We start from the raw sequence: 144,179 nt of genomic DNA on the forward strand, positions 1-144,179 counted from the left end.
ATGTACAGTACTGGTTGGTTCCCACAGGGCCTATCTTATTTCATCATTTACCTCGTCAGTGCCCTGGTGATCTGTGAAGCTCATCACCGCTACTGTGCACTAACAAATGGGCAACCAATTTTCTCCCATCTCGATTTCTCTTTTCATAGTCTCATACTGCATATCCAAACTACATATTGGTAAGGCTCTTTAACGGGAGCTGTCTCTTTAACACAAGCTGATCCTCAGATGCAGTGAATGTGTTGAGAACTGCGTGTTTGTTAGTCTGGTGAGTTTACTCCCTACTGTGAGTTGACATAGGCTATGGAATTGGACAACTCAGTATTCAGGTCTTTCATGCCAAGGAGCTTCCTCAGCAGATTAAAGTTCCAGTTGTTTAAGTGTTAAGGGCTGTGTTGTGGCTACTAAGGACAGTGATTCTTTATGGTCTCCACCCCGTAAGGCCACGTTATCATCCCTGAACTTGTTCTTGCAACCCTCTCCACATCAACTCTCTCAAACTGGGGGTGTGGGGCTCAGCTGTGATTTAATAAACACTTCTGATGACCCAAACACACCTACCTGTCTGAAAACTGCTACCTTAGGTTTTCTTTGCTGTAGTGCAAAACTAAACAGGCTCCTGCCCTTTTAATAGATAGATAAGTAGCAGCCAATCCTCAACAGTGAGCTTAGTGTGCCATTAAAGCAGAGCTGGGGCACTGGGCTTGCTACCAGTTAAGACATCACCCAGTGAACTGTCCAAAGCAGAACGGAGGAAACCTCTTCACTTCCACAGTCATTACCTCTAGCCAGAGGGTTTCACCCAACAACTACAAGGGACAACACAGACAGACCCTTCCCAGTAGGGCTGCCCATGGGGATTTTAGTCTCCAACAGGTGGAATGAACTCTTCTTTTAGTTCGAACATTGATTTTTAAAGACATGTACTAAAAAACAATTAATTCTAACTAATACCTCATCTCTTTCCACAGAAATACTTGAAGTGGCTTATAAAAACTGGCGTGCAGTAATTCTAACGAAAGTTAGGAGTGCAAGACAGTTATGACTACGTTCCCATCCCCGGTGCTTATGGCAGCCCAGGGGACATGATGGGATATTGTTAAAGACACACTTCACATAAAGTCTGACAAAACTGAAACTCTTGGCTAATTACGTGTATCAGTGTATTCTCCCTCATGACAGAGTTTCTCTGCCATATGGGAAGTGGGCACTAAACACCTTACCACTATACCCATTAAGAACAATGGAACAGGCAGGAACTAAAGAAACCTTTTGACTTATTAATTATGGTGCATGTGTGGAAGTTAGAGGGCAGCTTCCATGTCACCTGCTGAGCCACCTTGTTGGCCCTAGGCCGTCCTTTGGAAATGTATGAGCTTTGTGTGTGCACTCGCAGATGTGCCATGGCAGGTGTGGAGGTCAGAGGGCAGCTTTAGGGAGTTGGTTCTGTTCTTTTACCATGTGGGTTTTCAGGCTTGATGGCAATCACCTTTATCTTTCTTTAAAAATTATTGTAACAGCATTAAATTTATCTCTGACATTTCGCTGACTTGTATTTTTTGAGCATGAGAAAATACTGATTATACCTGGTCACAAACAATCTACTTTAACATATAGGATGGTGACAGGCATTAATTTCAGACCCAGTATCAACATGGAGGAGATGACGGGGTAAGACAGTTGCACTGTAAAGCCTGAAAGACACAAGTGATACCTGTCAAAAACCAATGTTTCAAGTATGAATCCTATTAGGGAAAAGGAGCTATTATTCTATGTGGGCCAATCTGTCCTCGTCTTGTGCTATTCCAAGCATTTGCTTTAATCAGACTCCAGAGTAGTAAGAGAAGAAGTGGGGACAGCAAGCACTGAGAGGTGCTAAGTACATAAAAATAAATTTTAGGAATGGGTAAGTGTCAACAATCTTCTTCATTGTCTTTATTACAGTAAGAGGGAATTTTACTCTTAATGCATAGAATCTCAAGAAAAAATTTACATTTAGCTTTTAAAAGAGGCCCTTTTGACAATTATTAATACAAACGTGAAATAAGACCCTTCAAACAAATACCAATTTCAGTAATAGTTTACATACAGCAATAATTTATTCTGAAATGTTCATTTAGTTTGAGACACAACTCATGTCTCATTAATAAAAGAGCAGCCATCTCACCTCAAATACCAGAATATACAACAGTTACAGCATAGCAAAAATTCTACCTACTTTCGATAAAATCTAGTTCAGGTAAAATAGTTCCATTCAATGTTTTACAGTTACACAGATCTGAGCACAAAATAGTGTAAATTGTTACACTGTAGCTATCCTAAGCACACATGTGATCACAGAACCATTAATCATTACTTCTGAAATTGAACCATCAGTTTCATTCATGCAGTAAAGCAAAGCAGGCTGGGTAAACATATTCATTGGGAACCATATTACTGTGAATTTCACAGCCACATGATTAATTATGACATTAGATGGATTCACGAGGACTATTTTTTTGCATAAATACCAATTTCTCCCTGATGTAAGTTTATTTTATAATCTAGAAATGATTGATAACAGCAATATATCATATAGCGTCTATCTGTAGTGTTATCTTAAGATAAGCGATAATTAAAGGATGATGGGATGGATGCTGCTTAAATACATGTAAAACATTCTGTACAAATATACTTGGCTTTACCATTTTTTTCCTACCTAACAAGAGTGCCTTCCAAAATGACCAGTGAGGACCAAGTGGACTATCAAATATGGTTTCCAGAACAAAACCCCTCTAACAAGAATCAAACCTATTTACAAAAATTTTCAACCTTTAAAGTTTTCTTTGAAACAAGTCTCTATACAGCAGTTGGGATGAGACCAGCTTTTCCTAGGTTTGTTCTTCCAGCTCTTTTAAACAGATGTCACGAGGTAAGACCCAGAATGGCGCTTAGGACTTTGGGCTCCACTGGATTCCGTGCTGTCAGTCTTTGAATCCCGCTTCTTGGTGTTGTTACTCACCGGTGTTGGGATCTGCGAGGGCCGGGCTGACGTGCTGTCCGCACTGCTTTTCCGAGGGCTCGGGTTGTAATTAAAAGGCGACACTCGGGCAGCAACAGTCCCACTAGGTGAGCTGTGTTTGCTGGAACTGCTTGAACTGAAAGGGGTGCGCTCGACTACACAGGCCTCACTAGGCTCTGCTGCAGGCACAGAGCCACTCTGTGCTGGCTTCGCCTCCGTTCCTTTCTGCTCTGGGGCGTCCACCTGAATAAAGGAGTTCAGGCGGTTCTCCAGGCCCGCCGTGTGCACAGGACTGCCGCTGCCCACACTCTGCTTTCCCTGGCTGTCTTTTGCGTCTTTAATGCTTGGATTTCCCTTTTCTGAAACACTGTCAATCACTGGAGGGGTGTTACCTGTGGGAGACCTTCCAGACCGAGGGTTGTTAATGGGACAGTCCTCAATTCTCACCCAAACATCCTCTGTTTTAGAAACAGCAGGTGCCATCTGATAAATCAGAGTCTTTGATTCAGCACCATGGACAGCACCCGAGGACGTTGTCTGAGAAACCGCGTTTGTGGGAGAAATTTCACTTTCTTTGATCTTCCTCCACGTGCCCTTTGTGGGCACCTGGTTTTCTTTCGTTTGTCTGGGTCCCGGCACGGAGTTCACATGCTTTTCATCCTCACTCTTTGCTTTTTCACTGGACTCTGATGAAGCGGAAAGAATAGAAGACGAGCTTCCAGTTCTTCTCCAAGTGCTCACTCGAGGGAGGGACGAGGAGTGTTTGCTGTGCTCACGCTTCCAGGTTCCTGCCCGGTTGATGGGCAGTCTGGAAGGACTTTCAGAATGGGAGCGCGTGATATCGTGGCGCTTTCCTGGTCTTCCATCATTATACTCAATAGTGGGGCTGAGATTAGGTGGGAGCTTTCGCCATCCACCAGGCTGAACAGACGGATGTGTGCTCAGAGACATATCAGGAAGGGAAGGACTCAAAACTGGGGTCTGTGCCTGGGACCTGGTGGGAGAATCTGGTCTAGAAGATGGAGAAAGGGATTCAAACGAGGCAGATTCCTCCAGTTTCCTCCTTAGGGTCGGGCTTGGGGCTTCTTTGATGAAAGTAGACTGGCGTACTAGCGCAGGCCTTTCTGATCTATCTGACTCACTTCCACTTGACTTAGTTGAAGACATTCTAGAAAGTTCTACCTTCTTATTGGATCCATTGCCATTGCTCATCTGGTTCAGCCCTTTAGACGCGGACTCACTTCTCGGAATACTACTGGCATTCTTGGGTAAGCCTGCTTGTTTGGTAAGGTTTTGTTGGCTCATCTGTCTGCCGGGGGATGTATAGGACATTTTCCCAGAGCCTGAGGACTTGGTTGAAGCAGTGCTCGGAGACGATGTTCTGGGCAGCTGAGACAGTTTGTTAGGAGGGCTTATTCCATTTCTACCAGGGGAGATCGAGTTTCGCCCTGGAGACTGCAGTGGCCTACTTAATGGTTGCTGTGTAGGCCTTGAGGGAGTAGAGTCTCTAGATCCTGATCTCGAAGGTCCCTTATTTGATCCACTAATTTGGGAAGTTTGCCTGGTAATAGGGCTCAGCTCTGATTTTACTGATGGCTTGGTTCCTCTAGGAGAAGTGGTGGCTGCCGGACTCTCACTAGGGCTTTTGGTGGCTGGAGTCTTGAGGGGTGGGCCCTTTTTAGAAACAGGACTTGTACTGGAGGAACTATTTCGAACCCCGGGGATGTGAATCATGGTCCTGCCTCTTGAGATTGAGGGCATGTTTGTCGGGAGAGGCTGTTTCATTTGGCTGGAAATTTCTGAATTAGATCGAATCTTTCCAGTAATTAAACTTTTATAAACCTTTTTCCCACCTTTGATTCCTTTATTTTCAGATTCTATCTTTTTTGCTTCTAATGTGCTTTTCTCCCCCGGTTTGAGAATTCTTGGGCCTTTATTACTTGTGAAGGGTTTTTCCTCTTGATCAGGTGTGAGATGGAAGGGTGAGCCCAGGGAAATGCCTGACTTGAGTGAGAGGATGGAGTCGGAATCGGACGAAGCCTGTCGAGATAAACACGCAGCGGCAGCGGCAGCCTGGTGCAAACTGCTCACTATGGAGTTCGCACCTTCTTGAATAGCTTTCCAGTCAAAGTTTTCTGAATCAGGAGATAAGCCATGTTCTGAATCTGGCCTCTGTATATCTTTCAAGTCAAGTGTCAGATCTTCAGCTAATATGCCTCCCATGTTTCTGGGACTCTGCTTTCCACTATCACCCTTGAGTCTTGAAGGTCTTTTCTTTTTCGGCATTGCGGAGCTGATGCACTCCTGCAGCAGGTCATCTTCAGAGTCGATGCTCAGAGAACTGAGGGAGCTGTTTCGTGAGAAGCAGACAGGGGTGTCCTCGACATGAAATGACCGGGGCGCGTACCCAGATGCCTGAGGCTTACTTGGTTCCCCCTGTGTGTTAGCAGGTTCAGCTTCCTTGATTGGTTCATTTTCTTTGTTATTGTTGTTTTCTTGGTCAATGTCACTAAGGGAACTCAGAGAGGAATTTCGAGAAAAGCAAACTGGAGTATTTTCAATAGCAAAATTCTGCAATTTTTCATCCGTGGCTGCCCCCCTATCTGGCAAGTCTTTGGAGGACTGGGGGAAAGTGGGTTGTTTCTGAAGCCCTGGTTTGGACTGTCCCCTATTTATTGGATGTTTTGTATTAGCTTGTGACTTACTAGCTGACTGTTGACTTGAGGTTGGATCTGTGTGGCAGATACCTTTGGCTTCTGAATCCTTACTTTCTTTTCCCCTTCTTAACTCAGCCTTTTCCCTGGACAGGTCAACATCGTCATCATCAAAATCTAGAGAGCTCAAAGAATCATTTCGTGAAAAGCAGTAAGGAGTTCCTTCAATAGGGGTGTAAGGATGCGGCGAATCGAAGGCGAAGCTTCCGCGGACTCTGTCTTCGTTGTTCGGCAGCTTCTCACCGAAGTCCTTGGGGGTGTTTTTCAAGCTCTGTTTCTTTGAGTCTTTGCTGTCTGAGAAAGTTTCTTCGGCATTTACGTTAGCTTTTGAGTCTGTATTCTTCCTCATTCGTGTTCTATATTCTGTATTTTGTGGCATGGGCTTTACTGGTGAAGTCGGCTTCTTTTTCTTAGTGTCTAATTGATTTTTGTTAGTTCCAGATGAAGTCACTGATGCTTGTTGGACCTGGTCCATTATCTTTTTCACTCGGAAAGGCTTGTGGCTTTTTCCTTTGGGCATAGCAGAATTGATACATTCCGCAAGAATATCTCCTTCCTCTGCTTTAGTGTCATCCAAGTCTGGCATAACTACAGATGAGATGTTCCCCCTCTGAGCTTCATCTGTACATCTGCCCTCTGTAGGAATGGTATCTCGTTTTTCAAATTCACCTGACTGTGTACCTGCTCGAATCCCGTCACCAGCAGCCAACTCATTTGGAGGGGATTCTATTGTCAGATCACTTAGAGATGTCGCTGTGGAAAAGTTTATAGGTGTCCCTTCTACACAGTACACGCGGGGCATATCATCTCCTGGTGTGAAGCTAACATGCTTTTGTGTCTGCAGCCTGTTTTGTGATGGCAGAAGTTTGTACACAGGCAGCTGACTTGGCTTTCTTGCCACAGGTGGAGGTAATTTTGAAGCAGTCTGGGCTAGCTTTTTGGCTTTGCGTGATGACTTTGTTGGCATGGCTGAGATAATGCACTCTTCTAATATTTCAATATCATCGTCATCTGAATCATCTAATAGGTCTTTTTCAGAATCAGGATTTTCTACCTCTTTCTCCTGATTTTCACTGGACTCTTCAGGCTGCTCTGGCTCGGTTTCATTCCCGTTGTCGTTTTCCTGAACTGGGGGCATTATTCTTAATTCCACGTCCTTCTGTATAAATGGCTCATCGAGGCTCAGCGCGCTCAGGCTGGACGAACAGGAAAACCCATCTGGAGTACTTTCTGTGGCAAAATGCAATAGAGTATCAGCATCTGGAAGGATCCGGACCCTCTGGACCGCAGCACTCACAGCAGTCTGCTTAGGGCCGCTCTCTCTCTCCTCTGCAGCAGATGCTTTAGCTTTTGGCACCTCTCTCTTGGTCTGGACTGTCTGGGGAGGAGGAGGAGGGGTTTTGCTTCTGCTTGGTGGCATGGTCTGCCCAGGGCTATCTGGAAGGTCACTGGGGCTGATAACGCCACTCACCATTCCACTGCAAGGCTCACTCTGAACAGAGCTAGCAATGGAGCGACTCTCAAAACTGTCAAGTGAGCTGACAGAAGTGCATCGGCTGAACACAAGTGGGGTCTCCTGGACATAGTGTTCGGGGGGACTTTTGGGCGTCTGAGCACCACTTTTGGAGGGAGACTTGGCCCCTGAAGAAAATTCAACAGCTTTATGCCTGGTTGATTCTGAAGATAAGCCAGAAGCCTGGAGTCGACTGGGTTTGGCTCTAGCGTTCTGGGACACTGCTGGAACTTCGCTTGCCGGATCTTCAGTTGATCGAGTTCCATCGTCCTCCTTTATTTCTGCTATCTGCAGAGTGTTAGTAGAATCTGCCTCCTGTGTTGTCGGATCACATCCTATTTCATCTTCAGCTGACGACAGAGATGATAATGAACTGCACCTTGAGAAACATATGGGGGTGTCTTCTACGCAGTAAGTCTGCATTGTTTCTTGGTTGATGGAGGGGACTTTACAAGTGGTCCCTTTTTGAGCCTGACCATTTCTCTGTGCTGAACTTGGATGCAGCTGACTCTGCCTTTTGGCATTAGATGAAGGTGTGGATGTACTCTCGCTGCTTGGAGAGATATGCTCAGTTTTAGTGCTTTGTGCTGATGAGTTCTTTGAGAAAGAAAATGATGGTTTCTGGGAGGAAGAAATGTCAGTGGCATATTTTAAACTATAATCAATAGGCTGATCCACATGATGTTTTTCTTCGTTATATTTTATACTATAGTTTGTGGGTCTCTCCTCTTCTTCATGCTGTTCTTCCTCTGAATAACGCTCACTGTAGTTGGTGGGCTTATCATCTTCGTAGTCATCTTCCTGACACAAAGATTGGTTTACATTTTGATTAACTGCATGACTAGAGCCCATTCGATTTGTTTCTGAACCACTGGTTCCCCTAGACCTATATGGGGAAACACATTCCTGTTGTCCAAAATGTGGTTGGAACTTAAGGTGTTTATCATCCGTGTTCTCAGAATAGACAGGATAATTGGTGTTTTGGCTTCTGGGTTGTCTTTGCTCGTTTTGCTTTATTTCATCTTCTATGACATGCTTTGGTCTTGCCCATCTTTCATTCTGTGAGGGACTCTGTCTTCCAGAGTTCAACTGTTCATCTGAATATTTAAGACTGTAATTTATTGGTGTATCCAGCTCTCCATCATTATCATCCATATGATTTGCACTATGTATCTTGTGGGCTAGGTCAGCTGGATACTGACCATAACTGCAAAACTTACTTTCATCATCTTCAGAATAGGACTCGACGGAGGGCTTCATCTGACCTCTTTTACCATAGCCATCACTACTGTTGACACTGTTTAAACTGTCATTGGAAGATCTCTTATACTCCACTTTGGCATAAGGCATAGAGCATGTTCTATTTGAATTTTCCGATTTAGTGAAGTTGTATGTGTTTGAATGTGTATGGGAAGCGGAGCTTCTCCGTGCTGCATTCCTCTCATCCGTCACACAATGGAATTCAGTGGCAGAGCCGGAACTTCTGTCTTCCTGGGAGGTGTGAATGGCTGATACTTCTTCCATAACTTTGGCAATCTGGGCTGCAGTGCTGGAGATCTGCAGACCTCGTTTTGAAGAGGTTCCTGGATTTTCTGTTGTTGAATGGTAAGTGCTGAGGCCAATACCTCGTTCTCTCTCTAAACTTCTGTCTTTTTCAGAACGAGAACTGTCTAAACTTCCCCTCGATGAAGAAGAGCTGGGCAATACTGTAGTATTTAAATATGGTGAAAGAACAGTCATGTTCCCAGCATTAAAATTGTCTGCTCTATTATCATCATGTCGATTGGTGTCAAAAACATAGTCACCATAAAGATTTGGCTTGTGTCTCTGCTTGCTACGATGAGATGCCTTGGGACTTAAGTTGTCAATATTGTCAAAGGTTTCTGATAAATGCTGAGCATCTAACTCTGCTTCTAGGGCCTTTTGCTTCCTAACATGAAGAGAAGGCAAACTTGACCCAGGAGACATAATATTGGCATCCTTATACTTTGCAGGTCTGTTTGCCATGAGGTTCCTTAAAGCTGCAGCACTTCCCATAGCAATCATTTTGTGCTTTGAATGAATGAGGTTCTTGAGCATGCTCACTGCCCCCATGTCCCATAAAGCTTCCTGGTCTTTAGGATTTCTTGCTGAGAGATTCCACAGAGTTCCACAAGCATTACTGACTATTGTCAAGCTGTGAGATTTCAAGTGCTGTAATAAAGTCTGTAGGCAGTTGTTCTCTCTTAGGATTTGCCTGAATTAAAACAAGAACACATAAGATTCAGGGGGAAATGTGACTAGTGGACAGAAAACGGCAAACCCTGAGACGACTACAAACACAACAAGGACAATACGAGTCTATCAGCTTCTTGTCAACCAAGCTGGCCACCTCTCCTTTTGTTCTCTTGGTTCATTTAATGTTTACTGTTTCAAAGTATCCATCTGTCAGACCCAAAGTAGGAAAAGAATATTTACTCTGTGTCCTACTCTGATCCACTACACGAGAAAAAGAATTATTTTTGAATAAATATATTTTCTCCATCACACAGTAAGTTTCCTAACTTAAAAACTACAAACACATCATGAAATCTAATTAAACAGGGACCGTGGCAATTTAATTTATGGTGAAGCAACCATGTTGAATACTGAAGTATCTTGGAAGCCGAAGACAGGTGATTGATAGATCTTTACGTAGTCAGGGAGCAGACATGCTTCTAGAACAGCAAGCTTACTTTCTAGAGTGATCTCTGTACCTGTGAAAGTACCATGTCCTTTGTATGTGATTGCTGGCACACTAAAAATAACATGATATGCACTATGAAAATGTACCGTCTACAGGACAACACGCTGCCTCAATCTGAAGTGACTCCTGAAGCTCCACAGTTTAGCAGACTGGATGAATGGCTCATGACTAAGCAATCTGAAGACTGGGGTTAAGACACCATTAGAAAACTGTTAAAGCTTTTATACTTCCTACGTCGTACTCAGTAGTTTTTTCTTTGCTTGAAAATTAGTTTTATATTTCTTTACATTATCTAAACAGGCATGAAAGAACTGAAAGTATTCTGACTTTTATTCATATTTTTACAGGTAGGCTGTACCTCTCAACTACCATTTATTTATTTGTAGATTTCTATAAGATACTTCAAACTTTACTAGCAAAACCATGCAAATGAGTTATACCTGGAGTTGTAATCATCTTCACACTGCAATAAGGACATTTTGCTTAAAGCTTTTATGACACAAAATATTTTACAATTAGGTCTTTTTAAAGAAAATAAACTATAATAATCTATTTAAAAACAATATAAAACTTGGCATATACCTGTGGTCTTCATTTGTAGCTATCAAGCTGGACACATTTCGTAATATCCCACCTCCACTTTCAATGATGGCTAATGTATTTGTCTGGCTTCGGTAAGTGAGAGTGCCAACCAAAAATGCAAGTGCTCCATCCACAGCACATATGTCAGCTTTATTCTCGGTGCAGTGTGCGGACAGGTTCCATAAGGCACTCAAGACACTTTTGAGGGTTGATTCCTATTAATGATGGAAACAGAGTATGCATCCATATGTTAGAATCCTTTTTCTTTTTGTCTGCTTTCTGCACATTCTTCACTAGTAAATCAGTAACTTCTCATTTACAAACACTTTCATGCACGCCAAATGAAATCTAGGTCAGCTCTGTTCCTATTATACAACACAGTGTTAAAGTAGTGACCTTTGTTCTAAGTGTTTAGATGTTAGATGTTAGATATCTTTAATGAACCCAGAATATGAAGCAGAATTGATATTCAGTAACTGTATTCACTATCACAAAATAATATTATCAGGAGGATAACAGAAACTCAATTAAAACACCTTCATATACTGTGTATGTATATGGAAGGATATCTAAGTACTAAATGGCAACATACTACAGAGAAGGTTATATAATATTCTATTTGTATTAAAAACAAATATATGTATTCATATGCTATTGATTAAAAAGAATGTAACTTCTGAAAAGTACTAGAATATGTACAAATTCTTAAAACTCCTAAAGAAACAAAGTAATTATGAAAATGCCCAAGCTCATTAATATAAAAAAAAATGTAACTGCCACAGATACATTCAGATACACAATTAATGTATCTGGTCATACTTTGTCATACTCCAGATGTCAGTGTTTCTTTTTATGACACCATCAAGGAATCTTTATTAGAAATGTATTTGTTTCTAGTAGGACAAGAAGCACTTCAGACAATATAGATGCAATACAGTACTCTAAAAAGAAGGTTACGCAGTCTGAATTTAATATAAATACCTCACAAAGGGGACAACACTGTAGAAAGATAATGTAGACAATGTAGAGAGAAAACACCAGAAACAAAAGCTAGATTCTGAACAGGGTCTGAATTACTTTACTTGGAGTCTGAACCCTAGCATCTGTGCAGACACACAGAGTCTAATTTCCAGTAAGTCATGATGCCTTACCTAAATGGCCAGTTTCATCTAAGTCCCTAGCCAGGTGTTGTGATGCATGCCTACAATCCCAGAACTTGGGTGGCTAAGATAGGAGGTAGGAAGACTGTTATAAAATCAAGGCCAGCTTCTCTATGTAAGACCCAGTATCAAAACAACAAGAACAAACAAAACAACAAAAAACCCCAACACACATGCGCAAGCGCAAACACACACACACACACACACACACACACACACACACACACACACACACGCATGCATGCACACACGTGTACGCACAAGTAGGAAGGACTGGAGTTCACTTTAATTACAATGTGACTGAAGTAAAGGTAGGATGATCAACAGGAAAAGTGGCAAAAACTCTGAAGTGAGGAAAACTGTAATTGACTTAAAAGTGGGAGACAAAGAACACAGATGATCCAGAGCCTCCAGACCAATGGTCTGCAGTAAACAAACTTTACAGCTGAAATTACAGGAGGCATAAAATGATTACAAGCTGGGGGAGGGGCTCAGGCACACGGCAGTGTGTGCAGTGTACTTGGGACGGGATGAGAGAAGGACGTGGAGAAGGGCTTAAGAAGGGGGAGAAATGATTAGCAATTAGAATCAGGAAAGAAGCTTCAGAACAACAATTGATCAAAAAGTATAAAGTGCAGGAAAAGAGGGAAAAAAAAACCCAATTAAATAACCTAAATGGATTTTGAGACAAAGGAAAAGGTATCAGGATGCAGATTAGGAGAGACGGAAACAGTGATCCACTCAAGACTTTGGTCACTTCTGATTTTTGGACATTACAAGATTATGAAACACATTCATTCGTGTTTCAATCTGTGTGAGAACATTAGTTTTTGTTCCTGTAGGAAAATGTTAAAGAATGGAATGGCTGGATAGTTTGGAAGGTTTATGTTTAACATAAAATCCTGTCCAAATGTTTTCCTAAGTGCTTACACACACTTTTCCATTCCCAACAGCAGTACAGAATACCTCCAGTGGCTCAGCTACCTTGATGTGTGGCTTACTTTTTTAACATTAATTCAGTATGGTATGCATAATAGCATCTCACTGTAGTTTAACAACGGATGATATCCTGTACCTTCTTCAGCATGCAGTGGCTATCCACCTGTCACCTATTTAGCAGTTTCAACGGTATCTTTCTAAGAACCTCCATACATTTAAACAAGGCTGCGTGTACCTCAAGTGTCTGTGTGAGCTGAGAGAATAGGTGTGTGCATGCCACCATGTGCAGGTCAATCAGGACAGCCTCTGGTGCTGGGTCTTGCCTCCCACCTTGTTTCAGACAGGGTCCCTCTGGTGGTTTACACCTTTAATCCCAGCACTAGGCAGGCAGAGGCAGGTGGATTACCTATTACAGTACTGAACATTTTCAAAGTTACCTTTTTAACTTCCAAAGCACATTCCATCAATGCTTTCACACTTCCAACTTCTCGCAATGTCTTTTTGCTATTTACATCTGCTCGCCAAGACAAATTCCTCAAAACACTTGCAATAACCTGTAAATAATCAGGTTTAAAATAATTTGCATACAAAATGAGTCATACTAGTTACCTTTTTGTTTCTAATTCCAGAGGTAAGAATAGAAATCTATTACAAGTTAAATACATCTTATCTAAAAAGCTTGGCATCGTAAGTGTTTTGATTTTAAAATTGGCTTTTTGAATATTAGTACACGCGTGACATTCCCTGGGTATAAGATTACATTCCATATATATGTATCTTACATGTTTAACCCAAAGGCAATTTTATGTAGTATTTTAATAACTTAGTGCACTGAACAGTTTCACAACACAGATTTTCCACATGTGGTGTCATGCAAGCAGCATACAAATAGTGTCAAATTTAGGATTAGGAATGCTCCAGCTACATTATTATCAAAACATGGCATTTGCATGCTTTGAAAGGTCATAAATGAAACCCACTAATTTAAATATGATTGATTATAATAATAAAAATAGAATTTTCTGCCTATAGCAAATTTCTTATATATATTACTAGGGTGCCAAAAGGAATTAGTTCAACATAAATATTTTCCTTTACTTAAGTGTTAATGGGACCATACTTTAACATAAATCACTAAATACCGAGTCAAAGTTTAATATAAATCGTTACTACCCAGGAAAAACACTAGAAATTCTAAGTAGTACCTGCTGTAAGTCTTCGCTTTCAGATTTTAACTGGGCCACGAGTGCTCTCATACAGCCTTTCATAGAACACAGTGTAGCCTGCAACAGGAGACATGGAGCAGGATCGTGAGATGGCCTCAAGTGGCTTTCTTTCTAGCTACTGAATTTCAAAGCTGGTTCTTACTTAAACCATAAATGTTATTTTACCTATACAAGACCCAGAACAAAACTACCTAGATGTAGGACAGATGCCATTTCTGTTATCTACTTCCTTTACCTAACTGGAAAAGCCAAACAAAGCCCTGAGAAATAATAAGCGAAGGGCAGAGCCCGGCGTTCTGTCTGGTGGACTCAGGGTGTGGACTGTCTGTCACGGTAGCTTATGCTTTCTCCTGGAACAGTGTTTTAGCAATTATTCTTTCCTGCAGTACTGGTGGTCTGCATTTTCTAGGTGAATGAACCACCATTTTTTGCTACATCCCCAGTATGAGGAGCAATGCTGCTGGTGCAGCTGTGTCAATTCAGCACAGCAGCCTATCGTCAGGCACAAGACAGCCTACTAAGTAGGGAATGCAGTAGGGAGAAAGGACGCTTTTATCAGTCATTGTTCAGCTGCGGTGGGATAGAAACACCAAAAAAATCGTAAGTAATTCTTTGCTTCTTTAGTTCAAAAAGTTGTTATTCTGAAAATAAACTGACTACTAATTGAGCTATCTTAAGAAGTAAATCTTATAAAAAGACATACCTTGTTGGCAACATCTCCAAACGTCAAGTTTGTCAAAGCCATTCCAGCATACCGTCTTAAAGTAATACTGTAGTGGTCATTAGTAAGCCCGTACATCTCACAGTCCACCTGCAACAGCTCTGCAATGGCCTGCAGTCCCCCTAATTAACAAGGGTAAAAGGAAAAAATATAATAATCTAGAATCAAATAAACTGATATAATTTGGCAGCTTAAAAACCAGGGGAAAATCTCAAAGATTGAGACTACATGATTTAAATAAATTTGCCTTTAGAATGAAAAAGCCACAAAACTGCTATAAACAATTTCTGTGTAATATAAAGTACAACCGACAATGATTCCACTTCTGGCCAGTGTCTCCCCCCTCCAGCTTTACTGAATGACATCACCATTGTTTTCTGCACCCTGACATACACTGTGCCCTGGCAACAATGGAGCTATTTGTTATAACATGGGCCTTCCTAAACCTATACAGAAAAATTAACTTATTGCTAGTATAAGGGCTTTAAAACTACTTTCCACTGTCATTTACTGTGGCCTAATACTTTTTTTTTTCTTTTCCCGAGACAGAATTTCTCCGTAGTTTCTGGTGCCTGTCCTGGATCTCTTGTAGATCAGGCTGGCCTCGAACTCACAGGAATCCACCTGCCTCTGCCTCTCAAGTGCTGGGATTAAAGGCATACGCCATCACCACCCGGTGGCCTAATACTTTTTTAAAGTGTCAAATAAATATCCTTCGGAATATTGAAACTTTTAAATGAAATTGTGCATGAAGTAAAACTTATTTCATGAAAAGAATGACCTATTCAGCCAACTGTAAAGTTTCTTTACAAAATAATCTTACTTCCCTTGGATACTATAATATATCAGCCATACCAGGACTCAGTATTTTCCTCCTTCCTAATATTCAACTAGCAGGTATGCTTAGTAACGCTCACAGTGGTCAACACTAGCAAGGAAAGGAGGAACATAAAGGGGAAGGAAAAGGGGAGACAACAAAGGAATGAGCTATGACAAAAGGGAAGCGAAACGGTGAGGACGAGAATAAAAGGAAGGTAAAAATGCACACGGACTATTAAAGCGTTGTTCAGCAGCAAGCACCACAGGACTCGGGGTATGGTCTTTTAAAGAAAGGTTGCTCAGGCATTAAAAAAAAATGAGCTTGTAAGTCTCAGCAGGTTGCTAACCTGAAAGACCAGCACACTAACATTTCATGAAGAACATGAAAAGATCAGCAGAAGAATTTGTAAACTCACAAAATGAAGTTCTACGTTGAGCTTAAAACTGTAAGACAAGGTATCTTAATTACAGGAGGATTCATGCAGATCTTTATGACAAGAAGAGATGATAGTCAATTCTCTGAACACTGGCAAGCAAATTAATTTGTATAAAGAAAATCTAAACCATATTTATGAAGATTTTCCTCCATCTATTTGCAATAATGGGTAAGTAGTGGGTGAAACAAATCTAGTCACTGTCTTCACGAAACTTACGAATGGTGTGCAGCACCCAGATCTGCAGTGGAGAAGGCCCCAAGAAACCAAGTTTAAGGTGAAGTCTATTGGATGACTGAGTATCTAACAGGGGCAGAGCACGGAAGAGAAAGAATTAGTCTAGCTTGGCAGGATAAACAGTGTGTGTAAGGGCCCAACAAAGAGGAGGCCACCAACTGAAGCCACAACAATGAGCAGATCAGGATGCTAGGAAGAGGGTATAATTAGAGGCGCACTGTAAAGAAAGTATGAGTGCAATGTGCAAAATGGCTTAGGACCGGAAGTAGTACAGAATATGCAGGGCCAGAGAGACAATGGTGCCTCGCTTCACAATGAGAAATAGCAATTATATATATATACACATACATACATGCATGTGCGCATGCACACACACATGCACATATTGCTGTTGTTTTTGAGACGGTCTCATTATGCATCCTGACAGACTTGGAACTCCCTATGTAGATTAGACCAGCCTTGAACTCAGAGATAAACCTTAGTCTGCCTCCCAAGCACTTGGTGTGTGCCACCATGCCTGGCTTGAGATATATTCAAGAGTTAGGATTAAAGTGCTCCTTTGCTAATGTAGGAGATACCAATGCAGTCATGGATGATTTTCCTAAGATTTTGATTTGAACAACCGGTTTATTAGAATGCCAAAAGGAAATCTGGAAGAGACAGATTTTGGGATGAAGGTAACAAATTCCATTTGTGAGAGTTCAGTTAGAAGTGTCTAGAATACCATATAAAGGAAGATGCCAGATAAGTAGTATGAAAACATATCCAGAAGGGTTGGTGGTAGAGTGTTTGCCTAACACACATAGAACTTAGGAGGGAAAAGTTAGATTGACATGTGAATCAGAGAACACCGGCTGAACAATGACTAATACAGGAAGTGGAGCCCTAGAAACAAAAAGATCCAGCACAGGGACGGAGAACGAGAGCTGAAGGCCAGGCTCCAGTGAAGGCCAGTGTTTTGTATAGTTGAGTAAAGAAGAAGGAGACAGCGACATAACTGTTACTTTGATACAAGATACTGACTAGGGAGTCACTAAAGACCTGAAGACCATGGCCCTGGATGCCGATGAGACGCTCAAGATATAGAGTATTGTGAAGCAGGGTCTCAGTACCAAGGTAAAACACTCTATGCTCTGTTTTTGCATAAAGTCTTGCCTAGACTTAGGATTACTTCCTAAGAAAGATAAAATGGTCTAAAGAAGGTGCTAAGAAGGCCTTCAATTGTCAGGAACTCTCCTATCTAAAAATATCAATTTTAGGATTTGATTTTAAACAAAAATTAAAGATATACTACTGTATGTCAACAATTCTATAAAGACTATAACTGAGAAAAATTAGTAAAACTTGAAATATTAGATAAAAGGGATCCGTTTATAATTTTAGGCAAGTAAAAAGAAAAAAAATCAGTGAATTCTGAGGCAAAGATATAATTCACAGGTTAAAACTATAAAAGGATTCACTGAAATATAATGCAAATTCATAACCAGCAGAGAAATGAGTATGTCTCAATGCAGAAGTGAGTATACCCTCCTGCACTGATGTCTGCTAGGAAACAGTGTCTAGATGGGCGCACTATTGACAGTGTCTGTGCAGAGGAAACAGCGTCTAGATGGGCTCACTATTGAATGATAGGACAGTTAGTTGTCCTTACAGACAAGGAAGAGCCAACTGCTTCAAGTGATATTGAGTAGACTCGCAGTTACACTAAAACAAGGTAATAGGACATTTAATTTTTAAAAGTACAGAATTTTTTTTTAATCATATGGCTTAGACAGTCATCATTAGCCTGAGATGTTCTCTTCTTAAGTAAGTATTGGGGTCCACATTGATATTCTGTAGACTGATACCCCAATTTCACAACCATAAGCATCACTCAGACTATTTGTTTAATTCCTGGGGTCCTACTGTGGGGAGTCTGTTTGCTACAGGGCTGGACAATCTATCCGGCTTGGCAAGTGCCTCTGCTGACTGTTATGATCTAGAAGTGTTGTGAAATATTAATGTAAATAAATCATGTTTTTACTGGAAGCCAGGGATATCTTAATCATTGGAAAATTCCAATATCTACCAGACTTTCTTGGGCAGGCTTGGGAATTAACGAATATACATCAATGAATACTACAATCTGAAACGTTTGGTACTAACAGGTGCAAACCTGAATAGCCCTGATAGTGGTAGATCGTCACATACATACACGTGACAGTGCTCATGACTAGGCCTAAGAGCTGTCCTCATCTGACCGGGGCTGACACTTTCCTTAGTCCTTACAGCCAGACCCTCTGCTATCTTATACTCCCTCCCTGTGACACAGAGACCTTAACTCTTCTTTTGCCCCAGTGCAAATCTGAAGGCGAGGAATGAGAGGAAGGTAACCCTGTGGCTATGTCCCCACAGTCACACCCCCAGAGCCCCTCCTGCTCCTCACCTGAGAGCCCCTGACCTAGCTCCTGTGGTGAAATGCCCCGGGTAGCCTTCCTACCTGAAGAAGAAGAGGAACAAATACTGAGTCTAAGTTTTATTCTGAAATTCAGATAATTAATGTGTCAGTCCTAGTCTATAGTTCATTGGAACATATGAACATTTATAGAAAAATCTTTGCAATACCTTAAAACTACGTTTTCCTATTGTTAGTTTTACCCCTTTTCATAATTATTGGCATTAGGAAAAAAAGTCATAAATGCTGAGATTGTACTGAAATGGGAAAACCCATAAGATTAAATGAAGTTTCACAGGACACTGGAAAGAGGACCAGATGGGCCTGTGGGAAGAAAAGCATGGCTGGAGAGCAGGCCTCAAGCCACACAGCACAGAGTTCTCCAAGTGATGACTCTGAAGGAGACAGCACTCACGTCCTGCAGCGCAGTTTGTAGTTAAGAGTCTCAAACTGTACCACTTTTACAGTAAATGATGAATAACAATGACAGGGTGCTAAGAATACAATGCAGGGGTTGGAATGTAATGTAACAAAAATAGCACAAAAGCATGGGCACAGCTATGCCAAGACAGAAACTTCAGTGTATGGTTCTTGCATGTGGCATGACTACAGAAATCCAGTTTACATGTGATGGCTCAGCATGACATGCTTTATGTGTGTAAAATAATCTTGAAATTAAAGAAACCGTTACATGAAAAAATGGGTACTCAATGGTTACACAGGGTTTAGAGGATGTGATAATATGTACATAAAGGAGTTATTTCTCCAAAATTAATGTAATGTTTCTAACTTCAATTAGAATGTATCTTTCTACATATACTAGTTTCAAGAAAAAACCAGTAAAATACTGATAACCATTAAGATAAATTAAAATCCTATTAACTCTTCTTCCTGGTGTTCATCTAAAGACACTGACAGATTGCAAGAACACTGATCCCCTCCTCCCCCTGCCGCCACCAAGACAGGGTTTCTCCATGTAGCCCTGGTTGTCCTGGAACTCACTATGTAGACCAGGCTGTTCTTAAACTAGAGATCCACCTGCCTCTGCCTCCTAAGTGCTGGGATTAAAGACATGCACCACCACTGACTGGCTAAGAACAATGATGTTTTAATAAATAATTCAAATAATTCCTCTTCATCAGAGGTGACATAGGATCTATCTGGACAACAAAGGCAGGGGTGGTCCACTTAGTAATTTTCCCAATCTTTAGTTAAGATTTTAAAAACTGAAGTTGGTTTATAAGAGGGTAGACATTTCTATGATTCATGATCCATTTTCCCATGGAGACCAGGGTACAGTGGTTCTTCCTTTTCCCTATATGGATGGAAGTTAGTAGCCTTACATTATATCAACTTATCTGTCTATATTTATTCCAGTGACAAATTTCTATAGCTGTTTTAAAGATTCAGCAGCACTTGCTTATGGCATTAAGAAACCTTTTTATCTTACCAAGTTCATTCATTGCATGTCTATGCTCTTCATCAAATGAAAGCTTCATGAGAACACACACAGCAGGACAGATTTGATGTTCAACAGGAGCTGGCACTGAAAAATAAATTTACCTAAGCCATAATATTTTGTTATTATAGAAGAGATGCTATTCCACTTCTAAAATGTGCCGGAGTTGTTAATATGTCCCTAAGGTTAGCAGGTCAGCAAGTAGGGGAACACAACTGTGCCAAGAGCTTCCGGTTCCATAGCATGTTCCCTTGCCAGCTGTAACCAAGCCTGTCAGACGGGGTCTCCCATAGGTTTTGCTAGAGTTCATATGTGTAATCATTTTAAATGATGACTATATGAAAGAATAAACACACTTTGGTATAATACTGTTGGATTTTGTTTCTAATTTCAGTGTAAACAACTATGATGGTTATGGATGAAAAGCATATGGTCGCATACAGATGTGATACCTAGCAGAAAGTTTCCTATACAGATACGTAATAAAAATGTAAAGAAAAGGGTATCTAAAATAAGGTGTAAAATGCACTTACATCTTTACTATTATATGCAAGGTCTCAAGTCAATATTTGACACAAAAGTATTTTTAAATTATTTTTTTCAGAAGCAATGATTTATTAAATAATTGTGGGTACTTCTCCCCCATCAAGAAAGAAATGTTCTCAAAACAAAGTGTCTATTGGCTCTCACCTCTCACTCCAAGTCTCCCTAAGTGAATTAAAAAAAAAAATCATCCTTGCTCCTTTCCTTATACATTCTTAAGATTTGAAATAATCTTTATATTAAGCTTAGGGAAATTCTGCTACATAGGTTCAAGGACAAACACAGTGTTTTTAGCTTAAGCATCAATTTCATTTACAAATGGAGACAATACATCTTTCCTTTTCTCCTACTCCATAAAGGCCACTGAAGACCAAGAAACAACAGGTAGTGTGTGTTCAGTGTATGCGACGTACAATGTAGAAGATTATGGCTGGGTTGCTAACAGCTGAAGGAACTTACGTAACAATTACTTTCCTGAGCTCCATTCAAAGGGCAACCTAGCTGCTCACATTGATTTTAGCTCTACCATGAATTTTTTTCTTTTTGTGGCTCTTTGAAACAGGGTCCTATGACAAAGGCTGACTCTGAACTCTGTGTAGTCCAAGAAGACCTTGCACTCCTGGTCCTCTTGTCTCCATCTCTCAGATGCGGAGATTACACACATGAGCCATCAAAGCAGCTAGCTTTAAGTTTTAATTACAAGGGTCTTTTGGTTTGTTCTTGAAAGCTTGCCTGGAGGTTCTAGCAGGGGCTGCTGCTACTCATATACCCCCGACTGAATGATGGTCCTCCTCTTCTGGGAAAGGTTGCCCTCTTTAACTGTGTACTCAGTTTTGGGGGAAGCAATAAAGCAGCGAGGGAGGAAGGGAACGCCTGCCCAGGCAGATCACCCTCACAACTGATTTGCTTGTTCTGTTTTGATTGCACAGTAGTGCACATAACATTTTCCTTTGCAAAAGTTTTAGGGAAATGCAGATTTAAGCCTTTAATGTGTTAGCAGCATTAGCTACCTAATACAAATCCTTTCTATTCATAAAGACAGCATATAACTACAAAGAGTTTCTAAACTACAACTTACAAATGCTTTGAAACATGCAATGTGATTGATGTACACTACAGAGAACATACTTGGATTTTTGTCCTGGTCCATGCCTTGTTCATGGGCTTCCTGCCACTCCCAACAGGTTTCACAGTAAGCTCGTATCTGTTCCAAAAGATGAAGGACTCGGATTTCACGCCTGCCTCTCTTGTCGTCAGGCTGTGAGTGAATGATGTTGTGGAGGGCTGCACTGGCCCTGGCCCGAGCCTCTTTACTGCCCCGGGAATTTCCCAACAATACAGAGTCTTTGTCATTGCCATGTAAAAGCTGGATGAGGAGAGGAAGACATCCAGACTGCCGCATGGATATACAGCTGTCTTGGGAGCTAGACATAGCTAGCAAAGTTCGTGACATATCATCCTTATCATGGGTACCAAGCATTGACAACAATGAATACACCATTTCCACCTGTGGGCCAAATGAGTTTAGAAACAAAATTATGACTTTGATACCCAAAAGTCAGATCTAATGAAGTGATGATGAATGGGATCATTTACTAAATTCATTAAAAATTAAAACAAAACAAAATTAAATTAAAAAAACTTTTCTGGATGAAGTGATGAGTGCTATTTCAAAATAACATCCACAATTATGTCACTAAGTGATAATATTGCAGAATGCTGAAAAAAATAAGTTTTTACAGTACTGAAATTGCTGCGTGCCTGCATCAGCTAAAGCTAACTTACATGAATGAAAATAATTAATTTTTCTTCTCACATACCCATTCATTCTCATTCTTTCTCTCTCTCTCTCTCTCTCTGGAATGTGTTTATTAAATTCTTTATATAATTTAAAACTTCATTTTACTTCTAAGCAATAGAAAACATTTTGCAACAATTGTAATCTACTAAATTCTAAATCTGGGCAATCATTACATTTCATCAGGCTTATAATTACAAGATTTAAACTTATATGATCTCTCTTATCATATAAAATAATTTTGTCATAAAAAGAAAAATGCCACAAACACATAGAGAGTGACAAAGCCAAGAACTGTCATCATTTCCTTTTTAAAATGCAACTGGTAAGCATTAGCTGCTTTGACAGTAAGTTGGAAGGATTAACTGAGAAGGAAACTAGAAATAGAAAAACAGCATCCAGTTAGCATGGGTTGTTACCAGTTTCCCTCCAAAGTTAGAGGATATTCCATAAACGAGAGGGCATTATAGGAAAAATGCATCATCTGAGTAAGTCAGCAATCCACGAGGATACATAATTTTGGTCTTAACAGCAGTGTTGTAAGAGTGTTAGGGGCATCTTGTAGGTAGAGGCCAGGGGTACTGCTTAACATCCTGCAGTGTAACCAAGAACGACCTAGCTATGCTGCTGACTGCAAAATGCTGCTCAGAATGTGGAAGACAGTTCCTAGTGGTGCTAGCTCTATTATAGCAGCAGCAGGGCTGGGAATAATGTGTTTTCATCAGAACTAGGTTCCAAGTTTGACTCCAGCACTTTTAAGCAAGCTATGTGGTACTAGTTAATTTATTTGATGTCTCTTGAGCATAAGCTTTCTGCATTTTCTCCACTGCAAATTGGAAGGATTTACATTATACAGAAAACTACATAAAATAATAGTCTGGCATTCAAATTGTATACCAAAGCCTGAATATTATTATGCACAAATCAATTCTAAAGGAAATGCAGTCTGAATGCCAATGTCCATGTGCCAAGAGCCAATACTGTGCTGATGCTGAACCAATCTCGTCAGCTTCAGACTCTAATGGCCCGAAGCAGATTCTTCCTTTCCAATTTCCTCCTTAGAAGGCTAAGAATAGAAGTGTTTGAGAGAATTGGTGATAATGTAGAGGCAACTCCTTACTGGCATACCTCGGAGAGGTCCCAAATAGAAACTATTGTGGATTAGCATTAATGATTCAAATTTATTTCTTTAATTTTTATTGTTTCTTCTTCTTAATAATTGAGTCCAGAGCCTTGGACACACTAGGCAAGCATTCTACCAATGACTTATGTCCCTAGCTCTAAAATTCATTTCTTAAATTGACATTAGTGATTTCAGTGTTTCCTAAGCACTGCCATACTTCAAGAGAACAGAGTAGGCTATCAAGACAGTGTACCTGCACTGCTGACTGAAAACATGTTGCTCAGAATGTCATTTTAGAAAAACATTAAAGTGATTTTCTTCTCACACTTTCCCCTAACCTTAAAATATTTGCAGCACTGGCTAATGCTCAATTTCAATGATTTTCCATCCATTTCAATAAACATTCATTAACATCATGTGCAGATACTGTGAGATGCTGAAGACAGAGGACAACAATCTGTCGTCAAAGAGCGAGTTTCAAGCCAACTGTTAAGAGAGGTCACAGGTCAGTGGCTAACAGGACGCTAGGAATTAAGAAAATGTCTTCTAGAGACGCAGGGTTCAGAGTTCCGAGCCATGGAAAGACTGTGCCAGCCCTTCACAAAAAGTGTCAGGTGCCGCCACAGGCACGGCACAGAGGTAGAAAGACATAGGGTGCTGAAGCAGTCAGTTTGGCTGGGGCTTTTGATGCTTGCAGGTAAATGGATAATGAGCTGAACAAGAAATTAACAGGCATCTACTTCGGGAGTTTTTATAATTCTCATTTCCTCGTTTATGTTTCTTTGTATAAAAACATATCATCATTATTTCCCCTGGAGACCGAGTCAGAATCTCTAGAGAACAGAGTGTCCATGACGGCTGTCTTAGCACAGCCCAGCACTGACGAGAGGACTTGCCCTCTGCTGTTACCTTGGTCCCCAGATGACTCGTCAGCCTTCGAGGAGCAGAGTGTGTGCTGCTAGAACTCACAACACTGGCTGTTTCATGATCCACTCGTGTAGCTGGACTCTAGAAAGGGGGCAAATTACAGACAGTGTAATTAGGTTACAAACAGGCAAATCCAGCCCTCACAGTTTAGAAAGGGCTCACTGGAATTCTGTCAGGGAAAGAGGAAAAATAGAAACTTCAGCCTAACACAACACAGCACCACAGCAGAGGACTGCACAGAACCCACAGGACAAGAGGAGGAGCGATGGCCTGCTGTGGACGATGAGAGCCGCATCTAAACACAACGAAGACAAACATGGAGAGCAGGACGTATTCTACTGTAGACACAGGGCGGAGTAAAGAATTATCTGGGGGCTTTAAAAGATGTTATATTCAAGCTGTGGAGTCTGAACTTTAGGTAGCAGGCTAGCAAAATCAGAATTATATTTTAAAAAGAACAAAGGACAGGATGGAAAACCTACAGGTGGCCAAGAGATTAGAACAAACTTTAGATATAAACCAACAAATTCATGGCCCTTATCTAGGTTCAAGGTCAAATAAAGCACGATAGACACATTTATGAAACAACAGCGAATGGATCATGAGAGGCTATCCAGTGCTAGGAAGGAATCATTCGTTTCTTTGGGATCTAATAATGGTATCAGGTATGTATTCTGAAAAGCATTCTTAGCTTAGAAATGAACAGTAAAATATTTACAGTCTTCAGAACAAAATGGGTAGCCCAAGTGGATGTGGTCTGTATAGACCACTGCTGTTCTGCCTTTGTGTCATCTGGAATCCCCCATGCACGACGTCTCCCAACTATGCTGGAACTTTATCACACCCACAGGCGTTATCAAAGATCTTCAAACAAACAAGCTGAACAAGCAGGGACTAGTCTGAGTAATTTACTTCTAGCCTTTTCTACCACTTAATTTCCGAGGAAATAAACACAGATCAGAACATCCTCTTCCTAGCAAGGTTATCAGTTCTCCTTTACAACCTTTGTCATTCACTCAATTATTCATCAGGGACTGTGGCACAGCATGAACTAGGTAGGATTTTTTCTTTTTAAAACTGAGACAAGGTCCCAGTATGTAGCTTTGGCTGTCCTGGAATTCACTCTGGACACCAGGCTGGCTTCAAGCTGGGATTAAAGATGTATGCCATTATGCCCAGCATGAATTCTTTATTTTTGAGACAGGGTCTTGCTATGTAGCCCAGGCTGACTTCACTCGGTCTTCCTGAGTTTCCAGGCCGTGACTACAGGCGTCTACCAGTTCTCTTAGCATGACAGAGTTCTTGCATTTCTGGAGCTTGCAGACTAGTGGGGAAATAAACCTACCAACCAAATAATCAGAAACTTAAATGTAAACCTGCAAGCGTGGGAGTCTTCCAAGGAAGGACCATGCTATGACAGCCTGCCGATAACTGAGTGCTGACCTGAGTTCGGCTGAGACACACATGGGCTGGGCTAAGGGAGCAGTAAGCAATGAGAACAGCAGGGCATGGAAGCAACAGAAGGATATTTACTGCAGAAAGAGGAAGTCAGTGTTTTCTATTTATTTTTGGAAGAAATAATAAAGTAAATTAATAGGCCTCAAGATGTCACATGAACCTCAGCGCTCTGGAGGCACTAGGCTGACAAGCTGCAGTGGTAATTTAGCACCAGTCTTTCAGATAGCTAAAGCTAATGTTTGAAGACACCCGGAGAAATAAATCATAGGCATAGTCTACCCATCTACATTGAGAGCAGCGACTGATAATAACTAAAACAACAGCGTTGGTGGAATTCATGTAAAACAAAACAAAAGAATTTATTATTTGAAGGAGAAATAAACACCGAACCCTGAATTATCACTTTTTTCTTTTCTTTTTTTTTTTTTTTTTTTTTTTTTTGAGACAGTTTCTTGCTATGTAGCTCGGGCTGGCCTAGAGTTCACTATGTAGTCCAGGTTGGACTTTAACTTGCCATCCTACCTCAGTTTTCATAGTGTTGGGATTACTGGTAATTGCTACCATGACTGATTTACTCCTTGGCCGTTCTCACACTAACTAAGAAACATGAGGCTTCAAATAAGACTCTGGGGGCACCTAACACGACAGAAGTGGAAAGCAGCACAGTATTTTCTCAAAAACAAATTGTTTTCATAGTGCTATACACTTTAAAAACTTGACACTTATTAAAAAGTTAAAATATACAAATGTATAAACAGTAAAACAAAAGCTACAAAAATCTCAACACATGTTGATAGCTACTTTGACACTGACCTGGACATCTACGCAGAGCACACACACATGTGCGCACTGAATTGTCTCACTGGCCTTCCTGTGCCCATTCTGAAGCATCTTTAAATAGTTGATGTAAATATCTATATATTTTTACATTTTTTTTACTTTTTATAAATGTTTGAAAATAAGATAATCTTTACTTTTTTTGTTGTTGTTCTGAGACAGATTCTGTTGTAACCCAGACTGGCCTCTGTCTCTGGAGCCAAAGGTAGCCATGAACTCCTGATTTTACTGTTCCTACCTTCCAAGTTCTAGGATTACAGGAATATGCCACTATGACTAACTATGATCTTGGCTTTTTATTTTGTTTATTTGTTTGTTTGGTTTTTTTTTTTGTTTTTTTTTGTTTTTTTTGAGATAGCGTTCTCTGTATTGCCCTGGCTGTCCTGGAACTCACTGCCCAGCTCATCTTGACTTTCTAAAGGTCAAGTTCCCGGCTGAGGACTAGCTTTCATAGATGTTATGCAATTGGTAAGGGAGCTGGCAGGTGGTGGTGCACACCTTTAGGTCCAGCACTCAGGAGGAAGTGGTGGCAAATCTCTGAGTCTGAAGTCAGCCTGGTCTACAGAGCGAGTTTCAGGATAGCCAGAGTTACACAGAGAAACCCTGTCTCAAAACACAACACAGCACAACACAACACAAGATATCCCTAAGGGTGCAGAGTGGCACTCATAGCTTGGTGGTAACCAACAGTAATAGGACTTAAGACCTGCTTAACAGGAGGAAAATGAAATCATGCTTGAAACTGGAAACCTAGCCCGCTATCCAGGGCAAGTGAGATCATGGGTCTAAGAGGAGAGCATCATCAATAATTGATTGAGCCAATGTACTTCCTAACTGCACTCTTGGTACTTAGCCTCACACCTGCAGATCAGTGTCACTCCCCTTACATCAAGAAAGTTTCTCTCTGAAATAGATGGAGACCATCACAGAAAAGTCAAAATGCAGAGAAAACCTGTATGGCAAAAACATCGATGACACAGCTCTTGTCCCTACAGCACAGGGAACATCTCAGATGAGGAGTCAAAAAATTGTAAAAGTCAGAGGACCAGGAAATCTGCTGTGGATTGTCTCTTAGAAATGACAGGGACATTTTAGTCATGATGCTCAACAATATGGCTGCCTAAACAAGATCTGAACAAGGACAACACTGAATAGACATGCTACTGTGGAAGGGGGGCTATCTGGTGGGTGCGGTGGGGAGGGGACATGCCTAGACAAAGAAGAACAGGCAACTAAAAATGCTGGGAGTCAAAGAATTAGTCTTCTTCAGGGACGAGTAATCCAATACCAAGTGGTCAGTCAGCTCTGTAGTCATGTACCTTCAAGCAACAGACTCAGCAGGTTCTGTCTATAGATTTATGTGTTATATATATGCACACATGCAGTAATAACAAAGAAGAGGTCATGAATTTGAGGGGAGGGCACAGACAGATGAATACTGGAGAGACTGAAAGGGAAGGGGAAAATGATGTAATTATATTTCAATATAAGAAAGGTAAAAGTAAAAAAAAATCTCACTTGTCAAAATTTTAATTAAATAATTCATTTTACATGTATGAGTGTGTTGTGGAATAATAAGTTACATTCATTGACACTGTGGAATATCTGTTTAATGATGCAAAAATGTATTGTATTCTTTTATGTTGCATTTGTTTAACTATGTGAAGCTGTGCTACTCTGCCTGCCTAAAATACCTGATTGGTCTAATAACGAGATGAACAGCCAATAGCTAGATAGGAGACAGGAATAGGTGGTACTGGTGGGCAGACAATAAATAGGGGAAATCTAGGAAAGAGAGTGAGAAACGAGAAAAGGAGCCAGGGCCCCACCACACAGCTACACAGCCAGCCACAGAGAAAGGACAGAAAGTTCTATAAAATAGAAAAAGGTAAAAGGCCCAGAGGCAAAATGTGGTTAAAAAAAAAAAAAACAGGATCATTTAAGTTAGAAATCTGGTTAGAAACTAGCCAAGCTAAGGCTGGGCATTCATAAGTAAGAATACATCTCCATGTATTTATTTGGGAGCTGGGTAGTGGGCCCCCAAAGAATAAAAACAAAAACAAAACCAACTACATGGGTGTTTTGTCCGCATGTATGTCTATCTGTGTTCTACATGAGTATTTAATGCCCTTGGAAGCCAGAAAAGGACACTGCCCCCCCCCGGGAATGGAGTGAGCCCTCATGTGGGTTCTAGGACTTGAACCTTGGATCCTCTGGGCAACTAACTGGTCAGTGCTGCTAACTGCTGAGCCATCTCTCCAGCACCTGATTGTGACTTCTGTTGTCTAACAATCCTGTTTTGATTTCTCCAAATACTAAAGTAGTCACATTCTTCTGAAACCTACTAATCCTTCTTTTGTGGTTTTCCCACCTATTTCATCATAAAATTTTCCTTTTTATCCCCCCTTCCCCGTTTTTAGAGACAGAGTTTCTCTGTACCTTTGGTGCCCGTCCTGGAACTAGCTCTTGTAGACCAGGTTGGCCTTGAACTCACAGAGATCTGCCTACTTCTGCCTCCTGAGTGCTGTCCTTTTATTAATTTTTTATATTGCAACAGAATCCATTTCTGATATTTAGCATAATCAACCTAGAGTTGGTTTTTCTATGGTACCACAGAGACCTAACTAGTAGACAGCTTCCACCAGATGAGTAATACTGAAGTTTGAACAGCTGTCAAATGAAATTGAACTCTTCATCTTTCCACAGTGTGGGAATACATAGTTCTCAAAAAAGAACTCAATCCTCCTATCTAACTCTCATTATTTTACCCTAATTTACCATCAAATAATTTTCCCGTATAGCGCTAACCAGTGATTCGGAATTAAGTATCCGTTTTAGCTCAGTAAAAGGACATATCTTTAAACAGGAAACATCTGAAGCTTTATTTAATGAATTAGTAGAATAGTCTCTTTTTTTTTGGTATAAATAGTACCATCTGAAGTAACCTAGAAAGACTAATCTTTTTTGTTGATAGTAGGAAAATTATCTTAAAGTCAATTTGGTGAAATTCCATTTTAAAATATTCATTTACAACATAAAACTGTCTTTTAAAGAAAACTTGAGAAATATAGAACACACCAATGAAAAGCTGTCATATTATTTTTGATAAGCACTAACTGAAAATTGGTGACAATTTGTACAGATGGTAAAAATATAACACAGTAACAGCTAAGCAAAATGAACTATACAGCTTACTGTTTATATGCATCACAATAATCTTTTCCAGTGAAGATTTATTTCTAAATTTGTGTAATCATGAAGTACATCAGACAGTAAACACTATAAGGGCCTTTGCAATCATTACAAACCCAGAAACATGTCTTTGTACTGAGAGCCTCAGAGGAAAGCAGAACCATGCCAATGCAGCAACAGCAGGGTCAACCACACAGAACTGAACACTCTCCAAAACTATGCACACCAGACACTGGAGACCAATGCCGAAACATGATCTGGAGCATAAAGATATTCCAGCAGACTCAGAAAGTATATTTAAATGTAATAAGGAGAAAAGATAGTACTCCGAAACTGAATGTTTCTAGAAACACATTCTAAGGAAACAGGAAGGATTTGTGGATCATTCACTTTTTAAATACTGAATCAATACAAAAATATGACATAATGGTTCATACCTGGCTACTACTAGAAGTTGCCATGTTGTTTTCTGGCATCCCTTGACCGTCATGCTGCCGTTCAGCTTCATGGGAGGCAGCTTCATGCTTGCTCTGAGAAGACTTCTGTTAACATGGAGTTAGCATAAATTATGTAGAAAAATGGAGTACGCTTTTATAGCTCACAGCTTGTCTTTTTCTTCCAATCTCTTAACGAATCAATTATACAGGCTGACAAAGCACAGAGGCACACGCTACACTTCCAGCCTCCAGCATGGCTTGCAGTCGACTATCCTGGTAAGTGGGAAGGGAAGCGTTCCCCTGAGCACTTGAGCTGCATAAGACAAAGGATTTTCTGAGGCTCACAGAAACACATCCTCCACCAGATGTGCTTTCCTCACTATCAGGAACACAATCCGACTAGAGCAGTAACTGTCCTTTTCTGCAAGGTCACATGATTGTGGCACTTAATGGTGCTGCTGCAAATATAGCAGTTAAACTAACACCTAAGCTTACAAATAGTTCCTGTGTAGGCATTTTTTTCTTTTACAGAGAATATGTGCACATCTGCAAATGTCATAGGAACCAAATGACAAGCTCTTCAAAATTGATATGTAAAACAGAAAACTTTGCTAATGTAGCCACCATCTGTTGTATGAAATAAAAGTGACATCGACCTAGTAAACGTAGTTATTTCAGAACAGGTAATACAATGTGGCCACTTTGTAAAACAGTACCACAAAATATAAGAAATAAAATAATCTACCACTATCCTTTGTAGAAAAATGCTACTGAAATATAAAGATTATGCCTTAGATATCTGACATAAAAGTGTATCATTATATTTCAAAATGCCTTGCCTAGAATTTTAACCCCTAAGCCTTCCTAGATCATTTAAAAATAACTTTACATGTAGCACATTCACCATAAACTAGTAACAGCTGTTGCTAAGCAAAAGGGAAGCGATTTAGTAATTCAGAAGCAGAAGACCAAAATCAACCAGAGTAGAAATATATAGGCACCCTATGACAAAAAGAGTCACAGATTATGAAGACCATAAAGACATGGCAGTAGCACAAGTGAAGATGTCACTGTATCTGCAGAAAAACATTACTATCTGCTTGTCCTAGGTGCTAGGGACACAGTGCTGCTAAAACTAGCTGCTATTCAATCTTCTTTCTAAGCTTAGTCTCAGTATCAGTAGAGTCAGAACTCTGACAAGCGCTATGAAGGAGAGCTGTGAGGTGGGTGAAGGACAGAACACAGGATACGCCACAGGAATGAAGAACTGCTGACAAGGAGAAGGAACATTCTAGGTAAACCAGGGACCATATGCAAAGGAGTTGGAGCAGGAGGAAGTATAACTTCTTGTAAAATATCAAAAGTTCACAATGTTGTTGAATACTACAAGTAAAATGGCGAGCAGAATTAAAAGTAGTTAAGAGTACTGGCTTCCAGAGGACCCAAGCTAGAGTTCCAGCATCCACACGGTGGACCCTAAGGGGGCTGATGACCTCTTCTGGCTTCCACTGGCATCAGGCACATATGTGGTGCACAGATATACAAGCAGGCAAAGATACTCATACACATAAAATGATTTAAACTGGGGGGTGGTGGTGCACGCCTTTAATCCCGACACTCGGGAGGCAGAGACAAGTGGATCTCTTAGAGTTTGAGGTCAGCCTGGTCTACAAAGATAATTCTAGGATAGGGCTACACAGAGAAGTCCTATCTCAAAAAACCAACCAAACAAGCAAATAAATAAAAGATTTTTTTTATAAAAGGTAGTTTAAAAATGTAATGATTTTGTTGTATTTGCGTTTTCTAAGTTATTGTGAGGCTACCACACCACTGGCTTCACTTTCTATACCTATGTACTGGAGACCCAGGCTGGCCTCAAGCTTGCTATATAGCTGAGGATGCCTTGAACTTCTTCTGATCCTCATATCTCTACCTCTAAAGTGCTGGGACAGTAGTTATGTGCCACTGTGCCTGGCTTTATGTGGTGCTGGGGGTGACACGCAGGCACTGTACATGCTAGGTTAGCTCCTCACACGGCTAACACTAACGTATTAACAAGTAGGCTAATAGAGTGACGCTAGTAAAGAGATACTCCACAAAAGGAAGTAGTAGTCGGGACGCAAATTTGAGCCAGAGAGAGAAATCTGACAGGATGTGGTAATGTGGTGCTAGATGAGAGTGATGGTTAATCCTGGTTCACTTGAAGGAACACACTTGGGCACGTGTGAGAGGGCCTTTCCAAAGATGTTTAACCAGGAAGAAAGAGCACCCTGAATGCGGGCATCACACCCCTGGGGTCCTGACACTGACTGTAAAGGAAGAAGAGTGGCCAGACACTGGCCCTCACCTGCACTCTGACTGCAGGGGTAGCGGTGTTCCCACCTCACAATCCTGCATCCATGCCTTCCCGGCACCACATGCTGTGTTCCCTCAAACTGTGAGCCCAAACAAGCCCCTTCTTTAACTCTGTGAGGTAATTTCACAGTAAGGAGAAAGGTAGCTTACACAGAAAGAGGTATGAGTAGCGCTGCTGCTGTCGGAGCCCGGACCACATGGGAGCTAGGCTCTAGACTGTTCTGTGGGCCACAGAAGCCCTGGATTCTATAAACCAGGGTTCTCAACCTTTAATTCAGTTCCTCACGTTGTGATGAGCACCAACCATAAAATTATTTTCATTGCTACTTCATAACTGAAACCTTTCCACTGTTTTGAATTCTAATATAAATATTTGTGTTTTTCCAATGGCCTCAGATGACCCTGGTGAAAGGGTCGTGACCCACAGGTTGAGAAGCACTGCTAAGCAGGGCTTAAGGAGGTATTCTGGTGTGAGTGCCGAGATCAGAACACTGACAGAAAGGCAGACAACTGTGCTCTCTGGGTTCACAGGAGGAGCAAAGACTAAAGGAACCGGACTGGAGGCTAGCTGCTTTACATCTGACAAAGAACAAGGCTGTTTTTGACTGTATCCTGAAAAATGGAGTGAGACTTAATTCAAGGGTAAAGAATTAAGTTGTTTGGTGGAGGAAATTTCAAGACAGCGTAACATATAGGCTGGGGCATGGTTTCACTTACACTTTACAGTGAAAGAGAGAACAAAAATATTATGAAAAATGTGAAATCTGCCAAATGAAGGAGCAGGCAGAGAGTCTGAAGTTGGATTAAGGATCAGTGTAGATAAACGTTTAAAATTTTAGAGGCTGGCACAATTATGAAATTCACATTCTCTTTACAGGCAAGACTCCACTCACTGAAGGCTCCAGCCTGTAAAAGTATAAACTCATAGGGAAGGGAGAAACTGAAATGAGATGTCACCTTGCTTGAAAACTACCATGGAAAATGTTTCTCAAGTTCTGCTGCCAAGGGGCACAGAGGCCACCCCAGATAAGGTAAGAACTGGCCAGACTACCCCTCACAGTGGCAGTACAACTGGTTAGTGTTGCTCATGTGGTTTTGCAGACATGCAACTTCAAGATTTATAGCTCATGAAAACTTGGACCAAGAGTCCAGGAAGCTGCTGTGGACATGTGCAGAGGTAGAGTCCCTGCAAGGAGGCCCAAGAGCACACTTCGTGAGGCTGTGAAGGTAATCTAGAGACGGCAGACTGTGAAAATGTCCTAAGCAGAGCTGCACACGTGGAACAGAAACACCCTAACGGAGGCTGCATGCACTGCAGGAGGCAGAACTGGAGAGGCGGGGCAGCATTCGGAATCTGCCATGCTGGGCTTCCCACTTACTTTGGTTTGATCTTTCCTTGCTATCCTCCCAGTCCTTCCTGTTGGAATGGGAATGTTTGCTATGCAGCTGAGGCTGGCCTTGAACTACTGATCCCCCTGCCTCTGCCTTCTGAGTGCTGGGTAACAGGAATGCATTACTAGCTTGGCCTAAATAAATAAATAAATAAATAAATAAATTCTGCTTAAGCAGTCAAGTGCCACAAAATGTATCCATTAAGTGCTCAATTAAATGATTTTCAATAAATTTACCAAGTAGCACCATAATCCAGTTTTAGAATATTTTTATCATTGTAATAAGCTTTCTACAGTTCACCAATTGTATTACTGTGTCACTGTATGTCACCTGTTAAGAATGTTACAATTGTTACTATGTTTTATGAAGTTAAGGAAGTATCCTAAGTCTCAAAAGAGAGTAGATTTTTGAACCGTGTTAGAACTGATAAGACTATGGAACGTATAGAGATGGACTAAATGCACTTTGTGTTATGAGGTGGCCATACTATCTGAGGGTTAGGGTGGAACCAATCAGGAGACAGACCTTCCCTGAAAGAGACAGTACAATTTAGGAGCTGGGATTTCTGACTGACTAAAAAGGGGAGAAAGGAGAAAGCACAGAGCACCGGCATTCCCATCTCCTTTTTCTGACTGCTGAAGTAATCAGACCAATTACTTCATGCCCTTGCTCCTAAGCCCTACCCAGCAAGACAGACTGTATGCCCCCAAACTTCTTTCTCTTCATTTGCCTTGTTTCTGATATTTTGCCAGAGTGATGTAGAAATAGCCAACAACGGCTTGAGGATATGAAGTATTACTCTAATGCTCCTCAGCTCACACAGTCCCCAGAGATAGATGAGGAGAAGGTGGCCGGCTGGTCAGGGTGTAGGTGGGCTTCTGTTGTTCTGTTTTGTGACACAGGGCCTCACTGCAGCCCTGGCCGGCCTGGAACTCACTAGGCAGACCAGACTAGCTTCAAACTCAGATCTGCCAGTTTCTGCCTCCTGAGTGCTGGGATTAACGGTGTTTGCCACCAAACTCAACTGTTAATTGGGTTTTTGATATGTTGGATTTAAAGTCTTTGGCAAATCCTAAGTGGTAATACATGGTAGGAGCACGAATTAAGAATTAAGAATCTGGAGCTAAGGTCAAGAAAAATAAATTGACCAGCATAAAGATGATATCTAAAGTCTTAAACCATTAAGTGAGATTGTCTAAGAAACAAAAGACACAGAGAAAAAAGCCTTAAGGGCTGCCTGCAAAGAAGGAAATTTACAAGGGCCACAGAGCAATTCCCACTCCCAGTCGACAGAGTCACACACCGCTCTTCATCGGGTGCAGTGGCCTAAGAAAGATACAGAGAAAAACAAAACAAAACAAAAAACCTTAAGGACTGCCTGTGACTGATGCTCAGATGAAGAAGTTTCTCTTTGTGCCCCGTCCTTTTACTTCCCCATGGTCCCCAGACTGAAGCACACCTGTACTCTTGGATGACTGTCCTCAATTACCACTCTCTGCACACAAGAGAGGCTGTTGCTTGCTGACTTCTAGTAACCAACTAAGGCTGTATTCCTATGGCTCTGTAAAACGAAACAGTTTCCTGCCCTAGGTAATAGGCCTGAGAAGAAAGTATGTGTTTTTTGAGGCAGGGCTCATATAGTTTAGGCTAATCTTGAACTTGCTATGTAGCTGAGGCTTGGCCTTGAACTTCTGATCCCTCTGCCTCCTGAATGCGGGATACTATCACTGGTCTGGCAAACAAACAAAAGCAGTTTTGCTTAAGCAGTTGAGTACCACAAAATATACACATTAAGTGTTCAATTAAAATGTTTTCCAGGAAATATACCGAACATCACCAAAACCCAGTTGTAGAGTATTTTTATCATTACAGTAAGTTCTCTCCAGCCTAGTTACATTCAGTCCATATTATCACACACAACACCAGGCAACAGCTGATCTACTTTGTCCTGTTTTGAGTTTTTGTTTGGGAGAGAGGGGCTGACTGACCAGGCTGGTCTTGAAACTCAATTCCTCTGCCACCCAAATGCTGGGATTAAAGGCGTGAGCCACGTTCACCATATGGTGCACATATATACATGAAGGAAAAACACTCATACAACTAAAATAAAGTTTTAAAAAGCAAGCGAGTCCCCAAAACTGCTACATATTTCAACATAGCTGCTTGCTGTTCTCCTTTTCTATCCGAACAGAAAAGAAGGCCCCCCCCCCCCCCCGCCCAAGGACAAGGCTCTTTGAATAGATTACAGTAAACCTATGTAACTGAAACTGAAAATACTGTATAAAAATTTACAATATTCATTATTAGCTGAAAATGTACTTAATGATGAAACTCTTGCTGTCCTCCAACCTTGTCTTTCGGCACGCTTCTGGAAGTAACACAAGCTGCTCTAAGAAACACAGCCCCTTCTGTGGTCACTGTGGTACAGGAGGGTCTTTTGTCTATGTGTTACTTTCATTGGTTAAATAAAGAGACTGCCTTGGCCTTTTGATAGGACAGCAGCTTAGATAGGCAAAGTAGAGCGAACAGAATGCTGGGAGAAAGAAAGTTGAGTCAGGCAGACGCCATGGCTCTTTTCTCTGAGACAGACGCTGGTTAGACTCATGCCGGTAAGCCACAGTCAAGTGGTGATACAGATTATTAGAAATGGGTTGAATCAATATGTGAGAGTTAGCCAATAAGAGGCTAGAACTAATGGGCCAGGCAGTGTTTAAATGAATACAGTTTCCGTGTAATTATTTCGGGTATAAAGCTAGCTGGGAGCCGGGTGGTGGGAACACATCTTCTTTTACAACAGTCACTGCAGTTGGCCTCTAAGTTAGAGGTCTACAGAGTGAGTTCCAGGTTGACCAGGGATACACAAAGAAACCCTGATTCAAAAAATAAAAAGCCAACCAAACAACAAAAACAAACACCACCAACAAAGAGAATGTATGTGCACTATGGACAAGGCTGCTACCAATGGAGGTCAGGAGAGAGCACAGATCCCCTAGAATTGGAGTTATAGATGGTTGTGAGCTACTAGGCCAGGTGCTGGGAATCTGATCTGGTTATTCTGGAAAAGCAGCCAGTACTCTAACTGCTGAGCCATCTCTCCATCCCCCTTACCTGCTTCTAAACAGCTCTTCAACTAACCTCATTTCAGCCCCTTTAATACTTACATTTACAGCTGACCTGAACAGCCGGTCTTAGAACCCTTTAGGACTCCATGATACATGCTGTCATGACTCTACTAGTTAGGTCTGGGCAACTCTGCCAAAGCCTCCACTTCACTCCTGTCACTTCCCCTGGTGTTTCTGACTGTTTCATTGAATGTTTTTACTACCATTTCTATAAGGATTGTGGGATAACCACAAGCAATAATGTTTGATCAATTTTTTCAAACTAGGAATTATATATAAGAAAAAGCCCACTTACAGGGTAATTATAGCCCAAGATGGTGATTTCATTCTAGAAATCGACAGCCGACGCTAAAGTGACTAAATTTTAACTGCTGAAAGGTTTCCGAGTTGGAGAGATGGCTCAGCAGTTAAAAGCATTGGCTGCTCTTCCAGAGAACCCTGGGTTCATCTCTCAGCACCCACATGGCAGCTTACAACTGTCTGTAACTCCAGTTCAAGGGTACCTGGCATCCTCACATAGACAGATATATAGGCAAAACATCAACACACATAAACAATAAATGAACCTTTTAAAAAAAGTCTCTTTCTAAAAGGTCCATTTCTCAATCATGTTATGTTAATTACATGTGTTTCTTTTCTGGGAAGAGCTATAGACATCAACACATGAACAAAGGGCAGTTTACTAACCTCTGCTTCAGCTGCTTGGGACTGTAAAAGCTGTCGTACACGAAGTATGTCCTTTTCTATTTGCTGAATTCTGGCTATTCTTCGCTAAAATAAAAGAAGAGAATAAATCAGATAGTCATTTATTTTTATGTGTCTGTGTGCACATGTATGTATGGGTACCTGTGGAGCTGCCTGACATGTGTACTGGTAACAAGTTTATATAAAACACAACATAGCTGTAAAGAAAAACAATATTGTTTTATATCAGGGTTTATTTAACAGCAGAACATACCTCAAATTTACTCCTGTTATAATTCAATATTTTTAGAATTTCCTAAAGTACCTACTGCAATTAAACATTCCTTTTGTTTGGGCACAGGGTCTCCTTAGTTAGCCCACTTAGCCTAGAGGGTGTGTGGTTGAGGGTGGCCTTGAAATGTGTTCCTTTGGCCTCTGCTTTCCAAGGGAACACTGCTTTTATTTTATTTACAAGGACCACAACAATGGTACAAGTCTTGCCTTCACAGTGAAGAAACCACTGAAACACAGTATGCTCAGTTATATATTATCTGTGGTTGCTGGGATTAAAGGCATGCGTCATACCAGGCTAGAAGCAGGCTCTAGTACAACCCAGTGGGCACCATTCCAGTCTTTGCTAGCATGCTACGGGACCAGATGTCACTGATAAAACAACTGTAAGTAAATAACAAATTGATAACAGAAGATTTCACAAAGGCAGGGCAGGAATGGGTTTTGCTTTGAATTTCCCTGAATTATTTAACAGTTATTTCTACATGTTGTACTGGACTTTTCCGCCCTTTAAACATACTGTTGGCCAATCCTCTGTCCATTTAAAAACAAGAGCTGTCTTCAAATTAATCCTCAGGATTCTCATATTTTAGGGATATTAATTAGATTTCTTTATACTATTGAAAATATTTTCCCTTTCTATTCTTATAGGACAGGTGTTTTAAAATTTAATGAAAATAATCTTTATTACTTTTAGGTTTCCATCCCCCCCAACCCCGACAGGATTTCTCTGTATAGCTCTGGCTGTCCTGGAACTCACTCTGTAGACCAGGCTGTCCTCGAACTCACAGAGATCCACCTGCCTCTGCCTCCCCCATGTTGGGATTAAAGGTGTGCGCCACAACTGCCTGGAGAGTTTTCATTCTTTTTTTTTTTTAAAGATTTATTTATTTATTATGTATATAGTATTCTGCTTACATGCATGTGTCCCAGAAGAGGGCACCAGATCTCATCACAGATGATTGTGAGTCACCACGTGGTTGCTGGGAATTGAACTCAGGGCCTTTAGATGAGTAGGCAGTGCACTTAACCACTGAGCCATCTCTCCAGCCCAAGTTTTCATTCTTAAGGCCTCAAATGTTTTACATTTTCTTCTATTAACTTTAGCTTTTTTCCATTAAGCCTAAGTGCTAGCATTTTTCACAACTAGTAACCAACAAATTTCTTTTAAGGTAGAGCTGTTCACATCTGAGCCCCTTTTTGAGACAGGGTTCATTCAGTATGGAGCTCAGGTTGGCCTCCAACTCGACTTCCTGCTCAGCCTCCTGAATGCTGGGTTATAGTCAGGTTAGTCCAGGCTCTGTGGATTTATAACCCAGACACGCTTGTCATTATCCTGATTATTCCTGATGAAGACAAATTCTTAATTTGAATCAGTAAAATTTCATCAGCCTTATATTTTATAATCTCATCTTGTTTAAGAAATTCTTTTCTATGCAGTATCAGAGACATGTTTATGCATATTTTCAACCAAAAAATAAAAGCTTTACTTTTGACATTTAAATAACTAATCTATCTGAATGCAATGTGGGCAGGAAGGCAAGAACTATATATACTAACTGTAATCTGATAACTAATAGAAACACAAATACATACATACATATGCATGTGCACATCAACTTTAGTTATCTCCCCAACTATAAAATGTGTCATGTTATAGGTGTTAACTATTACCTCGGACAGAATCGTATTCTAACATAAATCCCACTCTTAACCAAGAATTTATTTGTAATAGCAGCTGTTGGGAGAGGGCTGACCAGTTTTCTTAACAGAGAGACACTGGGTCCATCAGTCACATCCCAGGGCTGACCACTTGCTCAGGAATAACTAGTTAGACAATGCAAAATGGGATCCATGTATTTTGGTTTCTTTCTTCCTCCATTTTTTGGTTTTATTTTTCTTTTAAGAGAGAGAATATGAAGTGGATCTTGGAGAAACTGAAGGAGGGGGAAGGATATGACCAAAATATGCTGTATGAAAAAACTTAAAGACAAAATCAACTTTATAGAATAAAAGTATGAATTTATACCACTATACAAATATTAATTTGTCCTATTAGTTGCTATTTAAATATAATCTTTGAATGTTCTCTCAATATGTCTTAAAAGATTTTTAGAAAAGCAAAAATAAAAACTTACCCATTTTCACTTTGGAGCAGGTGGGGCAGGGCGGGGGTGGGGGGGATGACGGGCAGTGTGGATGGTCTTACAGGCCTAGACCACCAGGCCATCACACATTTGTGTGCACACACAAGTGCTCAACAGTAAAATCAGGCACGTTCTTCTGACCTTTGTGTGGTTTATTCTCATCCTCATCCCTCAGGCCACCTTCCCTTAGGGCTTCTTCACGCCCTTCTTTCTCAAACATGGACTGCTGCTGCTTCTATTTTTAATTTCTGGAAAACTTCTGAATGTTACCATACAAACTTAGATTACAAAAGTAACAATCTCAAAGCAGCTGAAACTAGTCATTGGCTGCCAGGAAATGAGCACCTTCCCTGTGACTGCAGAAACACAGCAGAGGCAGAGTGATGTCAATACTGGTGACCATGGCCAACAGTCACGAGAAACTGTCACCCTGTAAACAGTGCCGACATGAGACAGGCTCTGAAGTGCTTTCCTTGATGGTGCTGGAGGATGGACTGAAGGCCTTGTACGTGAGAGGCAAGTGCTCCACCACTGAACTACACCCTAGCTGCAATAAAGAACATCATCAGAGTTGTGAGGTGTGCAGTGTGGGAAGACGCCATTCACCTGTGCTCGCTTTTCCATGTCCTGGCAGGTGCCAAGCTGCTCCTCCATTGCAGCCCTTATCTGCCTTGCTTCATATTCCAATTGCCTTCTTGTCATATCTGTTTGTAGGGAAAACTGAAGCCACAAATAACATATTAATTTCTCACTACCTATTAGTAAAACCAAAAAACACACAAATGTCAACTGAAAAATTGAGTAAATAACTATGTAAGTCACCATACTTGAGAAATCTATTTTTTTTCTCCAAGGAATCCTAAAACCTGTGTATGGGCATCAGGAGTAACTGGCATTCCTAACAAAGATTCTGAGCTGCCTCAAAATAAAATGATGTGGGAGAATTATCTGTATTCTGTCAATCATGTATTTTAATAAAACACTGATTGGCCAGGCAGGAAGTATAGGCGGGAAAACCAGACAGGAAGTAGAGGTGATGCAATGAGAACAGGAAAATTCTGGGAAGCAGGAAGCTTCCTCTGCCATTCCTGCCCAGACCACTGAAGAGGTAACATGTGATCTGTCACACTGAGAAAGGTACTGAGCCGTGTGGCTAACATAGGTAATGATAATGGACTAATATAAGTTACAAGGACTAATAAAAAGCCTGACCTAATGGGCCAATCAGTTCATAACCTAATGTAGACTTTGTGTGTGATCTTCTTTGGGGTTTGCCGACTTGTTGGGGTGCCAGGCGGGACAGAAACCCCAACAAGCCGGCCCTCATGTTACAATAAAAAATGATTAACTTAAGACTGTTTTGTTGAAAATATGTAATTGGTCCAATTAAAGTGGACCCTTATGATTTTTTCCTGCTGAAGAGGCACCTGATTAGTTGATTTTCGTGATGCTAGGGGTCAACTAGACCCTTATGCATAGGCAGGCACAGTACTGCTGAACTACACTGCACAGCCCTGAGGAACTGCTTTTAACTCTTAAAACTACTATTCTCGACAGAAGATGTAGCTCAGTTAGCAGAATACCCACCTAACATGCCACATAAACCCAGGTGTGATGGCACAGACCTGGAATCCCAGCCCTCAGCAAGTGGAGGCAAAGAAGATCAGAGGTTCAAGATCATCCCTAACTGCACAAGAGAACTGGATTACAAGAAACTCTGTCTCAGACAAAAAACAAAATAAAACAAAACAAAAACTAGTATATTAGTATTGGGGGAGACTCAAAAGCAGGCATTCATTACTCTTAATGTTTTAGTTTTAAGATAAGTATTAACTGCCTTATGTGTACAGGCTAAATAGAGAATAAAAACTCCATTTTTAGAATGAAGAAAATGGAGTAAGAAAAAAAAAAGCCTATATCTAAAATAAATACTAAGAGCCCGACAAAATAAACACTGACTTTGGCAGTACTTCACAAAGTGGTGTTAACCCTCCATTGGTCCTCACACTGGGATAACTGCCAGGTGTACAAAGGCATAAAAAGGGCAGACTATGGAGTGAGAGCAGAGCAGTCAGCAGAGACAGTAGGAGCCATGGGAGAATGAAGCAAGGCTGTGAGAGGGAACTGCTCCTGCCGTGAGTGCTCAACAGCTCCAGACTGATGTCTTTTTAAGTTGCCCTCAAACAAAACACTCATGTGCAGAATGCATTCTTGCAGGCACGTCAAATGGTCTGCACGTTATTTATTTATTTAGAGACAGGGTCTCACTATGTAGCCTTGGCTGGCCTGAAGCCACTATATAGACCAGGCGGGACTTGAAATTACAGAAACCTGCCTCCTCTGTCTGGGCTTTTGAGACTCAAGGGAAGCACCACTACGCCCCACTGAATGCCATTTCTTACTCTCTCTGAGTCTATATTCTTATTTCTCTCAATTGTCCTCCACTTCCCAACATGCTAAAAGGGACAGAGCGTGTCATGATAATATGGTTTTGAGTTGGTAAGTATAAATCCCAGTCTTTGGCCTCCATCTTTGGAGGCCCCGCCCCTGTGCCCCTTGCCACCTCCCCAAGAAGGGTCAAGGTAGCCCGAAAAACACCCTTGGGGCCACCCGAGAGCAGAGAAGTCCTATTAAACATGGATATCTTTTAATTTCGTTTGTTTTGATTTGGCATGATTGGGATTTTTGCGTCGACAGAGAGCTCGTGTTAGAAAATATTTCTAACAGTAAGTGGTGCGGTATTTTGATAAATAGGTCAATATTTCCACACGGGACAAGTGGAAATAAAGTTTGTTCACTTGTTTTCCCAAAGTAGACTATAGTAAATGATTATAAAATATAAGCAAGTTTAAATTTACTAATGCTATTAATAGCCCACAATGACTGCATATTCTGGTATATTCTATCAAACATGATTACTTAAGGAATTTGACAGTCAATCTTTACTTATGATAGTAACCCACAGCTCTTGAGTTGTAAAATATACCAAAGTCCTTTTTTGACCCTGATTTCATGGAGACAACAGGGCTCTGGATTTTGTACATTTTCCAATCATAGTCAATGATTAAAAAAAAAAATTGAAAATCTCATCAATCCTTCTGGATCTCTTAATCTTCATTCATCATAAACTCCCCAGCAGCCGTCTTTCCCTGTGTATGATGTCTTAGTGGGCAGGGAGAATCTGAAGGGTACTGCAGGAAGAGGGGTCCTTCTCCCTCCCAAGACTCCCGACTGCTCTAGGAGAGTGAACCCTTCAAGCCTGGAGTTCTAACTAGCAAATTCAGGAAACCCAGTTAGCTATATTCTGGAAGGCTTTTCTTCTATTTTTGCTTTCTGTCTACTGTGTTCTCTCAATACTACTATGAGGAAGAGAGAGCCGAAGCTGAGAGCACAGGCTAGACTGGGGCAGTGTCTTACTGCAGCCCAGGCTTTGGCTTCACAAACACCCTCAAGGTCAGCATTCTGGAATACTGTGGTTATGAGCATGAGCCACATACCTGACTCATTTCCCCTTTTTAAATATCACATAAAATATTGATGAAAGATACAGTCTTGAGATTCTTAATGTATTTCAGAAGCTTTCTTTTTTCTTTTCTTTTTGAACAGGACTTCATATATCCCCAAACTGGCCTCAAATTATTATATAGCTGACTGTAGGTCACTATATAGGTGACCTTCAGTCTATTTTAAAGAGTTATTATTTTTAATTTACGTGTATGAGTATTTTGTCTGCATGTATACATGTACACCATGTGTGTGTTTAGTGCCCACAAAGGCCAGAAGAGGGTGTCATGAGGGTGCTAATTTCCACGTGGGTGCTGGGAAGCAAGACCAGGTCCTACAGAAGCAGTGGTGTTCCTAACTGCTGAACTCTCTAGCTCTTTGCATTTCTGACACGGCTGCCTCAAATCTCTGAGAGTTAAGATTACATGTGGGGAACAGAGAGAGGCCCGAGGATGTGAAGTTCTGAGCAAATCTGTATTGTTAACATGGGCAAGGCTATGTCAAAAACTCCATAGCCCCAGACCCATGGGAAATGGCAAAGCCTTCCCCCCTAGTCTGAATGCCCACCATAACGCTCTCCTTTTGGATGTTTATTTATGGCTTGAAGCTCCCCTATAGAAACTGCTCCTACTAAATCTGCAATAACCTCACCTCCTTGTTTAACATTATATAATAAATATGCTGAGCTTCCAGGGTGCTGCTTCTCCATCAGAGAACCTAGTTCACTGTTTCTGTGTGTTCATGTGTGCTTGTCTTTTCTTCATTTCCCCCACTGCCTCAGTCAGGCCCATCTCTGGAGCTGTGCTGGCCACAGTCATTACAGGCATGTATTACTGTACCCAGTTTATGACGTGCCTGGGGTTGACCCAGAGCTATTTGCATGTTGGGAAATAAAGGTGCACCCCGACTTTGAGAAACATCCTCAATATAGGTTATCCCACGAGTAAAAGTTAACACAGCGAGAGACAAGTCTGCAGGATTATTTTTAACTATTTGTTTGTTTGTGTGTATGCATGTGTGTGCACAAATGCATGTGCATGGCACAGCAGGAATGTGGAAGCCAGGAGACCGTTTATAGAAGTTAGTTTTCTCCTACCACCAGGTGAATTCCTGGGACTGAACTCAGGCTGAGCCATCTCACTGACCTCCGTTTTCAAAATTTTAAACATAGGAGTATTTGCTAAAGGGAGTCTAGAATTCACAGAACAGAAGATCCATGACTATAGATAGCTATTGGTACTTGCACCTAAACAGAGTAAGGTTCAAATTGTCTTCAAGGATAGTTTAGTTGTAAAAATTATCTGGCAGGATTCCTGTATTGTACAGAAAAACCCAAGCAGATGGTTTAATGTTTCTACCAATTAAACATACAGTTATCTAGTAGAATCTGGATCCAAACTCAAGGAATTAAAATACATATCTGTTGGTACACAGTAAACATCTGTCTTCTATTAAAAGCTATCAACAAGCCAGCATGGTGAGACAGGCCTGCACTCCCAGCAGCTATACAGCGAGTCTGAAGTCAGCCCAGGCTACAGGATACCCTGTGTCAAAACCAGAACCAAACCCCACAAAAACAAGAAATGCTTATTAACCATTGTATACTTAGGTTAATAGCTAATTAAGACATATTATAATTTATAAATCATTAGATATGCAGTTATCTCAAATTCTTCATATATAATCTGAGAATTTTAAAAGATCAAGTTATTCAATCTAGCTGTGCTGCCCAGGTACTTACATTTTCAGTTAAAGGCAGACTATCTATTCTTTTCGTGAGGTTCTGAAGTTGAGCATAATACCAGTCTTTTTCCTTTTCTTCTTTGTCAAGATCAGCAAGGAGTAATGATCTGTGTTTAAAAGAAAGGTAAATTTATACAAGCTACTGCATACTGCCTAAGAATAACTCTCCAGCTGTCACTGTAAAACGATAGTGAACTAGTGAAAATCTGACTCGGACAGTGTAGTAGGACTTAGTAACATACTGACGTCTGAGTACCAAGTGAGTTCCTTCCCTGAGTAAGACGGTTCTCAACCTGACCAGTAACAAGCTTCATCCGAGGGCTTTCTTTCATACAGTCTAAGAGGTAAGTGAAGGGTGTGGACAGCACCAAGTTCAAAGCCAGTGGAAGAACAAACACTACACTAAAGGAGTTAGGCCAGCAGCAATGACGCTGGGAAAAGCAAGATGTCAGCTGCTGAGCAACAGCACTGTGAACAGACCTATCCCACCTGCAGTCAGAGAAAGCTGCTCTGCAGTCGAGGAACTTAGCTTGGAATCTCAAGATGAATTTATGTAATTCCTGAAAAACCAGCCCCACCATATACCTTACCATTATAAATACAAACAAAATACTGTTACTAAGATAAAACACAAGAGGATTACAAAGGAACAAGCTCCTTATTGTTTTGTATGGTTCTTTTCCCAAAGCAATGTAAGTTATAATTTTCTTGCTGTTTCCAGAGGTTTTCTATAAAGATGCACAGAATAATATGCATAATTACATGTATGCTTAAAATATAAATATTCTATTATTAGCATATGTTGCCCTATACATTTTTCACTTAAGAAATTTACCTTGAAGGGGGTCATTCCACGTGAGAACCAAAGACCTACTATGTATTTCTTGATAGCTGCCTAATATCCCATGTATCTAACAATATTGATGAACCCATAAAGGAGGCATACTATGGTCAGCCAGTTCTTTGCTGGGGAGCACTTAGTGTCTTTTAAATATTTTTTTATTAACATAAATATTACATGGCTGTCTTTATGAAATAATAATAAAGTACTTCATTCCATGATAAATTCTGAGAGCACATGCATTTTAACTTACCGTTCCAGTAAGGTGTTATATCAACTTATAACACACAATTTTCATGAATTTAAGTGTATGACACAACTCTGTGTGTGTATATGTGTGCATGTATGTGTTTTGTTTTGTTTGGTTTGGCTTTTCAAGACAGGGTGTTTCTGTACAACTGCCTAGATTGCCCTAGAACTCAAAGAGCTCTTCCTGCCTGGGCCTTCCAAATACTGGGATTAAAGGCGTGTGCCACTATGCCCAGCTACAACACAACTTTTAATATCTTACATATCTGAAATTATAAACCTCCAGGATATCACCATGATTTTAACTGATTTATCTTAATGTACACGAGACTATTTTTCTGAGTTTGCAAACCTCCCATTTCTGTAACTTTGCTTCTCATTTAGAGGACTTCTATACTGGGAAAGGCAGTACTTAGTCACTAGGTTGCATATGCATTTTTTTCAATTTATCATTTATAATAGTTTTGTTATTTGGAAAATTTGGATTTCCATGTAGTCAGATCTTAGAATGTTTTCTATTATGGGATCTGGAATTTGGCCACATGTGAAGATGCTTCCCACTCTGATTATATTTTAAATTCTGTCTGGTGTTTCCTTGAGAAATACTCATAATGAGTACAATGTATGTAGAAGGTTGCATTTCTTGCTGAGATCACCTTTCCTCAGAAATAATCTCAAAGACAAGCAACCTTAATTGTAAGAAAATAAATGGGTAGAATCTGGCAAGAGATAAACGATGCCAAACAGGAGCCAAGAGCATTTGCCACTTAAGTATCAGAGAAGCTGAGATAAAAGGAACTTGCCGTCAGTCCGTCCTATGTATCTTACATTACAGAAACGTGAAGGCACTTCCATGCACATGCCGTACCTACTACATAGGAACAAATGTTACCTTTCTTTTTCAAGCTCTTCCAAATATCCAGTACTTTCTCTGCTTCCATTTACAAACGCTCTTCTTGGGAAGGACCCCATGGGAACAGGACTGCACTCTCCGGAACGGCTGGACACTGACCCTTCCCGACTCCCATAGGAGCGAAGGGACATTTTTGAGCGCAGTTTCACTCCAGGGAAATTGCTATCTAAGTTAAATTCTAAGCAGAGACAAAGTCTTATGTAGTAACTGCTTTATGGCATGTAAAATATTCCTAAAGCTACTACATTATTTTAAAAGAAGTTCAGGTTTATATTTTAACTACAAATTTACATGGCTGAATAAATAATTATTTGGAATAGTCATAATTTCTCTTGCAAAATCAGCTTGAGTCATGAAGAAAACAAGTATGTTAATGGGAATTACACAAAATGTCCATCCTTAGATTCCCTGTGATAATATTTAGGGACTCAAAAAGCAATTAGTCTAGTTTCAATTATTACTAAGCAGGGTCTCTCTCTGACACTAAAATTTCTAGGCAACAAAGTGAAAAAGACATTTTAAAACAGATCCTATTAGAAACAGCACAGGAAAAGCTATTACCTCCATCGCAGATGGAACACAAAAGACAATACCCCTTGAATCTACCTGCCAAGGGAGTCTTGTGAGGCATGGCATATTGAAGCATATTTAGTGACTGGTCGAATGCAATGAATTTAAAAAGTAGCTCAGAATTTCCAAGATGAAAACTTAAAATTGTACATTTAAAACAACGGGTAAACAGACGTTCTATCTATTTGTATTCAAGAGCTATGACCAAATGTGGAAGTGGGAGGAGGAAGCTGAGCCCAGTGTCCAAACTGAGAGCAGTTGAACTTCAATCAGTTGTCATGTTGAATCTAAAACAGTATTTTTAAAAGACTTAAAAAAATGTACCTTTAAGACGCTCTAGTAAGTCAATCTGTCCAGAAGAAGTCATAGTTTCATCTTCAATACTTCCCTGTAGCTGTTTAAGTACTTCCTATTGAAAAGAGCACAGCACATTAACAAGAAATTCTAAGTAACTCCTTCAAGACATGAATCTGTATTTCTTGGCATTTAGATATGACCACGGAGAAAGCTACTTCAGTTCAGGGTGACAACATACCATAAGCTATAGTGTATATTGAATATATTACCATTATTCACTGTTCTATCCCAATAACAATAATAGTGGCATTTTGTGATAGTTGGGATAACGAGGCGTCTCCACACAAGACACTTCATGGCACATTTAAAAGGAAGGTATGGGGTATTATGATCAAACTGCACTATCTGCATACTTGAAAAGATTTAATGAAACAAAGACTGCACAGTATAGGCTAATAAAACACATCTGTTAACTTTTATGAAAAGTGGAATTATTCTTTTGAATCAGCTGACACCTACAGACTTGCTTAAGCTGTAAAAAATGACTTTAGAAGTTGTACCGCTTGGGCCTGTATCTGCATGACCAGGACATGAGCCTGCTGTTTAGCAGCTTACTGCCCAAGTCCACAGCACACCTGAGCAGCCCACTAGAGCACCGACTTACACTTGGCAGACACCCACGTGCTAGCTGCCTCTTGACCTTGATGCCATTGTCTTCCTTCTCACATAAATTTACTTCATAAATTTTTATAAGTTTGAAAGTCATTTTCAATCTATTTTTTTCTGTCCAATTATCTGTAAACCTTGTCTTTTATTCGTATTCCTTAGTAACTTACTTATAGTTCCTGTATATTGAAGCATGTCACCCTAGCTTCCAGCACGTCCTTTGGCCAATTTGATTTTGAAAATGTACCGAATATCTGCCACCCTAAAACTAAAGGCAGCATTACTGTGTGGGGAAATGATCCGCCGCAAAGTGAGCCAAAGTAGGAGGGGCAACTTCATGGCTCCGCCTTGAAGCTCTTACAACAAATGAGCCAGGGCTGTCAAACAGAACACGCTGTGTTCTTAAGTCTTAAGGTAGGGAGGTGTGGGGACGTGAAGGTGAATGACGTTCATTTGGAAACCATCTCAAGACAGTATCCGTACTGTGAGAATGAGACCATATTCATATGGGGACACCTCCCTTACGTGGGTGCAGAGCATACTCAATGGTCAGCTGTCACCTGCAGGCCACCTCACCTCTTTCCTAGTTTGAAACTATCACTGCAGACTGCCTGTGACTTCCCCCAGGGTTCTAATCTCCTTCCATCCATGTGACCACCTGTAGCAGTCTTTTAACAACCTTATCATCCTATGACAAGATGACCACAGCACGTCATACAGAAAAACAAAGTATGCAAAAAAAAAAGATAGCATTGAACACGTTTGTATAGAATGACAAGAAAAAGCTTCCTTCACCTCGGTGATGGAATTACAAATACAATCAGTGGACGAGCTGGATGGAAAGCTCGGCGGTAGAGTGCTTATCTAGGACACACAGGCCTCCCCAAATCCCTGTACAAACTCAATTATTCTGGTATTGCTTGCATTTCCTAATCTTAAACGTGGTTAAATTCACAACTTGTAATAAAACTACTTTTTTAAGCCTCTGAGGTAAGACTTACAATCTGAGTTTGAATCATGGAACCCACATGGCAGAAAAAAATTGACTCCCACAATTTGTCCTCTGGTTTCCATAAGAACAACATACACACACATACATGCATGCATACAGCAGGTAAATAACTGTGAACAGAAAGTCTCTGTGCTGGGTACAATTTAGCAGTAGAACACTTTTTGTAGAGCATGTGTGTCACCATAGGTTTAATTCTCAGGGTTGATACCAAAGTCTCTACACATCTGTTAGAAATATATTGATAAAAGCAGCAATGTAATCAAAACAAAATTTAAGGATAAAATTTTAAAGGGTTTTATGAGTAGCAATTCTAAAAAGTATCAGCTTGTGCCAATTCATCTTTTATGTTATCTTTGTTAAGTGCTTTGACTTATGAACTTCACTAAGCAAAGCTGGACGTGCCACCTCACTCCGATCCCGTTACTCTACCTTACATGACAACATTTTCGCATGATTTATCCTACTTACAGCTTGCAATGATATGCTATGCCTACTCCCTAACAAAAATAACCCCAGTTATATTTCTATTGTGAGGCTCAATGTATACAGGTACAGATCTTTAGTCCTTGATGGCTTAACCTTTCCAGCTTTGGTGGCCTCAAGTTCTCACCAGTGTGTCCTCAGCCCCCAGGAACAGCCACCACGCTGCAACTGACAGTACACAGCCCTTTGAGTCTGCTTTCTACCTTCACACATCACCTGTAACATGCTTCTAGATTACTCCTTTGGTGAAGTATAAAATCTACTAGATGAACACACTCCTGACTCTGGACAGCCCCGTCTAAAGGTCACTGTGAAGACTGCTAGTATGGTCACTCTGGACAAGTGTCTCGTATATAAGCACTTATTTTTCTTGGGGTGATTTCAAGCTCAAATGCTGAATCACAGGATTTACCTTGAGAAGAAACTGTTGTTGTTGTGTGTGTTTAAAATAGGCCCGCCAGCAGTGTGTGAGCACTTCAATATTCCAATTTACGTGAAGCAGTCTTTTAAATCTTAGTCATTTGAGTAGGTGTAAGATGATCCTTTTATTTCCCCAATGACAGGTGACACCCAATTACTTTCTATTAGTGTACCTGGCCACTTATCTTCCTTCTTGAACTGTCTTCTTAATTCATGTTGCAAAACACTGGATATTTAAACCCATTATCTGTCTACTCGTGTGTGTGTGTGTGTGTGTGTGTGTGTGTGTGTGTGTGTGTGTGTGTGTGTGTGAAACTTGAGGGGATTAGGAAACTTTTGGAGATCAGTTCTCTTCCATCTTATTGAGGCAATGGCAACTCTCCTTTCTGCTGCTGCTGAGCCAGACACTCCAGGCCAAGGAGGCCTTGAGCTTTAGGGAAATGGATTCTCCCGTCTTTGCTCTCCTCTTACTTTAGGAGTGCTGGGACTACAGATGCCAGGAGCACAGAAGTTCCTTTGAGGGGTGGGTCACCCTGCTTGTGCCACCAGTGCTGCAACCTCACCAACTGACCATCTTCCCAGCTCCCCAAACTAGATCTTACTGCTTATAAGAGAAGTACCTTATATATTTTGAAACAAGTTCTTTTGTCAAATATATGTGCAGTGTGGTAAATGATTTTCTTTAGTTGATAATGGCCTGTTTTTCATTTTCTTATTGAAGCCTTAATAAGATATAATTATCAGTATATAATTATACTGAAGATATAAATTTTTAATTCTGATGAAGCCTGTACTGGCTAGTTTTATGCAACTTGCACAAGCTACAGTCATCAGAGAGGAGGGAGCTTCAATTGAGAAAAAAAGCCTCCATAGGATCAGGCTATAGGCAGGCCTATTGGGCATTTCCTTAATTAGTGATGATAGAGGAGGGCTGAGCCCATGACGGGGGGCACCATCCCTGGGCAGTTGGTCCTGGGTTCTATAAGAAAGTGGGATTGATCACCAAGCCACGAGGAGCAAGCAAGCAAGCAGCACTCTCATAGTTTCAGCATCAGCTCCTGTCTTCAGGTTCCTGCCCTGACTTCCTTTGATGATAAACTGAGATGTGGAAGTGTAAGCCAAATAAATCCTTTCCTCCCCAAGTTGCTTTGATTGTGGTGTAACCCTGAGACAAGTCAGTACCAGGATAATGGGATATTTCTGTGACATATCTGACCATGTTTTGGGTGAGGACCGTGGAAGGACTTTGGAACTCTGGGTTAGAAAAGTGAGTGAGTTAGAAAAGTTTGGTGAGCTAGTCTGTAGAAGGAAAATAAGAATGTTGAGGGCAGTACAGAAGCCCAGCTTGTGAAGTTTCAGAGGGAAGTTAAAAGAGTCAATCACAGTCATTTGTTATTTTGAATTCTGTGGCCTTGTTAGCTGGGGCTGAAGAATCAGCTGTGATAAACAGGATACCTGAAACTGCTTTGCTGGGATACTTGAGGCTGTTTAGCTGGGGCTGAGAAATTTGTGGTAATTAAGAAGAGCCCAGCAGGTGAGATCTTCTGGGAAGTGTTTGGTTCCTGAGAGTCAGAACACTTTTTATTGTGGATACAATTACCGGTCAAAAATTTATAGCATTTCTGGCACTTTATAAGTTTTCATTTTTTTCATTACATTCGATTTATGTCAAGAATCTTTGACTAACTCCAACTTCTGCATTACCTCCTACTTTCTGTTTTCTTGATTACCATTTTCTTATTTCTTAAAACTTGACAATATGCCAATGGTGTGTCTATAAGAACAAGAAAGACTTAAGATGAGTGTATTCTTTTTATAGATTAACCTCTGCTGGGGCTGTCCTCTCCCATCCCACCAGATGCAGTGAATGGTTTGAACCTAATTTAGTTTGCAGGTCATTTCAATCTATTTGGTGTCTTGAGTATGTCTTTTTTATTTGGATTGAAATCATGGGTGTCTGTTTCTTCAGCCTTCAACCCCCTACTCTATACAACTCCAGATCTGACACGTGGTTGGGAACCACGCCTGGCACAGCAGATGCATCCCTTAAACATCTCACTACGGCTTCCCAACTCTGCATGATTTTCTGGTTCTTATCTCTTTAGCATTAAAAAAATCCATCTCTTGTAGTTGATGTTTTTAATCTGGTCCAATAAATTCAAATCCTGGCAAATACTTTATGAAACTAAAGTTACTCTCTCTGTAGCAAGTCCTACAAGCTAATATTATGCCTTCTATCTCCACCCACCCCACCCCCCACTCCTCCCGACTCAGCATCCACAGCAAAGGCTGCCATGGGCTGGAGCTCTTCTCACCTGCCTTCATGTGTGCTCCCCTGCTAAAGCTGTCAGCTTGTGCCCAGGAGAAAGCTTGGCTTGCACTTATGTCCCCAGAGAGGAAAGACAGCAGTAATCTCAGCTTGCTCTTCTTCCTGTGACACTGTGCTTCTTCTGCAGTCTTTTAGTAGGTGTATTTAAAGAGGGGCTCTCAACACAGCACACTCACACACTTGTAACTAAACTTGAAGTATTTCCTCAGCACCCTCAGATATGTGGTCTGTTCATATCCCTAATTCTTAATATACATTCTCCTTTGCTATCCCACAGTACCTTTATGTTTTTATAGTGATGTCATGTAGCCAACAACAGTATCTTATTTTGCCGCTAGGTGGTAGTACTGCTTATATATTTTAGGCTTCCCTGTTTAATCTGAAGATGTCTTGCCTTACTTTGTGGTGACTAGGTTAAAGGTCAGGAAGCAAGCTTTACCACTGTTCTATGTGTTCTAAAGAGTGTTTGAACTACTGTATTGCATTAATTTTAACCCAACATGGAAAGCACCAACAGTTTCAAAAGAATCTTTTTACAAATCAATATAAGACAAAACAGGTCACAGTTCCTGTTCTTTAACAGCACAGAGCCTGTTAGGAAGCAATCCATAAATAACTTCACTGACGGCCGTTATTATTATGATGCCGTAACCCCAGTCCTAATGAAATAGGTCTGCAAGGATGTGTGTAGAAACACCTTCGAGAAATTGCTGAATTCAGGCACACCTTAAATTTATTCCTCCTGTGCCTGGTTTATAAGCAAGCACCCAAGGTGTGACTCCAATGGTCACTCTCAAAGACACTCTACTTTCAGCGTGGAGATGAACCTAATATCGACTAAAATGTCTCCTCCAAAGTGTTTAAACAATTTTTGGATTTGCTTAAATAGTTAAATGAAAACTTCAACCTAGAACTGAGCTCTGTATGACAAGTCAGGTGTGTACCGTTTAAACAGGTCTTTCAGAAGGAAGTGTGCAATGTATACACAGTCAAGCAAACCAAAATGTGTCTGTACATTGTATCCCTGAACTCTCAAACAGATGCCCTGTACAAGTGTAAAGGATGCTGTGCTGTAAGTGTTATGATAACAAATGGCTTTTTAACCTATTAGGTAACTGACTCTGGTGTTTGAAATCACTGATAGTAGCTTGTGGTAAGAAAAACCAAACCATTGTTTACAGTTAGACTATTTCCAAAATGATATGAAGTGGCTATTTTGGATTCGTTATTGCCAGAGTCTTTATGGCAATTAGAATGGAGAAAAGATGATAGGAAGATTGTAAGAGCAAAAGGCTGGGCTGTTAGGGTGCTGGAGCTAAAGGACCAAAGCAGGAAAGAGAACAGTTTCTTCAGCGAGACACAACAGTCTAGAAAAGGGAGACTTTGAAATGACAGAAAAAGAACTAGATAGAATAGGAAATATCTATAGATGAAGAAAGTGGAGTATTCAGAGGAAAAAGTCAGAAATCAAGATGTTAAAACAGCCAAGCAACAGAAACAACACAAAATAGAACTTTCCCTCAGGAAAGGAAGATGACAATTTCCAATTTTATGAAGTTATTATATTTGGTGGGAATCTGCCTAACTGATAATTAAAGTAACTAAAGTTTTAATCAATGACTTTAAATCTTTTCCCTTCTACACACTAAATATTTTACTGTGTAAGTTTTCTTGCTATCTGGCAAACCAACATCAGGGCTTACAAGTGCCATAGAAATCATTCTCTAGGCTTATGATGCCTGCATTTTCCAAATAAGGCAATGCAATATTTGAGATACACTGTAAAATAAAGCTAGTTTCTATAAGCTATACAGAAACCCTTCCCTCTAAACTGAATACAATGATAAAGTTATGGGTATTATTTTTAAACTTAAAAACTAGAAAGAACTAGTCACCAGGGCTAATTTATTTTCTTTCAATGATTTGTTATATTAATTTAACACATTTACTAAGAATATGTTAACTTTTCTAAGAAAGAGTTTATATATTATTGTTTAGTTTAAAGTATACTTTTGAGTCAGTAAAGCACCTTAGTTACCCCAAGTTGACAAGAGGATATGGAATGAAACTGGATCAGCTACAATTAAAAGTTGCAGTCTTGATACCTTCATATTAGATGCCTCAGTTTCCAGTTTTGTAAGATGATTGGAATTATCTTCTAGCTCTTGTCGAAGGTTTGAGTTCTCCATCTTCAGGGCTTCCACCTGCTTTAACAACTGATCATATGAAGCTGCAGCCATCCTTGGCTACCCTTGGACCTATGGGGTTAAAAAGGATTTTGAAATTCACTACTGAAAATGGAGAGGCTGCTTGTTTTGTTTTGAAGGAAGAGACAATGGCAGCAGAGCTGTCCAGACAGGGAATGGTGCCTGTGTGCGGGTTTGGTCTCCAAACGACGTCACTCAAGCAGCAGCAGCACTTCCTGAGAGGACAGAACACAGGGTCTTAGCTGAAGGGAAACAGGGTTAAAGCAGAAGGCAGACCTCAGCCCTATCTGCACAGGGAAGATTTCTGTCTGTAAGAATCTTTCAAGGTTAAAGATGATCTAAATAGCCCTGTTGTGTCAAACTTACAGAACAGAGCCACTGATAAGGAATTTGTATAGTAATGGATTTCAGTCTTAGATTTGAGCATGGGTTATAGGTTTTCAAAGTCAGAATAGATTAACAAGACCATTCTATCACTTTTATTTAATGAAAGGTTTGTCTTAAAACATCCATGATGAAGTAGTTCTGAAGATTTAAGATGTCACAGAACAGCAGCCATTCACAAAACTGTCACAAAAGAAAAGATAAAACTGAGACTTCTGATGGAAAGGATAGCCCAGTCTATGGCAGAAGGGGTCTGTGTTCATGAGGGTGAAAGACATTTGACAAAAGAAAGTGGATGGGATGACCGTAGAGATAAGACTTCAAAGAGAGTGGAGGGAATAGGAGACAAGAAAGAGAGCGGCTGGGTAATAAGAGGTAGCTGGTATGACCAGATGCAGAATGACACAAGGTAGGTCAAGACTAATCAAGAGAAAAACAAAAGAAGAAAAAAAAGAAAGAATAACAAGAGTCAGGAAACCCAGATTCTCTTTTTAGCTTAATGTCAACTAATTTTGGAATAAAAATTAAGAATAAACAATTCTAAATCATTTAACATAAAAAATATCACATACATTTAAAGATCCTGATATAAACTGCTTCAAAAAAAGGAAAGAAATCTATTTAGGACAATGCAGGCTGCCTACACCATTGGCTATTTGTGACAATACTGGAGTTGTACAACTCGAGCACCCTAACAACAAATCAAGGGACTCAAATCTAGTCCGGAGACAATGGTGAACCTGGGACAACCCAAGGATGCCTAAGAAGGGGAGGCCTGGGCTGGAGACCATCTATCGGAAGTTTCCAAAGTTAAAAACAAGGAGACTCACATTTGGAAGTATGGTCTTAGGCTCAGGCACGGTCATCTATTGGTTAACTTTTGCCCCTTCGTTATTTCATTTGCAGAAGGCATTTACCACCTGCTTCAACATAAACTTAAAGGAATACTGTTAGGAGTAACAAAATATAGACTGAAAACCAACGATTCTAAGTAAATATACTCTGAAAGCACACGTGTAGCATAACTTCTTAGCAAGACCTTACAGTGAAGCCGCTCTTCCGTTACACCAGGGACGAGAGGGAAAGAAGCAGACCACCTTCCACAAGACCAAGGAGAGCTCTCAAGGACAACAGCAAAATACACATGATTAATCTTTTTTTTCCTGTTTTATATATGTCAATAATGAGCAGGTCCAGAAATACACAGTATATTGAAATCATCTGACAAGTAGGGATCCAACAAAGCTCTAATAATTAAGCCTCAAAATAATTTACTTAAAATACAATTAGAGGTAATGTACACTAAAATAACAAAACGAGGGAAACGTTAATGTGGGGGTGTGCTGAGACAAGTCAATTTACATAACCACAAAAAAGAGCAAGCTCTGGCCAGCAGGCAGAAACTATGGGCGTTGATGTGGGTCCATTGTTTGAGCACAAGAGTGCAATGCCCACAGCGGCCAGAAGAGGGCATCAGATCCTCTGGAGCTGGAGTTGCAGGTGGTTGGGATCCACCCAATGTTAGTGCTGAGAACCCAAGCACTCTTATTGGCCAAAGCCCCCAGATTTGTTTTGAACTGTGGTCAAGATTTTCATGACCTCTGCTCCCCTAAAGAATCTCAATCACTGAAGTCCTTCCGTTCTAACAATGAAATAAGAAAACAATGAGATGTTTCACGGAGGATTACTCTACCTTACAACCCTTCTAGGAGGCTGAAGCTGTCTTGTCTTAACCTGCAATTTCTCTATACAAAAATTGGAAATTTTGGCATTTACTTTGGGAATACTTTTCATGCAATCATAAGAATTTCACACCAAACAGTGTAACTAGAAGTCATTTAACAGCTTTTTATAAAGGGCTGGAGGTGATGCTCAGTGGCAAGTTCTTGCCTCAAATATGCAAGGGGTCAATCTCCAGTACCACCCAAGCACAACAATGGAGCTTATGTGATCACATAATGTCACCCTGCCTTGTGAATTGGAGAAACTCAAAAACCTGACTTGACCGAGGGCATGCAAACACCTCAACTTATTTCCTTGTAGCAAGATGCCAACTCAGATTCCTGCTCACACCATAGTGTGAGCAAATCATAAAAGATCACCTAAAATCGTAAGATTATAAAGACCATTAGTCAAACAATATACCAGGAAACATAGTTTACCAAACTGATCCCCATAAAGAAATGGGACCTTTTTCTAGGAAGACTTACAATACAGTTGAGCATGGTGGTGTATACCTATAATCAGTCTTAGCACTAGAGACTAAGGCAGGGGGATGACAAATTTAATGTCAGCAATTCTGCACAGAAAGACTGGGTTAGGAGAGTCACGATGGCACAGCTGTTACTACTAGTTTGTATCACTGGACATGAATAGACCACACAGAGAAAAGAACTAAGAAGAGGTGTTTTCATCAGCCATTCTTGTTGAAAACAATAAATGAAAGAGCTCTTGCGGGCCAGGCCTCAGCTCAATGTGAAGGGCATGCTTAGCAGGTGTGAAGCCCCAGGATCAACCCCAACACCAGACAACCAAACACTCCAATTTCCTTAATATGATTCACATCAGCCCTAGAAGAAGCAGCCTCCTTATACAGAAACATTAGATTACAGCAGTAGTTGACACAAATTAATAAAGGAAATTAGAAGGCAAACCTTGAATGAAGTGTTAAACAACTGAAATAGTGGGGAACAAGATATGAATATACTATAGGACAAACATTAAAAAATTCGTATGTTCAAATAGAAGGCAGATAGAAGGTGAAACACAAGAAACAAATCCCATTTACAAGAACTGATAGTTCATGCTTCCACATAAAATTTATGGCTTAATCTTCCTAGAGGTAATCCATGGGGAAAACATAGGTGGATGTTGTAAACTTTCACAGATCGCCAACAAGTGGGAAGGCATGACTGTGCATTAAGATCAGCATCATAAACATGCTACTTTTCCCTAAATTAATATAATTTTATAATTCCAATAAAAATTTTACATAAGGTTTATTTTGATTGTTTTCTGTAGCTACACATTTGGAAAAGAAGGCTAGCAAAAATATAAAATGACAGTGGAGTAGACCCACCACATATTAACACAAGGCTCAAGCTGTCCTCAAATTCATCACAGCCCAGGCTAGCCCCCCACTGGTAGCAAGCCTCTTGCCCAGCCTCCCAAGGACTGGGACTACACCACCCTGGCTACCAATGATACAGTCCCTTTCTAGTTTCCTTAGTTCTGACAGTCAAAAAGAGTGAAGAACTGAACGAGGGTGCATGGGAACTAATCCTTCTCTTTACTGTAGCTAGTCTCTAAGTTCAAAGTTATTTAAATGTGTGTGGTGTGTGGTGTGTGTGTGTGTGTGTGTGTGTGTGTATGCTGTTTTTGAGACAGGGTCTCACCACATAGCTCTGGCTGGCCTGGAATTTAACAGTGATCCAACTGCTTCTACTTCTTCAGTGCTGGGATTAAACATGCGTGCCTCCACAAACAGTCTAAATAAAGTTTTTTTTTAAAAGCTGTAATATTGACATATAAATAAATCAATCACTAGAAAACAATTTTTAAAACATAAAAGTAAACTTACATAAATTGAGTCTATGATAAAGGTAACATTTCAAATATGGGAAAGAAGAGTTTTAGTAATGCTAAACAGAAAGACAACCACGAGGAGTGCCCTGCTCCTAAACAGGACAGCCACGAGGAGTGCCCTGCTCCTAAACAGAAGGACAGGCACGAGGAGTGCCCTGCTCCTAAACAGAAGGACAGGCACGAGGAATGCCCTGCTCCTAAACAGAAGGACAGCCACGAGGAGTGCCCTGCTTCTAAACAGGACAGCCACGAGGAGTGCCCTGCTTCTAAACAGGACAGCCACGAGGAGTGCCCTGCTTCTAAACAGAAGGACAACCACAAGGAGTGCCGTGCTCCTAAACAGAAGGACAACCACGAGGAGTGTCTGTGCTCCTAAACTGCAGACCAGGAAGAGCTGTGGAAGGAATGGGCAGGTTCTGGGTTAGTGTGCTGAGCCACTAGGTTCCCAGCCCAGGAGCAGTGACTAAGATGCTGGGAAGGCCAACTGGAGTTCTCTGATGACAGGATATCTGTCAACTTAGAACAGACTCAGTTCTTAGTCTACTTCAGTTGGAAGAGTTTTCTATTTGGTATAACAGCATTACTACATTGGCATTAAAATAATGAGGTTGGGGTAGAGATGTGGCCCAGCGGCAAGGTAACCTGCCTAGAATGCACAAGGGCTTGGAGCCAATCTCTAGCAATAAAAAAAATTAAAACAAAACTAAAAACAACTAAAGACAAAAACAAAAGGGAAGAGTGTCAGTCACTGTTGTCTTAAATGAAGCACTGTTAAATATTTTCCTCTCCCTCCCGACAGCCAAACAGACGAGCCAAACAGTGTACAGATACCTTCCACCAGCATATTAAAGGGGGGAAAAATCACCCCAACCTTACACAAACCCTTTCAAGAACAGAAAAACAGTATATCTCCTTCAATACATCTATAGGAACAATATGACGATCATGGTGTGAAACTCAAAGGCTGTGAACGAAACAACATAGGCTATTGTTATTCACAAATACTGATTCAAAAACCCTAAAGCAAATATCAGAAAATAGGATGCACAGTAAAGAACCAAACAGCTTACTCTAGGAATTTAAATATAGTTTATTAATATCATTCACTCCATTTAAATATTGAGGTTTTAGAAAGACCTGATTACTAAAACAGAAAAAAAAAAAACTCTTGACAAAAGTCAGTGCTATAGTCTGATAAAATCTTTATAAAGTAGAAATAGGAGGGAAGCTGCTAAAAGTTTCTACAATAAACTTCTTGTTTCGTTTTTGCAATACTGGACACTGAACCTAGAGCCTCCTCGATGTTAGGCAAGAGCTCTTATTACTGGGCCCCTAGCTACTACATAATTTTAGCTGTTTCAGTTTTAGACAGGATCTTACTCTGTACCCCAGGTTGGCCTGGAACGGAATTACAGATGCGAGCTATCATGCCTGGACCTACATAGCTAATATCAGGCTGGAGGATGGCTCAAGTTGGCAAAGTGTGTGCACTGCAAGAACCTATGACCCCTGAAGTTGACTTCCGGCCACTACCCACATGAGCGCATGTGCATACGCCTCAGTGAAATATTAAGAGGCATACAGCCTCTTTACAATAATAGAAAACAAACCCACAGGTGTCTACCTACTACTGACAGTTTTCACCACAGCCTAGGTCTTAATAAGCATTGTAAATCTTAAGGACATCAAGAATGACGATCAGAAAAGGAAGAAACAAAACTAACAAACGTGTCCCCATGCCTGGGTAGACCAGGCTGTTCTGGAACGTTCTCTGTATATAGAACAGGCGGGCTAAACTCAGAGATCCGCCTGCCTCTGCATCCCAAGTGCTGGATTAAAGGTGTGCACCACCACCACCCAAAACCTCCCCTGAAACTTAAATGTGAAAATATAAAACTGTCAGATTCCAAACTGATATGCTAATTTTAGGAAAGGGTTTAATTCCAAGAAGACTCTAACTCTCTCACTGTCACATTTTCTAACAAGCAGTGCAGATCCTAGCCCCCCTCTGCTCTCCGCAAGGCCTCATGGTCAATGACAGTCCTCACTCCCTCAACATGGCGATGCATGTTGTCTGGAAAACTGGCACGTGCTAAGGTGGCCATCACAATTAAATTAAGAGGGTGGGGAGCATTTTCTTTTAATTTTTTTGGAGGGAGGGAGACAGGGTTTCATTACGTAGTCCTGGCTGGTCTAGACCTCTCTATACAGATCAGGCTGACCTCACAATCACTGAGATCCTCCTGCCTCTGCCTCTCAGGTGCTGGGATTAAAGGCATGGGCCACCATGCCAAGCTGCACATGTTTTTTTGTAAGGGAAAACAGCAAATATTATAAGCCTATGTAGGCCCACATGGTTGTTGCACCTTCTGGTCTTTGTAGCATAAAAGCACCCTCAGAAACCACAACATGAGACAGCATGACTATCTTCAAATACAGCAAATTTATAGAAACTGCTGGCAGTTTGCAAAATCCTGGCATCTATCAGATCTTCAAACATTCAAGGGCAGCCCACGTAACTTCTAAGGCTACTGAAAAATTCTGAAAATTAGTATTTACTTTTAGCTAGTAAGAAGTAATCTGTTATGCTGAAAAGAACAGTGAACTACACAGTCTCATCTCAAGCCCCTTGATTTTTTAAAGTCACTCTATTTCTTACCGTTTTAGCTGCTTCTTTTTTGAGATTGTAAATTCACACTTTCAAAAACTTAACTATCACTTAGGTACACGAGGAGACAGAAAATTCCCAGTACTAGTTAGGAATAAAGCACGAATGAGTGGTGTTTACTTCAGGAAATGAATGAATTTGTAACTGACTACTTCAGAGAAGGGTCAAACCAGAAACTCCATTTCTATATTCATTGATACAGAACTGTGTACCTAATGAGTATAGTGATCCTCTACATAGAAAATCAATTATATTCATAATGGTTTTACATTTATTTTTCATTGAACAGAAATGTAAAGTTATAACCCAATAGTATTTTATCTATATTAATTTGGGAGACATATTTTTATGACACTAAATAATACTGTGTCTCAGGACTCTCACAGAGACAGAGATCAGCCTGCTTTGCCTTCCAAGTGCTTAGACTGAAGATTATTTACTTCCTTTTATTAACACATTTCTTCTTACAGTGGTTTCCTTAACAACAAAACTGTGAAGGGCACCAACTGTTCTTGGATTACAGGCCTGATATGGTTTATGGGTCTCAGTATATAAGTGCCCTTTTTATTTCCAGAAAACTCATGATTTCCTCTTTCCCTAGACCAATGGTGCAATTTTTTAGACAGTTCTCATGTCCTCCCCCAACCGTAAAATTATCCTGTTGCTTCTTCATAACTGTAATTTTGTAGTGACATTTTGTTTGTGTTTTAACAAATAAAGCTTGCCTGATGATCAGAGGGCAGAGCTAAGCCACCAGAGGTCAGAGAGTGGTGGCACACACCTTTAGTTCCAGGACTTGGAAGACAGAGGCAGAAGGATCTCTGTTAGTTCAAGGCCACCCTGGGCTACACAAGACTGAATCCCTCTAAAAGAGAAACAGAGCTCACACAAAGTCAGGATCCTAATCCTTTAATCCCAGCACTAGGGAGGTGGAGACAGGAGTGCTATGGATGGGTGGAGAGAGGAATACAAGGTGGAGGAGATGGGAGCTCAGTGCAGTCTGAGGTTTGGTGGAGACAGATGCAGTCTGAGGACAGGACTGCACCTGCAGTCTGAGCACTGGTACAGGTAAAAGAACTCTCTAGAGGCTGGTCACTCTGCTCCTCTGATCTTCAGCATTAACCCCTATATTTGACTCTGGGTTTTTATTATTAATACCAATTAGAATTCACACTACATAATTTTGCTACTGTTATGGATTGTAATGCAAATAAATATTGTATTTTCTGATGGTTTTAGGCAAATCCTGTGAAAGGGTCACTGACCCACAGGTTGAGAAGCGCTAATCTAGATGGTATTTTGAAGACTTTCTCATCTGTGAGGGAGGAATGGCTCCATCCTTTGGCTGTCACTGATACACTGCCATGAGACCAGCCGGACACTGTGGAAACTACGAGGATTAATATTTTTTAGGTTTGACTGGTACTCAGGAGCATGACTAATTTCATGAACTTTATCAAAAAATTGAGAGCATATAAAATTCTCAAAATTCTACACCTTGTTTCCTAGCTATGACATATTGTTTATATCTTCTACACATACCCTTACTTCTATGTGTCTGATACGTGAAATCCAGAAAGTATATGCCATAGCTGTAAATGTGTTAAACCCATTACCCACCATTACCTTACAACTACCCATGAAGTAAGTATTATGCTTCTTGTAGAGTTAAGGAAAATGTGATGTCCAAATGGCAAGTAATTTCCCCAGAACTCAGAACAAAGGTTTGTCAGAGTCAAAACCATACTGGTATCAAATGCTCATATTCTTACAAGGCTCTAACCTGGTAACAGCTTTCAACTTACCTTCTATTAGGTTCCAGTATAACTCCCCCCTCAATATAAGTCTCTTCTCGATATTTTCTGCATATGGCTTGTACATTTGTGGTACATGTGTTCTAACGTCCTCTTTTTGAATGTCACATTGTTTATCTCCTGCTCTGTTATAGCATAGCTTCTTCTTCTAGGTCCAGTTCAGCTGCTTTACACAAAGCCCTCCTGACATGTCTAATCAACAACACATTCTGCTGAAGGAGCAATAACTATGACAAACCTTGGCCTAGTTATGGTCTACTTTACTCTGGCGTGTTTATCTCCTCAGCTAAGGCACATACGTCTTTAGGAGGGGCTGTATGTAATGTGTAGTCTCTGTAACCCCAATGTTCCCAGTGACAGTCACATAGAAGGTAAACGATATGCATCATCAGTTATAGGAGCAAGCAAATAGAAAACACAAGACAAATTCATAGAAAAATGAAAGACAACCTTCCACTAAAGAATAACGGCTCTCTGTGGCTGTACCATGGGATCAACAAATTCTGACAATTTCTTATTCATACACTACCACGCCAGTATAAGGCAGTGCTAATGCTGTAAGAAACTTTGAGTCCCCCCATTCCACTTTGAGCTGATAGTGCCAATCATGTCACTTGGAAAAACCAAGTTCTCAGCGGGATGAGGTACAGTCTCCATATAAGTAAGGGATAAAACACCTAGCAGGGTTTTGGTTCTGTTGCCTAACCTTTTTGCCAAAAGAGAAATCACCTTGCAAAACTATTTCTACTTTGTTCGAGTATTCTTTCTTTTTTTATTTTATTTTATTTTTGGTTTTTCAAGACAAGGTTTCTCTGTAGCTTGAGCCTGTCCTGGCACTTGAAATGCATGGCCTTGAACTCACAGAGATCTGCCTATCTCCACCTCCTGGGTGCTGGGATTAAAGGCATGAGCTACCATCACTTGGCTTGGCTTGTATTCTTTTGTGTGTTGCTGATTTTCGTTTCTAACAATGGGTTCATTTCTAACAATGAACCACAGGAACCTATAAAACTGAACCTTTTGTAGATAGGGTCTCTGCATTAGTAATAGAGCTAAGACACTATATTAAAGTGGGGCCGATATCAATTGGTGGAATTCAAGGCCATGTGAATCAACATAGACACACAGTAGGAACACTATGTGACAATGGAAAGGGGAGATTGCTAAGAGAGAGAGAAGAGGCTTTTCCCTGAAGTCTTCAGAAAGAAGTAATCTTGCCAACACATTGGCTTTGGGCTTCCATTCTCCAGAATAGTAAAATCATAGGTTTCAATGTTTTAAACTATCAATAGTTTATGGCACTTTGTTACAACAGCTCTGGGAAAATAATATAGTGATAAAAGGTAAGTTAATACATTCCTTGTTCTGAAATAGCTTGGAACAGGGGTGGGGCACTCCTGGAAAAGGATAAACAAGATCACTAAACAAAGCCATCAGGTTTGTGGGTGCCACCTTCTATTCTCCTGGTTCACAGCTCTGTGCACTGCTTCATCCATCAGCTCACTGCAGACGCCAACAGAACCGTGAGGATAGAATTCCAGGAAAGGAAGGTAACCAACATGGAGGAAATAAAGATATTCTAAAGCGATACCTGTGTCTTTCAATCTGACTATCATACCATTGAAATGGGGAACCCTCAAAGAAACAGAAAATTTCCCAAGAATTTCATGCTGGGAGAAGGAAAAGGCCTCAGCCAGAGGGGAACTTGTCTCCTGGAGAGAGACTCACACAGCTGTAAGAACCTTCCAGATTACTTTGCAGAAGAAGACTGAAGTTCAGACAAAGATGAGTCCATCTGGGATGGTGCTGGCCACACATCTTGACCTGGACTGCTTAGAAGCGCATAACCTTGGTCCTCTCTTTTAACCTTAATCTCACTTCAGGACAGAGAAGATGGATTGGGGTATTGCACGAGGATGTGCATCCGTATTTGTGTGCATGTGTCTGTCTGACTATAGCTCTAGCTCTCCTCCCAATGTGGCCACATTAAATAAATCTTCTGCTTCCCACTTTTAATTTGGCTCTTTCAATTGGCTTTAATTGCTGAGGATGTGTGACCAGACCTGACTTGGGGCACAGGTTGTACCCCCCAAGTTCATTAACACAAATACCATATTCAAAGTCCAGAAGTTGACAAAGCAAGATATATATGGCACACAATTATCTAATATAACTAAATACAGTATAGAAGAACCAAGGAGACCAGGGAGGGAGAAATATAAACACCACTGTGGCTTGGAATTAGATTGTATAAGGAGGCTGTCATTGACTGGCGTCCACACAAGGTGCTGTAAGTCTAAAGGTATAAAGAGTGACTTTATTTCTGAGTTTCTATTATAGACTCTTTCCTAAGTAGCTAATATACAGATAAACATTTAACTGGTAATAAAGCCAGTATTCTAAAAATAGATTTAAAAACCTATTTCAATACTTACCAATTATACCTTAAATAAAAATTTTAGTCTCACCTCAAAAGTAATATTTATTCACAAAAGAATTATTTTCAAAATACTTCAGAGAAAAACATAAACTGTTAGTATGTACACCTATGGCAAAAAAAAAAAAAATGACACCGGAGAGTTGTCCATACCCTAATCTCCCAAATCTATAAATGCATTACTTTTCTTGGCTAAATAGACTTTGTCGGTACAATCAGTCTAGCCTGAGGAGCAAATTTTCCTGACTTACGCAGGCAGAACCAATGTTATGACATATGTTCTTAGAAGAAGAAAAGGACTGACCAGAAAAAGACCAAGTGTCAGAAGCAGAGGGAAATTAATTAAGCTGTTGACAGTGAAGGTGGAGAAAGGGAATGAAGGAGGCACCTAAAAGCTAGGGAAAAAGGCAAAGAAACAAATACTTCCCTCCAGCCTTTAGGAAGGGCAGTGATCCCGAAGTGCTTCTTCACCTAGGGCCAGTGAAAACCATTCCGACTTCTGACCTCCAAGAATGCGTTATCTTGGAGGTCAGATAAAAAAATGCGTAAATTTTTGTCTTAAATCCTGAAATGGGCTGAGGATAGCTCAGGTGGTAGAGGGCTTGCCCAGAATGCACAAAGCCCTGAATTTGGTCCCAGTACCACATAAAACCAAGTATACACCTATAATCCCAGAAGTAGAGGTAGAAGATCAGTAATAGCAACAAGGCCACCCTCAGCTACATATGGAGCTAACTGGGCTATACAAGACCCTCTCAAAAACAAACCAACCAACAAAACCCACAGATAACAAACCCACACCACCCACTAAGTTTGCTACAATAACAGTAATAGAAAGCAATGCCAATATGGTGACCACTTCCCTTAGGGCTAAATTCTAGTGATGTCCTGATCCATGCAATGACCTTCAAATGTTTATACAAATTCTCTGACCATCCTCTTCTAAGAGGTCTAATTCATCTCTTTTGTAGGCTAGACTCAGCACTCTTAGCAAAGGTAGGTCTGTAGTGGAATAATCTTTGTACACTGTGAAGATGTGTCTTTACTGATTAGTTCAATAAAGAGCTGAATGGCCAATAGCTGGGCAGGAGAGGATAGGTGGGATTTGTGGGGAGAGAGAGGAAGAGAAGAAGGAATCTAGGCATGCAGAGATGCAGAACAAGTTGGACATGCAGTACAGAGGAGGTAACCAAGTCACATATAACATATGGCATGCAGAGACACAGAACAAGTTGGACATGCAGTACAGAGGAGGTAACCATGTCACATATAACATATAACATAGATGAATAAAAACAGATTAAGTTATGAGAGCTAGCTGGGAACAAGCCTAAGCTAAGGTCAAGCTTTCATAATTAACAATAAGTCTCCAAGTCACTTTTTGCAGGCTGGCAGGACAAGAAAGTACGACTCCGTAAGACAACAGAAATGGTGTGCAGGTTCTGAGACCAGGCCATAAATGCTTCCTTTCTTGCCTCTTCCCCACAAAATAAGCAACTGAGACTATTGGTCAGTAGCCACTGGGAAACAGAGGATATGTGAACGAGTCATCTTGGAAGTAGCCTCAGTTCTAGTCAAGGCCTGATGACTGTCAAGATAACCAAATCTTGGGGCTGGAGAGATGGCTCCCTGGTTAAGAGCACTGACTGCTCTTCCAGAGGTCCTGAGTTCAATTCCCAGCAACTACATGGTGGCTCCCAACCATCTGTAATGATATCTGGTGCCCTCTTCTGACCAGCAAGCATACAAACAGACAGAATACTGTATACATAATAAACAAATAAATCTTTAAAAAAGAAAGATAACCAAATCTTAACTGCAGCTTCCTGAGAAAACAGTTTTCTCACAAACAAGATGCTCTTGAATTCCTGCCTCATGGAAACTCTGAAACAATAAATGTTTATAATTTAAGCCACAATGTTGTTTCAAGCCATTAAGTCTTGGTGTGATCTGTTGTGCAGTAACACACAACTAGGATAACCAGTGAGCAGTCATAGCAAATATGAATCGTTGCAGTCTGTGGTAAACAGAATCCAGAAAAGAGAAACCTATAACCTCCACTAGAGTAACAATGAACATTATGGGGTGCTAAACAGTGATGTCAGCACCACAAATTCAAAGGACAGGAAGTAAAACAGACAGCATTTTAAGAGTTAAAACATTTGTCAGCACACAAAGAAAGTGAAAGCAGAGACAAGAGTTCTCAGCACATACATGATCACAGCTTTACTCATGACAAAATGGAAGCGTACTCTGAGAGGCAGATAGATAAACAAAATGTAGTGGGTATGGAATGGAATTACTCAGTCTTCAAAAGGAAAGAAACTAAAATACATGGGGGCAAGCTTAAATGATTCATGAAGACACTATGATAAGTGAACTAAGCCAGCTAGTCACAAAAGGGTAAATATATGAATCTTTCTATATGAAATTCCTACAACAGGCAAATTCATAGAGGTAATAAAGTAGTGTTCTGGTTGCTAAGTGTCAAGGGAAAGATAATTGGGGCTTTTATGGTCTCAAAGTTTCCACAACGGAAGATGAAAAAGTTCTGGAGATGACCGTGGTTAGGGATGTACAATGTAATTAATGCCATAGAACTGTACACTTAAAAATGCTTATGGTCCAATGGCAGAGGGTCATGTAGCTTGAAGGCTGTGGAGTTCAACCTCCAGCAATGTAAAAACAAGACATGCACTTTGAAGGAAAAATAGAAGGTGAAAATAAAGGACAAAGCTCCTTCCACATAACACATCATCTTATCAACAATGGGGGAGTCCTTCCTTGTCTAAAAACAAAACTAAATATATAGCTGGCAGCCAGGACTAAATGATATAGAAACCATTCCACTCAACCTTGACGATATTCAAAAACAATCTGTGATGTCAGGTCTTAAACAAGGGTACAGTACTTCAAAGAACAATCCATTCCTTCCCTGCAAATCAGAAAATATTTCAGATTATACAAACCTTTAAAAAGGTGCCCAGGACTAGCCAAAGCAATCAGTATTCAACTCAGTGTTCAGATTTCACAGTTTATTATAAGTCTCATGAAGGTTAGTTCCCAGGTTTTATTTGGTTCTGACGTTTGGCATGTGGCTGGTACTCTAACAAATATGTACTGAGTAGATTTCCTCAAGTGTTACTCATCTTTCCAAACCAAATGCTATCACATTTCTGGCACCTATGCGGACAGCTTTCGCTTGGCCTCGTCCGTCCAATGGGAGAGTGGCACTGGGAAGTGTTTGAACGTGGAAGAGTAGTACCAGTTACTGTGTGTGAAATCAGTGTAAGAGAAAAACAGTAAAACATAAATTCACACTGTAATTCATCCAAACAAAATCATGAATAGCTTTTAGTTCACAAAATACACTTCTGAATATTTAATTTATGAATTTCTAAGTAGATCACATAATTCTAGCTATAACAGCAATAAACAATTTTAAAGACCCTTTTACAAAAGCTCAGTGAAATATAGACTATTATAACTAAAGGGAGATCTTTTCTTAATTTAGCCTTATTTCTCATTTAACTTGAAAAAATACTGTAATCTAATATTGTAGAAATGTTTATAAGATTGATAAAAATATATACTAATTACTGGGCCTGCCAAGATTGTTCAGTGGGTAAAGGTACTTGGCATCAAGCCTAACAGACTGAGTTTGATCCTTGGAACTCCCATGAAGGGAGGAGAGAACCAAGTCCAATAAGCTGTCATGTGACCTCTACATAAGCTTCCTGGCAACATGCATGCAAACACACACACACACACACAGAGAGAGAGAGTAAATATATACATGCAATTTTAAGTTATCAAATCTTTTATTTATTTTTTAAAATATTTATTTATCTATCTATTTATTAATTAATTATGTATAGAATATTCTACAGGTCAGAAGAGGGCACCTCATTACAGATGGTTGTGAGCCACCATGTGGTTGCCGGGAATTGAACTTAGGACCTTGGAAGAGCAGGCAATGAATGCTCTTAACCACTGAGCCATCTCTCGAGCCCCATAAAATTTTTTAGAATGCAGTCTTATAGTTAAAAATTGGCCAATAAGTGGTGGTGCACATCTTTAGTCCCAGCACTGGGGAGGCAGAAGCAGGTGGATTGCTGTGAGTTCGAGGCCAGCCTGGTCTACAGAGCAAGTTCCAGGACAGCTAGGGCTACAGAGAAATCTTGTCTCAAAAAACAAAACAAAACAGAAGTTAAATAAAAGACAAGCTCTTATTCTTACACAGTAGATGACCCAATGACCTTGGATAAAGTCACATACTAGGATAGGAGAACTGTAAAATACATAAAATGAGAATAATGCTACATTCACTAGGTGATTAAAGGAGAATACATCTGTAAAAATGATAATTCCATAAACTCAAGAAGTACACTGAGATTCAAGGGATTGGATAATGTTAGCTATTAAATTTCACTGCCAGTTCAATGTGACATCTTTAATCCCAGGTATGGTTTCCATCAGATTTAAAAGCTATCCCAAGCACTTTTAATCCTGACATCCACAATCACATAAAATTAAAACATTAAAAATATTAAGGAATAAAGTTAGGCCTGGCATACTGGCAAAGTCTTATAACCCCAGCACTTGGAAGGCTGAGGCAGGAGGAGCCTAAGTTTGAAGCCACTCAGGTACAAAGTAAGTTGGAAGCCAGCCTGGACTACACAATGAGACTTTGTTTTAAAATAACAACAACAGCAAAACAAAACAAAAAATAGTAAAACTGTTAATTTTCGTTTGAAAATCTTGCATAGTATTATTTACTCAGGTATAATTATTATTTTGAAAAATACTGAGACAAAATTGGAAATTCTATTAAGACAACTACATAAACAATTTAAAAGGAACTATCTTGGAGGAGCATTGATCCTGGAGGGCTTCATAAAGCCACTGCTGGTGCAGCTCTGAGCCTGGAGGTGCGGGGGGTTGCCATAGACATGCACAGGAATAAGGCAAAGACTCATCTGAGACAAACGCTTTCAGACATCTAATGTCATTAAAACACTTTAGACTGAGACTGTATCTTGCGGACACTCACTAAATAGAGATATAGCTAAAATATTTATCTGTAGATTTTATTAAACTATATTAAAAAGTGACAAAAGAGAAAGAGAAATTTACTTAATAAATATAAGTCTTAAGTATCAGGCCTATAAAAAATGTATTGTCCGAAAATTTTCACAAAGTAATTTACATTCTAAAGTAATTTGCTCTCGAATGATTTAATTAACGGCATAAGAGCTAGACTAACAAAGGGGAAGATCGAGTTCCATACCTAATGTATTGAGACTTCCTATAGGATTTATGTTAAATCAAAGCATCTGACATCTCTTGTGATATAAAATCAAAGTGTTTGATACCCTCCACTGTCAAAACATTCATAATCTGATATTCCACCTACTTTAAAAAGGCAAACTATGCATTTTCTGCTATCTGGGTGTAGTTATGCGCTGGGCTCCTGTAAATGGACTGAGCACTCCATCTGCGCAGGGTGCTTACTCTCTGCAGTTGGCTACAGCAAAGCCTGCTGCATCACCACGGAGAGCACTACACTGCATCCTGCCGCTAACAAAGACACGGGTATCTCTGCCATCTTATTCTCAACGAGTTCACCTACATGTTGTACAAAAGCGGCACGTTACTACTACTGAACGTTATTTCGCCAGTCAAGCAAAAGATCACTTGGGCTCCGCAGTACTCCATGTCTTTTTTTCCTCCCGTCCTCGGTAGCCCTTTCCATCAGCTGCAGCTTTGTATGCCCACTCTTGGCTACCACTGCCTGTGTCCTTGTGGCCAAGGAGGAAAAGCAGCCTTTCAAAGGGCTAGGACTTTCTCTCCTCGCCATGAATATGCTCCATTCTTTGTTGTCCTCTACTCGTTTCCTTAGATACTGCTATTCCACTCCACTGTCAACAGGCATTATAAAAAACAAAACGGCTTTCTCCCGGCTCCCCTTACCACTTCTACCCCTCCCCCTTTCTTCCTCTTCTGTCAAAATCCCAGGATCAGAAGCACAGGAAATCCATCTCCTGTGCTGCAGTGGGGGGTGGGGGAGAGGAGTGGGACGACGCCCCTGCCTCCTAGGCTTGGCATGTGGCAGTAGACCCTGTGCCAAGGAAAGGTCACCGGTTTAAGGCAGTCCATGAGAAAACCACCTCCTCCCTCTCCCCTGCAGCAAGCCGGGCCATCGCAGCTCCAGCACCTACCCCATTTTCGAGCCTGGCAGCACCTCCATTCTGTCTCCAGTGACACCCCGGCAGGCTGCGCCAATACAGCCACATGTCGGTCACGTGTGTCTGCGCCCAGCCAATCCGCTGGCTCCTGACTGGAATGGGGAGCGCCCTGGTCAGCATCCAGCGGATTACACAGCTGCTTCACGCTTCTGACCTGCTTCACAGCAGGGCAGAGACCCACCCCACCGCACCATACTGTCCAGCCGGACACCCCTTGGCAACCCAGGGAGCTTGAGGTTAGCTGACACTCAAAACCAGGAGGTCCACAGGGTGGAAAGCCCCGCATGGGATGCGGGATACTGACGGTGGGAGGGGCAGTAAATTAGATTTCATTCTCATGATTGACATGCAGCAAAGAAACAGAATTCTAGTCAGTGATTTACAATGAATAATCTGACATTATAAATCATTAACTTGTTCAGTAGATTAACTCTAATTACGACTGTATTTAGGACAGTTACCAGAAAAGCCATGATGACAAAACACAGTGATTCAGAGTTCCAGCCTGGGCTAAATGTTTTTGCTCCTCCCACCTTCTAACTAGTCATCTGATCTCTCAGTGATTAAATTCCTTCTTTTATAAAACAAGAACAAGCATAAAATAGGAGTTAGTATCTGCAGGGTGTATTTAAAGCACTCCCAGGCATACAGGGCAAGCTGTTAATTACTACTGATCCTACTGCATACTCCACATTTCATTTACTGATTCATGCGTTAGAAGGGCAAGATTCACATTAAGTTCTAGCTTAAAAGTCTGATTTAAGCTTTGTCTTAACAAAGAATTTTTTTTCAAACAAATATTTCTAAGACAGGGTCTCATGCATGCCAAGCTAGCATAGCACTTAGGAGAGCCAAGGATGACCTTGAACTTCTGCCCCCACAAAGGTTGTGACTAAAGGTGTGTGTGTGTGTGTGTGTGTGTGTGTGTATGCCACCACCCATGGTTTATGCAGAGTTAGATCCTAAACTCAGGGCTTCTTATAGGCTAGTCAAGCACTCTACCTAGGAAGCTACATTCCTTTCCTAGCCCCTATCTACTGAAGTTTTAAAAAATAAACTAAAATTTAGAGTTCTAAATGAAGTATATTTACTATAACTTCTTGCATTTTTTTTTTCAAATAGAATGACAAGAAGCTACTAAGTATCATTTTCTAGTGAGAGTGTGGTGGTAAGAACCACACTGCTTTGGCACCCCACCTGCCTGCTCCTGGGGTCTACAACTCCAGCTCTAGGGGAATCTGACTCCCTCTCCTGGCCTATCAACTGGTAATGCACTCGTGTGCACAGAACCACACACAAATACACAAATAAAATAAAAATTAAATCTTAAAAGGAATAACACACAACAAAATAGGGATATTCTTTTGAAGGTCAGATTATGGGAGGGATTTCTAATTTTCTTTTTGTGCTTTGGGTCTTTTTTCCTCTATTATTATATACTTATTATAAATAAGTAATATGCTGTATATATTTGCTGTATGTAAGTCAGGACTTCCACACTGACCACAATATAACTGTAATTAGAATTACATACTAAAATCTTAAACATATTTAGAAAGAGAGCCTCACACCGAACAAAGGAAATGTGAATCAACTTGACTATATTTTAAACATCTTTCATGAAAGACATGGCTTTACAAAGACTTTTTAAAGATCTTCTTACTGGAAGTGCATCACTCAGTCTGTAGGACTCATTATGCAGTCATCGTCTATGACAAATTCACAATTTCTCATACAGGATCGGCCTTCCAGAAAGAAAAATTATCTTGCAAAATAAAGAATGCATTTTAAAAGCTCCTCAAAATAACTTCTTAATAGTCTATGGAAGAATTATGCCTGTTACTTCTGACTTGGGCTATGAGTTACTTAAGCTATTACTTTAAGAAAAGAATTGGTAGTCAAAACTTGTTTAAATTTTAACTACATGTACTAATACTGAAATTAGTCAGTGATTCAGTGGCACGGGGTGCTAAAGAATGACCCCAAGGCCTCCTTACACACAGCCCATCAAATAATTAAATTTCAAAGAAAGCTATGACCATTACATGTTCATAAACCTTGACTGTGGTTCAAGTATAAGAAGTCCAAAGACATTTTATAGTCACCATGCTGCCAACTGGATTATTCAATAAGACTCAATTATGAAGAAGAAGAAGAAGAAGAAGAAGAAGAAGAAGAAGAAGAAGAGGAGGAGGAGGAGGAGGAGGAGGAGGAGGAGGAGGAGGAGGAGGAAGAGGAAGAAGAAGAAGAAGAGGAAGAAGAAGAGGAAGAAGAAGAGGAAGAAGAAGAGGGAGAAGAGGGAGAAGAAGAGGAAGAAGCCTTTAAGCCAGCTTCTTCAAGACTGAATTTTATCTTTAAAAAAAAATGAACTAAAGACAGCATTTCTGGGCTAGGGAGATGGCTCAGGGTTAGGATCACTTGCTGCTCTATCAGGAGAGCTGGACCCTTGATGGGTAGTTCAGACACTTGAAACAACTTTCCAAGGACTCTGACATCTTCTTCTTGGCCCCACAGAGACCCCTATGTACACATGTGCATCTACTCTCACACAAGTGCATGGAGTAATAAAAACTAATGAAGGTAACTTTTATTCAAAATGTAACACTAAAATTTTATAGAGACTGTTTCAAAATCTTTTTTTCAGAAAGATTTTCAATTTAAATTTTTATCAGTTTGTTTTTAGTAAATGGCTTAATTTGCAAGCGTTATTAAACAGGAATGCAAATTTTATCTTTGAAAAACGTGAACCTTAAAAAGAATTATGACCAAACCAGTCAATTGTGGCACACACCTTTAATCCCAACATTCAGGAGGCAGAGGCAGGCAGATCTCCAAGTTCAAGGACAGCCTGATCTACAGAGTATTAGTTCCAGGATGGCCAGAGCTACACAAAGAACCATGTCTTTAAAAAAAAAACCAAAAAGACCAAGTAAGATTAATAGGATTATTAATGTCTTCAACTGTATGTTCTAAATTTCATGTATTCATCAAACCTGATTTAAGACTCACAGTTTAGAGGCTAGAGAGATGGCTCAGTTGTTAAAGAATACTTTTCCAGAAGACCCAAGTTCAGTTCCCATTTAAGGAGGCTTACAATGCCTACAACTCCAGCTCTGGGTGGTCTCATGCCCTCTTCTGGCCTCAGAGGGCACTCATTCCTACAAAGCGTGCGCACACACACAAATACGTCTTTTAAAAGACTGAACATTTAAAGAACTGACAAGGATATAATAAAAGCATTTGAGTTTGGTGAAGTGAGCTAAATCAGTGCTCCTTTTGACAGCTGTAGTTGATTCTTACTTTTATTGGTAACTTCAGTTGTCTCTTTACTGGAGAATTCAAACAAAACAGATTTTTACCTATAAAGAGATATAATTCTAGGGTATATAACACCCTTTCCTGGCCTCTGTTAGGCACCAGTCATGCGCATGGTACACAAACATGCATGCAGGTAAAATTAAAAAAAAAAACTTTAAAAAATAAAAAGGAGGGGATATAGTTCAATGGTAGTGCTTATGCCTAGGTTCAATCCTTGTTTCACCAAAACCAAAATGAGACAAATAAATAAATATAAAGGAAAATATTTATATTGTAAAAAAATATTCAGTGTTCTTTATATTACTAAAATGTTAACCTCATATTGCTAACAATAGGCTAGTTAACTGAACTTCTGGTACCTTTCCAAGATGATTAGAATATTGCAGAAGATAACATAATTCATGTGGTATTACAAAAATGCCAAACATTATATATTATATATAATACCAACTAACTGGGGGGCAGGGACTGGGGAACAAACCAAGGCCGTGTGTATACATACAGTGTATCAACCCAGGTACTGCCTTTTCTCTCAACAGTTTAAAAAAAAAAAACAATTTTAAGCTGGGCAGTGATGGTGCACACCTTTGATCCCAGGACTCAGGAGGCAGATGGATCTCTGTGAGATCAAGGCCAGCTTGGTCTATAGAGAGAGAGAGTTCCAGGATAGTCAGAATTACACACAAAAAAAATCCTGTCTCAAAAAACAAAAACAGAAAAAATTACTTTTGATTATGTGTATATCTGTGTATGAGTATGTATGTATGTATGTGTACAAAAAAGGGCTGGGGGTACAGCCAGTGGACGAGCACTTGCCTACCAAGAAAAAGACCCTTGGTTCAGTCCCTAGAAAACATCTACTTCCAAAATCTTACTATGATGGTTCCTTCACAGCCTCCACTGTTAAATACCTCTCCATGCTAACCGAGTCACTGCCCTCTGCTCCGCCTTCCCACCACACCATGGTGCTGTCCTCACGTAGAGCACCGGAAATAGAAAACGTTCTACCTATATACTTACTAAGGTGTCTTCTCGTTTCTCAAACTAGAACATAAACTCCATGAAGACCCTGCTGTTCTCTCAGATCTGGAACACCTGGTGCTTCATGTATTCAGTTCAATGTATGAATATGTTGTTATGACATAACAACTTAACGGTGAACACAGCAACAATCCATTAACTTGAAAGGAACTGAGGCATGTACAGTGTAAGCTTTAGTACAAAGGTTAAAAGAGGACGATTAGGTCATGTCTAGCGTATCAGGAAAAGACTTCAGAGAGCACAGAGTGACAGAACTAGTCCTGAAGGATGCTGGGGCAGAGAGTCTAATCTTACCTGTCAGCTTAGAATTTTAAGCTTTATTCTACAGACAATGGATAAGTATCTCAAATAAGGAGGAATATATGGCAAGAGCAAAGTCTTCAAAAAGCAACAGGACTAGTGTCTCTTCCTACTCAAAACGGAAAATAATGAGAAATTACAGCCATAAAATTACAGCCAAGTGTAATGGTCAAAAGTATTTTCAACTGGAAGAACATGTTTATAGGAATACTCTATGGACTGCAGTAGAAATTTTATTTATCAACTTTTAAATTTGTGTGTAAGCAAATAAATTATTTATTTTTGTTTTTGTTTGTTTTTCAAAACATCCTGGAAAAGGCAAATAAAAATTCCACATAGATCCGGGGAGAAGGCTCCACAGGTAGAGCACCCACTGCACAAGACCCAGGACCTGGTTTGGATATCCAACACCCACACTAAAAAGCTGAGTTCAGGCCTAAAATCCCAGTGTTGGAAAGTATACAGGAGGAGCCCAGAAGCTTGTTTGACTGATCAATCTAGCTGACTCGCAAGTTCCAGGTTCACTGAGACCCTGTGTCATAAAATAAAAAAGGTGGGGGGGGGTTGAGGGAGGAAGGAAAGACAGAAGATGCTTGACCTCTGGCCTCCACATGTACTGAACCACAACACCCCCACCACATACACACTAAACCAAGGTTATATCTCACTCTAGTCAGAATGCCAAGGAATCAACACATGCTAGCGAAGATGTGGGGATGCAATGGACACCACACACCGATGCTCGATGCTTACACACTTCTGATGAGACTGGACAGTCTCTACAGAAAGCAGCATGGAGATTTCTCAAAACAATTAAAACTAGTATCATCAAAAGACTTAGCTATACCACTTTTGGGTACACACGCAAAGCAACCTGAGTCAGCATACCACCAAGATACTTGAACATTCGTGTTTACTGCTGTAATATTCACAATAGATATGGAATCAGTCTAGCTGTCCACCATAGATAAATGTTGTAAACATACAATGGAGGAGTTTTATTTGGCCATAGAAAAAAATGAAATTGTTTCATTTGCAGAGAAATGGGTAGAAGAACTCAAGATCATCACATAAGGAGAAATAAGTCAGACTGACAAATACTTTGTTTTCTCTCATGTTGGTAAAGTACAGAGAGCTTGCGTATGTGTGTATGTGTGTGTATGTGTGTGTGTGTGTGTGTGTGTGTGAGAGAGAGAGAGAGAGAGAGAGAGAATGTGTGTGTGTGTGTGTGTGTGTGTGTGTGTGTGTGAGAGAGAGAGAGAGAATATGATATAAAAAGGCAGATTATACAATGGCTTTAATCCCAGCACTCAGGAGGCAGAGGCAGACAGATCTCTGAATTTGAGGCCAACCTGGTCTGCAGAGCAAGTTCTAGAACAGCCAAGGTTACTACACAAAGAAACCCTGTCTTGATACCTCTCCCTCAACAAATTAAAATCAATCTATCTATCCATCCATCCATCCATCTATCCATCCATTCTCTGCCTATATGACATGAATACAAAGGAAGGGGCTATTTGAGAGTGAAGAGCACACAGAGATGTTTTTGAGAGACCATTCATCGTAGTAAAGCAGGATTAAAATTTCTCATTAATATTTCTTGTTATTATTGGCCAAATGATCCAAGCTTGCTAAATGGAAAACAAATTCTAAACCTTCCCTAAGGTAACAAACAGGCAGTGTCACTCACAGCAGGAGAGCTGGTTTCCGGACTACTAAAGGTAGTATTTAACATGCGGATTTCATTTCATTCCAGGGCAAGAACTGTCACTAACAAATGGGTTCATATGAATATTTAATATTACATTCCAGAGAGATGAGGATGAATGAATCCAATGCACCTAGTATATGTGAACCCTCTTTCACATCAGATACTGTGATCTTTCTTGGTGCTGGGGACTGGCTGCTTCTGAATGCTAGACATGTTTTCTACCACTAAAGTACACTACCCATCCAGACTAATGTTTTTAAAATGGAAACATTCATTTCCTAAGTCTTTTAAAATGTATTTTGTAAAGGTATCCAAAGTCCAGTAGAATTTATTGAAATACCACATAGGTTCTTTTATAGAAGGCAAAAGGAAGATTCAAGAATTGTACTAAATTTCATTTCACAATCAAATACCTTTCCCAACTAATAACAACTATCAAAAAGTCTCTTGATCTTAAACTATGCTAATACCTCTGATAGTATGAAAAGGGCCTTTTCTTAACATTTCCCCAAAGTTCTGCTATTAAAACAAAACAAAATTGTTCAATAAAACAGGTGGGACAGAAAAGGGGGCATCTTTCCAAGTACTCTTCCATGGCTGAGAATACAAAGTTCTTTTGAGCTTTTGAGAGAGAGAGAGAGAGAGAGAGAGAGAGAGAGAGAGAGAGAGAGAGATCTGCTGAAGTGATAACCAACCTAGGTGAACTTGAGACTACATAAAATCTCATCAGCCTACATGTGGGAGGCCTGGCATTTCCCCTCTACCTTCTAAATAGGGGAAAACAAACAAACAAACAAACAACTCTATTCTGGCCCTAAGAACAGAAAGTCATTTGTGAACTCTGAAAGCACAAAGGAAGTAGTTCTTTAGCCCTGGGCAACAGAAGGAAGTGGCAGTGACACTCATACTGATCGGGAACAGCGCTGGCTACTTCACTTTACATTTATAACTATAGACATGAAAGGAGAGTCAACACTGGCCTAGAAGGACGACTCTATTTCCTACTCTGAGCTTTTCATGTCTCCTCAAACCTGTAACAAATCTATTGTTACTCCTTATGATATGCTCAGTTAACGACCAACTTCACTGAGAATATAAAAGCAATTAGCTTTCCAGGCACAACAGGACACATATGCACTCATAACAACTGTGACAGTGTGCACAGACCTGCACAAGCTCTAGCCAACAGAGAGCACGTGCACACTGTGTGTGTGAGAGATCCCACCACTAGCTGAGGAGCTAGTAACCTCTGATGGCTACTGGGAGAGAGAGTCAGTTGTTTGTTTTTTAGTAATGTGACCTATTGGGCTGACCACCACCAGAACATGCCCCAACCCTAATACTAGCAGGGTAACACAAGCTGGCCTTGATGGAAAAATGTGACATTATTAATAAAAACCCAGAGACAAATACTGGGGTTCAGCCTGAAGGTCAGAAAAGCAAAACAGCAGCTGAGTCGTGGTGGCGCACACCTTTAATCCCAGCACTCAGAAAGGCAGAGGCAGGTGGATCTCTGTGAGTTCAAGGCCAGCCTGGTCTACAGAGTGAGTTCCAGGACAGCCAGAGATACACAGAGAAAGCCTGTCTTGAAAAAAAGAAAAGAAAAGAAAAGCAAAATAGCTAGCCACAGGCTCTTACCTCTACTTCAGTCTGAAATGGTGATCCTGCCTTCCGGAATCTCAGAATGAGACTGAGTCTAAGAGCTGTCTCCTCCCATCTTATAGTCCTCTCTAGGGCTGGGATTAAAGGTGTGCACCATTACCTGGTCTGTAAGGCTGACCAGTGGGGCTGTTTTACTCTCTGATGTTCAGGTAAGCTTTATTTCTTAAAATATAAATGAAATCTCACTACAGAGGAAGAAGAAAAAAAGTGAGAAGGGATGGGAAGGTTGAGGGGAACAAGTATGTTCAAAATATATTGTATGAAATTCTCAAGAATATAATTATTTAACAATAAAAAGTTATTGGAGAAAAACTACTTATATAATCTGCCAGACATTACACACATTTGTAATGATATCTGAAGCATGTCTTTTCCTGGGGAGACATAAATAAATGACTCTTTTATCCAGATTCAGACCAAAGATTCTACCCAAGCCCAGCTGGGTGTACCAGTGAGTTTACTGGGCTTGTTACAAGAGAATGAGCAAGAAGTAACTAGGCAGTTGGACCACTGAAAAGTACCAGTCCTAGCTGTGGGGGAACAAGGTAGGTTTGGTGGGCATTACAGAAATAGTGACATGAACTTCCAACAGAGCTGTGATCCTACAAAGCCTGTCCCTGACTGGAGTTAAACACTGACCGACCATGTATATGTTAGGAACAAGCAAACAAAAAAGGGCCACTAGCATATAAATAGCCAGCCTCTTTCCCACTCTGCTCTGACTTGGTGAATTCTTATGGCCAACAACTGGAAGTCAATCTTCCAACCTGTGCACACTCCGCACTCCCCAGACAGCACGCAGCTGGCAATACTGGGTGGGGACTGGAACCTCATCATCACCACAGACCCAGCTGCCTGCCCTACTACTGTTTTCTTTCCCTTTTGTTCCAGTTCTTTTCTCATCGAAATTGCGCCCCCCCCCCCCAGCCTATCAAGTGCTGCGATTCCAGGCATGAGCCACCATACCCAATCATGTGTTCTGTCCCATGGCCCTGAGTGTGGGCTGCCCTCACTCCCTTTTAAGTTCTCTTGCCCCATACATGGTCCCCACCTGAAACAGACAACTACTCTTCATCTGGCTAGTCTTTTCTCCCAAGCCAGCCTCTCCTTTCCTGTTGGCTCATTCTCACACACACCCTAGTATTACTAATCTTTACAAATCCCTCCTGGATCTTAAACTTCTTTCAAAGAATACCAAACTATGCTGCACTAAGTCTCAAATTGGCATTTCTATCTTAATCTTATCCCCTGAATACTCAACTGTCCACATGTTATTTCACTCAGCTGCATGAAACATGAACGAAATAAATATGTGAATTCACAGATTTTCCTGTCATCACACCTTCTTACAACCAGATATTTCAAGTTCTTCTCTAAAAATTACTTTGGGTGTGCACATGTGTTTGAAGGCCACAGTTAATGTTCAATACCTTCTTGAACTGCTCCTCACCTTATTTTTTGAGACAGGGCCTCTCACTGAACCTTCAGCTCGCCAGGGATGCTCCTGTGTCTGCCACACCAGCGTGAGAATTACAGGTGCACACTGCCATATCTGGCTTTCTACACTGGTGCCAGGGAATCTCAGCTCAGATCCTGATGTTGGTGTGGTAAGTACTATATTGACACACATCCCCCTAGCCCACCAAAAGCTTCTTTGAATAATAATAATTTTCTCCCAATTTCATTATATAGTGTGGCAGCCTTATTCTTCCACACTAATCTAGCAGCATAATTATCACAGCATTTTAAATTTATAGAGAATATAGTTAAAATTCACATCTTTATGATGGCTAATCTTATGTGCCAACTTGACTGAGCTAGAGGAAACCCAAATATCTAGTATTATTTTTGAGTGTACCGATGGGGTTTTCTAGAAGAGACTAGTATCTCAATCAGTAGACAGTAAAGATCTATAACATATGATATCTATACATAACAGCTCCTGTTCTGGTCTCTCTTGACTGCTTATTCTGGAACCAGTCACAGTGTCCTGAGGATACTTTGGTAACTCTGCAGAGAAGCCAACATTAAGGGCCCAGACCAACACCGACCTGCCAATCAGGTAAGTGAGCAAGTGAACTCGGAAGTGAATTTCCTAGCTCCAGCCACATTGACAAAAATTGCTTATGTGGGTAAGCAATTAGCAATTACGCTGATAATTAATTCCCAATGCAAATTCCTTATAACGGCTGCCTATATAGCTAGCAACTATTAGCCCCAGCCAGATCTTTGTTACCATTAACCATGGGGCCACTTTTAAACTCCAAACCAGTGAGATTTCCAAGAGAAATGCTATGTGACCAGAGACTGTTTGTCTTCGATCATCTGTTTCATAGTGTTTGAAATGAAGTTTGTTGTAGTGCAAAGAAGTTATCAGTGAAAATCTTAAGTACATCAATTCTTGAATGGTAATGTTCTAATAATATAATTTCTGCCTTCCAAAAGAATACTCATATAGCAGGGTTTTTTTTTTGAAATTTGTGTTTCTGTGGGATAACTTAAAAAGGTAGACAAGAACTGATTTCCTCTGCTTCATAGGAAGCAAGTATAGGAGATTTACTTTCATTTTATAGACACATACTTGCAGTTTTCAAATGTGTACTGCATGCATGCAATATCTATTCAAATACAAAACACCTGAAGTCTGTCTCTTGACAAAGATGAGTTCTTTCATGCTTAGAATGGGAACAATGTTAACTGCGGAGACGGCATAATTGGCAGAGGCTTACCTTTTAAGCAACAAAGACCTAAGTTCAACCCCAGAAACCACATCTAAAAAGCTGGGTATGGTGATGTGCCTGTAATCCCAGCTGGTGGAGAGACAGGCCAAGTGGGTCCCTGAAACCCACTGTCCTGCCAAGCTAGCCTATATGGCAAACTCCGAGTCACTGATGGCATCTGAGAAATGGCAATTGAGGCTGTCATCCATCTCCACATGCATATATGTACACCACCACATAGGAACATGTGTACATACTCAGTGGGAGGAACTTCAAGTTACTTTAGTTAGCTTTTAGTCTGAAATCATATTCACTACTCCTCTTCTCTCTCTCCTTCCTAGCGTTAGGGGTTGAATGCAAGGCCTTGTACCTGCTAGACAAGTTTTCATCACTGTGTACCTTGGTTGGTGTGTGGGGGGGTAACTATTAAAAGGTTTAAGATCAATAAGCAAGTGTTACAATTCTGGAAACATTCAAGGTAATATAACAAGAAATGATCTATGTTGGCTAATCTAAGTGTGATCTGAGTTTTAAATGTCTGTGTCTAGTTCTTTTTATAGAAAAGTTATCTAAAACAGGGGTTCCATGTATTACTTCAGGAAACACATTTAAGAAGCATAAAATATGGTATGCCTTTATCTTGTAGACTTACAAGTAAATCAATCAGGCGGAAGTTCAATGCTTTGTCCTAATCTAATTAAAACTGCTGCGGTGTTTGAATAAGAATGCCCCATAGGCTCATGTATTTGAATGCTTAGGAAGTGGCACTACTTGAGAAGGATTAGGAGGTGTGACCTTGTTGGAGTAGGTGTGACATTGTTGGAGGAAGTGTGTCTTTGGGGGTGAGCTTTGGAGTTTCAAAAGCCTAAATCAGGTCCAGTGTCTCTCTCTCTTCCTGCCGCCTGCAGATCCAGATACAGAACTTTTAGCTATCTCTTCAGCACCATGCTTTTGGTTGCCAAGTTCCCTGCATGACCCTTTGAAAACTGCCCCAATCAAATGCTTTCTTTTGTAAGAGCTGCTGTGGCCATGTGTCTCTTCACAGCAATAGAATACTGACTAAAACAGCTGCCAAATTTGAGTCCAGGTTTCCATTCTCTAAGAACCAAAGGCAACTAATTCTCATAGAAATAAAGAATATATTTATTTATCATCAAAAAATTCTTATACCAATGGTGGGTGCTTAATTTTAATAAAAATGACAAACAGTGAGTATACATCTACTAGGTAAGAATTAAATTGCATAAAATACTCAAAGTAATAAACTGGAATCCTCTGCTACAAGAATCATAGGGCCTTTAACAGCCAGTATAAGACAAATAAAACATTTTAATTTGCAACTCAGTAAAATCCCAGCACTCAGGAGACAGAGGCAGTGGATCTCTGTGAGTTTGAGGCCAGTCTGGTTTACAAGAGAGTTCTAGGACAGCCAGAGCTGTAACACAGAAAAACCCTGTCTGAAAAAAACAAACAAAAAAAGTGATGCTGAACACCTGTTACAGAAGGTGGAAAGCCACTTCTTTCAAGTTCAGTTCTCAACATACTTACAATATTTAGTGAGCAAGTTGTTGACTACATATAACTTTCTGTCAAAGATCTATCTAAGTCTATCTTAAATCAGGGGCTCTGATCCCTCTTCTGACTACCTCAGGCTCCTGAAAACTTATATACACCTCAGACACATACCCAAAAAATTTAATGAATAAACTATTTAAATAATAACACTTTCCAATCCTTAAGTTTGCTTCAATGAATAGATTATATATATATATATATATATATATATATATATATATATATATATATATATATATATATAGGTTTTTTAAGACAGGGTTTCTCTATGTAGTTTTGGAGACTGTCCTGGAACTCCCTCTGCAAACCTGACTGGCCTTGAACTGACCTGTCCCTGACTCCAGGGTGCTGGGATTAAAGGCATGCACCACCTCTGCCCAGCTAGATAATATATTCTTAATTGCTGTCAGTATGTATATTAATGTTAGAGAAAACACAGGAGAAATGTGTTGAAGTAAGAAACTATTGCAAGACAACCGGAATATTATAAAATATATCAGTTTTTTCTTAACTTAAACTATAGCAAAGATAGAAGAATTTAAAAGAATGAAGTGGATAGAATGTCACTGGTTAATTAAATTAAGGTACTAAAACCACACTCCAATGTATATAAAAGAGTGTAACAGGAAAATTGAGCATTATCCTTGTCAGTTAAGCATGACAAGATTTTGAAAATAAGATAACAGGATTACTAATTAAATACATTAAATGCTATGATAGACTAATAGTATCACTTGTTCCTTTTCTGAGGTACTTAATCTGACATAACTGCTGCTTTACTGAAGTTACTGTTTATGTAAAAATCTTTAGAAAATATACAAGCTGAACAATCTGAAAACCACAAATTCAACTTTCCATAAATCCAGTACTTTTTTAAGTGTCAACATGACTTGGGAAATTAATACTTGGTCTCATGTAACAGGTCACAGTCAAAATACAAACTGATGTACTGATGTACAAAATACATAGCTCAGTGTGTGCTTAACACGGGCATTAGGTCCGGGGTCTGGTACCAGCACAACCAGAAGAATATATGTGTATGTACATATATACACCTTGAGGTATATGAGAAATATAAACTGATTCATGTTTGGACTTGGGTCCCATCCTCAAATTATGCACATACAAAAATTGTAACATCCAGGAAAGACAAAAATCCAAAATACTTCTAGTCTCAAGCATTCTGGACAAGAAACACTCAACCTGTGTGACAGGCCAGGCCAGGCCAAGGAATGGCCTGGAAAGTAACAGCGGTCAACATTGAAGGCTGAGACTGATTCATACCTGAATTCAGTCAGGTAGCAAACTTTAAGAAATTAAACACACTCACTAATTCATGAGGTCTAAAATTAACTTGAGGTCTAAAAGAACAGGGGCTTCTTAACCATGTCTTATTTAGTAGTAGTAGCAGCAGTAGTAGTAAGGGTGTGGGGGAGTATGGGGTGTGACTGTGGGTGGGGAGGGGGTATGTAAAGACGTAAGTAACCAAGCTGCATTACCCATTGAACGGATCTTAAAAGCCACTGAGAAATCATCATCTTGGCTGTGCCTAGTAAGTAGTATATGGCAGAACGGCACTTCAGGAAACAGTGACAAAGGCCTTTATTTCACACAGTGTAAATAGGTGGTAAGAGGGCAGAGTACAAGAGCAATGTACTCTCCAAGCTTGCAGAGTCTCTTCTGATTCTAAAATTCTTTTCTTAGGTTATCACCCAGTGTTCTGAATGCAAGTGAACAAATCTGAAACAAACAGGAAGCAAAGGCACCATAATCAACACAGATCTTCAAGTTAGTATACCCATTTGGCAGATAAGAAAAAGAATAAAGCAAAATTCAGAAATTCTAAGCTTCCTTCAAAGAGGGCTGTTTCTGTATTTTTTTTAGATACATCAATTTAATTGCAGAAATGGATGGCATCTCATGCTAACAGCTGTGAAGAATATCAAGTCAAATAACTATAAAATATGAATGTTATTCTAAATTCCCAACATAACTCTTTAAACAAGGAAGCCTGCCAACCAATGTAAAGTCGAGAATTTCTTTTTTCTTTTTGGTTGGTTTTTCAAGATAGGGTTTCTCTGTGTAACAGTCCCAGTTGCCCTGGAACTAGCTCTGTAGATCAGGCTGGCTTCAGATTCACAGAGATTCACCTGCCAATCCCTCCTGAGTGCTGGGATTGAAGCCGTGTGCCACCACTGCCCAGCAGGCCTAGAATTTCCAAACTGAAAGTTTGACTTCCATTTTTAATTAAATAAATCCAAATTATGCATTTTTATAGATGTGTTAAGATTTAAAACTCTTATTTTATTCCTAAAAATGAAATTCACAACCCCCAGGGATGCCAAGATGCCTCAGTGGGTAAAGGGGTTTACATCCAAGCCTTACAACCTGAGTTTGATCCCAGGGACCAGCATGGTGGGAGGAGAGGACTGATGCCCCCAAGCAGTTCTTGGACCTCCATATGCTTGTGCAGTGATATTCTGTTTGTGTTTTAACAAATAAAGCTTGCCTGATGATCAGAGGGCAGAGCTAAGTCACCAGAGGTCAGAGAATGGTGGCACACACCTTTCGTTCCAGGACAGAGACAGAGGGACCTCTGTTAGTTCAAGGCCACCCTGGGCTACACAAGACTGAATCCCTCTAAAAGAGAAACAGAGCTCACACAAAGTCGGGATCCCAACCCTTTAATCCCAGCACTAGGGAGGTGGAGACAGGAGTGCTATGGATGGGTGGAGAGAGGAATACAAGGTGGAGGAGATGGGAGCTCAGTGCAGTCTGAGGTTTGGTGGAGACAGATGCAGTCTGAGGACAGGACTGCACCTGCAGTCTGAGCACTGGTACAGGTAAAAGAACTCTCTAGAGGCTGGTCACTCTGTTCCTCTGATTTTCAGGCAAGCTTCATTTGTTAAAACACAAAGTATCACTACATGCATGCTATGACCAAGACGTACACTCACACTCCAAGATAAATACATGTAATTTTAAAAATCACAACATCTACATGGCATAAGAACTCTCACATTAATTACTGAAAATAAACTCAACTTCTAGCACAACCATTAAGGGACAATTTGTTTGCAGACCTTGTCAACTCAATTCATGTCCTTTGCAAACTTGTAGTATCCTACTTTACAATGTTCACATTACGTCCTGCCAGGTCAAAAGGACAACGCCTGCTCCAGCAACACACAATCAAATGTGATATCCCACCTCCCTTCCCACAGGTAACAGGAACTAGCCTGGCAAATAATACATTTTAGAGCAGGGAAGAGGTGACTCAGGCCTCTAATTCCAGAGGCAGGTGGGTCTCTGTGAGTTACAGGCAGCCAGGGCTATGCAAACACTGTCTTTAAAAAAAAAAAGTGGTATTATGAAACAACCACATGTTAATTTTTAAGTTTCTCGGGTCTCTCATTTATGCCACAAAGAGACATTAACACAAATGAGTAACACACTAACACAGGAATGTTTAGTCTTCTTTGGACAAGTTGTCAAATGTCTGGACTTCTGCTTGTAGAAATGGTGTATCAGGCATTTCAGATCAACTATCCCTCTGAAAATAATTTTAAAAGTGAGATATTAAATAATCTTTGGGGGGGGGGGTTCAAAACAGGGTTTCTCAGTAGCTTTGGAGCCTGTCTTGTATACAAGGCTGGTCTCGAACTCAACAGAAATCTGCCTGCTTCTGCCTCCTGAGTGCTGAGAATAAACATTTAATGCTGCCTGCACTTCAAAGATGGGAAGCAAACAGAGTCCCAGACAAAGTTCCAACTATAGTGAAAACCTCTTTGCCTTTCGGCTGAGGTTTTCATGGGCCCTTCATTTTAAGAATGAGAACTAGGAGACCATACTGTGTTTTTCATTCCAACAAAGACCTGAGTAATCAACACAGACAGATACAAAACAACCTAGTGGGCCCACACTTTGTGACTCTAGGGAGCGGCACAGATAGTGATGTACAGTCAACACAAGTAGCTTATCTTATGACCCAAAAAGCAAAGTGGCATCAACACCAAGCATCAGCTGACCTTGGGACCACGCCTTTACCACGGGGACCTTTGTAGGACACTCCCCTCATTCAAATCATAACAGAAATCATGAACTCTGGCCACACATAAAGTTAACAATGTGAAATCGATGAAGGTGATTTTGTAAGTCCCAGACTCTTGATGATACCAAATAAAAACCTTTATAAAAATGTTAGTATTATTTTATACAACAAATTATTTCTCCAACAGATGCACAGAAATTTACAAACATTGGAATTAAATTATAAGTTCCTAATTATTTTACTTAAGAAGTTAGCAGTTAAACTTACGCGTGTGTGTGCGTGTGTAACTGAAAGGATAAAAAATTAGAGATTTGAAAAAAATTCTGAGGCTGTAAAACAACCAAAAAAAAGCACTTACTTGATGAGAAACCAAATAATAGATATAGGTGGAAAAAATAGGAATTTTAAGGATAAAATTGTCCCGAATAAATCCTTAAGACAAAATACGAGGAATCAGGGCACACGAGAGGCAGGAAGATCTGCACACATTAATGCAGAACCCTGCTAGGGTGAATACTGAAGACAAGGTGGTATTTGAAGGCCGTTGGCTGACAAATGTGTGGCACTAGTAAGAATGGATCCATACATTCATGAAGTAGAGAAGACAAGGCTAAAAAGCTTTCCTTCCTTCAAAGGAATATGACAAAATGATTTTAAAAGGAAATATTAGCGTCATGGTGTCAGTTAGCTGTGGTGGCGCACACCTTTAATTCGAGCACTCGGAAGGCAGAGGCAGAGGCAGAGGCAGAGGCAGAGGCGGGTGGATTTCTTTGAGTTTGAGGTCAGTCTGGTCTACAAAGCGAGTTCTAGAACAGGCTCCAAAGCTACAGAGAAACCTTGTCTTTAAAAACATTTAAATAATAATAACAATAAAGAGAATGAGCCGACATAAAACAACAATCAATCTAGAACGTATTCTAACAAGTAACTGCTAACCTAGCATTCTGTAGCAAAAACATCCTTCAAGAATGGAAAAGTAAAACCTTTTCAGACAGACAGGAGGACATTCTAAAGGATGTGTTTCAGATTCTTTAAGATAAGAAAAAAGGATTCTAAATAGACGTTTATAGGAAACTAAAACAGTAAATACATGTTACGCTAAACAACACTGATGGTGGAAGAAAACAGTAACAGCGACTGATATGGCTCAGTTGGTAAAGAACTTGTCCAGCAAGACGATGGTGACGGAGGTCCCTGAGGCTCACTGGGTGCAAGCCTAGGCTAATAGGAAGCCCTCTGGAGCTCAGGTCCCAGTGAGTTCCTGTCTCAACCAAGGTAGAAGGCCCCAGACAGATGGCAGGGACCAACTTCTGACCTCTACATTCACCTGTGCACACAGATGAGGAACCAAGAACAGGGATATAGCTCAGTGGTAGAGCTTACCTAGTCTGTATAAAGTACTGGGTTTGATCCCCAGTAGGGAGAGGAAAGAGGGGAAGAGAAAGAGAAAAGAGAAAAATTTAATTAGTAAAACCTTTAGTAAAAACCTTTTCACAAAGAAAAACACCCCCACAGCCCTGATGTTTTCTCTGCTGGATTAAAACAAACATTCAAGGGAGAAATAATTCCTCCTGATTGTGTAGAGCAGAAATGAGGGTCTATTTATTTTACAAAGTTAGTATAACATTGATTTGAAATCCTGACAAGGAAAATACAGACTATTTCACTCACTTAAGTAGATCCTTTCGTGACTTTTACCAATACTTCGTTAATTCAAGTCCTTTTCCAACCTATCTAGAGCAATGAGCTTTATTACCTACTTATTATTTTATTTACTTCAAAGCCTAAATATGACCCGTGCATAGATGTACACTCTTTGTTGTCTATATTCTCTTCTAAAATGTAAGCTCAGAAAGAACACAGCTATTTGATTCTCCATTCTGACCACCCCGCTTACACAACAGGGCCTCAAAAATAGTTGGGTTTTGTTTGCTTTGTTTTGTGGGGTGCTGGAAATCAAACACAGAACCCTGTACATCTCGACAAGAACTTTACCTAAAACACTTGTTACATGAGTGGTATTTGTGTTTAGGTTTGCTGACTAAGAAAACACAGTGAACTGTACATTTCACAAGTTCTGCATCTTTGAATTTAACTGATAGTAGATTAGAAACAATTGGAAAGAAACCTTCTATTTGTACTGAACACATATGGCCTTTCTTGTCAGTGTTATCTAAACAACACAGTTTAATTATCAATTAAAACTCATTAGGTAAAAATAAGTGTCTCTTATCCAAAATATTTTAGATTAAAAATATTCAGATTTTTGAATATTTGCGTATGCGTGAGCTATTCTAGGAATGTTATGCAAGTCTAAACATAAAATTCATTTATGTTGCACACAGACATCTTGTTCATTTAACTTGAGGCAGTATATATATATATTAATGTACCCACATTTTGACTGTGACTTGTCAGATAAGGTTGTAAGTGGAATCTTCCACCTGTCATGTTAATGCTCAAAAAATTAATATTTTAGAGCTTTTCAGATTTCAGTTGTTTGTATCAAGGGATGTTAAACTTGCATTATTAGCAATCTAAAGATGATTTAAAGTATTTGGGAGAATGTACAGATTATATGCAAATACTATCATGCTTATTTAAGAGTCTTGGCCATCCACGAAAGGTCCAAAATCAAATCTTTCTTGGATGCCAAAGAATGAATTACAAGATCATACACATGCTTGGTGGCATGTACAATTCACATACTTCAGGGCTTAAAAAAGCGTTGAAGGAATACAGAGGTGGGGCCTTCTGTTTCTCTGCTTTCCCCACAACGTATCTTTGTGCTAAGTATAAGATTATTCTATATACAGTCAAACCACTAAGCCATAAAATAATCTAGATGAAATTTAAGAACATAAAGACAATTAAGGGAGAATAGAGCACGAGAGAGAAAAAACATAATACGATACATAATGAAGACACAGTCTGCAAAGTTGTACTAAGACAGAAAAGTTAATAAACTTTGTAGGAACAGGTGCTTAGGGAAGGCCAGGAGCAGTGATACTCAAAACAAATACAACATCACAAATAAAAATGATTCATCTTATTTTGTATGTGAAATGTGGACATTAAGTTTGAAAGTGCTACAGTAATTTGCTACCCTGAGGCAGGCCTAAGAATGAAACCAGAATTAAGGGAAATGAGACAGCAGAGCAAATCAGAACAATTGAGCCAAGTCCTTCCTTTCATGGGAGTCACTGAATGATGCCTGAGCTAACATTTAACACAAGATCTAATCATTGCTTTTTGAAAGTCAGTTTGAATTTGTTGTCCTGTCATTTACAATATACGACTATAAGTAGATCATTGTGAATTCTTCTAAAAGGCAAAACACTTGCTAATCTCAGTGTGTATATAGTGGCGCTTTAAGGTATGACTCTGTTCAATGAGACTGGTCACTTCAAACATCACAGACTACTTAGTGTATCTGACCTATACTCTTTAATTGCTAGTGGGACTTGACAGTTCCTGTGACAACCAAAAATGTTCCCTGTATTTCCAAATGCTTTCCCTGAAAATGAACCACAAATTTATTTCATAATTGCTTTATATCTGGTTCAGACAGAGGCTCCACCAGGTATGCTTAAATGTATTTAATATCATACCAACTTTAAAAGAATCCAATATTCTAATCTACTACTCAAATCTTACAAATTTTATAAAAGAAACTTTAGATATTTACTTAGAGTTATCAAAATGTTTGGCAAAAAGCCATGTATGGTTTATGACAGTGCATAGGCAAACAGTGCCTTATGCTAGTTTGCAAATTCTCTTTGTAAAGCTTACTTCTCCACAGAACACTGCAGAAATATGTCACTGACACCAAATGCCACTTTCTCTTCAGCCTCTTCTTATACTAAATGCCATAACTGGGTTTTCCAAGTATTATTACAATTTTCCAAGTATTATTACAATTAAGATAGATACCTGATTGATGCAGACCTTTTGTGGAAGGTTTACTTTCCTAATTAAGAGAAGAGGACATACTTATCTTTGGTGGCTATGGTACTTGGAGAAAAAAAGAGTCATGAACAATTACGATGAGATATGCATATGTTCAAAAGTTAGTACATGGAGTGGTTTGAAAGAAAAGGGCCCCCAAAGGGAATGGCACTATTAGGAGGTGTGGCCTTGCTGGAGGAAGTGTGTCACTATGGGGGTGGGCTTTGACATCTCTTTTGCTCAAGCTTCCCTCAGTGTGATACTCAGACCATTCCTTGTTGCCTGCAAGATGTAGGACTCTCAGTTACTCCTCCAGCACCAAGTCTGCACATGGCCATGCTCCCCACCACAGACAGGACCTCTGAACTGTCAGCAAGCCACCCCAATTAAATATTTTCCTTTATAAGAGCTGCTGTTGTCATGGTGTCTCTTCACAGCAATAGAAAACCCAACTGAGGCAGCACACTAGGACTAGTCAATTACAGAGATGATCCCTGAAAACCTCACCGTGCAGCGCGATTGACTAGCCATGAAACCATCTAATTCTGATCATCTATTTTATGTGAGACATCGATTAAGTATTCTGTAACTTGGAGCCTAACTAACATATGCTTAAGATCTGACAACTCATGGGCAGAGGAGAAAGAACCAATATGACTGTAAGGCTCAATACTGGGTGACTGAGAGAAGTGCGCTACAAAGGAGAAACTAGAAGGAAAAGAATATAAACAAGAAGCACACAGGAGCACAGCACAAGATGTAGGTGGATGCAGACTAAACTGATTTGGTTTGTTGTCATGTGAATTGTGGCAACACATCTGAGATAGGGATGGATGGATTTACAGCAAACAGTGGAAATGGGAAGGGGAGCTCCAGAAATTAGAAATATCCACACGAAACCATTTATATCAAAAAAAGAAAAATGTACACAATCACCAAGAAAACACACCAAAGAACATACAAAGCCTTGAGGATATTAACAACCCTTCTAGGACCCACTTCATACACCCCACTCATGTTAAGCTGCAGTCCTTATTTTTAGACAGGATTCACTCCTACCTAACTACCACCCCCAGAGAAAAAGCTACTGCTCCAGACCTAGCAGCATGACCTTCTGTTTTGTTCAATCACAGGAGAGCTGAGAACTCTGGGGAAAGGCTAGAAGAGAAGCCTTCTACCTTCCTCTGATAGTAAATGAAGATCATACACGAACATTGTTACTAGTCATCTTATTAGGTGAGACCCAAGTCTGAGCAAAGAACTCAAACAGGAGGACAATGTTGAGAAAAGAGAAGATGGGCTTTCAGCACTGATTATAGGATCGCTAAACAAACCACACTTCATGCCATTTCTAAGTACGCATCTGCCAATGACAAGAGTCAAATGCATTACCTCTGTTTGAGAATCCTATTTGCAGCCTAGCTGATAGCAGGATTAAGGGAAAAATGAAGCTGAGCAAGGGCAGGACATTCGAAGAAACTCTCAAACTTCAGGAAACCAGGAAGTACAGTGCAGAATGCTAAGAACAGGTCATTTATTACTACAGAGTACTATATAATTTACAAATTGCCTACGCAAACCGAAGATGAAACAGAATAGATTTGGTGTTTAGTATTATCTGGTGATTTTTTTGAAGGTTTTTTACAAAACTACATTTATTTATTGTGTGTCTGTGTGTGATGTAGGTCAGAATGTGCAAGAGTTGGTATCTCCCTCAACCATGTGGGTCCTGGGGATCTAACTCAGTTGTCAGGTTCCACAGCAAGTGCCTTTGCCTGCTGACCCATCTTGATGGCTCCACAGCAATGGTGACTTTCATGGTAACTTCATAGTGAAAATGAAAGATAAAGATGTGCCAAACACTTAGATGGACATTTAACACATATTAACTCCCTCTATATTCACCATGCAAGGTAAGTAAGTATTTCATCCTACTTTACAGATACAGAACAGTCTAAGTGGAAATATGATCACACCCACTACTAAGCAGTTTTAACACCAGTCAAAACCAAGACTGATGAATTTATCTGACTACATCAGAGTCCTTGGATGAAAGAATTCTGAAGGAAAAATTTGTAATTCAGAATGGCCTCCTGGAGTTTGGGGTTGAACCTGGCAGCTCAGTGGAAAGCACAAATGTATATAGGACAGAGAGGGAGCGACTGAAGGAGGCCTCCAAACGGTAATAATGGACAGTTCTAAATAAAGAGAGATGGGAGGTGGTTGCTCTTGCAAAGACAGACATTTCTGTCTCTGAAATATGAGCATTAAATAGGGAGATAATGGAGGGGGGACCTGGGAAATTAAGGAAGTATGCCTCAGACAGCTGAGATTTTCTCAGTCACTGGAGTTTAGAAGCCCCAGTTTCCTTCTTATCCCTTCAAATGGAAATGAAAGCATAGTAGTGACAGTCGAGACCTAAGAACATGCAGTCTTTAGTGGGGAAGAGGGCTACCAACAAACAAACGAGGGAAGACTCAAAAACATTTCTTCTTTTAAAGTGGGCAATCCTACTGTGAAATTTTAAATATTTTTTTTACAGTCCTGAAGAATGAACACGGAGTCAAGCACTCTAACACTGAGCTAATGCCTCAGTTTTCTGAACTAGTATTCAAAGCCCCACTGTATTGCAGCCTCGAAGGCAAAGTCTAAGTATTTTTAATCCCACTTTGGGGTTCTTGACATATCCAAGGAATGAAACAGAGGAGACAAACACCCCCGACAACTTTCTCTACTGCCACTGTGATGGAGCAGTTTGCACTTGCAAGCTTTGGCAAGGTCCCTAAATTAATCGGGACAATTTTGCGTACAGTAATCGCTATTACCCTTGAGGAGTCGCTGAGACTGGCACAAACCCCCGTTACAGTGACTATCAGGTGCTATATGCATTGTTAAATATTAGTCACAACTGAGAATACAAGAAATTTGAGCAGCCCTTTCTAAAAAACAAAAACAAAAACAAAGGGCTTGCACACTGGAGAAAGCGTCAGTGCGCACTGTAGGATAATAACTAAAGAAAGTGTAAAAGAAAGTATAAACCACTTATCCTTTCTTGTGTCATTATGTGTTATCTTACATGTATAAGGTCTTTTATTTTTTTAAAGGAAAGGAACACTCCCCAATTCTTTCAATGGATCTACAAAACCTAACGCTTCACAAAACTCGCCTCCGTCTGGAGACCAAAGACTGACTATGCCGAAAGAGATTAATGATTTAGAAGCGAACAATCATTTTGCCATCGCAGGTTCCACTAGGCAGGCGTCAGACGCCTAAACCATCCCATTCTACCGGGACTCGTTCCTTTCTCAAGGGGGACGGATCCCACCGGCCTCTGAGCAACAAGCAACGCTTTCCTCGGTAACTCCACAAATTAGGCTCAGGTAATCTTCCCGGAGCTCAAAAGTTTTCAAGGGAAGAAAGCTGCCTGGGCTCGAATGAAACGGACAGAACGACCCATGCACCTAGAGCGAAAGGAGGACTGCTAGCAGGGGCGAGGCTGCCTGTGAAGCCAGGAGAAGGTGCAAGGGCGGCGAGAGTCACCCTCCCATCCATGGTGACCCCCGCCCACGGTGTGGAAAGGGGAGCCGGGGAGCCTGCGAGCCCGCGGCCAGCAGAAGGCCGGAGACGGGCCGGCCAGGAACGTGCAGCCCGGAGGAGAGCGGTGGCCCCGGGCCGCTGGGGTGGGAGTCGCCGGCGTGCGCAGCCGCACTCACCTGCCAGACGCTCGCTCCTCGGCCGCAAGCACGGGCGCCGCCCGGGCGCCTCCCCTCCCGCGGGACTCGGTCCCGGCCGCCGCCGGAGCTCCGGGCCCCGAGAGTCACGGGCGGTACCGAGGCGGGCAAAGCGGCGACCGGCCCCGAGCGCGAGGAGGCGTACATAGGGGGCACTGGGAAGGCAACTCCTCGCTCCAGCTTCCTCAGCGGCAGCCGACCGCGCTTCCCGGGAACAGCATCGCGCCAGCCTCCGTCCGCTGCTCCCGGGCCTTCGCCCGAAGCTCCCCCAAGGCGGCAGCCGGGTTTCCGGCAGCCACACTCCGCCCACTCAGGACAGGGGCTCCGCCATCTTGCTGGAGGCGGGAAGCGTGCAGTGCGCACGCGCGATGGGCGCGGCGGGCGGGCGTCCCGCTGTTCGGGGCCGAGGGACTGGACTGCGCAGCCGCAGCGGCTGGTGCCCTGCCTCTGCGGTTTGGTTAGTCCCTTCTGTTCTCTGCACTGGGAATCCTGAGTCTCCAACCTGCTCACCTTTGCCAGCTGAGCTGAAACCACGAATTAGTACACTTTTTCTGCGCACGCTACGGTTATCTGTGAGCATCTGTTCCTATCAAGCATTCACCAAATTCCAGGTCCTGGGCTAGGTACTGATGATAGAAAATTTGAAAATGGATTCTAGCGCTAAGGGAGTCCCTTTCCCAATGGAGAAGACACAACCAATTTTTCTTCTGTAGGTGCCCCTTCAGCCTTCCTCGCCCGTTTTAATTCCAAAACTACTTATTCTGGACGCCTTCTCAGTTTGTCTCAAATAGCAGTCAGTTCTTCACCTTGAGTTACCTGTCCATCATAATTTTCTTGGGATGTTAAAAAAGTATCCTTTGGGTATCTGTCACTTCTAGAAACTTACCCTGGCTCTAGGGTTACAGCAATGCAGAATATAAACTCGTGGAATTCACACTCTACTGTGAAGGAATAGACAAACACCGGTAGTGGTAAGGAATAGGAGAAGAGCAAACCAGGAAACAGAATGGACACTATGGGACAGTGTTGAACAATCTCTCTTACCACAGGTGACATATGGCCCTAAGACTGACTGACCAGATGCCGTGGGACAGAAAAAAGGGCTTCGGGTGGAATGAGTTTGTGAGGGAAGGGGGCAGAAAAACTGGACAGCGGGGACAGTGGAAGGTGTGAGGAGGCAATATTCAAGACCTGCAGGCCACGGTCGGAAGCGGGTCTTAGGCAGAATGGTCCCTCTAACCTGTGAACCTCCCATCTACAACGCCAAACACTTGGCGCCTGGCTGCCTTCGGACATGTGGATTTGACCAGCTGCAAGAACTTCCACTTGCCTTTTACAGGTCTGACTTCTTCTTGTCCTTCAAGGTTTGGGGTTTAATTGCCACCTCAGAAAGGCCACTGGGTCATGTTTACTAACTAAATCTGCCTCCTACCCATCGTCATTGCACCTTGTCATTTCTTCCCTGGCCCTAAAGATGTTTTTGAAAACCATCCCCTTTGTTTGTTTTGAGACAAGATATCACTGTAACCCAGGTTGACCCTGAACTGGTCATCTTCCTGCCTTAGCTTCCTCAGTATTATAGGTATGTGCCGCCATAATTGGCCCTTTGGTTTTTATTTTATTTTTGAGAAAGGGCCTCACATATCCATTCTGCCCTCAGAAAACACTGTGATCATCTTGCTTCTACCTCCCAAGTGCTAGGATTACAGACATGTGCCACAGGGTCTGGCTATGTTTTTCAATTATATATTTATTGTTTACTTACATCTCCTCACTGAACAGTAAGCTCGCCAAGAGGAAAAATGTTTTGTTTTTAACACCATGACTGGCAAGGGTGGTTACTCAGTAAATACTGAATTAATGAATGTGGGAATTTGAATCTAATTGTGGTGTGTTATATTGTTTTTCACCTACTAGGTTTTAAAATTAAATGTAAATCACTTTTTATATTTGTCAGGGGCGGTGGAGCAGTAGGTAGAAATTATATTGAATGTATTTGTAGGGGTGGACAAAGGAAAGATTTAAGTAAATGAGATGTATATTGTATGTCTATTGTACTGTGGCAAATCCTTACTCTTCACCACAGCCTGTCTAGGTAGCCATTCTCGCTTTGTACGTGGACAGATACAAAGACATTAAGTCGCTTGACCAAGAAAACTTTTAGAGACAGTCTTGACCCAAAGCCCAGGCATGCCCTTCCCTTTGAAGGGAAACAGATCTAGGAATAGCTTCTTTGGACTTGCCTCTGTCCTTAGCTTTCATCAGATACCTGAGCAGCCCCGCCTATCCTGTGCATTCCCACTGAGGTCCTGACTGAAAACTGCTGGCAGTCTTTCCTCTTAGCTAGAGCAGAACTCAGTTTACCAGTTTCATTTTTTAGTCTTTGTATTTTTATTAAAAACATTTTTTCAGTGTATGTTAAGACATTCCTGAAAACTGGAACCGATCCTAAGTGCGAGTTACACTTCTTAAACTTCTTTAGTGTGTTTGACTGGTTCCTCCATCTAGTCTCCCAATCCCTGAGACCCCAAGGCAATATTCTGGAAGAGTTACAGGATCACAGCAACAATCTCTTTATCTATTAATTTCTCACAATTATATCATTGTTTGGGATGGTTGGAGAGATCTGCTAGTTGAGGTAGGGCTGTCATCTTATTTGTGGGGATCATTCAGTTCTTATATGAGGTAAGAGGTACACTAAATTAATGATGTTATATGCTGATCAACTGAACTCTGCCAGTCCATGTAGAAACCAAGTAGTAGATGAGACTGTTTAATACCTCTAGAGGAATGGATTAGGGGGTGGGAAAAGAGGGTGTGGTGAGGTAGGGGCTGGGAGGAGAGGAGGGAGGAGAAGCTGCAGCTGGAATGTAAAATAAATAAGGCTCACCTCTACTTTCTTTCTGACTATAGTATAATCCTTGGAGCAAATCATGGACCCATGTCAGTGTTTCCTTATGTTGACCCTCTGTTATGAGTTGAACTGTGCTCACCCCAAACAGGTTCAGCTAACCACCAGAGCATGATCGTGATTGGAAGCAGGATCATTAGAAATACAACTGAGTTGAACCTGGACCTCACTGCGATGGGAGCGGTGGCATAGCAGTGTTGTCTGTATGAGAAGATGCTCATGTGAAGACAGAGTCGGGCGAGGACAAGGATGGCGGCTGGAGAAGTGCGGCAGGAAGGCAAGCAAAGCCAGACATCATCGGCAAGCCATCACCTCCTGAGGTGAGCAAGACAAAGGAAGCCAGATGTCAAGGGCAAGCCATCACCTCCTAAGGTGAGTAAGGCAAGGAAAGTCAGAATCATTGGCTAGCCATCAGCTCAGATAAGGTGAGCAAGGCTTTGCTTGCCTCTAGGTTTCAGAGGAAACATGCTTTGTTGACACCTCAGTTTTTGATGTCCATCCTTCGGAACCATGAGTACATACGCTGTTTTATGCTGCCCAACCTGTGATATTATGGTAGCCCTAGGAAATTAACACACTATCTGTGGTGGTTTGAAAGAAAATGGACCCTGAAGGGAGTGGTGCTGTTAAGAGGTGTGGCCTTGTTGGAGGAGTATGTCGCTGTGGGGGTGGAATTTGAGGTCTCTTTTGCTCAAGTTCCCTTCATTGTGACTGTCAGTCCACTTCCTGTTGCCTACTCTCAGCTCCAGCACCACATCTGCCTGAACACTGTCATGCCTTCTGTCATGATGATTATGGACTGAACACCTGGAATTGTAAGCAAGTCACCCCAATTAAATGGTTTTTTAAATAAGAGTTGCCATGGTCCTGGTATCTCTTCACGGCAATACATACCCTCACGAAGACACCATCTTATCAGTGTGGCAGAACCTGGAATAAAGAACAGAGAGTAGGCAGTGTGGCTTCTGCTCCCTCTTGACAGCAAACCAGCTGCAAACCTTCTTGCTAGTCACTAAGTAGTAGTTTCGTTATCTACAAACAAGGACAATAGTTACTTCCCTTTAGGGATCTGTAGTGATAACAAGTGTTTAGCTCAGTGACGTCACCAAGAGGATCTGACAGAGACTAAGGATGAACTGAAACACACGGTTCTTACCACAGGGAATCTTAGAGTGTGGCTGAGAAGGCGTGGCACATCACCGTGAGACTCACCAGCAGATGACAAGTGTATGTCTTGTGTCTTGCCGTTGTTGCGGAAAGGAAGAGAGATCCTGTGAACTAGGACTGAGAAGGGAGCTTCAGAGATAACCTTCATGGGAAAAGAGTTTCTTAGTCGGGTCTTGGGGACCTATAGGATGTTCATGTGCAACGATCATGACAGTGCTCACGACGGGTCCCCGAAACCTCCCCTGCGGCCACTGTTAGATGTAGAAACCTAAACTGAGACTGTGCTACCTCGTGACTTAGACATTAAATGCTGTTCCTGATCAATCAAGGCCCTGAAACACGACACCACTGATCACCGTCGCTACTCCTGGCGAGATGGAACGGAAGGTCACATTGTCTCATAGCACCAGCTTTCAGCCACAATGGGGACAAGTAATCGACACAATTCAGTCACATCTCAGCCGTGTATTTCATGCTGTCCAATAGAAATATAATGTCAGCTGCTGGGCGGTGGTGGCTGACGCCTTTCATCTTGGGAAGCAGAGGCAGGCAGATTTTTGTGAGTTCAAGTTCAAGGCTAGCCGGGTCTACAAGAGCTAGTTCCAAGCTAGGTCTGTTACACAGAGAAACCCTGTCTCGAAAAACAAAGCATAAAACAAAAATAGCAGAAATATAATGTAAGCTACATATTTAGTTTAAGATTTTTTTAAGAGCTGAAGTAAGAAAGTTTGTTTTGTTTTTGTTTTTGTTTTTGTTTTTTAATTACAAGTGAGCCCTCAAGCCAAGGCTTGGGGAACACTGGAAGGGGGGAGAGAAAGACTGTAAGAGCCACGGGTGGGGTGTTAGGGACTAGAGTAAAACAGCGTGTTCTGTACATCACAGGGCAGCTGCACCCCTGAGCTCACAGAGGCTGTGGTTACCTGCATGAGCTCCATCCAGTCAACTGTCCAACCTGGAGCGGGGAGGAGCTCAGAGCCTGACCCCAGGTGGGGACTGTGGACAGCTGACGGCTTCTTTAGAAAGGTGTCCATTTGCTTTTAGGGTGTGGTCCCCAGTGGGGCAACTAGGCTCCAGTGGATGGCCTTGTGTCCACAAGTATAAAGGCAGCACAAATTGGACTTGATGTGTTATTTTAAAAAAAACCAAAAAGACACCAGGTTTGGAGGGGTTTGGGAATGGATCTAAAGAGTTAGGGGGAGGAGTTGGTGGGTGAATATGATCAAAATACATTGGATGCATGTGTAAAATTCTCAAACACTTAATAAAAATATATTTAAAAATATCAGGTGAAATTCTAACTATATACTTTAAAGATCTTAAATGTGTGCATATGAGAAGGGGCTGGGCACGTGAGTGCAGTGCTCGTGGAGGTTGGAAGAGGTTATTGGATCCCCTGGAGCTGGAGGAGGTACATATGGCTGTCTGCTGCCCAGTGTGGGTGCTGTGAACTCTGTAAGAACATTCATTATAAGCCCTTAACTGCAGGAACGTCATTCTCATAGGCCCTAAGTTGATGGAAGGTACCTTAGTGATATGTTCATAGATCTTTGGGAAACCTAGAAGAGTCTATAAAAGTAACCTATCTGAACTGCAATTGGTGAAGAGCATTATCTCTTCTTAGTGTGACTTACTGCCTGTCACCGTTCTTTTGTGTTGAGCATCCTTAGAGTGGCTGTAGGGATTTCAAGGTTCTCCACGGGGAAGTTGAGCTTGGGACACAAATGTTTTCTCATACTCACTGCTCTGTGTAGTAGCTTACTGCTGACCCTTGTGGCGGAGGAACCACTTCCAGGAAGACGCCAACAGTCTAGCTCTCAGCATTAGAACCCAAAGGCGCTGAGCCAGAGATCATCGTGATGTGAACACAAGACATGTATAAAGAGGCAGACATTGGTCTATACAGACTCACTCTTTATAAAACACTAGATGTGGTGCACATATCGTGTGTAATTCCAGCATTCCCTATAAAATGAAAAACTGAATGCATTTTATCTCGATAGACTGCTATAGGAGCTCCAAGGCAAACCATGCCAGATATGCCTTCTGACCGCAAGGTAACTGAGTAAGTAATTAGTGAGAAAAATGCAATGGAAGAAGAATCCTCAACATGTAGAAGTTAAACAACACACCTCTAAAAAAGTATGTTGTCAAAGAGGAGGTCTCAGAGAAAATAAAAAAAAACAACACAAATTGAGTGAAACATGAATAAAATGCGTCAAAATTTGAGACAAAGCTAAGATGTTGCTCTTAGAGGGAAATGTGTAGCACTAACGACTACATCAGAGGAGAGGAAAAGAGCCAGTGCTATGGTTCAGCAGGTAAAGGAGTCTGCTGCCAAGCCTGAAGATCTGAGTTTGAACCCCAGGACCCACCTGGTGGAAGGGGAGCACTGATTTCTACAAGCTGTCTCTCACCCTCCGTTGCTGTGGCGTGCATACCCTTACACACAAGTCAATGTATAAGTGTCTAAAAAAAAAAAGAAAAGAAGAAGAAATGAGAGAGAATCTGAAGATAATCATCTATACTCCTCTGTCTTCAGGATCTAGAGGATGAAAAACAAAACAAAACAAAAAGAACAAAACAACCCCAAAGCGAGCAAAAACAAGTAATCAAGACAAGAGTGGGATTGGTGAAATTGAAAGGAAAAACGACAGGGAAAATCAGTGGCCCAAAAGCCTGCCTAGTACACCTCTCCGGAACCTGCCGAGTACACCTCTCCGGAACCTGCCGAGTACACCTCTCCGGAGCCTGACGAGACAAAGCAGAAAAGGCCAATCGCCAAGGCCAGTCACAGAACATGCTCCCACCACAGCTCTGCAGCCACTAAAGGAATAGAGGACGCGGCAGACACAGCCACACTTGGAAAACCGACAACTTTAGAAGAAAATGGGCCAATCTATACAAACCACAAACTACTGAGACTCAACGAGACGAAACAGGATAGCCCTGCCGCCATTAAGGAGCTGAACTCGTCGTCGAAAGCTCTGGAAGAAGACACAGATGGTTTCAACTGGAGAATCCAGCAAACATTTACAGGACTTTTACTAACTTTCTGCAGTCTCTTCCAGAGAACTGAAAAGGAAGAAATACTTCTCTGCTCACTTCAGGAGGCCAGTGTGACTCTGATACCCAAACCATGCAGAGTACAAGAAAGAATGCTAAAGGCCAACAGCTCTCAGGAACTTAGATGTAGAAATTCTCAACAAAGGGCTAGCAGGTCAAGTAAAAATCATTTAAAAAATATACAATGTGACCAAATAACTACTATCTATCCTAGCTATACGTTAATCAATCAATAAAACAGGTTAAAGAAGACAATTCACATAGCATCATTATCAATTAATGCAAAAAAAGAATTTAATGAGATCCAACATTTATTCAGAATAAAATCTGGATCTCCTTCCTGGATGGTAAGAGTACATAAAGGGAAATAAATCTATAACTATTGAGAATGAGAGTAGTCATTCTCGATTAATTAGTTAATTGAGGTTTTTATAAATGAAGACAAAGTGATGAACAAGCCAAGTCAGAGTACTTCAGTCCATAACATGATCCGGATCTGCCTCTGAAACTGATTGGTCTGGCCAGGTGGCCGTGGTGCACACCTTTAATAGCAGCATTTGAGAAGGAGAAGCAGATGGATCTCTGTGAGTCTGAGGCCAACTTGGTCTACAAAGCGAATTCCAGGATAGCCAGAGACAGAGAGAAACCCTGGCTCAAAAAATCAGAGGGAAAAAAAAAGTTGATTGGTCTGGAAAAGCAGCCTCGGGCATCCTGATCGTAGGCCCCCATCTCCATGTTTGCGATGGCATCCCCTCCACTTCACCAAAGGGAAGCTCTTCTCACACCTCACTGCATGGTTCATTACCTGGCATGCCCACCTGAGCAATCGCTTAACATGAACCACGCCCCCAGCCCATCTGTGCTGGTTCGCTTCTTGTCAGTTGGCAAAAACTGGAGTCACCTGGAAAGAGGGAACCTCAGCTGAGCGATTGGCCCCGTTGGACTGGTCGGTGGGCAGGTCTATGGGCTATGCTTTTTTTTTTTTCTCTTAAACTGGTAATGGACGTGGGTGGCGACAGCTGCCCCTGGGCAGGAAGGGTAAGAGAGCAAGCTGAGAAAGCCATGGGGAGTGAGCAGGGAAGCTGTGTTCCTCAGGGGTCTCCGCTTCAGCCCCCACCTCCACAGTCCTTAACCCAGCACTCTCAATGATGGGCTAGAACTTACAAGCCAAATAAATCCCTATTTCCCAAGTTGCTTTGGGTAATAGTTTTGTCCCAGCAAACAGGGCACCATTTTATTAAGACAATCTTCTAAGTTTGCTCTGTGTTCTAAAGATATTATGAAACGTAAGGGGCTTGGATGTATATTTTTCCCCAGTCAAACCTTCCGATGCCTACATAGTTTCTGCTGGCAGCTTCATGACAGACCCTGAGACGGACACATCTAACAAAACCCAGCTCGCATTCCATGGGAACTATAAAATAACACACATTTCTTGTAAGTGGCTACGTCTTGGCAAAATGTTACACAGCAATAGATTATGAGTGCAGGAGGATCTGAATTCCATTCCCCGCTGCGGCGGGCGTAGGACAGACTTCCAGTCTTTCATCATGAAACCATTAATGGTTTTATTGTCTCTCTTTGTGCATGTACATGCGCACGCACACACTCACACACATGTGTACGTTCACACACGAACCTGCCAGGGGTCGAGCTAAGCAGTGCCCATGCGTCCACATCAACTTCTCGCTCATTATCCGATATACACCTTTCTTCGGTACTCCACCTATTTCTGAATGCTTTCCAACTGAGTCAACTGGATGTAATGAAGCAGCCGGAGATGCTGTGCTTTTCCATCTAATGACAGAAAAAAAAAGGAAAACACTCCATCTGGATAGAAATTGGCCATTAGCCATATCCAATTCCTGGGTATCTGGCTTTTAAATGAAACTCAGCACAGTGATGTTTATTTCCCTTGGCTTTTATTGAAAATGCTATTTAATCCTTCTAGCCTTTAAAGAGACAACACCAGCGCAGTGCGATCATTAAGTTTCTAAAAATTTGGTTACCAGTGTAATGCATTTTATTGAAAACAAAAACCAGAAGCACAGAAAATCACCAGAAAACCAACAGCCTCATCATTTATGATAATTGCTAACATTTTGATGACTATTTTCCGGATTTACTTTAAACATAAGGGACAGCTCAGAAAAACAATTTCTCTTTTTTTCTTTTTTTGAGACAGGGTTTCTTTGAGTAGCCCTGGCTATCCTGGAACTTGCTCTGTAGACCAGGCTGGCCTGGAACTCAAAGAGATCCGCCTGCCTCTGCCTCCCAAATGCTGGGATTAAAGGCGTGCACCACCACCGCCCCCCCAACAATTTCTTCATCAGCAATAAATCTGTTTTTTTATTTATAATAAAATATTATTATTTATTATATATAATAAATATTTATTTATTTAATAATAAATAAATAAAACAGATTTATTTTTTTAAAAAAAGGGCTGGAGGGCTGGCAAAATGACTCAGAGGGTAAAGGCAGTTACCACCCAGCCTGAAGTCCTGAGTCAGATCCCTAGGACCCACATAGTGAAGGAAAAGAGCCAACTGTTCCAAGCGGGCCTTTGACTTCCTTGAGGGCACCAGGACACAGGCCCTCACGCACCCCTCACACACACACAATAAATAAATAATGCTTAAAATACAAAATTCATTTAAGAAAAAAAATCAAGATCATCCTTGGTTAGTTCCTTAGACCCTTAGCAAGTTCTAAGGCGGATTAGCTTTATGAAACTCTTGTCTCAAAAACCAAAAACAACACAAGAACAGCAAACTCCCCAAATAGAATCCCTTCTTCTTAGGGAGTGTCTAAGTTTGTTTTAAATGTTTACTTTTTAAATGTAAGATTAAATTAATGAATGAGATTTAACAAAGAAAATGAGACTATTGATTTCACTGAAAGCCATATCCGTGTCCCCACATAGCTCACGGTTTGACTAATGACATTGATAACTCAACTAACAGCAGTCTGAGTATTTCAGGGGGATGGATAAGCATAAGACTAAGGCAGCCCAGCCACAGCCTGGGTCTAGTGAGGCCCAGGGAAGCAACCACTCCTCTCCCTTGACGGTGCCACTGCTGCCCTAGAATTTGGCTGAGGAAGGGATCCTTACGGTTGCATCAGCATCTTCAGGAGGCTGGAGCTAGCTTGAAGGGGAGAGCTGGTTGTGAAATTTTAGAGGTTTTATGAGCTGGCTAATAAAGACAGCCATTATTAAAGATTAAATGGCATAAAATTATAATGCAATAATTGTATTGAAAACAAAGCTAGTGATTACCCGAGCCATCGCTTTTAGATCAGTTTACTGCGTTTTCGAGTCCCACACTCGGCACAGCTTCTGTGTCTGCACGGTGTGCCAGGGCACAGCTTCTGTGTCTGCACGGTGTGCCAGGGCACAGCTTTCCATATCTATGCTCAGTGATGCCACACTGGTATTTTGGTTCTGGAGTATTCACCCTACGTGTATCAACAAATGTTCCAAATCTGGGCTTATCTGTTGCTTTGTAAATTGTCTGGTGATGGAGAATACGTTAGTGTTGTAAATTAATTTAAAATTTGTCCCGTCTATAACTGTTATATCACAAATGGCACAAAGGATGAGGACATGCTCTCCCAGCATTCAGACACCATTGTCAGAGCCATCCACGCTATTCACATCATTGACGAGTGAGTGACGTTCCGGCACCTGTCTTCTGATTGCCCGGCTTGCCACGGACATCTGCTCCCAACACTGACCCTCTGCAGCAGAGCATCAGCAGGCGAGAGAAAAATTTAGTGGGTACAGGTCCTAGGGGAGGAAGGAAGAACGGCAGAGGAAGAAATGGGAAGGAAGATCAGTTCTGTTCAGCTTTGCGTCCTGCTTCCTCTGTTCTCGTTGGCTGGCAGGTCTGTGAGAAGGAAGGCAAGCCATTGCCGAACATGTTCGCACATCTGGCTGACCTGTGTCAGGGAGCAGCTGATGCAAGCTTAAGGGGAGTTAGGAGAGCCAGCAGCCTCCACCCCCAATAGCCAGGTTGACTCTGGCATGATGGTGTTTGCCAACTGTTTTTATGGCAAAATACCAGAGAAAATGGAAGAGGAGAAAGATTTGTTTTGGCTCCGGAACTGTGGACGGAGCTGAGAATAACAAAGAAGTCTCGCCCTGTCCCCATCGCTGTGCGTGCTCCCCTCTCCTTCCGCCAAGGGAACTCTAGCTGCTGTGCTTAGGGTTAAGGGGAGATGCTCATGTGGATTCCAGTCCCTGCCAGGGGTCAGGTGTGCGGTGTGGTGGTGCACACCTTAAACCCAGCACTTAGTTAATAGATACAGGCAGATCTCTATGAGTTTGAGGCCAGCCTGGTCTACACATAGTTCCAGGCCAGGTCAGCCAGGGCCACATAGTGAGACTCTATCTCAAAAACAAAACAACAAACAAGCAAAACCGGCAAGCAGACAAGAAGAGGAAACATTCAAAAGGGTTTAGCTGAGGGTGTATGTGTTGTCGTCTGGTCCATTTCCCAATGTAGCTCCAGGCTCCTCCCTTTCTTCTCGGAAGCAGAGACTTCTAGGTAAAGTCAGACACACTAGACCAAGGGGAGTCCTGAGATGCCACCTCTCTGGGTAGTTGCAGTCATGTTTTCTATGTGGAGGGCAGAGCTAAGCACTAGAGGCCAGGGAGTGGCGGTACACACCTTCAATCCCAGGACTCAAAAGCTACCCTGGGCTACTTGAGACTGAATCTGTCTAAAAAGAGAAATAGAGCTCACACCTTTAATCGCAGCACTAGAGAAGACCATAAAGCAGGAGTTCAGTGCGGTCTCGGTGCAGTCTGAGGTTTGGGGCAGAGCGGTGCAGTCTGAGGTTTAGGGCAGAGCGGTGCAGTCTGAGGTTTGGTGGATCGCCATTTTGGCCTGAGCACTGGTAGAGGTAAAAGAACTCTCTAGTGGCTGGCGCTCTGCTTCTCTGATCTTCAGCTTTAACCCCAACATCTGTCTCTGGGTTTTTATTATTCGTGCTACAGGCAGTGTTCAGAAAGGAAAGTTAAATAGAGAGAAGTGCGGGGATTACAGGCGGTCACAGCCTGGACTTGGATTTCCGGTCCGTGGAAGGGTGGGCAGAATAGTGCTTGTCTTGTCTGGGGACTGCGGCTCAGGTTCTAGGGCGGGCAGCCCAAAGGACAGATATAAGAGTCTCCAAGCTTCACATGAACGACGGGTGGCGACTTGGGCCTTTGTCATAGTCAGATGACAAGCTACATCCTTCAGTTATGAAGGCTGAACAGAGGTATTTGAGGGCACAACCAGATGTGGCCCTTCCATGAGTCTCCTCCGTCCAGGTATATCCTGAGGGGGAGAGAAGAGACTCTTGAAGGCTGTTGAGCAGCTGTTACATTGGGTGTGACTCCAAGTAGATGAAGTTAGTTGCTAGCTGAACTGAGTATTTACTCCAAGAGACTGATCTTGAAAGTGCAAAGAGTTTTCTTGAGAGTGGTATGGCTGAGTTTGCTCCCATCAGTGAAAATGGGGACTTTAGAGATAAGATGAATTCCTTGATAGAGAAATAAACTATTTCCACTTGAGCTGTAGACTGTGAATTTTAAGCCCATTACGCTATCGTAGTCTTTCTTTGAAGTCTTAGATTTTGTGTGTGGTGTGGACAGAAGCATTGCTCAGGTGAGAGTGAGCTTATTGCTTCAGCATCTGTAGTGTTTGTGGTTCTGGGAGGTACACTTGGTACCTTGAGGGGCATTTCCCTTTCTGGTCGTCTGGCTTAGAGACTACAGCACTTTTCAGCTTCCCCCAGCAATAATAGCTCAATGATGACGCAGCTTCTTCAGGGGCGAGGCTGCGTTATCCATCTGTTCGTCATCTTAACATGACAGCGAAGGGGCAGAAGCATTTCTCAGGCATGCACAGTATGCTAATGCTGGTCTGTAAATAGCGTGCTGGAAAGATGGTACTTCAAGGGGCTCACTAATAGCAACAAAGGGAGAAGCAGACCAACAAGTGACGTCTCTCTGTGAGTTTGAGGTCAGCCTGGTCTACAGAGTAAGTTCCAGGACAGCTAACGCTACACAGTGAAGCCCTGTCTCAATACCCTCCCTGCAAAAGAGCATTTTGATATGTAACCCAGGCCAAATCTCTCAAATAATAGACCGATTTCCCCTTCCCCTTGATGACGAAGGGCAGCAAAGAGACAGTGTATGAAGTCGGGGGCAGGACCGAGTGAGTCAGAGAGTGGATGTGGTGGCATTGAAGCAGGAAGGGCACAGTTGGAACGATGGGAAAGGGGCTGTCTAAACCCTGGCGTGTTGTCTGAGCAAGGTACTGGGTCTGAGTCCTCCTCAGTCCTAATCCCTCCCTCCCCCCAGTTAAAGTTCACAACGTGACCACCAAAATGTCTCCTCTGACCCACGGCTGTCTCGTTTAGCCCGTGGCAAAGTGCAGAGGACTGAAGACACAGGGTGCACTGTGGGGGTGGGCCATCTGCTGATGTAATTGCATAAAAATGGAAGTGGGAGCTGAGGGTCCAGGAAGCCAGAAAGATGAGGCCTTCATTTCCTTTCTCTCTAGAGTGAGGATGAAAGGTGTGAAGAGAATTATTATTTGAAGCAGATGAATATTCCCTATCCCTCTTCAGGGAACTCGTCTTTTTCCTGTATCAATCGTCTACCCCCAACACACTTGCGCCTACGCACACGCATGCACACTGTTTTACAATCTATTCCAAGGAAGAAGAGAAGTCAGTTAACTTTATGATGGGCAGGCAATGAAGGATTACTTTAAAATATAAGGGTTTCGGGGCTGGATCAGTAGTTAAGATCACTGGCTACTCTCCCAAGGACCCAGCACCCACCTGATGGCTCAAAACCACCTGTAACTCCAGTTTTAGGGAACCCAATACCCTTTTCTGGACTCATGGGACCAGTATATTGGTCAATATATTTAGAAAAAATATGAGTTGAATCTCCTTATTTATATATCCTTCCATTTTCTAAGCAATAAGTGTTTTCAAATATAGCTGTCTTCGGCCTGATCCTTTAAAATACACCTGCAGCTAAGCAATAATGTATTGATTCCAAAATTGATTCTGCTTCACAGATGTTTTACTCCTTTGAGTTTATTGTAACTTAATACTCGGTCCAAACCCCTTTCCTTAGCCATGCTGTCTCAGCAAGCATTGCTAGCTCAGCAGTGCATTAATTAACACAGTAACTAACCTCATAACGGCATACTATGGCTTTGTTACAAAACCTAGCAGATGGGAGGAAGCGATGAGAAAAACCAAAGCTCGCTTCAAAACAAGCTATTTTAAAAGCAGTTATTAAAATCCATAGGGGTCAAGATACAGGGGAGTAGCTTCCATTTCTTATTACGTCTAAGAAATTTTTAAGGGGGCCAACACTTCATTCCATGCATCAGCTCCTAGGGAGTATGTAAGAAGGAAACAGCTTTCGGCCAAAGCTCCTCGTAAGGCGCTACTCTGATTTATTGTTTCTAGGTATGTTGCCAAAGAATCCTGATACAGACTTACTTTTTGGGTGCCAGGCAAAGAAGAAGCTGGCTTTGTTTTTAGTAAGGAAACAAAATGACCCCTTTGGATACCAGAATGAAATCCGTTTGTGGCTGTGGTTGGAGACAGGTGATGCCCAGCGTTGTTCCTGCTGATGACAGACAAAAGGGCCATGGAAGGAGACAACGAAGCACCAAACCCTGTCGGTGGGAATTCAAGAGATGTACCCACAGAGAACAACGTTTCTTATTCTCGGTGCTTTCTGAAACAAAGAGAGCAAGCTGGATGTTGGGTGAACTCTTGGTCTAGTCTCCCAAGTTGGGTGGACCCAAGTTCTGGTCTTGTCCAGCTTATAGCAGGGAAGGCGGCAGAAAGACAGAAGCAGTTTGGTCTTTCAGTTCTTCCCCTAGTTCTGCCACTGAAAGTTTTTATTTGGGAGTTAGAGAACCAAAGACAGAATTCTAGGTCCTCCCGGCCTGCAGAGAGCCGCATACACACGTGTAGTCCATGGCACTATTCTTCCAGCGTTGGTCTGGACTAGCTGCAACAAACAGAACACTGGAGGAAAGGGGGTCTGAAAATTGAAGCAAACAGTCTAAGAAGTTCTACCAAGATGTACATTTGCTCAAAGACACACATGACTGATGCAGATTGATCTTCTCACTGATTTCATACAATAATAAAGCTGTTTGTGTCACGCAGTAGGTATCAGAAGCACAGAGTAGCTTTCTGCAAAGGTATTAACAAGGGTGAAGACCCAGCACATTTCCAGGAGCAGACGACAATGTGCGAAACTTTCTGATGCCAAATCTTCATGTATTCTAACCACATAGACAACCTCATAATAGTGACACTTTCCATTGGGTTTTTAGGAAATGTGTCATAGTCTGGACAACAAAGAGTTCTTTGTACCAACCAGTGTGCCTAACCAAATCCCATAGTATCTTTATTTTTTTGTCTTGGTTTATTTAGCTGAAATTAATATTGAAACAAGATAAAAGCTCTCTGTACCCACGAACTCAACCAATTGCAAATTGAGAACAGTTGGGAAAAATATTATCTGTACTTAGTATGTGCCCCCTTTTCCTTGTTATTACTTCCTGGGCAGTACAGTGGAACAACTGTCTGTCGGCCATTTGTTTTAAAGCACAGAGGAAGAAGTCTGTGGGGTTCATGTAAATACTAAGCCATTTTCTGTCTCTTACTCGAGTATCTGTCAATGTTGATATCTGTGGGACTCTTCTCCCGTACATCTACTGAGGGATGATTTCAACATTAGACTTAGATTGTATTCTAAATCTAAACCCATGAGTTTCAATTTCACACTAATGCATCTACTTACATTCCTCTTCTATCATTCCATTAAGTACGAGGGTGAGAGGAGCCGTGAAGTGCACAGCCAACACTTCAGTCGGCAAGGAAATGAAAGGCCTGTCCACAAGAATGCTCTGATATGCAGTGGAGCATATCAGTTGCCAAGGGGAAGCAGAAGTAGATACCATCCCAGTGAATCTAGAACCTATATGCCATACACGAAAGTATATTCGTGTTCAAAGAGCTGGGTCTGGTTATGTTCTTACGGTACTAGGAAAAAGTGTGCTTTTTTTCCACCAAAAATAATATTCATAATGAATACAATACTTTTTGTTTGATTGTTTAGTCTTTTGAGACAGGGTTTCTCAGTGCACCCCTTGTTGTCCTGGAACTCACGCTGCAGACCAGGGTGACCCTGAACTCAGAGATCCACCTGCCTCTCCCTCTCAAGTGCTGGGATTAAAGGTATGTGTCACCACATCCAGGAAATGCACTTTTAAAATTAGACTTTCTTGTGAAAAATCGACTTTCGAAAGTTGAAAGCTGTAGTATTACATGACACTAATGTATGCACCTTTAAGACGAACGTCCTGATTGCACATTCAATGACTCTCGTTGATTTTCCCAGAATACATCACAGAGTCAAATATTCTCACCAGGCTAAGAATAGGAACAAGCTGTTAGTTAGTTCAGAGGAGTGCTGGGTGGGAAGTAGACTTGCCAAGATGGGCTGATTAAAAATGGGCCTATAGAGAACAGAAGCAGAGGTTTCCCCTCCCCCTTATGGTATGGCCTCTTAGAGCAGCAGCAGAAATGCTTCTGTGGCTTACAGCAGGCCTGGAGACTTAAAGCATCCATTCTCCCCTCCGCTCTCATCCAGAGCTGCTGTGCGGAGAGATACAGCTCTCTTGCGTGTGGATTTTGATAGAAAAGAAGCAAACTAATTTTTTTTTTATTGTCATGTTTTTCTTGTTCCTAATAACACTAAATAAAAGCATACTGCCAGAAGAAATATTGCATGGCTTCTTCTTTGGTGAAGATAGAGATCTAGGAATGGGGCTTAGCCTCATTAGCTGGAGCTTAGTGTGGACGTGGGAAGAATTTTCTGTGTGCAGGAACTACCCAGCTTAGAACATACTGTGTGTTTTTTGTGTCCCGTAGGAACTCACAGGTGAGGACAGGCGGCATATATTTGAGAGTGGGGTGAAGGTGTGAGTGTAGAGATGTCATCAGGAATGAAAACTCTTAGTTATGCAGGAACAGGCTGCTCAGACATTAGAGAGTCCTAAAATCAGAGTAAGAATGACCGGAGGGGAAGAGGAACGGATAGTTCGAGGGGGTTCATTGAGTGGCGCCAACCTGACAAAGGCAGTGCAGGGTTGATTTTTGCAGCTGCAGTCTGGGCAACACATCTGAACCCCGGCCATCTTGCAGAATAGCACAGTTTTCTTTGCATGTACACCAACCCCAACATACACAGCCCACATCCTCCTGGCAAAGACTCAAAAGTTCCAGATAGGTGAGACGTAGGTCTCTGTATCTTCAGCAAATGTGTCCATCTGCCTTCCTGAATAGGCTGGAAGCCTACTGGCCAGTGTTTGAGTGTCCGACTCCTACCCATTGGGCGGAGGTCCAGAGTCAACTCTTCTGGCCCATGATGGGAGGAGTCTACCTGGTGGATAATCTTCTTTTAGAGCAAAGTTGTTTTTATTTTCACCCTGGACAAGTTGGCGTTGTTAGAACTTTTGAGTCTGATGTCCCCTACAAGTATATGAAGGGTTCACTGCGTATCAAACAAATAGACAAAGTCCTTGTGGGCTGATGTGTTAGGAGCTTGCCTGCATGCCCAGTCTGACAGCCCATCAATGCTACGTCACTTGTTTCCTCTGGAATAAGTTCCACTGGGGATGGCGGATCCATCTGTTATTTCCTGCTTGGTGGGGCTTTTCAAAGTTTCTGGGGCTGTTATAACAAAAGGCTTTGCTCACTTGTTTACTTTTCCTTTGGTTGGTGATTAAAAAAAAAAACATGGTAGAAATGAATTGGTTGCTGCGTGGATGCTGGGCAGGAGGCAGGGAAATGGAGAGCAGAGATGTGGGTGGGGGATGAGGTGAGGAATGGGGCCCCTGACGTCTTCCACTGAGAAGAGGTGTTGCTGCAAATATAGACAGACAAAAGCACAAATAAATATAAATACGTCTTAAAAGTAGTAAGGCAGAGAGCAATACAGGAAGACAGTGTTGACCTCTGGTCTCCGTATGTGCCTGCAGGGTTAGCACACCGGCACACACATGTACACATCTTCCTCCTACACACAGATTTTTTCCTAAACTTCTACTGCTTTTCACGGCTTTATTAAGTCATTTTCTTTTTTTCTGGAGGGTTCTGTTAAATTTTAAAAAACAACTTAAAAGAAACAAATAAACAAAACATCACCTATCAGGGAAGAATTATTATTTCATCACCGGACATTATTTGTTATAATATAAACACTGGCTGATGAGGATATAGGAAAGATTCTTAAAATTTTAAATGGCACCTGATTTGACTATGGTAAAGTCACCTTTGTAGTGTAGAGGTTTTCAGTTATTTACAAGCGCACACAGTCATTCAAGCACCATGACAACCAAGATACAGGATGTTTCCAGCACACCAAAAACTTCATCCTTATCATATCAGGCTCATATCAGATATTAGACATATAGCTATTAGTGAAACCCTTCGCCAACCCCGGAAACCACTGATCTGTGCTCTGTCCACAGGTTGCTTTTCTAGACACCGCCATACAATGCATTTCATAATACATGACTCTTTTCATCGCTTGTATCACTTAGCACAGTAATTCGAGATTCATTCACGTTGGTTTGTGTATCAACAGTTTATCCTTTTTCTTGTCCAGTCATATGTTACTGTGGGACAACGCAGTCTGCTTATTCTTCCCCAAGTCCAGCAGCTGCAGTGCCTCTCAATTGTTCCCTCTACACGCGACTGCTGGATGAAACCTGAATGCCACGGAGACAGCCTTTGCATAAAGCCTGTAGAAACAGTGAAGTCTGGATGAGGTCACGAGGGAGGGGCTCTGATCTGATAGGTCGATGCCTTTAGGAAAGAAAGAAGAAACTTCAGAAATTTCTTCCTCTAAATAGAGGCCCTGAGGGGGCTGGAGAGATGGCTCAGCTGCTCTTCCAGAGGTCCCAGGTCCAATTTCCAGGACCCACACACAACTCACAGCTGCCTGTAACTCCAGTTCCCTCCGGCATCCTCACACAGACAAAACACCAATGCACATAAGTTTAAACAAAAATGCCCTAAGGGAAGCCCGGAAGAGAGGCCTTACAGAAATTGGGCTAGCCAACTCCTCAATCTTTGACTTCTGGCTTTCATGAGAAAATCAATTTCTGTTGTGTAAGCCACCCACTCTGTGACATTTTGCTATAGCAATCCCAGGTGGCCCAGTGGCCAGAAGAAAAAAACAAAAACCTAACCAGAACTCCACTTGTGATTGGTTACCCATCCCCTAAACAATGGCCACGGTGGAGCCGCTGCTCTCAGTGAGCTATGTGAAAACAAACCCCTAGGTCTGGAGCACCAGGATTCATCTAATTTGGGGGAAAACTGAAAAAAGAAAGAAAAGGAGAAAGGAAGGAAAGAAGGAGGGAAGAGAGAGGAGAGAGAGAGAGAGAGAGAGAGAGAGAGAGAGAGGGGACAGGGAAATGAGAGTGGAGCTGTGACTATGGCTATGTCATTGCAGACAAAGTCATGTTACTGAATGGGCCTATTTTTTTTACAAGCAGTTCTGTCTACATTTACTAGAATAAACAAGGAACTCAGTCCTCCCAGGGGGATTTTGAAGTTATTCTTCTCAGACATATGATGTCTAAGAAAGGGGCTGTTGCCTGTGGGGCTTGCAACAAGGTGAGGACCTTCAGTTGTTCTCTGTTTGTAGATAGTTCAGGGTCTCATTTCAAAGCATAGCCGGTGAGCTGGAGAGGTGACTCAGCCAGTGAATGGGCCTGTTGTTGCTGCGCGTGAAGACCAGAGTGTGACTGCAGGACCCGCTCAGTGGGAGCACCTGACTCCCGCCAGATGTTCTCGGACCTCCACATACGCACTCTGGCAAAGCATGCCTACATACACACATGCGCACACACAACATCAATTAATTTTAAAAAAGATTGCTACCAAGAAAAGCAGAATAATGGGGACCCACATTTTAAATCCCAGTACTTGGGACACAGAGGCAGACAGATATCTGAATTTGAGGCCAGCCTGATCTACAGAGCAAGTTCTAGGACAATCAGGGGATACATAGGTAAACGCTAACTCAAAACATTAAAAACAAACAAACAAACAACAAAAAAGATTGACCATTACTTAAAAATGGACAATTTCTCTACTACATGAAGTGAAATGTCACATTCAAAACACATCGTGGGGCTAGAGAGAATACTTGTTTGGTAAAATGCTTGGCCACACACGCAGAAATACCTGAGTTGAAGCCCATGCTATAAAACAAACAAGTAAACAAAATAGACCCGGTAGCATGTGTGTAGTCCCAGTATCAGGAAGGCAGAGACAAGGAGACTTCTGGAAATCCATGCTTGCCAAACCAATGTGTGACTTTGTCTTTTTTGTTGTTGTTGTTTTGTTTTGTTTTTGTTTTTCAAGACAGGGTTTCCCTGTATAACAGTCCTAGCTGTTCTGGAACTGGCTCTTGTAGACCAGGCTGGCCTCGAACTCACAGGGATTCACCTGCCTCTGCCTCCCGAGTGCTGGGATTAAAAGGTGTGTGCCACCACAGCCCAGCTGTGACTTTGTCTTAAAAAACAAGATGGAGACCTGGAGGGATGGCTCAGTTTTGCTCTTCCCTTGGCTCTCAGTACCTATGTTGGGCAAGAACAATCACCTATAACTCCAGTTCCAGAGGATCTGACACCCTCTGTAAATGGAGACTGTTTTTTGGTTTCCCAGCCACCCAGATCCGAATAATCACACAAAAACTATATTAATTACATCACTGTTTGGCCTATTAGCTCAGGCTTCTTATTAACTAATTCTGACATCTTAAATTAACCCATTTCTATTAATCTGTGTATCACCATGAGGCTGTGGCCTACCAGAAAGTTTCTGATGTTCTTCTCCTTTGGCAGCTACATGGCGTCTTCCTGAATCTGCCTACTCTCTCTGCATATCTCTGTTCGGATATCCCACCTGACTTTATTCTGCCCTGCCATAGGCTGAAGCAGCTTATTTATTAACCAATGTTAATAAAACATATTCACAGCATACAGTGGGAAATCCCATACCAACCCTCTTTTGGCTTCTTGCAAGTACCTGTACACACCTGAAGTATATTCACTTTACACACAGGCACACATGTGCGTCCCTCACATACACGTTATGGCTTAATTCAGCTTCTGACTCTCACAAAGATACACATGTACCAAGCATGGTGCATTTGAATGAACATCAAACATACAGGCTTGGTTATTTATTTCCATGTGTTTATACAGAGAAGCTAATTCTACTGAGAAAAATGCATCTAAATGTAGATGTTTGCCTGTCCAGGGTCCATAAGTGTCTGCTTAAAATTCTCCAGTCAAATCCTTAATGTGAGGGGTGCTAAATACCCTTTCACACCTTTCTGTGTGTTGATCATCAAAGAAGGGAACTTCCTGTGGGCATCACTGCAGGGCGTCAGAGAAAGACAGCTGCTCCTGGCTGATGGTCAATGATATGCAATGAAAAGGAAAAAAAAAAAAAAGAATGTTTCAGTAGTTTTGAATAGTCTGCTTAATAATTTGGAAAGCAAAATGTATCTCTTTGATGCCCACTAAGCATTTTTGGCAACTAATTTGGGTACATTTATCTTCTATGACACGGACTAATGGAGCTATCTGCCTCCCTGGAGCATGTTAAAAGCAAGTGGCTAAAATGTGCTCATTCTGTTCTTTACAATTAGGTGGGTGTAGCTCACGGATAGAGAAAGTTCACTGTGGGCACCCCGCCTAAGACACTAAACTAATGAGTTCTCCAGTAGCGGGTTAGTCAGTGGTGTTTGCTGTTTTAACCTCCGAGATCTGCGTAAGGGCTCAGATTTCTTAGACTTGGACTCTGGGAGCTAAAACAGTTTTAATCAATCCTGTCAAATATAGTCCAGTTAGAAAATGTTTCCATTTTAAACAGAGCGGGAAAGCAAACAGAAGTTAATTAAAAGGAATATTGGTTAGTACTTCCTATGTTCCAGCTTCTGAATTCCAGGAAAACTAGAGCAGCAGAGAAATGTGTCTTGTGGAGGCCATTTTGAAACCAGCTGTAAAACTGGAACAAAGTCTCATGATGGTGAGTGAGGAACGGAAGTGGGAGAGGGGATTTTGTGTGGATAGTCTCAAGAATGTCTGTTTATTGAGGCTGGAGAGATGGCTTAGCTGCTCTTCCAGATGGCCTAGGTTCCATTCCCAGCACCCTCACAACGGCTCACAACCATCTGTAACTCCGGTTCCAGGGAATCTGACACCCTCTTCTGACCTCTTCGGGCACCAGAAGCACACATTATACACAGACATAGATGCAGGCAAAAATACCCATCCACATGGATGATGATGATAATTGTGATAAATTTCTGATGAGAAAAATATGGTCTCCAAATTAAGGAAATAGTGGGGAGAGTCCAAAGAAAGAAAGAACAGATCTGAGACCTGTGCTGAGGCTGCACAAGTTTCTAATTTCATATGAGAAACAGCACAGATCTTAGGAAGAAGGCAAAGATGAGGTCTTTAGTGGAGTCAAGTCTATACACGTCTACCCACTGGAGGAGAGATAATTCTAGGAGGCAGACCTCTTCGCCGTGGGGGCATGCTCCCTGTTCTGATGATAAACCTTGGCATGGCAATGCCCCTGTACCTGTCTCCACCAATTTATCCTTTTCAGTTCGGCTTCTAACACTGTCTGCTTGACTTTCCATTCTGAGAAAGATGACAAAACCAAATATTGCTAAAAAAGATTCTTCATATAAAATTCTATGTGCATTTGATCAAATTTTGTAGAATTTCCGGCCAGTCACTGAAGACTTGGAGTAACTGCATTACAGGATGGACAGAAATATGACAGTCATTGACCATGAAAAGTGTCACAAATAAATGTTCTTGACACTGTGGGGCTCTTACTTCTTAAGACAGATTAAAAAATTATTATGCTATATTTTAGAATAAGAGTTAGAGACCTCGCAGTGGCGGTGTGAGGCCAGGCTGGTCACTTGAGTGAGTTCCAGGACAGCCAGGGGTACATAGAGAAACCCTGTCTCACAAAACAAAGCAAAAAAAGAGTTAGATAAGATTCAAAGGAGATACAATTAAGCAGTTATTCTTGTCTTCAATGTGAACTATTTTCATCTGAGCACTGAAACAAACTCCTTAGGGACATCTTTAGATTTCTTGTCTTCTTTCTGTTTTTGTTTGAATGTGTGTGAGAGCACATGTATTTGTGAGCATGTCTGTGAGCGCGTGTGCGCATGTGTGTGTGTGTGTGTGTGTGTGTATGTGTGTGTGTGTAAAATTACACGTGGAAGCCAGAGGTCTAACTCAGTTGTTTTTCAGGAGCTGTTCACCTTATTTTTTGAAGCAGAGTCTCTCCTCTCTCTGGTCTGGGGAATGACACATTAGGTTGGGCTGGCCAGTGGGTCCAGGGATCCTTGTATGTCTACCTCCTTAACCCTGAGATGGCAGAATACACCACATCTGGCTTTTCTCTGTGGGTTCTAGGGACTGAATTTAGGTCTTCATGCTCTTGCAAGGCAAACACTTACCCACTGAGTCACCCCATCACCATTTTTGATGAGTGCTGTGACTGCTCAGTAATGAAAGGTCAATAGAAAATACATGAATTGGAATTTATTAAAGCTTAAAAAGTTTGTGCTTCAAAGGACTCTAGCAACACGCAAACAAACAGCTCATAGAATGGGGGAAAATGTCTGAAAACCTCGTATCGGACAAGAAATTGTCATCTATAATATGCAAGGAATCTCTAAAACATCATACACAAAAATAATAACAAAACCTAAATGGCTAGAAATGAAGCGAGGGAGCCAGGTGGTGGTGGCGCATGCCTTTAATCCCAGCACTAGGGAGGCAGAGGCGGGTGGATCTCTGTAAGACCAGCCTGGTCTACAGAGTGAATTCCAGGATAGGCTCCTAAGCTACAGAGAAAACCTGTTTAAAAAAAAACTTTAAAAAGAGAAAAGAAAAAAAAGAAATGAAGTGAGGGAAAGCTGGCATCCTCTTACAATCGCAGAACTGAGAAAGCAGAGACAAGCTCACTGGCCAGCTAGTCGAGGCTACTTGGCCACTTCTAGGTAATAAGAGAACTTGTCTCAACAAAACAAAACAAAACAAAAAAACAAAACAGTAGCTGGTACCTGGTTAATAGCACTTAAGGTTATTAACCTCCAGAAAATAGCAAGTGTTGGTGAGGATGTGAAGAAATCAGAACTGTGGGCATTGCAGATGCTACAGAAAGTAATATAGTGAGTCTTCAAAACATGAGAAAGGGAATCCATGGGCCTATGGGAAGGCTTGGTGCCGACAGGGATTTTTGGTTGAAGCTTGGCAGCCTTAGCTTGATCCATTAAGTGGGAAGGTGAGAGCTGACATCACAAAGTTGTCCCTTGATCTACACACAGATGTTGTAGCCTACACCCATGCACATTATGGATTAATCATGATGATAAATAAAAAAATTAAAAATGTATCAAAATAGAATTACTAGATAGTAATTCGGGATTTCAAGGCCATCCTTAGTTATGAGTCCAGCCTGGGCTACATAAGACTCCTCACCGTGCTGTAGTGACACACGCCTTTAACCCCAGTACTCAGAAAGCAGAGTCAGGTGAATCTTTGGGTTCCAGACCATTCTTGTCTACATACAAAGCAAGTTCCAGGACAGTATGGGCTAAAACAGACAAATCCTATCTAAAAAAAAAACCCAAAAGATGAAAGAAAGAAAGAGAGAAAGAAAAAAGGAAGGAAGAAAGAAAAATTCTGACATACGACATCAGTGGAACTTGAAGACATGCAAAGTGAAATAAATAGGTCACAAAAAGACAAATGCAGTATGATCCCTCACATACAGGTTTTCTGGAATAATAAGGTTTGGGATGTAATAGAGTTATGGTTGTTAAAGGCTGAGGAGAGGAGGATGTGCAGGTCCTCCTTCCAAGGTCCCAGGACGTGTTTGTTCTATGCCACTCAGAGTGGCTGTAGCAAGCGTAAGGGTTAATCTTCATTGTCATTTGGAATGGGTTGAAAATCCCCGAAAAGACACATTTCTGGTGTCTGTGAGCGTGCTTTTACAGAGGTTTAAAGAAACAAAGAACGATTGTGGTGAGTGGAACAATTCCACGGTCTGGGATCCTTGCTTACTAAGAAGGGGAAATAGAAAATACGTTGAGCAACCATGTTCATCTCTCTTTTCTTACTGAGGAAACAATACAACCAGTTGCCCTATGACCCTCCTGTGACTATGCCTTTTCTGCAGTGTTGCAGATACAATGTAATCTCCTCAAATAGTGAGCAAAAGAACCCACCTCTTTTTAAAATTGCCTTTTGTGGGCATCCTGTTACAGCGTTGTGATCACCTTAGATCAGAAAAGTAAATGAGCATGTTTATGCTTCTACAATGAGCAGGATTTGATGAATAACGATGCATTCACAAGCTATGTTAGTTTCATTGACTATAACTTGCTAAGTAGCTCATATTTCTCTTGATATCTGGGCACTAGCAAACGTAGGTTCACTTATTCCCATCTTAATTAATAATATTAACTCTTAGCTCACACATTATGTATCACATAATAATTATAGATCTCTCTATTGTGTGTACGTATATAGTTTTACTAAATGGCCACAAAAAGGTTAAAGATGCTTACTGAAGGCAGAGGAGAGAGCAGACATAGATGGAAAGAAAGTCAATGTGGAGAGAGACAAAAGATGGAAAAGCTGCTAAGATGGCAAGTTAAGCTGCAGACATGGGGTCCAGCAGGACTGTGGACTTGTAAACTACAAGACCATGGAGACCATAAAGGTGAGGCGCATGTCCAGGCCGGGAGGGGTGAATTGATGGCAATTGTTAATAGTCCGTGTTGACAATAGATGGAACTGACCTGAAGCTCCTGGGACATTCAGAAGCTCTCTGACTGTTGGTTGGTCTCTTGACTACACACTGAGTGCTCAGATGGTCAGGATCACAATGTCAGGCATCTTCCTTTTTGTGGATTCAAGCAAGTGTATTGCACCCTTTCTCAGTCTGGCGAATTTTGAAAGTTCTAGAGTCTGGCTTTTCTCATTCGGTCTTGGTACTCCAGTGTATGCCTGCGGTCCCAGTTTACTGTAATAACTTTATAGACTAGCACCTTTCCTCTTTCAGGAGTAAGTTATTTATCAGTCTGTGCCCTACGAGTGGGGTTGCGTAAGAGCTGACGTCTACGTGCATAAAGTCAGAGTTGCACTTCCTCTGCATTTGCATGCAACACAGGATCACATGTTGCTTGTAAAATGGAGGCACCCAGGTCAAGAGCCGGCCTGCAACCTCTGCCTTACACAGTATGTAGTCACTTGGGCCACAGTAAACCTGATCTCAGCATACAGCAACGAGAAAGGTAACTTCCACATCAACTGCCATCCTTCTCTGGAAGTGTTGCTCTGTCTCCCACATATACAAGAACATGCCTTTACCATGCATAGATTTCCAACTGGGGAGACGGTAGTGACGATTGCACAACAGGGTGCATGTCCTCAATGACAGAGAACAGTGGGCTTAAACATAGTTCAGATGATACATTTTGTGTCTTGCCTATAAATAAGAAGGAATCCAATGAAGACTCGTTCTTTCTCATCCTAAGCCCCCTGATGACTGCCCTCCCCCTTTCTATCCCCATTTCCTTTACTTCTGCATTGAATGAGATCAGTTGCCCAAGTCTCAATCTTTAGCAATTTTTTTCTCTACCACTTCAATTGTGAGATTCTGTGCTAATGGATTTTGAATTTGAATTGGAAACATTTGCTAATTGTGCCATGCGTGCCGGGCCCTGTGTTCAGTGCTGTGGACATAACAGTATAATATGGTCCAGTGACTTGAAACAACATTATGACAAGAGGGGTTGCAGGTCCCAGGGCCCATGGAGGACAGTGCATTACTTCCAGACAAGAATGACAGGTGATACGTTCACTAAGAGTCGGAGAGCAAAAACAGCCTTGGGAGAGCTGGGTTGTGTAGAGATGTGGCAGTGAACTCCAGAGGGAGTTTCTTACCTGTAGAGGTAGCCAACACTGACATCCTGGGCATTTTTGTACTAGATACTATTTGCTGTCAGGACTAGATGCCAGTTAATTCCACACCAGTCAAGACAATCAGATCTCCAAATGTTGCAAATGTTACCTGACAGGCAACACAGTAGCTCTATCCCACCCAAGAACCACAGATGAGGGAGCCTGTCTCCGGGACAGGGAGGGTTTGAATTAGACCAGGACAGAAAGTCCTCATGAGAGTGTCTTTCATTTGTACTGCACATTCTGATTTTGGCCTGTGTCACACGTGGACTGTATTTTGAAAGTCTTTCATTCACTCCATTTTTATAAGAAAACTTACCTGAAATCTTTAAGAGTGTGACACTACCCAGTGACTCAAGCAAGTGATGGTCTGACATCATAGTCATGATACTGAAGCCATGGCATGCCGCAATCCATAAACAGCTGAACTTGGAAGTGGTAGTGTTGACATATGTGATCAGAAGTATTTTTTAATGTAAAGAAATGGTGTCATGGGGAGGCCCTACAACTACATGGGCCATTCTTAAGTTTCTAATGATTGAGAAATGAGATGTGTCAAGACATAAACTAAGGGTGTAATACCCAAGGTAGAGAGGGGTGGATGAGTGAATTCCACGCAGGAAGAGTGAGGACTCAGAGTGAGAGGCACCAGTCTGTCACCTACAACAAAGGTGTTTGGGAGAAGCTGGGGAGTCAGTGAGGACTCATGAAAACATCAGTCTCTGCAAGGATGGCAGAGGGTTGCAGTTGTGATCTCAGATAACGGAGAGGATGTGCATGGTAAGCCGCCAAGCAGAACATGGAGCCACTGGTAGGCAAAGGAGACGGGAACACAGACTTCAGTGTGGTTCCTCACAAGGGAGAAGAGAATATCACAAGGGGAAAGCAGTGCACAGCTTGGCTTTTCACGCTTTTGCTGTTTGCTTTTGCTTGGCGATGTCCCTTTGAGGTGTGTAGGAGAATGATCTCTGAGTTGAGATTTTTAAATTTGCATGGGGAGTTCAGTGGGTCCCTTTAAAAGCCCCCAAGAGAATCAAAAAGCTCCCTTGTCTAAAGCTCTAAACCATTTCCCCTCTCCAGGGAGGAAATACAGACAAAGCAAGGGCAAACTGCAGCTTGAGGGCCTCCCCCCAGCTGACAGCCTGGGACGTGCTAAGCTGGTGAACATCCTATTGTCATTTGAGAAAGCCAGCTGCGTTGCTAGATAGAGTGAGCTTGTCTCTTCAACCCCAAGACTGTAATTATGCTAAAATGGGATCTTGCTGCAGTGACTATAAAGAGAAGCCTTGGAATATCTCTCCCACACTAAACAACTTTATGGTTGAAAGGAAGCAATTACTGAGAACAAGATGAGGCTAAGTAAAAACAGCATAACTTTCCAATTTTTCTAACTTAGTATGGACAGTATTGTGCTGACCTCAAAGAGTCTTGTTCCCCCCCTTTCTGCCAAAGCCTTAATAACTTCAGTTTTCTGCCTTTTGGATTGAGTGGAAATAATTTTTAAAAACTGACTCCTCCCAGGGCTGTGAAGACAGTTCAGTTGCTAAAGCACTTGTCATACAAGCATGGTGGCCCACGCCTTTAGTCCCAGCAGCAGGGAGGCAGAGGCAGATGAATCTCTGAGTTTGAGGCCAGCCTGGTCTACAGAGAGTTCCAGGACAGGCAGGGCTACACAGAGAAAGCCTGTCTTGGAAACCCCCAAACAAACAAATAAATAAAAATGAGTCTGAGGACCTGCATTTGATCCACCCCCCACCGCCTGTGTGCTAGTGCATGCTTGGAGTCTCTGGTCAGCTTCTGGGACTTTCTGGCCAGCTCGCAGGGAAGGATCCTGCTGTGGGATAAGCTTTCTGTTTGCTGTGAATATATGTTGCTCTCATTGGTTAATAAAGAAGCTGCTTTGGCCTACAGTAAGGCTGAAAAATACAGGCAGGAAAGCCAAATAGAGATACAGGGAGAAAGAAGGCTGGGGGGGGGGGGGGGGGAGAGGGAGGGAGGGAGAGAGGGAGGGAGGGAGGAGGGAGGGAGAGAAAGAGAGATATAGAGAAGTCAGCTGCCTGAGAACCAAGATACTAGAGAATAAGTAAAGCCAGGAAGCCACATGGTAAAATGTAGGTTAATAGAAACGAGTTAATTTAAGTTGTAAGAGCTAGTTTGTAATAAGCCAGACATTCTGTAATTAATAAGATTGATTAGTTGGAACTGGGCGGTCAGGACAAAAGAAAAGCACTGATTTGTTTACAGGATCCTGTCTTGGAGAATGAGGTGGATGTGTCAAAGGAAGAATGATATCTGAGATTTTACACACACACACACACACACACACACACACACACGCACGCACGCACACACGCACACACACACCCTCCTCCTCCTCTCTGTTCAACTCAAAACAACTTCCTTGAGTGGCTTAATCGTATCATTAGTTTTATTAATGTTTTTATGTTTAGTTATCCAAGCCAGCAAGATGTGGTGAGAATTAACTGTCCAAGGAAGGTCTCTGGTATTTAATGACTCTGCTCTATCTTCTGTTTGAGATGTCATTTAAAAAATAGTTTACGGGAATATATGAAGTAAAAAAAAAAAGTATGTGTATATTACTCAACCAAGGGCACGTCAGGCTAAGTGCCAGCCAAGATGGAACCAAGGACATTGTGCGCATCAGGCTAAGTGCCAGCTCTGCCGCCGAGGTTGCCGCCACGCCGCTGGGATTAGGGCTTTGTGAGGAAACAGGTGCAAACACAGCACAACCCAAGGATTCCTAACTCTTTTGTCTCCTGTGACAGAAAGTGGCAGAAGCAGGAAACTGGAGACAGGATAATGCCTGACATGGGGAACTGTAAACTAGAACAACCTCCGGCAGCCTACCACCTCCTCATTCTGACTTCATTGCAGGCAATTCAAAGTGTGTGTCCCGAAGCCGCCATTGCTGGGGTGTATTGTGGGATTAAGTAAAAGCAACAGAGAGTGTTGAAGAACAAGTGGTGGCTTCAGGTTGACCCATACTAAGTAGATAACACGGGTCCCTTAGTCATTCTAGAACCCCAAAGATCAAATTTTACTTAATTAATCTGGTACTTTTGCTAGTCATTTCTGATTGGTGGAACAAAATATTTAAAAAAAAGAAAAGAAAAGAAAAGAGAAGAAAAGAAAAGAAAATTGAGCAGAGGAAGATTGATTTTGGCTCATGGCTTCAGACTTTCGGTCTGTGTTTGGCTGACTCCATTGTTCCTGGGCTGTGGTGTGGCAGGGCACAGTCATTCACCTCTTGGGAGACAGGAAGCAAGGAGGTGGGTGTTGCATGAGTTCTAATTGGTGTTAATAATAAAGTCCCAGAGACAGATATTAGGGATGAAAGCTCAAAAATCAGAGAATCAGAGCGACCAGCCACTAGAGATCTTACCTCTACGATTCTCAGCCCCAAAAGAGTGGGAGCTCCTCTCTCCACCTCGCCTTATCACGTTCTCTCTCCAGCCAGCCATATCACTTCCTGTCTGTCTCTACAGATCTCGTGACCTCTATGGTTAATTAGTGGCTAGCCCCTCCCTCTCATCTTTAGGCATGCTTAATTTATAGAGAAAGAAAGAAACAAAAAAGATGGGAAACACTGAGAAGAAAGAACAAAAAGACGTTGTCACGAGTTGGACACCACTGCTGCTCTTGCAGGTGATGGGTGTTCAGCTCCCAGCTCCCACACAGGGGTTCACAACTGTCTGAAACTCTGGTCCTAGGGGTCTGATGCCTTCTTTTGACCTCTTTGGCACCAGGCCTGCCTGTGGCACACAGACATACATGCAGGCAAAACTCTCATGCACATACAATAAAAATAAATGAATCATTAAATGATCTCTCGACAAGGAAAAAGGAATCCTAGAAATTTTAAGATGAAGAAAGGCCAATGATGGGAAACAGGAGCTGGTAGAAAGGAAGTCAGGGCCGGTTACAAACGTGGCTGACATGGCAGCAACGGTCTACAAACTACTGTGCCTAAACCATAGGAATTCATTTTAACTAAGCAGAGGAACTTCCATCCATGTCCTGTGCGCTCATTGCAAAGACGGTACTGCTCTTCATGAGAGAACATGGATGGTTGTCTAAGACATTTGGGAAGGGAGCCATAATAAGAGGCAAAATAGTATGTAAAGCGTTAAAATGAACACAATGATACATATATGTTTCTCTGTGTGTAATAAAGGGAAGAGCTGGAATTAAGGCTACTTTCTTTATATTCTGTGTTTCTCTAATATTTTACATGACAACTATGTTTTGCATTCCAAGTTCATAAGAAACACAATAAAATCTGATAACGAAAGATCTTAGGACTAAAAAAAAAATGTAACCTCATAAAAAAAATTTGAAAGCTTGTTTCTTTCAGACAAATCAAAAACAGTCATGGAAATGGCATAGAAAGTTTTCAGGCTCAGACAGGCATGAGTGGAGCCATGAGCTAATGCTGCAATATCAAAATGTAGGTGGATAAAACGCTGACAGCAATTTCCCATTTTCCCCGGTACTGGGATCAATCTTTTCAAACTTTGCATTCTGGTTTTGTCAGTAGTTCATGCTTAGTCTAATAAAAAACAAAACAAAACAAAAACCACCAAAAAGGAACACAGAAGACAATAGAAATAGTTTATACTCATATTTTCAGAGAAAACTAAAATCAGTAATTTTTGTATGTGTTTATTTTCCATTTAGGTTTTTTGTTGTTGTTACTGTTGTTTTTTGTTTTGTTTGGTTTATTTTGGAGACAGGGTTTTTCTGTGTGTAGCACTAGAGCTCACTCTGTAAACCAGGCTGGCCTCCAGCTCAGAGATCTACCTGCTTCTGCCTCCCGAGTGCCGGGATTAAAGGCACAGGCCACTACTGCCTGGTTGCATTTAGTCTTTTAATCAATGTACATATATATAATTTCACTGGACCATAGTTGGCAGCACAGAATGAGCAGTACTCTGATTATTCTTTGAAAGATCATTGACTCTTTCCCTTATATCTTAATTTTATCATAGATAGCGTTTCAATAAGTTTGTTTATATAAACTGTCTGATCAAATAATAATAATTAAAAAACCTTCATGACCACGTTTTGTGCTATTTATAGATGTTCCCGATGAGGGAAGCAGAGCCTGATCCTTGCTGAGGAATCTGCTAAATGACGACTCTCTCAGTTCCCGGGCCTGGAGAGTCCAAACCTGAGTGTGTGGGGAATCTCCAGAAGCTGTTAATGCCCCATTCCCAGCTCAGAGCCCAGGGAAGTTGACTCAGAGGTGTTTGGACAAGGCAGGTGGTTCTGGTGCTACGAGCTTCGGAAAAACAAGCCTTAGGATAAACACACAGAAGCAGAATTACTGGTGCAAACCCACCAAGATCGTGAGAGCCTCTGATTTATATTGTTAATTTATCTCCCGCAAAGGTCTCGCCGACTTATTGTCTTACTGTACTGTGTAAAACGGTCCATGTTGTTGTCTTTCATCCGTGTTCTGGGTTATCAGCTTTAAAAATAGTCACTGTTGGGCAGGAATGAAGAAGACAGTGTCTTGTTACCCTGCAAAAGTCGTAGCAGGAAGCCCTAGTTCTCTGTACCCACACCGTCTAGAGCAAATTACCGATTTACATCCTGACAACACGGTTGTGTTCTCATCTTTTTACTTGGCATTTGCTTGTTTATTCATACGCTTTATCGACGTGCAGCCAGAAAAACTGCATATACTCCATGTCTACTCTTTGATGCTTTGGTGTGAACTGTGAAGCAGGCTCAGTCAAGCTAATGAATACATCTGTCCTGTCCCGCTGTCTCTTTTATTGGTAATGAAAACACCTAATCACTCCTCTTGGTCAGTCGCAATTACACAGCACACCATCATGTACATATCACAGTACAGCTACCATGTTGCACACGGGTCTTTAGAACGTATCCAACAAATGGTTACAAGTTTGTAGGCTTTGACCAATACCCCCACCCCAACCCCACCACACCATACACCCCAACCTCTAGTCTTTGATTTTTAAGGGAAAAGAATACTGTAGCTGTTTTCATAAAAAGTGTACATGCTTACTACAGAGAATATCCACATTAGAAACAAATGCGAAGGCTAGAGTCACCCCATATATGTATGTGTGTGTGTATACACATATGTATGTGTGTGTAAGCACATAATATGTTTATACATATATGTTATATGCAGACATAATTAGGCCTAATGCTGAATGAATTTTAGATTAATAGTTTACGAATGTCTACAGTTAGATAGATGAGGACGGATGGATTATGGATTATGCACAGTAGGAGTGGGTTACTTTAAGAAGAATGATGTCATGCTACAGATAATGATAGGTGTGCAGCCTTTGACTATGTCTGACCTCTATTCTTCCTTCTGGGGTTTTGTGTTTGGTTTGTATCATGATTTGTCGCCTTCATTTGGGTTTGTATTTGTGAAAGCTGATGACATGACCGCTCACGATATGGTTAAGAGGAGGTTTTTGCCGTGGACATGAGGGAGAGAGCAACCAGAGGCAGCTGGTAGAGTCCAGAGCAAAGGAAGTAGTTGACCAACCGGTAGACTGGACCTGGCTGTGAGAGAAACTGGATCAGAGCAGAGAGAAAGAAAGGGGGAGAGAGAAAGGGTGGGAGAGGAAGGGGAAGGCGAAGACAGAGAAAGAGAGGGAGAAGTGAGTGAGGAAAGCAAAAAAAGTCAAGTAGCCAAAATAGCAGGCTTATAAGGAGAATGGGTAGCTTCAGGGAGGGAGGCCCATGCGGCTGGAAAAGTTTAGGGACAGAGCAGTCATAGGACCCTGGGCCGACCAGGGTACTGCCTGGGTTCGTCCTGCCAGGTGACAGGGGCCAGCATAATGCCTGACTCCTAATAGGTGACCCTTGCCCCAAGGAGGCACTAACTTTCCAGTTCTTTCTGCCTGCTCAGGCAGGGCAATGGGTACTTAAGACATTTGAAGGTGGCTGTAGCTGGAAGCTTGAGGAGCAGACGTGGGAACCGAGAGTGTACAAAGGTGCGTGCAGAACCGCAACAGTGTTGCTATTACCCTGAGGTTTTGGTCTATTGCCCTGGCCGCCCCAGAGGAGCCTTTTGCTCTTCCCAGAGTGTGTGTGCCATCCCTTTCCTACTGCCTCCCTTCCTTCCCAGTGCCTGGGACCACATCCATTCCCAACATTCCCCAGGGTTATGGTTTGTACCTGAAATGTCCCCCAGAGCCTTGTTTGCTAGTCTGTGGCACTTTGGGGGAAGTGATAAAGTCCTTAGTAGGTAGAGCTGGAGGAAGTACGTGGTCGGAAACATGCCCTAGAAGGACATGTTTGTAAAATGAGGGCCTGTTTATTGGGGTTTCTGTCCTGCCCAGGTCCCACAGCTGTTTGGCCGCAAAGAAAACCACACAGAGGTCTCCGTAAGTTATAAACTGATTGGCCCCTTAGCTCAGGCTTCTTATTAACTCATAACTTATATTAACCCATTATTCTTATCTATGTTAACCACATGGTTCGGTACCTTTTTCAGCGAGGCAGGTCACATCTTCCTTCTCCGGTGTCTGAACAGGACTGCGTGGTGGTGGCACATGTCTTTAATCCCGACGCTTGGGAAGCAGAGGCAGAGAGACCTCTGTGAATTCAAGGTGTGGTGGCGCACACCTTTAATACCAGCACTTGGGAGGCAGAGGCAGGTGGATCTCTATGAGTTCAAAGACAGCCTGGTCTACTGAAGTGAGGGGCTGCGGGCAGGCCTGCTTTTCGCCTCACCCGGCTCCCGCACGGCTAGCTTAGTCCCAGAAATAACAACACACAAATTGTATTCATTTAAGCACTGCCTGGCCCATTATCTCTAGAGAGTTAGTTACTGACTAACTCTCATATCTTGATATTAACCCATTTCTAATAATCTGTAGCACCACGAGGTGGTGGCTTACCGGGAAAGATTCAGCATGTCTGACCTGGTGGCTGGCTCCATGGCTTCTGCCTCAATTCCCTCTTCCCAGCATTTTGTTCTGTTTACTCCGCCTACCTAATTTTCTGTCCTATCAAGGGGCCAAGGCAGTCTCTTTATTGACCAATGAAAATAACACAATAGACAGATAACCCTCCTCCATCATTTCCCCTTTTTCTGTTTAAACAAAAAAGAAAGGCTTTCATTTTAACATAGTAAAATTACATATAACAAAACAGTTATCAAGCAAGAATTACAGTCACAATATTTATAACTAAATCTTTATCATAATAATGGAAAACTATAACTACGACTATCCATTCTTTAACTCCATCAAAGACTCCAGAAGGATATATTACCTAAGTAAACAAGAAGTAAGCAACTTCCAAAACTCTAGAAATGACAGAGACATCTCGCTGCCTGGACAGTCACCCAAAGTTCCTCTTTATCGTTGGGGCATCCATCTTCAGCCTTCAGGCCCATAATATCCAGAGACATTTTCATGAAGCAGGAAATTTCAAAGGCAATTCAGTCACTATCTGCTGTGTCCTGCAGAATGTCTCGCAGACTCTTTCATGAATCAGGAACCCCGAAATATCATCTCACCTTTAGGCAAGTTCAGCAGTCCTCTCTCTGCAGGTTCTCTGTGTCCAGTTTATATAACAGTCCAGGCAAGAGCAGTTTCTTGCCCAAATGGCTAACCAACTCCATAAGGAGCCTCTTCGATGCCCATCTTCCTCTTGAAGTAGATTGGTGCTGCCAGGAGCAGACATGTCTCATTGTCATGAAAAGTCCTAAGTTATTAAAACATTAAATGCCATGCTCTGTAGTCTTTGAAAGATATGAATGTCTATCTGAAATATATCTGTGCACTTCTAGAAAATCAGACTAACATTACTACAAGCTTGACTATTATCGATATTATCCATTAACAACCTATATTTTCTAATTATACATTACATTTTTAAAATGAACTACACACTCACAATACATCAGTCAAGATCAGAAATATATATACATATAACAAAATTGACCTTAAAATCCATACCAATGAAATTATTCATATCTATATCAGTCTACAGAGGGAGTTCCAGGACAGCCAAAGATATACAAAGAACCTGTCTCAAAAAGTAAAAGTAAAAATAAAAGAAACAGAGGTTAAAGTAAAGCCACATAAAGATGGAAAATACAGAGAATCTGGATACTCTATGTTATTATAGTCTCTCTAAGTTGTTTGAATGCTGAGGAAGTAGCAACAGCTGCTAAAAGATATTTGTTTATAAATGTATAAATGCTGCTGTATTAATCAAAGATAGGTATTTTTAAAATACCTTGACTTTAAAATTGAAGTCAAAAGGTATGTTACTTTGGAGAAGAGATTTTGCTTTTGTTTCCACAAGAAATGAGAGGCTGTGGATTCATTCTGAGTTAAGAAAAATCAGGTTTGATCAAGGAAGATCACCTGAGAAATCTCCTTTAGGAACAGATGGCCCAGATGTCAGAGTTCTACATCTGGAACAGGTTCAAGACTGCTGCCTGAGATGATCAAGACTCACAGGATACTCCAGTCAGGACTTGATCATAATTCAAAATTTTCTTTAGGTCCCCATAAGATTATCAATGCTCCCAACCAGCAGGAAGTAGCCTGGAATACTATGCCCACCTTCCCAAAAAATGGACTATGGATATTTTCCTTTGTTTAAAAAAAAAAGAGGGGGAAGTGGTGTGGGACAATTCTGTATTCTGTCAATTATGTTTTAAATAAATGCTGATTGGTCAGTAGCCAGGCAGGAAGTATAGGTGGGACAACCAGACAGGAAGTAGAGGTGGGTCAAAGAAAACAGGAGAATTCTGGGAAGGAGGAAGCCTATTCCTCCCCAGTTTCGTCCAGACATGGAAGAAGGAAAATGTGACCAGTCCTGCCGAAAAAGGTACTGAGCCATGTGGCTAACAAAGATAATAATAATGGGTTAATAAAAGTTATAAGAGTTAATAAGAAGCCTGAGCTAGTGGGTTAATCAGTTTATAACTTATGGAGACCACTGTGTAATTTCTTTGGGACTTACTGGCTATGGGAACTGGGCAGGACAGAAACCCCAACAAGCAGTCCCTCATGTTACACATGTTGGGACCTCTTTTGCTTCCTGGTCACCACCATGCCCTCCCAGCCACACTGTTCTGTCTTGTGCCAGCCATGGACACAGGGAGCTCAGTGATTATGCATTGATATCTTTGAAACCACAAACCAAAAGAGACCATTCTTTATTTCATTTTTAATTAAATTTTTTGTTGTTGTTGTTGTTGTTGTTTTTGAGACAGAGTCTTGCCATGTATCCCTCGCTGACCTAGGACTCACTGTGGAGCCAAGGACTGGCCTCCAGTGCAAAGATCTCCCTGCCCTGCCCTGTTAGCATTAGAGGCCTACATCGCCATATCCAGTCCACTTTCTTCTTTAAGTTCGTTTTTTAAAGGATTTTTTCACAGTGATGAAAAGCTGACAAATACTCTAGATTTTGAGGTATTAGTGAGAACCCTTGACAGGATCTTGTCAACTCTTGTACAGTGCCTAAAATGGTGCTGATTTAGGATAAGAGCGTTCCTATGTTCCTCTGCTCTGTTCTAGATGCTGATGCCTTCCATTCCATCCTCTCCCATCCTCTCCTTCCCCTCCCCTCCCCTTCCCTACCCACCCCTCCTCTCCTGTCCCCTTCCATCTAGGGCACTGGGCCTCTTTTCGGTTTTCAATGTTCATTTTGGTGGTTCGAGATACATTACAAATTGTTTGGCATTCTACCTCCAACAGACAGCGGTTAATTCCTGTTCTCTTGGTGCCAACTGGATGTAGTGGCTCTCCTCTAATGAACAGAAGATGGTAGGGATGAAGGGCTGTGCCCAGGACCCAAAAAACATCCTAACTCGCTCTACCTCTCTGGCTCCTGGGTCAGACTCTGAGGGGAGCCACCTACATTCCTTTGAGAAAGTTCACCAGCCCAGGAAGAGAGCCCAGGAGATTCTTCCAGTTAGCTAGCAGCAGATGCAAGGACCAGACAGTAGTGAGTCTGAAAGAGGCCCTGCAGCACCTGCCAAGTCTTTAGATAAAAAAAACCCTGAATCAGAATCACCCATTACCTAAACTGCTCCCAGGCTCTGGTCTCACTAAAGTTTGTGAAGACAAATGTTTGTTATTTAAAGCTGTGGAGTTTGCAGTACTGTATTAAGCTGAAGTTGGTAGGTTTTAAGATCTCATCAGCCTTTTCCATTAGTTTTATTCATGTTAGTAATTTGAGTCTGGCTTTAAAAATGTATTGGTTTTTGCAAATGATGTGGTCTAACTCTCCACCTTAAACAAGGATTTTGGCAACAGCTCATCGTCTTGAATGTGACCCAAGATGCCAGCTTTTGCCCTTTCTCCTTTCTGTTGTCATGTGGTCATTGAGGACCAACCATCTTCTCTTGGACAGCACTGAGAAGGAAAATTAGGAATGGCTGCCTCCCAGGACTTTCCTAGCTTACAAGGTTTTCCTCCTCTGCTTATCAAGTCTCCCCAAACTGTTGAGACCAGCACCACCACCATCTGCCGCACATGAATTAGAAGCCCTCATGTCTCACTTTCCTCTGCCAGATACCTCTTAAGTAATACTTTTCTCTTCTAACATTCACCAGGGCATGTTATTTCTATAAATGTTGTACGAAAAAAAATTAAATAGAACAAAGGACAGAACAAAAGACTATCAAATGGCTAGGTAGATAGGCAGCTCGCGATTGGAGTCTTGGTCCAGAGTGTAGGAAAGGAAGGTGTTCCACTTGAAGTAACTTGCATGACTCGGTTTGTATAAAAACTCGACCATTCCAATACAAAATACTTTGTTTTGAAATATAAGCAGAGAACAAGGTTTGGAACCAGACTTAACTTCACACCCCCCGCCAAAAGAAATCTCGATTAGAAATACATCATTTAAAATGCAGGACACAAACTGGACAGTGGTGGTGCACGCCTTCAATTCCAGCAGGGACAGAGGCAGGTAGTCCAGCCTGGTCTACAGTGTTAGTTCTAGGACAGCCAGGGCTGCACAGAGAAACCCTGTCTTGAAAAGACAAACACACTGCAGGACACCAAATGTCACATACTGTAAGGTAAGGACCGTGGGGAAAATGTGGGCACCCAGGGGCAAGGGCGAGGGGACCTGGAGAATGTGAGCCGTTGTTTAACCTTTGACATCAGAGACACACCTTGGAAACTGTAAATTCAAAACCCTTCAAGGAGAACTAAACAGGGCTGCTTGCACCCAGGTGGATTTCCATAAACAGACCATATCATAGATTTTTAAAAGGCAAGCCAAACTGGGCTTGCTGGGGAGAGCAATGACAACATTCTTTCCTCCTAACTGAAGGGAGCTTCTCATCTCAGACTTCTCTTGTGTTGGTTGAGGAGCTTTTGAGGGCCATTATATGTCACCTTTTCTTCCTCCTCCTTGTCCTCCTCTCCTTCTGTTTCTCCATCTCCTTCTCCTTTTTCCCCTTCTTCTTTTTAAAGATTTATTTTCATTTATTGGCATTTTGCCTGCATGTATGTCTGGGCAAGGGTGTCAGATCTGCTGTAACTGGAGTTACAGACACCCATGAGCTGCCATGTGGGTGCTGGGAATTGGATTCGGGTCCTTTGGAAGAACAACCAGTGTTCTTAACTGATGAGCCATCTCCCTAACCTGCTGTGGGAATCCCCTCTGTATGCTGTGAATACCATTGGTTAATAAAGAAACTGGCTTGGCCTGATAGGGTAGAACAGTGTTAGATGGGGAAAGCCAAACTGAATGCTGGGAGAAGGAAGGCAGAGTCAAAGAGAAGCCATGTAGCCCCACCAAAGACAGACGTGGAAACTTTACCCTGTAAGCTACAGTCTTGTGGCAACACACAGTTTAATGGAGATAGGTTAAATTAAGATGTAAAAGTTAGCCAATAAGAATCTAGAGCTAATAGGCCAAGCAGTGATTTAATTAATACAGTTTCTGTGTGGTTACTTCGGGTCTGAGATGCTGGGCGGTTGGGAAATGAACACGTGGCCCTCCTACAACACCAACCCTATCATTTTTTCTTAATAAAATGTTTCCAAAGTGGTTTTATGGTTGGTTATTTTGCCTGGACAAAAATAATGATTATAAAACATGTCCACTTTGAAGGGTTCTAAGTTTCAATTCTAAAATCGTACCGATTAGGTGGCGTCTCAGGAGCAGTGGCTGTATCAGCTTTGACTCCTCATCAGGGACCCTCTGCCTCAGCCATCTGAGTTTGTGGCTCTCTGAGTGTGGAGATGAACTAAGGGTAATAGCCCAGAATAGCCCAGAGCTGTAGAACTGAGCCACACTGCAAAGGAGTAAGGCCCGCCTTAGGTCTGTCTATAAACCATTTATGATCTCTTATGTCCCATTCATTAAGTAACATAATAAGCACCACAGGTCACATTACAGATGTACCTGTGGTTAACTTTAAAACGTGCCATCTCCAGGAGGAATTGTGCTTGGAGCAGGGCCAGCTGCTTTGCCGTGGCAAACCGTCTCCATCTGCCCTGTGGCTGGCTATATACCCATCACTTATGTCTGTTTTTAGCACCAGGCTTGCCAATGTCTTTTCCTTCCTTCAATAAGCAGAGAGGGGAGTGAAAGTACCTCAGGACAATGCAGTAGATCTTTACAGAGAGAACTCCAGTGCTGACCGTCAAGGCTGGGTAGAGGTGACCTTGCAGAAGGCAGGGGAGTGTGCTCGGGAGCTACATTCACATTAAAGAACTTGTAGATGAACGGCCAAGGTCTGCAACTGCCGCAGGCAGTGAACAGACTTTCTATATCACCTTCAGTTCCTGGCCTGAGAATCTTTGTGGAAGGCAAACTCTTTCTTGTTTATGAAAACGTCCTGTTTGAGGCTGGAGAAGTGGCTTCAGTTAAGAACACCGACTTCTCTTCTAGAGAACTTGGATTTGATTCCCAGCACATACAAGTGTGGAGGTCAAAAGGCATCTTCCACCACGTGGGTCCTAGGGATTGAATTTGGGTTCCTCAGGCCTGGCAGCAAGATGTGCTAAGTCATCTTGCCAACTTAGTAAGTAAAACAATACCATATAGAATGTCTTAGTTTTTGCAAGTACTAGGAATTGAATCTAGGTCTGTATCAATCCACCTCCCCAGGGATAAAGAAAATAAGAGCCAGAGGATTGGGGGAGCTTTGTGAAATGCTGTCTCTTGCTTGGATAGGGCATGACCATTTCATTTGAGAGCTCACAACAGTTATGGTTACCTGCATAAGACCCACACAAGACCAAGTCAGGCAGCGTTCCAGCATGGATGAGGCCCCACCTCTAGCTATGGAGCTACTGGCATTTATGGCTGTTGGGAGAGAAGGAACCATCACTGCCTGGCTAAGTCTCCTCTCTTAGCACGGTTACCATGACAGTTTTTCACGAACTTTAACACTCACATCACAAGGACAGACTGAGACAGTTGTCTTTAAAATACTCACTATTTTCACAAGTGATTATAGTGTCAAAACTCCTAGAATTGCCTAAAACATGAATATACAAAAATTTTCATCTTTTGTTTATTTCTTAATTAAGAGATAAGTGTATTTATATTTTTGTTTGTGTATTCCTCAACTCTAAATGTCAAGGTTTTATGACCCTCACCTTGTTACCTCTGGATATATTGTTATCTCAAATTTTCACTCCTGTCTCTCTTCTGGAAGATTCTCTAGGGATATTCTGTTAGGTCAGACCTTTGCTAGTGCACAGACCTCCTCGATATAGTAACTTAGGATGGAAGTGATCACTTGACAAGTGTCAACCTCATAAGATGATGCACTTAAGGGTAGGACTATGGTCGGTGGCTTCTGTTTTCTTTCTATTCTAAAATTTCCAAGTGTTCGATAAGAAACATTTATTGTTTCTATTTATAACTCAAAAGATGAGCTATCTATAATAGATGAGTACTGTTGATCTTCATAAATAACTATGGATCTATCATTTTATGCAAATCTTTTTAGATTTTGCCTCATTTTCAGACAACAGACTATGGAATTGTATCTATACTTCAATGAAGTTGTGTGGTTTGTCCTTTTTTATGACTTGAAAGTTCACCGTCTATAATGAACTAATAAAGATTTTGATTTATTAAAAGCAGATGTTTAATTTGCCATTTTATTTCATAAAAGAATCTATGCGTCACAGTCTGGCCTGGAACTTGTCAGGTAGCCAAGCATGATCCTCACACCTCTACTTCTTGAGTGGCTGCATTACAGGGGTGCACTAGCATACCTGGGCTGTGCGATGCTTGATCAAACCCAGGGCTTTGTGTGTGCTGGGCAAGCGCTCTACCACCTGAGCTACATCCCCAACACCAAGTTTGTAATTTACAAAATTATTCATGATACACTTTTTAGTCAAATATTGAATATTAAAATATAAAATATGATTCTAAAATAAAATTAGAATATAAAATATAATTTCATTAGATTTATATAAATAAAAATTTTATATTAGAATATGTAGTAGGAGGTTGTTAGTTAGTGCCTGGCTGCTGAGCCCCAAAATAACCGCACAGAAACTATATTATTTACAATACTGTTTGACCAATAACTTAAGCATATTTCTGGCTAACTCATATTTTAAATTAACCCATTTCTATTAATCTGTGTATAACCACATGGCTGTGGCTTACTGGGTAAAGATCATGCACTGGCTACATGGCATCTTCTGAATCTGGCTTCTTTTTCCCAGCATTCAGTTTAGTTTTCTCCACCTAACCACACTCTACCCTATCACAGGCCAAGGTAGATTTCTTTATTAACCACTGGTATTCAAAGCATACAGAGGGGAATCCCACATCATGAATACAAAATAAGATTCTCACAAAATTTATAGATGAACCTAAAACATCTATTTTAATTTTTGTGCCTCTGTAAATAATGATAAACATCTATTTTAACTTTAATTGTTTTTGCTTTTTGAGATAGGCTCTCACTATGTAGCCTGGAATTCAAAAATCCCCCTGCTCTGACTCCTAATTGCTAGGATTAAAAATGTTTGCCACCATACCTGGTTCTATTTGTTTTGTTGTTGTTGTTTTTGAGACAGGGTCTCTCTACATAGCCCTGGCTGTTCTGGAACTCACTACATAGATCAGATTGGTCTTGAACTCATAGAAATCTACCTGCCTCTGCCTTCAAAGTGCTGGGATTAAAGGTATGTGCCGCCACACCCAGATTTCTATACGATTTTTCTTTTTCAAGACTGGGTTTTTCTGTGTAGCCCTGGCTGTTCTGGAACTTGCTCTGTCCACTAGGCTGGACTAGAACTCAGAGATCCACCTATCTCTGCTTCCAGAGTGGTAGGATTAAAGGCGTGCACCATCACCAACTGACTTCTATTTGAAATTTTATATCTCTGTGTAAATGTTAAAATGAATTATAGTCAAACAATTGATGTCTGACTGGGCATGTCTCTACCGTTCTGTAGTTAGACCCTTGGAGTTGGTGATAGCTGGGTTTATACCCTTTCTACTCTGTGTTACCTCAAGCAAAATTTTCACTGTTCTGAGAAACGTTTTTGTGACCTATACAATGGGGTGATAATGGTATCTGCTTTAAGAAATTATTACATGACTAACAAAATCTGGATTGGGGGAAAATCTTCAAGAAAGTCCCAGTTTTGCCAGGCAGTGGTAGTAGACGCCTTTAATCCCAGCACTCAGGAGGCAGAGGCAAGAGGATCTCAGTGAGTTCAAGGCCAGCCTGGTCTACAAAACGAGTTCCAGGACAGCCAGAACTATTATGCAGAGAAACTCTTTTTTTTTTTGAAACAAACAAACAAAACAAAACAAGAATGTCCCTGTTTTGTCCAATAAATTGAAAGAAAAATAAAGATGTTTTTCCCTAAGACTGACTATACAATACATTAGGTACGATACCTGAAATAAACACTGTAACTATCATTACCGTGTACCTTCTAAATCAAACTACATTTTCTTAAATCAAACTCAAGTTCATGGCCTCCCAGTAGGTGCATCCCAGGTCTTTTTATCATCCAGGGAATGTTACTGACATGGTTCCTAGAGGGGTTCTAGAGTCTACTCTGTCCTGGCGTGGGTGTGGACATGACATCTTGAGAAAACAATTCCCCTGCTTTTCTGCCTTCTCAGTTATAAAACTTGGGGTAGGGGTCGGGAAGTGCTGGAGAGATGGCTCAGCAGTTAAGAGCACTGACTGCTCTTTCAGAGGATCTGGGTTCATTTCCCAGCACCCACATGGCAGCTCACAACTATCTGGAACTCCAGTTCCAGGGAATCTGACACCCTCGCACAAACAAACGTGTAGGCAAAGCATCAATGCACATAAAATAAAAATAAATAATTTTTAAAAAACTTGGACGAATATCACCAAGGCTGCTGTTGTAAAGGCTGTTATGTTATCAGATGGAATGTACCTAGCATCCAATAAGTGTTCAGTAAATACAGCTTCTTGGCATTCCCATTATAACAGTAAACATTTCTCCTGCGCTAAATAAGCTCGTGATCTAATAGAAGATGTAGAAACATGTGACATGAACATAGAGAACCGTAACTCAAGGCTCAAGTTTAAGAATGTGGCAAGATCCATAAAGGTGCCTAGCATCGGAGAGGAGGGGCTGGATGGAGGCAGTGCAAGGGCCAACTTGAGTCTGGACGGCAGGACGCTTCTAGGAACCTCCCCTCTGACTGTAGTAGCTGCAATCTACAGGTACTGAGTCCTCTCTTCTGAGAGCCTGGGCGAAGCTGTTGTGATTTCAACTCAGGATTCCCTGGGTTGTCATCCTTCCTGGGCTAGTTGTTGGTCCTAACTCAGTCAACACTGCCCTCACTCAGTACTTTCCAGTATATTGTCTTGCAGCAGCCACTGGATGGAAACTTTGTCAGAGGGAAGGATCCTAGTTGATAGATACAGCTCACTTAGTAGTAGAGGACCCTTGCACAGGGAAAGGGGCTGAGGAACGGCTTGGAGGAGAGACTTGAAGCTGCAGGCAAGTCCTCTGAGGCCCCATGCCCTTTTTTCCCTTCCTTCTTATCCTTAGGCAGCCTCCATGTGCCTGCTCAGGGCAGCAAGCTGAAAGGTAGCCAGCTGGGTGGGAGGAGTCCTGGATTTGAGTCAAAAGAGCAGTTTGAATCCTGGGGTCATCCCTTGGACAGTTTGCACCGAACTGTAATTTCCTTAACCGTAAAACAGAATTAGTAATATCTGCCTCAAGCGTCTAGTGCGAGGACTGGCTGTGTATGAAATCCGGGTTGTTACTGTCAGTGGTGCGGCTCCTTTTGCTCTTGATTCTGGATCTGTCTTGAGTGTCTTGAACATTTCACTCAACTAAGTGGGTTTGCTACTAGCCTTGACCAAGACAAACAGGCAGGAGACTTGCACGGCCGTTTACACTGTGGTATGCTTTAAACACATCCCGTGTTTATTTCTTCCCATAGGGAAATCCCTGCTCTGAGCAAAGTAGAATCTTTCCACCTTCTCATAATTCATCACCAATACTGTGATCACTTGAAGGCCATTGCTAGGAAAAGCAGGTTTCTTCAAGACCTGCAGGGCCATTTACTAGCAAGGGTAAAAGACGACCTTGTCTGTAACCATTTCAGATTCTGACAAAAGACTTTTCTCTGATCAGACCAACCGTGACTTTTGTTTGCTTGGTTCTTAAAAAAAAAAAAAAAAAAAAAAAGCAAGCTCTAGCAAGAAGGACACTACAAAAATAGAAATGCCAATCCCTCTGACTTTTAAGAAACCTTAGAAATGATAGATTATTTATTTTAAGCATCCCTAGTATGATTAATTTATTATAATATTATTAATATATTAATAATAATATGCCCTTATTTTGGGCATAGGACATTAAAGAACCTGCCCAAGGTTAAAAGCAGCCAGGCCTTGAAGTTGATCTGGAACTCCCACTCACTACTTTTTACACACACACACACACACACACACACACACACACACACACCACATTTATTCATATGTATAACATGTTTTATTTGTTTGTTTATATTGTGTGTGAGAGAGTGGACACCTTGCGAGAGTTGGTTCTCTCCTTCTGTTATGTGGATTCTTGGGATTAAGCATGGTTATCAGGCTGTGCTCTGTGACAAAAGCTTTTACCTGCTGAGCTACCCTGCCAGCCCCCACAGCCTCTTAGAATAAGCAATTGCCTGGTTTGTTGCATTTACTGAATATAAACGACATATGCGCCGTGGAAGCCTTATTTACCATCGAGGCACTTACGCCCTAATGGAGATTCAGTCTCTGCCTGCTCTCCCAAACGCACAGACACATTCTCCTGATAAAAAGCAAACAGCGAGGAGAAATATGAGATATGACAATGTCGTAAAGGTAGATGAGGGGATAAATCAATCAGTATTCAGACAGAGGGGAAATCTAAGAATACTTTATAGAGCAGAAGGGTTTTAAGCTGAGGCTGGGGGCGGACTTGATCGTTGCTAGGAGTACTAGGAGTAGGGACCAAAGATACCTCGTCAGCTAGAGTGTTCTGGTTAGAGTCGATAAGTATACAAGACAGACAAACATCCAGTAGATCTACAGTGTGCACAGACCACAGTTCAGACTGCCAAAGACTTAAACTCTGAATTGAGGCTAGACTTGTTTGTCAGGCAGTGCCACGGTGACTTTTGGTGGAAAAGATACAAGATATACGTTCTAATAGGATGATTGCTATGGTACCAGTTTAGAAGGAAAAACAATGGGCAGGAAACCAGCAACTCGTTTATTCAACCCTTTAATAAGTAGGTATGTGTAACAGGATCCGGACCTTTGGAGGTCCTCAGCTCTTAGCACAACTGACTCCATGATGGAAGTACCAGTCTGGCCCTAAACTCAGCATGTAGACTGTTGTGAAATATTATTTTAAGATGTGTTATTGCTTATGCTGTGGAACATTTGTTTTAATGATGCAAAGACATGGTGCATTGTTTTATGTTTAATTTGTTTAAATCTTTGAAGCTGTGTTACTTGCCTGTCTAAAACACTTGATTGGTCTAATAAAGAGCTGAAAAGCCAATAAGCAAGGCAGGAGAAGGGATAGACGGGGTTAGCAGGCAGGGAGAATAAATAGGAGAAATCAGAAGAAGGAACAAAGTCAAGGAGAGGAGAAGGTTAGGGGTCAGCTATACGGCCACCCGTGCGGTAAGAGTGAAAGTAAGATACACCGATGGGAGAAAGGGAAAAAGTCTAGAGGCAAAAGGCAGATGGATA

The 144,179-nt window shown here is 41.5% G+C and overlaps 1 protein-coding gene across 16 annotated transcripts; it reads right to left on the minus strand.

Annotated features, from left to right (window-relative positions):
• Window positions 1–1,907: 1,907 nt before the first annotated feature.
• Apc (APC regulator of Wnt signaling pathway) lies at window positions 1,908–96,824 on the minus strand. 16 transcript variants are annotated; one of them, XM_085699991.2, is made up of 17 exons: window positions 96,680–96,824; window positions 55,403–55,555; window positions 48,415–48,499; window positions 47,500–47,698; window positions 45,516–45,624; window positions 40,877–40,990; window positions 37,836–37,919; window positions 30,280–30,384; window positions 24,338–24,436; window positions 21,636–22,014; window positions 19,956–20,051; window positions 18,497–18,550; window positions 14,564–14,703; window positions 13,840–13,917; window positions 13,072–13,188; window positions 10,536–10,750; window positions 1,908–9,464 (listed from the first exon to the last, which is right to left on the minus strand). In XM_085699991.2, exons 2-17 carry the CDS (start codon window positions 55,535–55,537, stop codon window positions 2,894–2,896), a joined length of 8,580 nt encoding a protein of 2,859 aa, XP_085556117.2. In that variant the 5' UTR covers window positions 55,538–55,555; window positions 96,680–96,824; the 3' UTR covers window positions 1,908–2,893. The 16 variants fall into 16 exon arrangements, with proteins under 16 accessions (XP_085556117.2, XP_085556126.2, XP_048298460.3 ...); XM_085700000.2 differs by having other exon boundaries at window positions 21,636–21,711; window positions 96,680–96,823; XM_048442503.3 differs by lacking the exon at window positions 96,680–96,824 and adding an exon at window positions 72,614–72,661.
• Window positions 96,825–144,179: the final 47,355 nt, after the last annotated feature.

Source organism: Myodes glareolus, chromosome 13 (assembly GCF_982192425.1).
Source record: "Myodes glareolus chromosome 13, mMyoGla1.1, whole genome shotgun sequence".
Taxonomy (NCBI): domain Eukaryota; kingdom Metazoa; phylum Chordata; class Mammalia; order Rodentia; family Cricetidae; genus Myodes; species Myodes glareolus.

Excerpts from the sequence above, each read along its gene's own strand:
- Apc (XM_085699991.2), bottom strand. The coding sequence starts at position 55,537 with ATGGCTGCAGCTTCATATGATCAGTTGTTAAAGCAGGTGGAAGCCCTG. Across the intron at positions 48,500-55,402 it reads CTGAGGCATCTAATATGAAG|GAAGTACTTAAACAGCTACA; the intron begins GTATCAAGACTG and ends TCTTTTCAATAG. Across the intron at positions 45,625-47,499 it reads GAAGAGCTTGAAAAAGAAAG|ATCATTACTCCTTGCTGATC; the intron begins GTAACATTTGTT and ends TTTTAAACACAG.